The sequence below is a fragment of the Salvelinus alpinus genome, chromosome 34, assembly GCF_045679555.1.
Source record: "Salvelinus alpinus chromosome 34, SLU_Salpinus.1, whole genome shotgun sequence".
Classification (NCBI taxonomy): Eukaryota; Metazoa; Chordata; class Actinopteri; order Salmoniformes; family Salmonidae; genus Salvelinus; species Salvelinus alpinus.
The window spans coordinates 20,187,436-20,309,331 of record NC_092119.1 but is presented as its reverse complement, the minus strand read 5'-3'; the positions used below and the strand labels follow the sequence as shown (position 1 = coordinate 20,309,331).

The window sequence follows — 121,896 nt, the reverse complement described above, 5'->3', positions numbered from 1 at the left end:
AGACCAGAAGTAGCTTGATTGTGACAATGTGAATGCAAGACATTGCTCCTTTTTTAGGGCTTCTGAGGATGGGGACCAGGGGCTCATGACAGATTGAGGTTACTGAGCTAATATAGGTTTAAGTATAATTTGTGCATGGTCCTTGGCATATAAACAAAAACGAAAATAAATGCAGTCCTTTAAAATAAAAAAAGGACTGAAATTCATATGATTTGATTAACTTATTCACTGTTTTCAGTGAATTATTTTAAGTAGCCTTGGATTTTTATTAATTCCATAAATTGGCTGTATTTGCAGAACTAATTTAGTTTAGTTGCATAAATTCCCAATTAAAGTATTTATTAATTGTAGCCTCTAGTTTCCAGGTAAGAAGAGAATTGGTCCTCATCATTAGCTTGAGGGGTCTTTCTTCAGGGCAAGGCTTGAAATATTCTGAGTTCCATTTGATGCAGTCGTGCGTGCACTTTATCAAGACCCGTGGAGTGTGAACTAGCAACCGACCTACCTGGCAAGATTTCCGACACCTCTTAGTAACGACTATAATGGACAAAAGTAGCCAGCTAACTAGTCAAAGTCTGTAGAATATAGTCGACAAATGCTGGTGTTAAAGCCACGTAGCTATGCTAATGTATTTCATAAATCAAGCTCGCTAGTTGCAACCGCAACTTTTATCCAAGTAGTAGCAAGCTAGCAGTGAAGCACCCCTCGCTAACTTGGGTATTTTTTGCTAGCTAGCTTTCTGGGTGGCTGGTTAATATTCAGAGAGCCATACAACAGCTATTTGGTCACCCGTCATATTTTTTGGAGCAAGCTAGCTATCTGAACTAATTTTCTAATAACGCAGTCTTTAGCTGGGTAGTTGACCAGTTTAATCAGTTGGTCATCATAGTTTCGTCCAGCTAGCCAGTAGCTTAGCTAGCCAACTCGCTAACGTTACTTTGTTCGCTAGCTAGCAAACTAGCAAGGTGCTGCTGACCTAGCTAGCCGAAATTCAAATAGTTTTGTTGCTGTTTCTCCGTTTAAAAAATGCCTGCAATGATGGAAAAGAGTGGTTCAGAAATGTCTGGGAAAAGAAGGGGTAGGAATGCAGTGAATAATCCAAACAAAAGTTTTTCTACAAATGGAAATAGCAACAATTCATGGGAAGAAGGAAGTTCGGGCTGCTCCAGTGATGATGAGCATGGTAGGTCAACACAACGGTGGTAGCCTCGGTCACACTAAACTACTTCATACAAATGTACACTGATTCTAAATGTTAATCCTGTGTTTATTTAATGTTCAGGTAGTGGTGGTATGAGAGTTGGGACTCAGTATCAAGCCCTTGTGCCAGACTATGATCCAGGTGAGTCATTTTACCGTTCAGACAGTCGTAAAGCTATAACACGTTACCAGACATGATAGCCTCGAACAATTCCTGGTTGTCGATTCCACGAACCTTTACTAACCTATTCCACGAACCTTGACTAAACTGGCTTGTTACTGCTAGTCTTGATTCTTCTGACATTCCAACTACTGTCTACGGCTACATTTTGTTTAATGTTTGAATGGATTTAACTACACAACTCAATCACTGATGTTAAAATATATCCAATATATTTCAGCATTTTTAGATGCTGAATTAAAACATGTCTGAGATGAGATGGCTAATTAAAATGTTTAATTTACACCAGGCCCTAATTGTTGGGCGAACAACCATGGTTATTTATTGAGAGAGAGAAATATTGTTTAGATATGATTGCTACCCATCAAAGAAGGAAGCATTATGAAATTGATTGTGTAGCTGCTTTTACTTTATGATTGTAAGTCCTAACTGCTCATGGTCCATATTTGTTTTAAATTGTATAAATTGTCTCCATGAGATAATTGATTGGCTTGTGATGCTGATTTCACCAGTTTCCTTCTTTTTTTAAAGATAAAGGCAGAGTAGTTTAAGAGTAATGAAATCACTGGTAATCATTTAATCCCATTATTCCCCTATGTCAGAGATTGCCAAAGTGGCCGAGGAGAGGGACAACTTGGGCATGCGGGTGTGGATCCCCAGCCGGATCCTGGCCGAAGCTAAATGTAAGGAACATTCAAGCCATTTTCTCATTATATACTAAATGTAAAATAGTTGCTTTTACAAATCTGAAGTTTATCAGAAGCAAAAGATTAACTTAATGAATTAACTATACAATAATAGCAGAAATGGGTAGATGAGTGTTATTCCAGTCTTTTGTCTCTCTTTCCGTCTCTCTCTCTCTGTGTGTGCCCTTGACTTTTTCCACATTTTGGATTCGACTTTTTCAGCCACACCCATTGCTGACAGGCATTTAAAATTGAGCACACAGCCATGCAATCTCCATAGACAAACACTGGCAGTAGAATGGCCTTACTGAATAGCTCAGTGACTTAACTTGGCACTGTCATAGGATGCCACCTTTCCAACAAGTCAGTTCCTCAAATTTCTGCCCTGCTAGAGATGCCCCGGTCAACTGTAAGTGCTGTTATTAAGTGGAACCTTCTAGGAGTAACAACTGCTCAGCCGCAAAGTGGTAGGCCACACACAGAATGGGACAGCCGAGTGCTATAGTACGTAAAAGAACGTCTGTCCTCGGTTGCCGCACACAAGCTTAAGATCACTTAATGCAATGCCAAGCGTCGGCTGGAGTGGTGTAAAGCTCACCGCCATTGGACTCTGGAGCAGTGGAAATGCATTCTCTGGACTGATGAATCGCGCTTCACCAGCTGGCAGTCTGACAGATGCTACCTACCCCAATGCATAGTGCCAACTGTAAAGTTTGGTGGAGGAGGAATAATGGTCTGGGGCTCTATTTCATGGTTAGAACTAGACCCCTTAGTTCCAGTGAAGGGAAATCTTAACGCTACAGCATACAATGACATCCTAGACAATTCTGTGCTTCCAACTTTGTGGCAACAGTTTGGGGGGAAGGTCCTTTCCTGTTTCACCATGACAATGCCCCTGTGCACAAACCGAGGACCATAAAGAAATGGTTTGTTGAGATCGGTGTGGAAGAACTTGACTGACTTGCACAGAGCCCTGACCTTAACCCCATCTTTGGGATGAATTGGAATGCCGACTGCGACCCTGGCCTAATAACCCGACCTCACTAATGCTCTTGTGGCTGAATGGACGCAAATCCGGCAACAATGTTCCAACATCTAGTGGAAAGCCTTCCCAGAAGAGTGGAGTCTGCAAAGAGGGGACCAACTCCATATTAATGCCCATATTAATGCCCATGATTTTGCAATGAGATGTTAAATAAGCAGGTGTCCACATACTTTTGGTCATGCAGTGTATGTTAAGCTTAAATAAGTTCAGGATACAACATTTGGGTAAGAAGCCATAGTTGCATGGACTGTGCAATAATAGTGTATTAACATGATTCTTGATTGACTACCTATTATATGTACCACACACATACAATTATCTGTAAGGGCCCTCAGTCGAGCAGTGAATTTCGAACACAGATTCAACCATCTTCGCTGGCCATGGCAGAACACTGACATTCCTGTCCTGTAGGAAATCACGCACAGAACGAGCCGTGTGGCTGGTGGCATTGTCATGCTGGAGGGTCATGTCAGGATGAGCCTGCAGGAAGGGTACCACATGAGAGAGAAGGATGTCTTCTCTGTAACGCACAGCGTTGAGATTGCCTGCAATGACAACAAGCTCAGTCCGATGATGCTGTGACACATCGCCCCAGACCATGACGGATCCTCCACCTCCAAATCGATCCTGCTCCAGAGTCCCGGCCTTGGTGTAACGCTCATTCCTTCGATGATAAACGGGAATCCAACCATCACCCCTGGTGAGACAAAACCATGACTCGTGAGTGAAGCCAGTCCTGTCTGGTCCAGCGACGGTGGGTTTGTGCCCATAGGTGACGTTGTTGCCGGTGATGTCTGGTGAGGACCTGCCTTACAACAGGCCTACAAGCCCTCAGTCCAGCCTCTCTCAGCCTATTGCGGACAGTCTGAGCACTGATGGAGGGATTGTGCGTTCCTGGTGTAACTCGGGCAGTTGTGGTTGCCATCCTGTACCTGTCCCGCAGGTGTGATGTTCGGATGTACCGATCCTGTGCAGGTGTCACACGTGGTCTGCCACTGTGAGGACGATCAGCTGTCTGTCCTGTCTCCCTGTAGTGCTGTCTTAGGCGTCTCAAAGTATTGACATTGCAATTTATTGCCCTGGCCACATCGGCAGTCCTCATGCCTCCTTGCAGCATGCCTAAGGTGCATTCACGCAGATGAGCAGGGATCCTGGGAATCTTTCTTTTGGTGTTTTTCTGTCAGTAGATAGGCCTCTTTAGTGTCCTAAATTTTCATAACTGTGACCTTAATTGCCTACCGTCTGTAAGCTGTTAGTGTCCTAATGACAGTTTCACAGGTGCATGTTCATTAATTGTTTATTGTTCATTGAACAAGCATGGGAAACAGTGTACAATGAAGATCTGTGAAGTTATTTGGATTTTTACGAATTATCTTGGGAAAGACAGGGTCCTGGAAAAGTTTCTTTTTTTTGCTGGGTTCAGTGCCTTTGGAAAGTATTGACTTTTTCCACATTTTGTTACAGTACGTTAATGCCTTATTCTTAAATGGATTCCTCAGCAGTCTACACACACTACCCCATAATGACAAAGTGAAAACAAGTTTTTAGAAATGTTTGCAGTTATAAAAAACAAATACCTTTTTATTTATATAAGTATACAGACCCTTTTGCTATGAGATTTGAAATTGAGTAGGTGTATCCTGTTTCCATTGATCATCCTTGAGATGTTTCTACAACTTGATTGGAGACCACCTGATGTAAATTCAATTGTTTGTACATGATTTGGAAAGGCACACACCTGTCTTTATAAGGTCCCACAGTTGACAGTGCATGTCAACGCAAAAAAAACAAGCCATGAGGTCGAAGGAATTGTCCGTAGCGCACTGAGCCTTGATTGTGTCGAGGGACAGATCTGGGGATGGGTGCCAAAAAATGTCTGCAGCATTGGTCCCCAAGAACACAGTGCCCTCCATCATTCTTAAATGGAAGAAGTTTGTAAGCTCCAGAGTTTCTCTGTGGAGATGAGAGAACCTTCCAGAAGGACAACCATCTCTGCACCACTCCACCAATCAGACCTTTATGGTAGAGTGGCCAGACTGAATCCACTCCTCAGTAAAAAGCTCATGACAGCCCGTTTGGAGTTTGTCAAAAGGCACCTAAAGTACTCTGACCATGAGAAACGAGGTTGAACTCTTTGGCCTGAATGCCAAGCGTCATGTCTGGAAGAAACCTGGCACCATCCCTACGGTGATGCATGGTGGTGGCAGCATCGTGCTTTGGGGATGTTTTTCAGCGGCAGGGACTGGGAGACTTGTCAGGATCGAGGGAAGGATGCAGAGCAAAGTACAGAGAGATCCTTGATGAAAACCTGCTCCAGAGTGCTCAGGACCTCAGACTAGTGCGAAGGTTCACCTTCCAGCAGGACAACAACCCTAAGCACACAGCCAAGAAAATGCAGGAGTGGCTTCAGGACAACTCTCTGAATGTCCTTGAGTGGCCCATCCACAGCCTGGACTTGATCCCGATCAAACATCTCTGGAAAGACCTGAAAATAGCTGTGCAGCGACTCTCCCTATCCAACCTGACAGAGCTTGAGAGGATCTGCAGAGAAGAATGGGAGAAACTCCCCAAATACAGGTGTGCCAAGCTTGTAGCTTCATACCCAAGAAGACTCGTCAGTAATCGCTGCCAGAGCAGCTTCAACAAAGTACTCAGCAAAAGTTCTGAATACGTATTATAAATGTGATATTTAATTTATTTGATACATTTGCAAACATTTCTAAACCTGTTTTTGCTTTGTCACTATGGGGTATTGTTTGTAGATTGATGGGGGGAGGGGAACACATTTTAATACATTTTAAACTTTCCGAATGCACTGTACATACATTCCCTGTGGGGACGACACTTATTAATGATGCCGGTAACTGATGTGGTAAACAATGCTATCGGATGAGTCCCGGAACATATTCCAGTCTGTGCTAGCGAAACAGTCCTGTAGCTTAGCATCAGCTTCATTGGACCACTTCTGTATTTAGTTTTTGCTTGTAAGCAGCAATCAGGAGGATAGTTATGGTCAGATTTTCCAAATGGATGGTGAGGGAGAGCTTTGTGCACGTCTCTGTGTGTGGAGTAAAGGTGAACTCAAATTTGTTTTGCCTGTAGTTGCACAGGTGGCATGCTGGTAGAACTTAGATAAAACGGATTTCAGTTCTCCTGCGTTAACCAGCTACTAGGAGCGCCACCTGCGTGAGCATTTTCTTGTTTGTGTATGGCCCTATATAGCTTGTTGAGTGCAGTCTTAGTGCCAGCATCGGTTTGTGGTGGTAAAAAGACAGCTAGGAAAAATATAGATAAACAGTATAGTCTACAGATTATCATAAGGTATTTTAACTCAGGCGAATAGAACCTCAAGACTTCCTTAGTATTAGAGGTTGCGCACCAGCTGTTTACAAAGAGACACTCCCTCTCCTGAGCATCCCCAACACTGCCAGTCGGCCCTGCTAGATTAATATTTTCCACATCCTTGTTCAGCCATGACTCTCAGGAAAATAGGTTATAACAGTTTTTTAGATCATGTTGATAGGATAGTCTCTGATGGAGCTTGTCCAGTTTATTCTCCAGTGATTGCATGTTTGTCAATAGAACAGAGGGTAGGCGGTTTATCCACTCGCAGACGTAGTCCCTTCAGGTATCCCGCACGTCGGCCTCTATAGCGCCACCACCGCCTCCTTCTCAGAGTGTCCGGGATTTGGGTCTTGTATAATCAATATGTTCTCCACCTCTGACTCATTGAAGTAGAAGTCCTCACCCAAATTGAGGTTAGTGATAGCTGTTCTGATGTCCAGAAGCTCTTTTCAGTCATAGGAAATTATGGTAGAAACATGAAACAATCCCCAAAATGTTTTTAAATCCACAGTTTAAAAAAATATGCAAAATAGCACAATTGATCAGGAGCTTTCTAACTCTGCATTGTTGGGAAAGTAAGCATTTCACGGTAAAGTCTACACCTGTTGTATTTCTCACTTGCACCAAACACATTAGATTTTTTAAATTAGATTTTTCATTTTATTTGAGCCTGTAAAACATCTGCTAAAAAAAATACATTTGAATATCCCTTTGAGCTTGGTGAAGTTATTAATTACATATTGGATGGTGTACTGTATCAATACACCCAGTTATTACAAAGATACAGGCATCCTTCTGAACTGATGCTAGAGAGGAAGGAATACGCTCAGGGATTTTACTATGAGGCCAATGGTGACTTTAAAACAGATAGGAGAAAACTGAAGATGGATCAACAACATTGTAGTTACTCCACAATACTAACCTAATTGAAAGAGTAAAAAGAAGGGTGGCTGTAAATTAAAAAGCATTATCCTGTTTCCAATAACATACAAAATGTTATGTTTGGGGCAAATCCAATACAACACTCTCCATATTTTCAAGCATAGCTGTGGCTGCATCATTTTATGGGTATGCTTGTAACCCCCAAAATAAAAACATCTATAAATAAATGGAATGGAACTAAGCACAGGCAAAATTCTAGAGGAAAACCTGCTTCAGTCTGCTTTCCACCAGACACTAGGAAATGCATTAACCTTTTAGCAGGACAGTAACCTGAAACACAAGGCCAAATCTTTAATGGAGTTGTTTACCAAGAAGACAGTGATGTTCCTGAATGGCCGAGTAAGATTTTCAAGTAGATTTTAAGTCAAAACTCTATGGCAAGCTTGAATTAAAAAATAAATAATGTGCAAATGCTGCATATTCCAGGTGTGGAAAGCTTTTAGAAACTTACCCAGAAAGACTCACAGGTATAATCGCTGCTTCCACAAAGTATTGACTCGGTGTGAATACTTATTTAAATTAGATTTCTGTATTTCATTTTCAATACATTTGCAATGTATAAAACAAGTTTTAACTTTGTCATTATGGGGTATTGTGTGTAGACGGGTGAGAAAATATATGCATGTCATCCATTTTGAATTCAGGCTGTAACAAAACACTGTGGAATAAGTCAAGGGGTATATACTTTTTGAAGGCACTATATACTATTTTTGTTTTTTACAGTGGATGAATACATTGCAATTACCAAAGAGAAGCATGGGTACAACATGGAGCAGGCACTGGGGATGCTTTTCTGGCACAAGCACAACATTGAGAAGTCCCTGGCAGATTTGCCCAACTTCACACCTTTCCCAGATGAGTGGTCAGTGGAGGACAAGGTCCTGTTTGAACAGGGCTTTAGCTTCCACGGAAAAACTTTCCACCGTATACAGCAGATGGTGAGAGACTTAAAAAAAATAATGTTTTAATCTGCTTAAAACCGAATACTTCATTATACTTCATTGACAAACATTGTAACACATAGTTGACCATGGCACATGAGACACTAAATGCTAATTTGGGGTGCCCATTGTGTGATGTCTCTAAACAAAAAATAATGTAGAAAAATGTGTTTTCCTTGATTGATAAGGTCTTCTTGTTCTAGTTGCCTGACAAGTCCATTGCCAGCTTGGTTAGATTTTACTACTCTTGGAAGAAGACACGGAGCAAAACCAGTGTCATGGATCGCCACGCACGCAAGCAGAAGAGGGAACGAGAAGAGAGGTATGAAAAGTGTGTGCTTTTGTTTAAAATGCATGAACCACATTCTCTCTTCCTTTTAAAAACTTAAATTGGTTAGAATAACATATTGTAATCTTGGTAAGTCAGGCCAAGAATACATTTTTCTATGTATAAATGTTTTGCTTCATCTTTTTAGTGAGAATGAGGCTGAGGAGACCAATGGTAACACTCCAAGGGATGTAGTGTACGAACCAAATAAGGACGAGAAGAAAGAGGTGGGTCTGTTCAGAGGCTCTTGTAACTTAATACACAAAATATATGCTGTTTTATTGAACCAACTAACATGTAGATTTTCTGTTTCAGCTGGGTGCTGCACCTGAGAAACAGGAGATAAAACCAGTACCAGTGGTACAGAGGGTAGCTTCTAAATATTTTCATTACCATTTGAATAGAAACATACATAATTCATGTTGAATTCTCCCTACTTTTGATACTTCGGCCATTTTAACCCAAATCTATTCCTTTACGCCTAGCCGAATACTAGTATGGCAGAGAAGCTGACCCAAGTGAAGAAAGAACCCCAGGGTCCTCCAGGGAAGAACCAGCATCGTGCTAAAAAGAAGCCTCCTAAAGGAATGCACCTGAGCCAGGGAGACGTAGCTGCTATGTCCACCAGCACCCCTGCTGCAGTCGGTGTGCTGAGGCAAATCGACATGGAGCTGGTTGCCATCAAACGGCAGGTTAGTCTTGACATCAATACATTAATCTTCTCTGTGATAGGATTTTCTTCTCCTCTGATGAGAGTAAGTTTTGCATCAATCATGTATTTATGTTAATTGGAGATTTGTGTGAAAATTAAGAACAGGACCTAAAGTATCCTCAGTATTCACCCGTGTCCGGATGAGAGATGAGTTAACCTAGAAATGTTTCCTGAATGAGTTTTATCCCTTTTCTAGATCCAGAGCATCAAACAGAATAACAGTGCTCTGAAGGACAAGCTTGACGTGGGAGTGGACCACTTCAGAGTACCTGAGGTAAAGCTATTGCTTACCTAGAGTTCTGACCATCTAATTTGGTCTCTTTCTCCATAGAATGAATGTTACTCTTGTGGCTTGTAACCAGGGGTTGGAACAAAAATGATTTTCCAATCGTTCCGTTCTGAAATTCTTTCACTAATCAGTGCGGATAGAGCAGCTTGCTATGGAGCGACTGAAATTTTGCGAGTAGGGAAAGAGTGAGAGATGAAGTTGGCTTGATGCCCTGGGCATCTTGTTATGACATACATTATCTGAATTAGATCCATAGAATTATACCTATGGAGGAGCGGTTTCTATGAACAAGCTTGAATGTCTTTGAACTTCCGAGATTTGGCTTAACGTTGGACCAGAGCTAGCTAACAAGCTTATGAATGCAGAGTGGCACCAGAATTAAAATTAAAAACACGTCTTACCATTTTGTAGTTAATAAAACGTAGTGAACTGAAGAAAAATAAACCCAACATTTTACTGAGTTACAGTTCATGGAAGGAAGGAAGTCAGTCAGTCAATTGAAATAAATAAATTAGTCCCTAATCTATGGATTTCACATGACTGGGAATAAAGATAAACATCTGTTTGTCACAGATACCTTTAAAAAAAAGAGGCTGGGGCGTGGATCAGAAAACCAGTCGGTATCTGGTGTGACCTCCATTTGCCTCATGCAGTACAACATATCTCCTTCGCATAGAGTTGATTAGGCTGTTGATTGTGGCTTGTGGAATGTTGTCCCACTCTTCAATGGCTGTGCGAAGTTGCTGGATTGTGGCGGAAACTGGAACATACTGTCGTACACGTCGATCCAGAGTATCGCCAACATGCTCAATGGATGACACGTCTGAGTATGCAGGCCATGGAAGAACTGGGACATTTTCAGCTTCCAGGAATTGTGTACAGATTCTTGTGACATGGAGCTGTGCGTTATCATGCTGAAACATGAGGTGATGGCGGTGGCTGAATGGCACGACAATGGGCCTCAGAATCTCTTCCCAGTATCTCTGAGGATTCAAATTGCTATCGATAAAATGCAATTGTGTTTGTCCGTAGATTATGCCTGCCCATACTATAACCCTACCGCCACCACAGGGCACTCTGTTCTCAAAGTTGACATCAGCAAACCGCTCGCCCACACAACGCCATACACGCTGTCTGCCACCTGCCCGGTACAGTTGAAACCGGCATTCATCCGTGAAGAGCACACCTCTCCAGCATGTCTGGCCTTCGAAGGTGAGATTTTCCCACTGAAGTCGGTTACGACGCCGAACTGCAGTCAGGTCAAGACCCTGGTGAGGATGAGGAGCACGCAGATGATCTTCCCTGAGATGGTTTCTGACAATTTGTCAGAAATACTTCAGATGTGTAAACCCACCGTTTCATGAGATATCCGGGTGGCTGGTCTCAGTTTATCCCGCAGGTGAAGAAGCTGGATGTGGAGGTCCTGGGCTGGCGTGGTTACACATGGTTGTGAGACCCGTTGAACGTACTGCCAAATTCTCTTAAACAACGTTAAAGGTGGCTTATGGTAGCGAAATTAACATTTTAATTATCTGGCAACAGCTCTGGTGGACATTTCTGCAGTCAGCATGCCAATTGCACGCTTCTTCAACTTGAGACATCTGTTGTGTTGTGACAAATCTGCACATTTTAGTGGCCTTTTATTGTCCCCAACACAAGATTCACCTGTGTAATGATCATGCTTTAATCAGCTTCTTGATATGCCATAGCTGTCAGGTGGATGGATTATTTTGGCAAAGGAGAAATGCTCACTAACAGTGATGTAAATAAATTTGTTCACACAATTTGAAAGAAATAAGCTTTTGTGCATATGGAATATTTCTGGGGTCTTTTATTTCAGCTCATGAAACATATTTCCAACACTTTACATGTTGCATTTTTATATTTTTGTTCAGTATAAATAGTATCCTTAACTAGCATTGAAAAAGTTAATCCATTATTCTATAGTAAAAAACCTCTCCCTAATTTCTGAATACGCTCAAACACACTGGCAAAGATTTTCAGGTGGCATGCAGACACTGAAATACGTTTGAGTGACAGTGAGGACTTTGCGTAGTTGCTTTGTTGCAGATTCTTTGTGGGACTGAAAACAAATGCTCGGAACGTAAAAGAACATTACTAACTGGTTCCCATGCTTTTAAAAAAGCGGTTATGGTCCGGAACAGTATAGATCACTTTCGTTCCCGATTCTGTTCCTAGAAGAAGAAAAAAAATATCTGGTTTTCTGAACTGGTTCCAACTCCTGCTTTTAACTCATTATGACCTGTGGTGTATGTCATGTTTGCGTGCCAGTGGTAACATGACCATTCATGTCTCAGGTGACCCAGAAGTTCAACACTCGCTGGACAACAGAGGAGCAACTGCTTGCTGTACAAGGTAATTGATTTCAATTGCAACAGATGTGTAGAGATTAGAGAAAGGGAGGAGATAGAAAATGTAACCAACTGAAATGGGGCCCATGTGAAAAGTCATGGTATAAAGAATTCCATCTTAAATTGTTTTGCTGGGGGCACATAATCTATATTTGTATAAAATGTTTCTTCCCTCCATTGTAACATCTTCCAGCCATCAGAAAATATGGGCGGGACTTCCAGGCTATCTCGGACGTGATTGGCAACAAGTCAGTGGTGCAGGTGAAGAACTTCTTTGTTAACTACCGCCGACGCTTCAACCTGGATGAGGTGCTGCAGGAATGGGAGGCTGAGCATGGGATGGAGGGAGCAGCCAAGGGAGGAGAGGAGGAGAAAATGGACACATCTTCTACTGAGGATGGAGCCACCACCCCTGTGGTGCCAGAGGATCAAAAAGAGGTCTGTGACTGACCAATTTGATTGCATTCCATTATGGATTTTTTTATTTTTATCTAAAGGGTTTGATTGGCTAAATTCAGTTATCAATCTCAGTATGAAATGAGACAATTTGCACTTTGCCCTACTATTTTAGTGGTCCCCTTTTTTATCTGCACCAGTATAGTAATTCAGAGGGATGTACAAAGAATTCCAGTCTTTAATTTCAGCTTGATTTTCCAGATGTATTAATTGCAAATACTCCCCATTGTCCCTTTACAGGAATCATCGCCAGTGGCGGCAAAACAACCTCTGGCATCCTGAGTGGTCGGCCATCTTGGATTATTCTGTTGGCGGACCTCCTCCCTCTGAGATTTTACTTTTGTGCTGAAGAGGCGATGATTAATCTGAATCTGCACAGGTTACATCCTGTCTGTGTGTCCTTCTTCAAGAAGGTCATTCCTGTTACCTTTTCCCCAATTCAAGAATGTTTTGCAGCTGCCCACCAATTAACTCAAGCACCATTCTTCAGCCGGGCTGACAGTCAAAGTAACCAGGATTATCTGACTGCACTTTATCCCATCACTGTTTTTGTCACCTTGGTGAGAAGGAAAACTTCTGTATCAAATTTAACTTGTTTTTGTATCTGGCCTCTACCCTGTCACTCAACATTACAGATGATCCCTGTGATCTAGACCACAATACACATTTCATTTTATCCTTCTGTAACCCTCTTTACTTTGTAAAGACTGGTTTTGGTTGTGTAGTATTTAATCACAATAGGTCTCATTATGAAATGACCCTGTGGATTACTATCCTGTCATTCTGTGTGCTTGACGAAGATGTCTTTGTACACCAGGCAGCCATAAAGAAAAACACCCCAATAAATACCATCACAGTGTTGGAGATTAGGTGAGTCAGGCCAGTTGTACCCCCGACACACAGTACGTAGGATTAGAGGATGGCATTTCCACAGGAACATTTCATATTGAGACCCAGTGCAAGTTGATACTACACAACCATTTCTATTTGTCTTCTTCCTCCCTAACCTTTTGTCTGTGACCCTAGTGCATATTTATAAATAATGCATTAGTTGTTGTAATTAATGTAAGGAACTTTAAATAGGAGCTGTTAAACATTGCGAGGATGTCCATTTTCAGTTTACTAGTAACCTCAGGACAATCGGGTCAACACAATTATGTTATGAATGATTTTTAGTTGAAAGGACTGTTGAATGAGAAGTTAAGTAGATGAATGAGAGAATTTTGACATTTTAATTTAAACATTTTGAGTTTGAAGTGTGTTATTTGTCAGTTCAAACCCTGTCCCTTTCGCAGCAACCTGCCTATGCTATTCAACTGTTTTTAATGTACTGATAACATGATTTAGCGTACTGTTTTGAAACTTTTTTTTATATATATTTGTGAAGAAATTGTGAATGCCTGAGGTGGGGTTTTAATGTGTGTACATTTTATTGCTGTCATTTACCATTGTGTATTCATTTTGCTCATCAATTAACCATAAATAAATTTGAAGGATTTATAGGGACATTTAAAAGATTTCACTGGATGCTCATTTGTCTTTTCCTGCTATTTGCTTCTAGCCTGGTCCCAGACCTGTTTGTGCTCTTGCCAACTCCATTGCTTATTGTCAGTCACAACATGGCACAAACAGGTTGAAACTGAAGCTAATTTGTTCTGTCTTTCAGCACAGCTTGTCATATTTAGGTCAACTCTATGTTAGGAAGGTGTTCCAAATGTTTGGTACACTGTGTATATAAAACCTTGAGTGATGAGCAGTTCAAGGGATGATGCCTTTTCTGAAGAAGGATCATGAAGTATTGTTTCAGAACAGATAGCACAACTATAAATGTTTTTACTGGATAGGAAGAAATTATTCAAGTAGAGTAAGTGATGGGTACCGAGTGTACAGACCATTGCACATTTCTGTATCTTACAGCAATTCCCGTAGTACAGTTCACACTTGATGTTGATGACACTGCCATCTAGCGGAAATCCGATACAAAACATAATTGCCTGTCACTGGCTGACTACAATTTTTTTCTTCATGACGGGGATTTCCTGGGGAAGAAATACCGAAGGGGGGCTTTCCAACTGAGACATCAACAGCCAGAAGAATAAGCGGCGGCTCCATTTTGCTATGTTCCCATCTCGATTTAAAAAAAAACATTTACTTTAATATTGTTTTTACGATGTCAGCTCCGATAAAAATACTCTAGCTGTCTATTTTAAAAACGGTGGAGTTCGGTCGTTTTCATTGTAAGCGGTTACATTGTGGTGTTCGCGTTCATGAACGTGCCATTCACCGAAGCTCCATTTATAACATTGTAGCTCCTGAAAAACGACGTTGCATTGGCCAACGTTACAGATCTGATTCATGTAAGTATTGTTGCTAGCTAGGAAAGTTAACAATAATATCGTCTATGTTACAATGTGGGAACATAGCATGTAGCTATGTTTGTAAAAACAGTAGCCATACAGTGGTGTACCAAAGCGGGGAGCTAGGGAGGCTTCGAATTGGGGTATGAGGTAATTTCAAATATCAATTTCGGTGTACTGAATTGCCTGCGAGACTTAGCCATCTAAACAATTGTGAAAATATTCCAATAATAGCATATTCTAAAAATGTATTATTCTATATAATCACCTTGACATGTCTCATTGTATTATAATATATTCAGTATTACGCCAATGCATGTGTAATACATTCATTGCAGTTATGACAAATTAGTTGTCTAGTCAGTGCATGCAAAGTAATTTGCATAAATTATTATTTGAGTATGGTGAACAGGCTTACACAAGGTACACAGTGTATTGGCCTATTGGGTGAATATTGGTTGCAAAATACATTTATTTAAATTCAAATTATATGCTTAACATATGTCAATAATGCCTTTGAATCATGCCAAACAGTATGCCTGTATGCATATGAAACATTGAAAATATTCTTTAACGGAATCTGTTTCATTTTTGATTGACCAGATCTAAGATCACTGTGATAAGCATGATTCTCTTTTCTCGGGAAGATTCAGCTGTTTTGATGTCTGTTCACACAGTTGAAACATGTTCTATTGCTTTCAGGTTATAGGCAGGCTATAGAATTACACGTGGGCAATTCCATGTAACGGAATTCTGCGGAGACTCAAATTTTTCATTTCAAAATGTATACCAAGCCAAAAACATTGACTTCAAATTACAGTGAAAATTTTTCAGTGGAAATAGTAGTTTACAAAAACACATTTACAGGAAGAACTGTGCAGATACAAAGTTTTGTAACAGAATAAAACTGAGGGAGATTTTACAGTAATTATGTTACCAAACTTTGCATCTGCACAGTTTTTCCACTAACTGATTTATTTACTATGTAAGTTGTTCAAAGTAGCCATTGTGCATAGACTTGTATTGTTTGTTAAACATTGAAATCAATAGTTTTTGTTTTTCATACATTTTAAAGTAAAAAAAGTGAGTCTCAGCGTAATTCCGTTACTGTGGAATTGCCCATGTACAATGACAGGTCAGTCATAGAATTCCCCTACATGTTACTTTTTTTTTTGTGATGTCATGATACTCTAGCAGCATTCAAGACTTGGTTACATCTGTATGATTGGAGTGGAGAAACTGACCTCTGTACCAATAATGTCTGTGTAGAATAGATAGCTGGTGCATTGCATGGCCATATAAGGCTTCTAAACAGCTTCTACCCCCAAGCCATAAGACTCCTGAACACCTAATCAAATGGCTACCCAGACTATTTGCATTGCCCCCCCTTTTACACCGCTGCTACTCTCTATTGTTATCATCTATGCATAGTCACTTTAAATACTCTACCTACATGTACATATTACCTCGACTAATCTGTGCCCCCACACATTGACTCTGTACCGGTACCCCATGTATATAGTCTCGCTATTGTTATTTTACTGCTGCTCTTTAATTATCCATATTTTTTCAACTGCATTGTTGGTTAAGGGCCTGTAAGTAAGCATTTCACTGTAAGGTCTACTACACCTGTTGTATTCGGCGCATGTGACTAATAACATTTGATTTGATTTGAAGATGATCGCACCTGAGAAGCTATAACATGTAACAGATTTCCCTCTACTTTTCTCTATCCAGTCACTCTTAGATACAATTTGACCTGTCAACATCAAGCATATGACCAGGTTTAAAGACGAGAATATTGGGCCTATTTCTCAAAAGATCTTGTTCATTCTCCATGTAAATCAGTGAGTGTATTTAACAGGGGAAATACCCTTTTATACATAATGCTCTGCGTTTCATCAAACCAATTTCCCGTAGAGGAAGAGAGACCTGATTAATCTCATTCCCGGCCCAAATGTACCCAAGACGATCTCAACTCTACTATATGCTTTGAATTAGATATCTAGCCTAGCCAATCTACATTTCAAACTTTTGCTGGCAGCTTCGATTCAGCTGGGTCTAGGGTTTGTGTAGGCCTACACCTGTGTGTGTGTGTGTGTGTGTGTGTGTGTGTGTGTGTGTGTGTGTGTGTGTGTGTGTGTGTGTGTGTGTGTGTGTGTGTGTGTGTGTGTGTGTGTGTGTGTGTGTGTGTGTGTGTGTGTGTGTGTGTGTGTGTGTGTGTGTGTGTGCAGTCAGTCAGTCAGTCAGTCAGTCAGTCAGTCAGTCAGTCAGTCAGTCAGTCAGTCAGTGATGATAGACAGTGGTAAAGCAGCATGTGGAAAAGCTCCTTCACTATCCCAGGAAGTCCCCTGAGAACCACAGGAACTGGTCAGCCAATAGCCTAGGCCTAATCCACTTGCTCATCCAGTGATGATGGGCTGATGTACTTTCAACGTTGAGGGAATAATGAAGGCAGAACTGTAGAAGTGGCCAGTCTTGATATCCTAACTAGTGTGAATCTGAATTGTTTCATTTGTATGAATGAGCCAGTTGAACCATGTGAGACAGGATGTAGAGCTGAAGGTTCAGTCATTAGGTCCGAGTTCATCTCTAGCTTCATGGAAACCTTCCTTAGAACAATACACATGCATGATGGAAGAATGTTCCACATACAGTGCATTCGGAATGTGTTCAGACCCCTTTACTTTTTCCACATGTTGTTACAGTCTTATTCTAAAATGGATTAAATCGTTTTCCCCCCTCATCAATCTACACACAATACCCCATAATGACAAAGCAAAGACAGTTTTTTTTTTTTTTTTTTATGTTTGAAAATGTATACAAATGGAAATATCACATTTACTTAAGTATTCAGACCATTTACTCAGTACTTTGTTTAGGCTTCTTTGGCAGAGATTACAGCCTCGTCTTCTTGGGTATGATGCTACAAGCTTGGCACACCTGTATTGGGGGAGTTTCCCCCATTCTTCTCTGCAGATCCTCTCAAGCTCTGTCAGGTTGGATGCGGAGCGTCGCTGCACAGGTTTCAGGTTTTTCTAGAGATGTTCGATCGGGTTCAATTCCGTGTTCTGGCTGGGCCACTCAAGGACATTCGGACACTTGTCCCGAAGCCACTCCTGTGTTGTCTTGGCTGTGTGCTTAGGGTCGTTGTCCTGTTGGAAGATGAACCTTCGCCCCAGTGTGAGGTTCTGAGCGCTCTGGAGCAGGTTTTCATGAAGGATCTCTTTGTACGTAGCTCCGTTCATCTTTCCCTCGATCCTGACTAGTCTCCCAGTACCTGTTGCTGAAAAACATACCCTCAGCATGATACTGCCACCACCATGCTTCTCTGTAGGGATGGTGCCAGGTTTCCTCCAGAAATGACCCTTGGCATTCAGGCCAAAGAGTTAAATCTTGGTTTCATCAGACCAGAGAACCTTGTTTGTCATGGTCTGAGAGTCTTTGGATGCCTTTTGGCAACTCCAAGTGGGCTGTCATGTGCCTTTTTAATGAGGAATGGCTTCTGTCTGGCCACTACCATAAAGGCCTGATTGGTGGAGTGCTGCAAAGATGGTTGTCCTTCTGGAAGGTTCTCTCATCTCCACAGAGAAACTCTGGAGCTCTATCAGAGTGACCATCGGGTTCTTGGTCACCTCTTTGACCAAGGCCCTTCTCCCCCGATTTCTCAGTTTGACTGGGCGGCCAGCTCTAGGAAGAGTCTTGGTGGTTCCAAACTTCTTCCATTTAAGAATGATGGAGGCCACTGTGTTCTTGGGGACCTTCAATGCTACAGAAATGTTTTGGTACCCTTCCCCAGATCTGTGCCTCGACACAATCCTGTCTCTGAGCTCATGTCTTGGTTTTTGCTCTGACATGCTCTGTCAACTGTGGGACCTTATATAGACAGGCGTGTGCCTTTCCAAATCATGTCCATTCCATTGAATTTACCACAGGTGGACTCCAATTAAGTTGCAGAAACATCTCAAGGATGATCATTGGAAACAGAATGCACCTGAACTCAATTTTGATTCTTATAATAAAGGGTCTGAATACTTATATAAATAAGTTGTTTCTGTTTTTTAGTTTTAATACATTTGCACAAATAAAAAATAAAAAACTGTTTTCGCTTTGTCATTATGGGGTATTGTGTGTAGATGGATGAGGAAAATAATGTATTTAATCCATTTTAGAATAAGGCTGTAACATAACAAAATATGGGGAAAAGGGGTCTGAATACTTTCTGAAGGCACTGTTGGAAGAATGTTCCACATGTTGGAAGAATGTTCCACATTTATTTAGTTTTTTAAAATGTAGCCTTTATTTAGCTAAGCAAGTCAATTAAGAACAAATTCTTATTGACAATGACGGCCTACCAAAAGGCAAAAGGACAATGATGGAAGACCAGCTAAATATTTAGTAGAACCTTACATATGTTTTGATCAGTTTGAGGTTGGATGTTCAGTGGATGATGCTGTCTTTTAGGATGGTGTATGCTGTAATTTGGGTTGGGTGTTCAAGCCTAGATTGCTTGCCCTCCTGTTGCTTGCCCTCGGAAAATGAATAATGTGTTGGCAAGTCTATAATAAAGGCTTGTGTCAGTCTAGATTAAGCTGTCCTGTCCTCCATTAGAGCTGGGCCATATGGACAAAAGCCGTATTGCGATAAATTGCCTGAATTGATGCAATAAGGATAAATACATAGGATGATACGTATATAACAATGTGCAAAACCGCAGTTGTTTTTTATCCTTTTGAGCTACTACTTCTACTATAGTTTGATTGTAGCCATCAACAGTCCCTTTAACAGTCACCCATATTAGTAAACTTATTTCATTTCAAACTTCACATTTATCTAGTATAGGCTACTTATCGTAGTAAACCATCTCAGCAAAATGCCTGCGGTAAGTGATCGGTATGGTTGGTGTTGATAACTTTCACTTTATCCTCCCAGCTCTACTCCATCTACTTTTGGATATGCTCTATTCCAGTCCCATCCGGGCCTTCCTGCTTGTGCACTGCCCCCCCCCCCGAGTCAGAGCAGAGATAACATTAGCCCCAGTTAACTATGTCTGTTATGAAGGGGTTTCCCAAGGTTTGGCCTGAGAGTCAGGGCTGTTGATGTGTCAATGAATGCTCAGCATTAACACACACACACACATCCTCAGCTCAAACACCATTGTCCCACTCCAAGACCATGTAACATAAGACGATTGTATACTCCTTTTTTATGAAATGCGTGTTTGTCCTGTATGTTGTAACTGTCGGGTGCATTTTTATTAAACATCTCCTCCCTCCTGTCTTTCTCTGTGTGTGTGTGTGTGTGTGTGTGTGTGTGTGTGTGTGTGTGTGTGTGTGTGTGTGTGTGTGTGTGTGTGTGTGTGTGTGTGTGTGTGTGTGTGTGTGTGTCCTCCCCAGGTCATGTCAGCAGGGCGGAATGCGGACGTGCGGGAGCTGCAGATCCCCCTCCAGCATCGCTCTCCCTCCCTGGCTGCTCTCTCTCTGGCCCAGCGCCCCTGGCCCAGCGACCCCGAGGCAGGCTTCTTACCCCAGCACGGGGGCTTCTGGGACCACTTCATAGCCACCCCAGAGCCCAAATACTGCTGTGAGGCCTGCAGGCTAGTGCTCTGCAACCCCAGGCAGACAGAGTGTGGACACCGCTTCTGTGAAACCTGCATCTCCGAGCAGCTAAGGTGAGGACTGAGGACAAGAGATTTCAGTTTCATGATGAGTGTGAGAGTGAAGGGGTATGTTTTTTTTTTAGGAAATGATAGTTGGGAAATGACGAACGTCTTCTTGTCAGTGTGTTTGATATGTCAGCTGTCTTCTGGTAATGGGGTTGTCATAATTGTTTAGTGATCGTGTGATGATTATGATTGAGAAATAATGATGTCATTGGCCCCATGTTGCTAAAAGGAGGATTTGATTGGACATTAGTTAATTAAGCACCCCAAGGGGGTGTGGTATTTGGATAATATACCACGGCTAAGGGCTGTTCTTTATTATAAACTGGTTACCAACTTAATTAGAACAGTAAAAATACATGTTTTGTCATACCCGTGGTATACGGCTGTCAGCCAAGCAGCATTCAGGGCTCGAACCACCCAGTTTATAATGATAGATTTCTCACTCCGCGTTAATCATCATCGTAGTAATGTACCTAAATGTCTTGTCGTCTTTACAGCAAACCAAATCCAGTATGTCCAGCAGATATGGAGCCGCTTTTCAAAGACAAGGTAAGACTATGTGAATGATTTGCATCACTGTCATCATCCTTATGATACCCATGCTAAACAGCCCTATACCCTTTCTAAATGGCCTCGTACATAATCACAACGTGTCTCCTCACAGTAGCCGTTGTGTTTTCTGTCAGATCTTCCGTGATGTGTGCTGCCATAGAGAGATCATGGCTCTGAGAGTGTACTGCAGGAGTGAGAAGAATGGCTGTAAGGAGCAGATGAGTCTACATCAGGTCATGGTAAGTGTCTGACTGACTGAGGGAAATGGAAAAAGTCCCATTGTTACGCACAGTCATTATTCAAACTCTAGAAAAGTGTTTATCTACAATTCTCGTTGATTTCAGTCACATTGGTTGAACGTTTCCTGTTGAAACTGTAATGACTACAACCCAAATGCAATCTTATTTATAGCACTTCATAATAGGCTACATTTTCTTTACCCAAATCCTTATGATTGCTTTTCCTCCTTTTTTCCCAGGATCATTTGAATGTGTGTCCGTATTTTGAGGTGCCATGCCCTTTAGGAAAGTGCAAAGAGAAGATGATGCGCAAAGACATTCCTGAGCACTTGAGTTGGAAATGTAAACATAGAGAGACCACCTGTGAATTCTGCATGCACAAGATGGCCATGACTGAATTACAGGTAACTAGAACAACTACTTGAGTTGGGCCAGTGCTCACCGAACCTTTACCTCTTAGAGAATATTGTGACCGGCACCCAAAATTAGTACTGGCACATATTTTAGTCCACCTTAAAGGGCAATTGACACTTTTCAACCATATATTAATTTTCTCCAGCACCATACCGGTGTGTCCCCGCGAATCTCATAGGATGTTTCTCAATATGCATACTACCATGCTCCACACTCCCAAGCTCCGAGTGCATTCTCCCACGACGTTCTCTTGAGTACGTTCTTGTGAAGATGAGAGTGTGGAGAACGCATTTAACATTACATTTGAGAAGCACTTGCACTCCCCCTACTGTATTACCTCACGCTGCACCTCCCCATTCACTGAACCTTCTTCCAGCCAGGACATTTGAAAATTACTGTTTTTAAATTGTTTAAACTTTTGATGATGTCATCAGGTCTAACTTTGTTTAGTTTATATTTTTTTATACAAAACGTAGAAATGTAATGTTTTCACATACAGTGGGGCAAAAAGGTATTTAGTCAGCCACCAATTGTGCAAGTTCTCCCACTTAAAAAGATGAGAGAGGCCTGTAATTTTCATCATAGGGACACTTCAACTATGACAGACAAACTGAGGGAAAAAAATCCAGAAAATCACATTGTAGGATTTTTAATGAATTTATTTGCAAATTATGGTGGAAAATAAGTATTTGGTCAATAACAAAAGTTTATCTCAATACTTTGTTATATACCCTTTGTTGGCAATGACAGAGGTCAAACGTTTTCTGTAAGTCTTCACAAGGTTTTCACACACTGTTGCTGGTATTTTGGCCCATTCCTCCATGCAGATCTCCTCTAGAGCAGTAATGTTTTGGGGCTGTTGCTGGGCAACACGGACTTTCAACTCCCTCCAAAGATTTTCTATGGGGTTGAGATCTGGAGACTGGCTAGGCCACTCCAGGACCTTGAAATGCTTCTTACGAAGACACTCCTTCGTTGCCCGGGCGGTGTGTTTGGGATCATTGTCATGCTGAAAGACCCAGCCACGTTTCATCTTCAATGCCCTTGCTGATAGAAGGAAGTTTTCACTCAAAATCTCACGATACATGGCCCCATTCATTCTTTCCTTTACACGGATCAGTCGTCCTGGTCCCTTTGCAGAAAAACAGCCCCAAAGCATGATGTTTCCACCCACATGCTTCACAGTAGGTATGGTGTTCTTTGGATGCAACTCAGCATTCTTTGTCCTCTTAACATGACGAGTTGAGTTTTTACCAAAAAAGTTATATTTTGGTTTCATCTGACCATATGACATTCTCCCAATCTTCTTCTGGATCATCCAAATGCTCTCTAACAAACTTCAGACGGGCCTGGACATGTACTGGCTTAAGCAGGGGGACACGTCTGGCACTGCAGGATTTGAGTCCCTGGCGGCGTAGTGTGTTACTGATGGTAGGCTTTGTTACTTTGGTCCCAGCTCTCTGCAGGTCATTCACTAGGTCCCCCCGTGTGGTTCTGGGATTTTTGCTCACCGTTCTTGTGATCATTTTGACCCCACGGGGTGAGATCTTGCGTGGAGCCCCAGATTGAGGGAGATTATCAGTGGTCTTGTATGTCTTCCATTTCCTAATATTTGCTCCCATAGTTGATTTCTTCAAGCCAAGCTGCTTACCTATTGCAGATTCAGTCTTCCCAGCCTGGTGCAGGTCTACAATTTTGACAGCTCTTTGGTCTTGGCCATAGTGGAGTTTGGCGTGTGACTGTTTGAGGTTGTGGACAGGTGTCTTTTATACTGATAACAAGTTCAAACAGGTGCCATTAATACAGGTAACGAGTGGAGGACAGAGGAGCCTCTTAAAGAAGAAGTTACAGGTCTGTGAGAGCCAGAAATCTTGCTTGTTTGTAGGTGACCAAATATTTATTTTCCACCATAATTTGCAAATAAATTCATAAAAAATCCTACAATGTGATTTTCTGGATTTTCTTTTCTCATTTTGTCTGTCATAGTTGAAGTGTACCTATGATGAAAATTACAGGCCTCTCTCAGAACTTGCACAATTGGTGGCTGACTAAATAATTTTTTGCACCACTGTATGTAGACACTGGTGTTGTGCTGGAGATAAAGAAATTAGGTTAAAAAGTTGTGGAATTGCCTTTTAAGCAGTGACTACAACAACACTGAATATCTGCTACCACATGGCAAGCGGTACCGGAGCACCAAGTCTCGGTCCAAGAGGCTTCTAAACAGCTTTTACTCCCAAGCCATGAGACTCCTGAACATCTTATCAAATGGCAACCCAGACTATTTGCATTGCCCCCCCCACCCCCTTTTACACTGCTGCTACTCTCTGTTTATCATCTATGCATAGTCACTTTAATAATTTTAACTACATGTACATATTACCTCGACTAACCGGTGCCCCTGCACATGGACTCTATACCGGTACCCCCTGTATATAGTCTCGCTATTGTTATTTTACTGCTGCTCTTTAATTATTTGTTACTTTTATTTCTTATTCTTATTTAAATTTTTCAGAAACACAAAGAAACCGTTTGTCCTTCATTTCCGGTGGCCTGCCCCAATCATTGTACTTTTCCCTCCATCTTACGGAGCGAGGTAAGGAGTGTATTTTAATGTTTGTAGGATAAAATGTATTCATGCAAGGCAGTATGGACATCTTTTCTCTTATCATCAGATGGATTAACATAGTTTTAGTTGTTGTGATACTGTTACCCATTTCAATGAGACCACATTGTAATGCAAATGCTTTGTATAGAAGGACATGATTGAACCTAAATGTGTTTCTACTCTCAGCTGACAAGTCATCAACATGAGTGCCCCAAGGCTCATGTCACCTGCTCCTTTATCCGCTTTGGATGCAATTTCAAGGTCAGTCTTCATGTTACTATCATTGTTAAAAGTGGTATTAATAATAATATGCTTAATATAAGTTGTAATATCATGGCCACTATGAACTCCTCATGATGTCTCTTCTACTCTGTTGTCTGGCTATTGTCCCACTGAACTACAACTCATTTAAGAGAACATACAGTAGTTTTAAGCTGATATGTTACTGATATGATATTTTCCCTGATATTCCTCTGTAGGGTCTCAATCAAGACATGAGGGATCATGAATCTAGCTTTGCCTCTGAACACCTGCGGCTGATGGCAACCAGGAACACTACGCTGGAGGCCAAGGTAATCAACTCTACTTTGTTCTTTAGAACAATGTGCCCTGTGTACCATTAAAGGAAAAATGTATAAAGTCAACATAATGAAAATTCACCAGCCTCATGACCAACTTCTATTTCAATCCATATGCAAGGCATACAGTGTATAAATATGTTGCCTTGTATCCGCAATTCCTGTCATACTTGTTTTGACTCATGATCTAATCACAAATTTGAGTATATGCTCTTACATGTTACTAATAACACATACATTCTAACAAAATTTATTTTGACAAGTACCCAAAAATAATATATTGGGAGAAATTAAACTGAATATTCAACCACAACTAACTTGTTAACAACCAACTAATCACAGGGCTGAATGGTTACGTAGTTCAGGGTAATGAAAGCAGTAATAAGACAGAATGTTTCCCACCCATCTAGATGGAGGATGTTAAAGGAGAACTTCTGGAGCGGTACAAGGTTCTGCCAGGCCTAAGCAGCCGCCTGTCTGAAACAGAGTCTCAGTACGAGGAGATGAGGGAGAATAACAGACAGCTGGAGCAGAAGCTCACTACCATGCAGGTAAATGAAAAGGTCGAAGTACACTGAGTGTACAAAACATGTGAGTTGCACCCCCCTTTGCCCTCAGAACAGCCTCAATTTGTCGGGGCATGGACTCTACAAGGTGTCAAAAGCGTTCCACAGGGATGCTGACCCATGTTGACTCCAATGCTTCCCACAGTTGTCAAGTTGGCTGGATGTCCTTTGGGTGGTTGACCATTCTTGATGCACACGGGAAACTGTTGAATGTGAAAAACTCAGCAGCGTTGCTGTTCTCGATATAGTCAAACCGGTGCGTCTGGCACTTACCACCATACCCCGTTCAAAGTCACTTCAATCTTTTGTTCTCTCCATTCACCCTCTGAATGGCACACATGCACAATCCATGTCTTAACTGTGACCAGGTGAGTCCTTCTTTATTAAACTGTTTCCGACCCCTTCATCTACACTGATTGAAGTGTACTTAACAAGTGACATCAATAAGGGATCATAGTGTTCACCTGGATTCACCTGGTCAGTTTGTCATGGAAAGAACATGTGTTTCTTATGTTTTGTACACTAACATTATAAAACCTCTGTAATACTAGTCTTTGACATATATAATAATACTTGTCTTGTTCCACAGTCCCATTTACTGATTTCTCAGTTGGAGGTAAAGTCCTGTCATGTATGGAACTTACATTAGAAGTCATTTAGCAGACGCTCTTATCCAGAGCGACTTACAGGAGCAATTAGGGTTATGTGCCTTGCTCAAGGGCACATCGACAGATTTTTCAGCTAGTCAGCCCAACACTCTTTCAGCTTACTGGCCCAATGCTCTTAACCGCTAGGCTACCTACCGCCTAGGCTACATGAAGTGTGTGTAACTGTATGTGTGTGTTTGTGGACGTTTTCTCCATGTAGAACTTGATGAGTTCCCACTCTGAGAAGCTTTTGGAGATGGAGCTGGAGCTGAGGTCTCTGAGGACCATCCGAGAGGAGGTGGAAACACTACGAGCCACCGTGGAGAGCATTCGTTCCAGGGTTGCATCGCTAGAGGGAGGAAGGGGCGGGGCCATCCCAGCCACACACACACTAGGTGAGTTACCCTGAATGCTCTCTCACTCTCTTTCTGTCTCACTCTCTCTCTGTCTTCCTTTGTCTAGCTCTCTCTGTCTCGCTCTCTAGTCTCTCCCTCTGTGTCTCTGTCTCTCTCAACACTTGTCTTGGGAATTCTGTTATTCTTTGCTACTTCACTGTCGCTTCACTTGTCCCATCGCGCATTAGCGACTCCTGTGGTGGGCCGGGCGCAGTGCACGCTGACACAGTCGCCAGGTGTAAGGTGTTTCCTCCGACACATTGGTGCGGCTGGCTTCCGGGTTAAGTGGGCATTATGTCAAGAAGCAGTGCGGCTTGGTTGGGTCGTGTTTCGGATTACGCACGGCTCTCGACCTTTGCCTCTCCCGAGACCGTACACGAGTTGCAGCGATGAGACAAGACTGTAACTACCAATTGGATTCCACGATTCCAATTGGGGAGAAAAAGGGGTTAAAAAACATATATATGCAGTGGGGCAAAAAAGTATTTAGTCAGCCACCAATTGTGCAAGTTCTCCCACTTAAAAAGATGAGAGAGGCCTGTAATTTTCATCATAGGTACACTTCAACTATGACAGACAAAATGAGGGGGAAAAATTCCAGAAAATCACATTGTAGGATTTTTTATGAATTTATTTGCAAATTATGGTGGAAAATAAGTATTTGGTCACCTACAAACAAGCAAGATTTCTGGCTCTCACAGACCTGTAACTTCCTCTTTAAGAGGCTCCTCTGTCCTCCACTCGTTACCTTTATTAATGGTACCTGTTTGAACTTGTTATCAGTATAAAAGACACCTGTCCACAACCTCAAACAGTCACACGCCAAACTCCACTATGGCCAAGACCAAAGAGCTGTCAAAGGACACCAGAAACAAAATTGTAGACCTGCACCAGGCTGGGAAGACTGAATCTGCAATAGGTAAGCAGCTTGGTTTGAAGAAATCAACTGTGGGAGCAATTATTAGGAAATGGAAGACATACAAGACCACTGATAATCTCCCTCGATCTGGGACTCCACGCAAGATCTCACCCCGTGGGGTCAAAATGATCACAAGAACGGTGAGCAAAAATCCCAGAACCACACGGGGGGACCTAGTGAATGACCTGCAGAGAGCTGGGACCAAAGTAACAAAGCCTACCATCAGTAACACACTACGCCGCCAGGGACTCAAATCCTGCAGTGCCAGACGTGTCCCCCTGCTTAAGCCAGTACATGTCCAGGCCCGTCTGAAGTTTGCTAGAGAGCATTTGGATGATCCAGAAGAAGATTGGGAGAATGTCATATGGTCAGATGAAACCAAAATATAACTTTTTGGTAAAAACTCAACTCGTCGTGTTTGGAGGACAAAGAATGCTGAGTTGCATCCAAAGAACACCATACCTACTGTGAAGCATGGGGGTGGAAACATCATGCTTTGGGGCTGTTTTTCTGCAAAGGGACCAGGACGACTGATCCGTGTAAAGGAAAGAATGAATGGGGCCATGTATCGTGAGATTTTGAGTGAAAACCTCCTTCCATCAGCAAGGGCATTGAAGATGAAACGTGGCTGGGTCTTTCAGCATGACAATGATCCCAAACACACCGCCCGGGCAACGAAGGAGTGGCTTCGTAAGAAGCATTTCAAGGTCCTGGAGTGGCCTAGCCAGTCTCCAGATCTCAACCCCATAGAAAATCTTTGGAGGGAGTTGAAAGTCCGTGTTGCCCAGCAACAGCCCAGCAACAGCCCCAAAACATCACTGCTCTAGAGGATATCTGCATGGAGGAATGGGCCAAAATACCAGCAACAGTGTGTGAAAACCTTGTGAAGACTTACAGAAAACGTTTGACCTCTGTCATTGCCAACAAAGGGTATATAACAAAGTATTGAGATAAACTTTTGTTATTGACCAAATACTTATTTTCCACCATAATTTGCAAATAAATTCATTAAAAATCCTACAATGTGACTTTCTGGATTTCTTTTTCTCATTTTGTCTGTCATAGTTGAAGTGTACCTATGATGAAAATTACAGGCCTCTCTCATCTTTTTAAGTGGGAGAACTTGCACAATTGGTGGCTGACTAAATACCTTTTTTCCCCACTGTATACTGCTCAAAAAAATAAAGGGAACACTTAAACAACACAATGTAACTCCAAGTCAATCACACTTCTGTGAAATCAAACTGTCCACTTAGGAAGCAACACTGATTGACAATAAATTTCACATGCTGTTGTGCAAATGGAATAGACAAAAGGTGGGTCAGTCATGGTGTGGGGTGGCATTTCTTTGTGGGGCCGCACAGGCCTCCATGTGCTCGCCAGAGGTAGCCTGACTGCCATTAGGTACCGAGATGAGATCCTCAGACCCCTTGTGAGACCATATGCTGACACATGCACATTTGTGGCCTACTGGAGGTCATTTTGCAGGGCTCTGGCAGTGCTCCTCCTTGCACAAAGGCGGAGGTAGCGGTCCTGCTGCTGGGTTATTGCCCTCCTACGGCCTCCTCCACGTCTCCTGATGTACTGGCCTGTCTCCTGGTAGCGCCTCCATGCTCTGGACACTACGCTGACAGACACAGCAAACCTTCTTGCCACAGCTCGCATTGATGTGCCATCCTGGATGAGCTGCACTACCTGAGCCACTTGTGTGGGTTGTAGACTCCGTCTCATGCTACCACTAGAGTGAAAGCACCGCCAGCATTCAAAAGTGACCAAAACATCAGCCAGGAAGCATAGGAACTGAGAAGTGGTCTGTGGTCACCACCTGCAGAACCACTCCTTTATTGGGGGTGTCTTGCTAATTGCCTATAATTTCCACCTTTTGTCTATTCCATTTGCACAACAGCATGTGAAATGTATTGTCAATCAGGACAGTTTGATTTCACAGAAGTGTGATTGACTTGGAGTTACATTGTGTTGTTTAAGTGTTCCCTTTATTTTTTTGAGCAGTGTATATATAAACCAGTACTTTTATGGCCTGACAAGTCTGGGAAAATGTAGGTAGTGAGAAGTCCAGAGTGGTACAAACATACAGGACTCTTATTCCATTGGCTTGCTATTGTTTCTCTGCAGGTTCTTTAGAGACACAGCTCTCCCGTCAGGACGACATGCTGAGTGTCCACGAGATCCGCTTGGCCGACATGGACCTGCGCTTCCAGGTCCTAGAGACGGCCTCCTTCAATGGGACGCTCATCTGGAAGATCCGTGACTACAAGCGGCGGAAACAAGAAGCCGTGGCGTCAAAGACCCTGTCTCTCTACAGCCAGCCTTTCTACACTGGCTACTTTGGCTACAAGATGTGTGCCCGTGTCTACCTGAACGGAGACGGCATGGGGAAAGGAACCCACCTGTCTCTGTTCTTTGTGGTGATGCGTGGCGAGTACGATGCCCTGCTGCTCTGGCCCTTTAAGCAGAAGGTGACTCTGATGCTGATGGACCAGGGCCCAGCCAGGAAGCACCTAGGGGATGCCTTCAAACCAGACCCCAACAGCAGCAGCTTCAGACGACCCACGGCAGAGATGAACATAGCCTCGGGCTGCCCGCTGTTCGTGGCCCAGACTGTGCTGGAGAACGGTACTTACATCAAGGATGATACCATCTTCATTAAGGTCACAGTGGACACATCTGACCTCCCTGACCCTTGACCCCTGGTCTGTAGAGAACAGCAGATGTATCTGGATTATGTGAGAGAGATTGCAAAAGATGGAATGGAGAGAGCAGAAAGAAGGATGGAGAACAAGAAAAGAACAGAAGTCAGAAGAGTAAGGTTTCTTTGCAGATCTCAAGGTGCAGCCTAAGCCTGCAGAAAGAGCTGGGTGGACCTCAGAGCAGTTGCCTTTGGTGCCTGTGTTGCTCACCAAATAGGTGAGAGAAGGAAGTGGTTCTTTTTCAACCAGGCTGAATGTTAAAAAGTCTAAAGAATGCCTATATTACTCACAGCAGGGAGTGGTATAAATGGCAATGGATAGTGGATCATTCTAACCCAAGTTATCAGGATGCAACCATCATCAAACTACATGAACCCAGTATGTATGTATGTATGTATGTATGTATGTATGTATGTATGTATGTATGTATGTATAGCAATCTACCAGAACCAAAAATCATATAGAATGGAGATAGTGAATATATTTCAGTAGACATTAATCATTTCTGCCTTGAAGAACATGGGACAGTGCATCATCCAACACAAGTCGAGGTGTGGAAATAGTTGGGCACGGTACAACTATCTTCTGTAATATCAAATATCTCTGAGAACTCATTACTTGACTTTGATGAAACATGTCTACATTAAAGCCAGAAGATACAATCCCACATGACATGTTGAATAAGGAGATACAATGCAATATGTGGTTGTGTATGTTGTTTGCATTGCTGGTGAAGTTTGGTTGTATTATTACATTGTTAAAGTACAGAATGTAACGTACAGTATGTATGTTTCTAGTCTTGTGATTGTGTTGGAGAAAGTTGTTGATTGACAAGATTTTATTAACAGGTGTTGTGTGAGCAGTAGGGTGTGTCTTGTGTGCAGGCTACAGCCTGTCTCTTATTTCAGATTTGGTTTTAGTGGACCTGGTCTGCATCTGAAATGGCATCCTGCTACCTATATTGTGCACTACTGTTGGCCAGAGCTGTACAAAAGTAGTGCACTATATAGGGATTCGGGTGCCATTTCAGACACAGACAAAGATAGCACAAAGGAATGGATACACACCGGGACAGCAATGCCACTGTCTCGCGGAGTTAAGAATAAGACTTTCATTTTGAAGATCTATAAAGATCTGTAAATTACTTCTATACTGCTTTTTGTAACTTACACATTGTTTTGTAATGTTCAGAACAGATGCTGTGCATCATATTTTTTTTGTAACAGTTGGGAAAACAAAATGCCTCATTAAAACTCCAACCATGTTGATTGAGCTGAGACATAAAGTGACAGTGACTTGTTTTCATGATGGTTGGTGGAGAATGTTATTTGCACAAGTTATGTTTGAATTTGTATTAATAAAATTGTTAAACAAAACTTGAATGTGCTTTGATGTTTGATTTCTGTGGAGGAGATCAGAAGGAGAAGATGGGGAGGGATTGGCCACACCCTCTGAAAGCCCTCTTACATCACCAGTCAAGCTCTATCCTGAAACCCACAAGGGAGACAGAAAAGAAGGCACCAGAGAAACACCTGGAGGCTGGAGCTTGAAGCAGACACCAAAAGATCAGGCATAGGATGGAACGAGATTGAGAAGACAGAACAGAGTGCAATAGAGACGAGTCGTTGATGGCCTATGCTTCCTGGGTAGCAATGGACCTAAGTAAATTTGAGTGAGAGGTTATCCTGAATTCATTTTTAAGGCATAGGAAATGGGAGCTACACTTTTTCCTCTTTTGAATCAAGGAAAATCTACAGTGATCACAAGTTGGTTAATGTAAGTCTTGATGATACATTTATTTAGGGTTGGCTGTGGTGGGTCCGCCGGGACAAAAAAGTCTGCAGACTGTAGGGGACCACTGCTTCATAGGAAACAGTCCAAAAATAAACATGGGGAACCCTCCGTGGTGCGGGTCTATCTTCTCCTTCCACTAGATGTCAGGATAGTACAGAATGTTATTCTACAGTATATCTTCCACCACGGGTAGGCTACAACTACAAAGTGACATTTCAGGAGAACCTGGCAACGCATAACAAGACGTGTACCCATCAGTGAACTGTTGCAGATAGAGAGATGTTATGTAGAGCTAACACAATTCCACATTCTGTATGACAGTTCTGATCAGGGTACATTCAGGTCATGTATATTCTCCACGATAAATGTGCATTCTAGTATTTTTGTAAAGTTGCTCCCACCTGGCAACTATTAAATAATTAGCCAATGTTTTCACGTGCATACATATAAACCATGTGGTTATGTGAAGGTATTGTAGGATTCCACATTTTGTGTCTAAGCAGCATGTATGTTGCTAGGTGCCTACATACAATATGTAATGCAGTACATGTATTCTCACTGTCAATTAATATGGATTCCATGGCGTCTGTAAAAATTTGACAATATAAAAGTCCTGTCCTCCTTCAACATTATTATGAGCGAATTTAAGTTTTCCAAGTCTTCAATGCAAACTTGTATTGTCCATTCAAGTTTGCAGTATAGAGTTAGAAAACTTTACTTCCCTTATGACAATGTCACGTCATTGAAATGTATAAGTGGGCTTGGGCTTGACTCAGTATTTTTCCCTCTGGAATAATCAGTCTCATGTCACTAGGTCATTCAAAGGAAGGGCGGTGCCGTTAATTAAGTAATGCAAATCATAGAGGGAGAGGCGAAGCGAGAGGATTTACTCTCTGTCTGCGTGAGATAAGCCCTTTTTGTATGGAGGTCAATGAGAGTGTAAAATTATGTGAGGCTTATTTAATCGAATAGAAGTTTCATAATGTTTAGGCTGTTACAAATTTACTGATATAAGTTGATGTACGTGGCATTCCGGCAACTTTGATAAAAACAACTGGTTGTGTCTGTTGTTCACACGCGTAGCCTATCTGCACTCTCATTGGCTAGAATGGTCCCTTCTGATCTCGCCTGCCTTTCATCGTTGAGGACATGTATTTCCATTGTTCGAGCTGTCACCCGAATATCTTGTTAACATAATACTTAATCTTCGCACAGGCACTACTGCGGCGCGAACCACTGCAACGCTGTGAACTACTGCGCCGCACAGAGGAGCTACTGTAGAGAGCAGCATCAAGCAGTGTTGGGAAAACAACCGTAGATTCTAGATGCTACGTTTTTCAGTTGCCAAAGAACATATTTGATTCAAAGTAACAGTGCCCATTTTTGTAAGATATTCGGATACAAAGTAGCCTCGTTGCGCAAACTTTGAAAGCTGTGGAAAATAAGGAAGTATAACGTTAGTTCTTGATTTGGGAACTTAGAAGAGGAGCATCATCAGCATGTTCAGTTGGGTGAATAAGGAACAAGGAGGCAGAAACAAGGACGGCGAGATGTACCAAACTGTGACGGAGGGTCTTCAACAACTTTACTCAAAAAAGTTATTTCCATTGGAAGAAACCTATCTTTTCCATGATTTCCACTCACCTGCGTTGGAGGCAGCGGATTTTCAGAGCAAGCCAATGGTTCTACTGGTTGGACAGTATTCTACGGGGAAGACGACGTTCATAAGGTAACGTTAGTGCATCCACAAATCAGCAACAGTTATGCATTCTCATATTTGTGTTAACTTTATTTTACCTACAGGGCTCTCTGCCTGTCAGAAATAATTGAGTTGTTGAATAACCCCTCAGCAGTAGCCTACTTTGACAGTTGTGAACTGTCAAAATTGAGGTTAATTGTTGTCAAAATGTAAATGAGGAAAAAAACACTGTTGGAACAGGTTGTTGCAACCTAATGTAAACACAACTGTCTAGTGTTGGGAAGGGGTTAGCATTATGTTACGGTTGTAAACAGCTTGTTTCTATTTTTTTTTACCAATAATCCATATTCCAATTCAATACAACATGAAACATCATCAACATGCCACACCACCTGCTACTTAGAATGTTTTTTAATGTCACGAGGTAGAAGCTTGATTATAAACTGGGTGCTTCGAGCCCTGAATGCTGATTGGCTGACAACCGTGGTATATATAAGCAATAAGGCCCGAGGTGGTACCACAGCGAAGTGCTGGTCTTATGCGCGACGCAACACCGAGTGCCTGGACACAGCCCTTAGCAACGGTGTACTGGCCATATATCACAAACCCCCGAGGTGCCTTATGGCAATTATAAACTGGTTATCAACGTAATTAGACGTAATTAACGTAATTAAACGTTCAATTTCAATGAGACATGTCTGGTGACCTGGGCCTTTTGTGCTCCCCTGGAGCCTCTGAACAACCAACCATTATATATATGAGAGAAAGAATAGAACCATTACAGAATGGGTAAAACTGTCTAAAAATCTCTGAATTTTTTGCCATTTTAAGATCTTTCTCTCTGAATCATCAGGACAGGTGAAAACTACGTCAGGTTCACAACTTGTTGATCTGCAGGTTCTGCAGCAAGATAGGACATGCAGCTAGCTTCACTATCTTTAGGGAAGGTGCCTTTGGTAAGCTACAGTACTCCAGTCTGGTAGCTGCTGAAAGTATGTACAAAATACTGAGAATTAGGTCAACATGCGCCTTTTTGTTGTACGGGTAACATCTCACCTTTCAGATCATGTGTACAAAAAGAAATATGGTTTAAATTTAATCAAATGTTTTTTTACTTGACCATTATTAAGTTGACCTTTAAAAAAAAAGAAAAAAAGATCAACGTTAGTGAAAACTTTTTCTTATCTTAAGTAGACTACATGGTCACTTACTGTTAAATTGGATTGCTCATTCACAACAACTGATTTGATTCTTGCAGAGTTACTTCATATAGGGATCCCACCCAATTCTAAGGAATTTAATAATGAATCATGGGAGTTGATCATAGCCTGATCCCAGATCTATTTGTGCTGTCTTGCCAACTCCTATGGTCATTGTCATGCCGAATGTGACGTGTTTGACAGCACAAACATATTTTGACATAAACAAGGCTAGGGATTTGAGGCCATTAATAGTCATCCTAAAGACATGTCTTTTCCTCTCAGTGGATGTGGCCAAGGCAAGCTGGCATTCCTCTGTTTGAAGACCTTTGACACAGTGCCATCCTCTCACAGGAAGGGCTGATGACCTACCTATTGCATGGTCTGAACTCAACAACATGAGTAGCTGTTTTTTTTTGGTCTTGAGGGGCACATCAAGCACTCTGCCAGCCTGTAAAGTGTCTAGCGTTGGCACTTGAAAATGTGAGCATGTGCCATCCAGTTAGGCAGATGGCCAAGCTCTCCCATAGTAGCATATTATGTGGTATTACTCATATGTGGTATTCACATTCATTTGCATATGAAATTATTTTTTTAGTCTTTCAGCTTGAAAAATGCTAAATGATAGAATGTATACAGAGGCCTTGTACTAGTAGGCGTAGGCCTGGTGTGTGTACAGATGTTTCAGTTAATATAGTGTGTTCTGCAAGAGAGCTTTGTAATCATGTTGAAGCCAAGTGATGGATATTGCTGTTGTTTTATTACCTCACCTTCATCCAGCATCATGCAAAGTCCTATGGTCCATTGTAAAACATTATTTGAAGTGTCGTGTTGATATGGTGTATCTAGTGTCCGGATGTATTGATATGGTGTATCTAGTGTCTGGATGTATTGATATGGTGTATCTGGATGTGTTGATGTATTGATATGGTGTATCTGGATGTGTTGATGTATCGATATGGTGTATCTGGATGTGTTGATGTATCGATATGGTGTATCTGGATGTGTTGATGTATCGATATGGTGTATCTGGATGTGTTGATGTATTGATATGGTGTATCTAGTGTCTGGATGTATTGATATGGTGTATCTGGTGTCCGGATGTATTGCTGTAATGGGCAATAAAGGTATTGTATCACAAAACAGTGGTGTTTTACTCTTACTCTCTTCTGTTCCAGGTACCTGCTGGAGCAGGACTTCCCAGGCATGCGGATTGGCCCAGAGCCCACAACAGATGGCTTCATCGCTGTCATGTACGGGGAGAACGAGGGGATTGTCCCTGGTAACGCTCTGGTGGTCGACCCCAAGAAACCCTTCCGTAAACTCAACGCTTTTGGAAACGCTTTCCTCAACAGGTAAAGTGGACAATTTTTGTTTATTACTGGTAACACTTTACATTAAGTTGCTCTTACAAAGTTGTTACTACATTATGTAACAACAATATTGTAACCATAGTAATTGCAGTATTACTACACAGGTATAAGCATAAAATCACATTACACAATTTAAAGGATATTCTCAACATGGTGGTTTCATTTTTTTATGAATTGCTGTGGCATGTGGAATTTTCCATGACATAAAAAGGCATCTGAGCCTTGGTAAAGGCTTGAGCAGAGATATGTTGAATTGTTCAGCTGATAACTCAAGGTTAAGAAATTTTCTTGGATATGAGTATTGCTTGATTACAACCAGACACCACCTTCCACTGCCCCTGTCATGTATTATGGGTTCATATTATCGTTTATCTTACCTACATTTACCTCCCTCTCTCACTTTGTCCTAATAAATCTGATATTAGTGACACGGGGGCCCTATTCATTATAACAGCTGTAATAAGTAATTCTTCTTGTGAAGCGAGAACACATACTTGAAATTACATTTTTGTTTCACATTGTAGGCATTGTTTTGTTGAGGACATTCATCCGAGCATGCATTCCTGCATGCAGTGCAAAATAACATATGCCTTTTCCTCCTTGTAGTTCCAAGGTTTGTTGATTTGTCCCCTATGTTCCCAAGAGTGATTTACAAAGCAGATCCAGTTGGTTTATGTAATCATGATTTTTTTAAACTTAGGAGGTTAGGGATAGTTTTGGTAGTTTTGTCCCATTGCTTCCTGTCAGCCCAGCCTTTTGACATAGCTGTCATTTTCTTCCACAAACAGTTAGGAGGAAGCAGGGACTTTGTCACCTTTCGTTAGTTGTAGTGCACACTATTTGTTGTTGGCTTGGCTGTCTGTTGTTGGCTTGGCTGTCTGTTGTGGGCTCAGTCAAGAGTCTCTCGTAGATATAATTTTAGCCAAACAACACTTGGCCGAAGCATGTTTCCTTTTTCCAGATATTTATAATCCAGGGGAAATGGGTAAGTACTTCTATGACCGTTGCCCAAGTTAAGGTCAAAGACATTCCTGACAGAACAGTGGACGTCTCCTCCTTTCCAGAGAACCTCCGACATAGCTCATTGTTTCCCGGGCACGTTAATGTGCGTCACACAAGATGTCACTTGGAGTATGTCGTCCCCCCCCCCCCCCCCAGTCCTTTAAGACTGTTGGAAAAGCATTTCAGGTGAAGCTTGTTGAGAGAATGCCAAGCGTGTGCAAAGCTGTTATCCAGGCAAAGGGAGGCTACTTTGAAGAATCTCAAATATAAAATATGTTTTGATTTGTTTCTCACTTTTTTGGTTACTACATGATTCCATATGTGTTATTTCATAGTTTTGATGTTTTCACTATTATTCTACAATGTAGAAAATAGTATAAAAAAACAACATTTAAACTTGAATGAATAGGTGTGTCCAAACTTTTGACTGGTACTGTACATGGTTGCATACTACATACTACATTCTATAAATCCTTCCTGCCAAAAACAATAGACATTGAGACGTGTATGGGCCTTGCTGCCAACCAGACAGATATACAGCTTTCGTTAACACTATATTTTCATCAGATCTGATTGAATGGTTGAATACTCATCACTGTTCCTCCAAATCAAAAACATACCAAATGTAGAAAAAGCAATGGATGGGGTAGAAAATAAAACGTCTCAATATGTTTTGACAATATAAGTTAAAATCGGGGTGTTTTCTGTAGCTGGCCTTCGTGTCTATTACGAGTGTTGTGTTTTCTTCTCTACTGTATTTTTAATACTAATGCTACTCTGTTATTTTCTTCGCTCCTGTATTCCTGTAGGTTCATCTGCTCCCAGATGCCTAACCAGGTCCTCCAGGGCATTAGTATAATTGACACACCAGGAATCCTGTCTGGAGAGAAGCAACGCGTTAGCCGAGGTCAGTAGCTAGCTATCAAGCTGAGATGTGACATTGATACAGGAGGATGGCCTACACTGCCAAAATACTTCAAGATGTAGACTTCAGCCATTCAATGTTGCTTTTATTAACATCAACCACCCTTTTAAAACTATAAATCATAAAACTACCCAACTTGTAGAGCTATGGTGGTACTTTTCTTTAAGAAAGAATAGTCATTTTGTTTGTGGTGGATCATGTATCAAGTCTATCCTTGTTTGTATACATTTTACAGATGCACATTTTTCACATACTGGAATTTTTGTATTCTACAGTGCAGTTATGGAAAATGGGTAGCTATCAAGTGTGTTTCAAGTGTCAGAGCATGGGTTGCAGAGCTTTATTAAGTGTTTTGTGTAATTCACCAGATAGATAAGCAGCATGTTCATGCTCTCAGTATGTACAGGATGTCACTGTAAGCCAGCTGTGTGTCATAATTGTACCAATATTACATTGAATAATATCATCTCCATGAAGCACCGATGGTACAGCATGATGCAACACCTCCAGGGCTATGTTTTCTCCAGAATTGGAATCCAACAATGGCTTTCTAAGCCTCCACTGGAAACCCTGAAATATGAAGTCATACCGTAGGCCTTGTTAGCAGCCCCACTCAAGTTTCCTCCATGTTGAGAAAATGATGGTAACGTCAAACCTGTTTTTAGATATTAGGGTAATCATGTGCTGCCCTGTTCTCACTTTCTTTTCCTCTTTTTGAAAAACCACAAGGTTTCTTATATGAAAAGCTGCAAAGAAAAACGATACTTACAATGCATAAGACAGAAACATTGGGTGCAATTACAGAAGTGTTGACGCATACCATGGAGAGATGGGCATTCTTCTACATCTGTTCCTGCTTTTCTCTGTGTACAGCTGAGGTTGCAGCCATTTCAACATGATTTCAATGATTCATAGCATCATGACATCAGCAGTTTTCAGGTTGAGTTATATTATACATTTTTACACAGAGTAGGCCTTTAATATGATCAATAACGTCATGGCCAAGTGATATAATTCATGACCACTGGACTTGATGAACTCAGAGTAGTTGTCATCAAAATAAAAAGTGGTGTTGATATCTTTCCAAGTTCCAATGATTCAAATTAGTCATGCAGAGGATGTTTGTTTCATGAGTGTCCTTCAGGCTACTATACCGATGTCCGCTTTGACCTCTCTCACGTCATTACAGCATTGACTGTTCCCACACTCTCCTCTCTCTCAGAGCTCCTCCTAGCTAAATGACTTGGCCCAGTCTGGCTGCTCGCATTCTTTATAGCCTTGTAATCCCTGCCATTGTTTGTGATTTATGAAAATGGAGCTGCAATGGATAGTTGCCATTTTACAGGCTCCTGACTAATTTGAGTGTTTGTTTTTTTTGCAATGATCTTAACTTTTTTGGACATAATGTTTCCACCATCGTTTCCTATGACTGAAAATATAATGTATAGGAATCAGAACAGTGATAACCAACCTCGATTTGGAAGAAGATTTCTACTTCAACGAGTCAGAGGTGCAGGACATACTGCTCACCCCGGACCAGGCCCTAAGAGAGGCCGACGTGCGGGCACCCTGACAAAGCTACTATACGTCGGCGAGTACATAAACCGCCTCTACCCTCCGTTCTATTGGCGAGTGTACAATCACTGGAGACCAAATTGGACGAGCTGTAGACCATACTATTTACCAAGAGAGTTTTCATCTATGTTTTTCTATTTATCACCACAAACCAATGCTCGCACTAAGACCGCACTCAACGAGCTGTATAGGGCCATAAGCAAACAAGAAAATGCTCATCCAGAGGAGGCGCTCCTATGGCCGGTGATTTTAATGCAGAAAAACTGAAATCCGTCTTACCTAATGTCACCTGTGCAACTAGAGGTGAACAACTCTAGATCACCTTTACTCCACACACAGAAAAGCATACTACGCTCTCCTTCGCCCTCTATTTGGCAAATCTGACCATAACTGTCACGCCCTGATCTGTTTCACCTGTTATTGTCTACACCTCCAGGTGTCGCTTATTTTCCCCAGTGTATTTATCCCTGTGTTTCCTGTCTCTCTGTGCCAGTTCGTCTTGTATGTTTCCAAGTTATCCAGCGTTTTTCCCGTTCTCCTGCTTTTTGCATTCTCCTTTTTCTAGTCCTCCTGGTTTTGACCTTTTTGCCTGTTTCTGGACTTTGTACCCACCTGCCTGACCATTCTGCCTGCCTTGACCACGAGCCTGTCTGCCACTCTGTACCTCCTGGATTCTGATCTGGTTTTGACCTTTTTGCCTGTCCATGACCATTCTCTTGCCTTACCCTATTGGATTAATAAACATTGTAAGACTCCAACCATCTGCCTCCTGTGTCTGCATTTGGGTCTCGCCTTGTGCCTTGATAATAACTCTATCCTCCTGATTCCTTATTACAAGCAAAAGCTCAAACAGGAAGTACCAGTGTCACGCTCAATACCGAAGTGGTCCGTTGAAGTGAATGCTAAGCTACAGGACTGTTTCGCTAGCACAGACTGGACTATGTTACGGGATTCATCCAATGGCATTGAGGAGGAGTTTACCACATCAGTCACCGGCTTCATTAACCTTTGACTGCAGTGGGATAATCCAGGGTCGCACAGAGTGATTCTTGGTAGCGTTTAACAAATCTACTTTGAAACAAAAGTATACACCTCACACACATGGTTATGGGTGTAAAAAAAGAAGACACCTGTACCATGTCAGATGTAGAGTTGAAATGTATACACTTTTGAGTTTGCCTTCCAAATGTGCTCTTTATATACGTCACAGAAGACGGAAATATAACAAAACTGTTTATCGGATGTGGCAGGGCTTGCAAACGATCACGGATTACAAAGGGAAACCCAGAAGCGAGCTTCCCAGTGATGCGAGCCTACCAGATGAGCTAAATACCTTCTATGCTCGCTTCGAGGCAAGCTGAACCATGCATGAGAGCACCAGCTGTTCCGAATGACTGTGTGATCACGCGCTTCGTAGCCGATGTGAGTAAGACCTTGTAAACAAGTTAACATTCACAAGGCCGTAGATTACCAGGACGCGTACTCAGAGCATTCACTGATCAGCTGGCAAGTGTCTTCACTGACTCTTTCAATCTCTCCCCGACCCAGTCTGTGATACCTACATGTTTCATGCAGACCACTATAGTCCATGTGCCCTTGAACGCCTAGGTAACCTGTCTAAATGACTATCACCCTCTAGCACTTGCATATTTAGCCATGAAATGCTTTGAAAGGCTGGTCATGGCTCACATCTATCAGGAATCAAGGTAAGACCCAGATGCAGACACGTCGAATTGACAATGGTTTAATATTCCAACAGGGGCAGGCAAAAGACAGGTCAAGGCAGGCAGGGGTCAGTAAATCAGAGGTGGGGCAACGGTACCGGATGGCAGGCAGGGTCAGAGTAGGCAGAGGTCAACAATCCAGAGGTGGAGTAAAGGTACAGGTCGGCAGGCAGGCTCAGGGTCAGGCAGGCGGGCTCAGAGTCAGGACAGGCAAGGGTCAAACCCAGGAGGGCGAGAAAAAGAGTGACTGGAAAAAGCAGGAGCTGAGAACAAAAATGCTGGTTGACTTGACAAACAAGACGAACTGGCAAAAGACAAACAGAGAACCCAGGTATAAATGCACAGGGGATAATAGGGAAGATGGGCGGAGACAATCACAAAGACTGGTGAAACAGATCAGGGTGTGACAACTTCAACATCATCTCAGACACCTTGGACCCACTCCAATTCACATACCGCCCCAACAGATCTACAGATGATGCAATTTCTCCACTGCACTGCGCTTTCCCACCTGGACAAGAGGGACACGTATGTGAGAATGCTGTTCATTGACTACAGCTCAGCGTTCAACACCATAGCGCCCTGCAAGCTCATCACGAAGCTAAGGACCCTGGGACCGAACACCTCCCTCTGCAACTGGATCCTGGAATTCCTTACGGGCCGCCCCCAGGTGGTGAGTGTAGGCAACGACACATCCACGCTGACCCTCGACATGGTGGTCCCTCAGGGGTGCGTGCTCAGTCCTCTCCTGTTCTCCCTGTTTACTCGCAACTGCATGGCCGCGCACTACTCCAACACCATCATTCAGTTTGCAGACGACACGGCGGTGGTAGGCCTGATCACTGACGACGATGAGACAGCCTATAGGGAGGAGATCAGAGACCTGGCAATATGGTGCCTGGATAAAAACCTCCCCCTCAAAGTCAGCAAGACAAAGAAGCTGATCATGGACTAAAGGAAACAGAGGGCCTAGCAAGCCCGCATTCACATTGACTGGGCTGTAGTGGAGTGTGTCGAGAGCTTCAAGTTCCTAGGTGTCCACATCACTAAGGATCTATCATGGTCCACACACACCAACACAGTCGCGAAGAGGGCACAACAATGCCTCTTCCCCCTCAGGAGGCTGAAAAGATCCTCAAAAAGTTCTCCAGCTGCACCATTAACTTCCTACGGCTGACATCCCGTTAACGGGATCGATATGACAACAGCCAGTGGAAGTGCAGGGCGCCAAATTCAAACAACAGAAATCTCAATTATAATTCCTCAAACATACAAGTATTATACACCATTTTAAAGAAACTTGTTTATCCCACCACAGTGTCCGATTTCAAAAAGGCTTTACGACGAAAGCATACCATGCGATTATGTTAGGTCCACACCTAGTCACAGAAAAACACAGCCATTTTTCCAGCCAAAGAGAGGAGTCACAAAAAGCAGAAATAAAGATAAAATGAATCACTAACCTTTGATCTTCATCAGATGACACTCATAGGACTTCATGTTACACAATACATGTATGTTTTGTTCGATAAAGTTCATATTTATATCCACAAATCTCAGTTTACATTGGCGCGTTATGTTCAGTAATGTTTTGCTTCTAAAACATCCAGTGATTTTGCAGAGAGCCACATCAATTTACAGAAATACTCATAATAAACATTGATAAAAGATACAAGCATTATGCATGGAACTTTAGATAAACTTCTCCTTAATGCAACCGCTGTGTCAGATTTCAAAAAAGCTTTACGGGAAAAAGTACACCATGCAATAATCTGAGTACGGCGCTCAGAGACCAAAACAAGCCATACAGATATCCGCCATGTTGTGGAGTCAACAGAAGTCAGAAATAGCATTATAAATATTCACTTACCTTTGATGATCTTCATCAGAATTCACTCCCAGGAATCCCAGTTCCACAATAAATGTTTGTTTTGTTCGATAAAGTCCATAATTTATGTCCAAATACCTCCTTTTTGTTTGCGCGTTTAGTTCACAAATCCAAATTCACGAGGCGCAAGCCAGACAAAGTCAAAAAGTTCCATTACAGTTCGTAGAAACATGTCAAACGATGTATAGAATCAATCTTTAGGATGTTTTTAACATAAATCTTTAATAATGTTTCAACCGGAGAATTCCTCTGTCTTTAGAAATTAAAAGGAACGCAGCTACCTCTCACGGGTGCGCGCCTGACTGAGCTCATGGCATTCTGCCAGACCTCTTATTCAATCAGCTCTTATTCTCTCCTCCTTCACAGTAGAAGCCTGAAACAAGGTTCTAAAGACTGTTGACATCTAGTGGAAGCCTTAGGTAGTGCAATATGACCCCATAGACACTGTATATTGGATAGGCAAAGACTTGAAAACCGACAAGCCTCAGATTTCCCACTTCCTGGTTGGATTCTTTCTCAGGTTTTTGCCTGCCATATGCGTTCTGTTATACTCACAGACATAATTCAAACAGTTTTAAAAGCTTCAGAGTGTTTTCTATCCAAATATACTAATAATATGCATATCTTAGCTTCTGGGCCTGAGTAGCAGGCAGTTTACTCTGGGCACCTTATTCATCCAAGCTACTCAATACTGCCCCCAGCCATAAGAAGTTAAGAGCATCTTGACTCACTGCATCACCGCTTGGTATGGCCACTGCTTGGCATCTGGTCACAAGGTGCTACAGAAGTTAGTGCATATGGCCCAGGACCTCTATACCAGGCGGTATCAGAGGAAGGTCCTAAAAATTGTCAAAGACTCCAGCCACCCAAGTCTTAGAATGTTCTCTCTGCTACCGCACGGCAAGTGGTACTGATGCACCAAGTCTGGAACCAACAGGAACCTGAACAGACTACCCCAAGCCATAAGACTGCTACAGTGCCTTCAGAAAGTATTCATACCCTTATTCCACATTTTGTTGTGTTACAGCCTGAATTCAATTTTTTATTTATTCCGTAATGGTCGTAGAAACATGTTAAATGTTTTTATAATCAATCCTCAGGTTGTTTTTAACAAACATAATCGATAATATTTCAACCGGACCATAACCTAGTCATTAAGAGACGAAAGGAAAATGGAAAGCTCCTCTCGCGCTCGCAGGAACTATTCGGAGGACACCTGACTACTTTTGAAAAATAAAAGCCTGAAACTATGTCTAAAAACTATGTCTAAAGCCTGGTCACAGCCTGAGGAAGCCATTGGAAAAGGAATCTGGTTGATACCCCTTTAAATGGAAGAAAGACGGTCCAGGAAACACAGATTAAAAAAATAAAGATCACGTCCGGGTTAGATTTTCTCAGGTTTTCGTCTGCAGAATACGTTTTGTTATACTCACAGACAATATTTTGACAGTTTTGGAAACTTTGGGTTGTTTTCTATCCTAATCTGTAAATTATATGCATATTCTACGATCTGGGCCAGAGAAATTGTCTGTTTACCTGGGAACGTTATTTTAATAAATTCTGACCTGTAGCGCTAAGAAGTTAAAATCAAATGACATAATTTCACAAATCGTTTCAGAGTTATGAGTTACAGAGTTTAGTTACAGAGTTATGGTAATGTGGCTGTATTGTCTCTCATGAGTTTCACAAAATTGTACAAAACGGACCAGTTCGTAGCTGGATTCTTCCCCGACCATGTACACATTCTCCAAAACATGGACATTGTTCAGTTCTCAAGTTCTGTGATGTGGAAGAGGTTCCTTTGTGCTCCTGTGAACCTCACTCTCTCTACTCTGGCAATGAGGAGAGAAACTCCTCTAGGAATTTATGACCTGCCTAACAGAGCCTGGTTGTAGGCGGAAGAGAGAGAGGTGGTGAGAGAGAGAGGGGGATGGTGCTCGCTGTACCCAAAGAGGGCCACGTCATGACAATAGGCAGGTGTGTTTCTTTCTAAATCATGTCTGAACAATTGAGTTGGCCACAGGTGGACTTCAATCAAGTTGTAGTGACATCTCAAGGATGATCAAAGGAAATTGGATGCACCTGAGCTCAATTTGGAGTGTCATAGCAAAGGGGTATGAATACTTATGTAAATCAGATATTTCTTTATTTCATTTTCAATACATAAAAAAAAAAAAAAAGTTTTCACTTTCTCATTATGGGTTATTGTGTGTCGATGGGTGAGAGAAAAAAATATATTTAATAGATTTTGAATTCAGGCTGTAACACTACAAAATGTGGAATAAGTCAAGGGGTATGGATACTTTCTGAAGGCGACTATAAATAGTTAGTCCGGGTAGCTATTTAGTTAACTATTTAACTATCTGCATTAACGCTTTTTACACAAACTTTTTTGACTCACATACGCTCCTGTTAATTATCGGTCACTATTCCTTGTAATATGTACATATTAGGGATGCACCAATATGACATTGTTGGCCGATACCAATATCCAATATTTTCTTTGCCCAAAAAACTTTATACAGATACCGATAACCAATATTAAAAAATGTTGCGGCCTTTTATGCATTCTAGTACAGTTAAATAGTTTAAACAAAGTGTAATTTGTTCAGTTAGGAACAGATTGTTTAATAACTTGTAAATTAGAAAAATGACAAATCCATGAATTTTATCACAACGCAGACATTCATGACACAAATTTTATCTGCCCCGCATTACAAAGATGGTTAAGTTGTTGGTGGCTCTTCTTACTATTCAATCTTGACTGTATGGAGAAACTTAAATGCTTTGAAAGAAATATTGGTTTAAACTAAAATGCAGGTAATCATTTTAGCTTTAACTGCCTGAACAAATGACTGACTCTAGGCTGTCATAAACTGCTATAAATGGCACAACTTAAAGTTTTCAAATGTGCTCAACTGACTTGACTAGTAAAATGTGAGCAAATTTACAATGCATCTCATCTTTCATTTAGGAAATAAAAAAATAAACAAAAGAACAAAACTGCTTTGTTTTAAATTAAACTCTTGACCTATACCAGCCATGAATAAACAGCAGAAAAGCCATAGGGCTTAGTCAATTTCTTTCCAGTGACTCTAGATGTCTGGGTTACAGTATGACTGCCATTTACAATTTTAACATTTGGGGGAGATTTGTTTTCACGAAGAGGACCAGCTCGGCTTTGTCACAAGAGTCTTTCTTTTCTTTTTTTGTCTACAATGTGTGAAGCTGCACTGAAAAGGCGCTCACTGTTCAGACTAGTACAGGGAGCAGCAAGATACTTGCGAGCAGCTTTAGCTAGGAAGGAACACGGTGCTTGTTACTTCTCCAGTATCCAAGTGCATCTTCATTCCTGGGAATAGTAGGTTCTGTCAGGTATGATAGTATCTGCAAATAATGGGAAGGGCGGGGGGGGGGTTAGTACATTTTAATACAACATATTGCATTATTCCTGCGTTCCAAAGTATCATTAGGCATAGATCAACATTGGCAAATGTTGGCTGAGATAGTAACAGAAAATGAAAATTCAACCCGTCTCTCTCTCACAGAGATACACGCACGCACATAAACACACGTATGTCCCCATTAGCCATAAAACATCACAACCTATGGGTCTCCTGGTCGCGGCCAGCTGCGACAGAGCCTGGACTGGAACCCAGAATCTCTAGTGGCTCAGCTAGCACTGGGATGCAGTGCCTAACCCCAAGGTCTGTGTCGGCAGTTTTGTTGAGCAGGTGGTTCAATGCCATGACAGACGGTATCGCGTCTGCTGCAAACATAGTTGATGAGCTTATTTCTCCAGTCAGTTGTTCTAATGGAGCTAGGAGTGTATTCATTCATGTTTTCAATGAGAGTCCACTGGTTTGTACTGATTGTTGCAGGTAACTCATAGCTGGCTGCGTACACACCAAGTACTCATTTCTGTTCCAGCAGGCTCTCCATCATGTAAAACGTACTGTTCCATCTGGTGGAAACGTCTTGTTTAAGCCTTTTTGTTTTCATTCCAAGCTGCTCCTGTATTGCTTGCAGGCGGCTGTATGCTAACTATGAGTGTTTAACATAACCCACTATCTTCCTACCTGTTGCCACTGTCAGATATGTGGGCCAAAACAGCTTCGTTCACAGCCAGTTGCAGCATGTGTGCCATGCATGGCAAACTGACGACTCTGCATTCTTCCAAAGCCTTTGTCATGTTACGTGCATTATCACGTAGCACAGTGTGTACTTTGTTCTTGGGGATTTTCCAAGTTTCAAACATGTTCTCAAATGCCATTTGAAATGGCAGCAGCGGTATGAGAACCAGAACATTCTTGAGCATGCGATACAGCTTTCCTCAGTACGAAATCCTCGTCAACCCACTGTTCTGTCAGTCTCAGCATGCTCATGAGGCTGACATCGCTGGTCCAAATGTCAGTCGTGAAGCTAATAGCAGTGACGCCCATAGCAAGTAGCTCATGGATGTGCGTTTCAACAATATTGTGTAAATCCAGTAGGGCAACATCTGAAAAATAGTGCCTACTTGGTAGTGTCTACCAGAGCTCGAGGTGCTCGACCTGTGGGCGAAAGCCAACATCATCCACGACAGAGAACGGTTGATTGTCAAGGGCAATGAATTCCATTATCTCGGTGTTAATGGATTTTGCCTTTGAGTTGTCTCGCTGAAATGTTCTTACCCTTTCAAATGACTGCTCGACTTGAACTTGTTTAGTAGTTGGAAGTGTGCGCTTAGTTTTTGTTCTGCTTTTGTTCTAAGTAGTCGCTGAACTTCTGGGGGTGATGCACTTTCAAATGAGTAATTAGGTTTGTGGTATTGAAAGATTTCACTTTCTCCCCTCAAAAAATAATAGCAGCACAAACATTGCATATGGCCTTTTTGTTATCTTACTTTGAAACTTCAAAATAGATCCACACAGCAGACATTGTGGGCTAGGTTAGGAATGCTGTGTTGCGCTTAATTTTTCATGCCGTTATTACGTCATCTACCTACGTTATACAGGTATGCACGGCAGCTTTGACATCGGTTTTCCACATCCGGCGTTAAACTATACAGTCGTGGCCAAAAGTTTTGAGAATGACACAATATTAATTTCCACAAAGTTTGCTGCTTCAGTGTCTTTTAGATATTTTTGTCAGATGTTACTATTGAATACTGAAGTATAATTACAAGCATTTCATAAGTGTCAAAGGCTTTTATTGACAATTACATGAAGTTGATGCAAAGAGTCAATATTTGCAGTGTTGACCCTTCTTTTTCAAGACCTCTGCAATCCACCCTGGCATGCTGCCAATTAACTTCTGGGCCACATCCTGACTGATGGCAGTCCATTCTTGCATAATCAATGCTTTGAGTTTGTCAGAATTTGTGGGTTTTTGTTTGTCCACCTGCCTCTTGAGGATTGACCACAAATTCTCAATGGGATTAAGGTCTGGGGAGTTTCCTGGCCATGGACCCAAGATATCGATCTTTTGTTCCCCGAGCTCCTAAGTTATCACTTTTGCCTTATGGCAAGGTGCTCCATCATGCTGGAAAAGGCATTGTTCATCACCAAACTGTTCCTGGATGGTTGGGAGAAGTTGCTCTCGGAGGATGTGTTGGTACCATTCTTTATTCATGGCTGTGTTCTTAGGCAAAATTGTAAGTGAGCCCACTCCCTTGGCTGAGAAGCAACCCCACACATGAATGGTCTCAGGATGCTTTACTGTTGGCATGACACAGGACTGATGGTAGCGCTCACCATGTCTTCTCCGGACAAGCTTTTTTCTGCATGCCCCAAACAATCGGAAAGGGGATTCATCAGAGAAAATGACTTTACCCCAGTCCTCAGCAGTCCAATCCCTGTACCTTTTGCAGAATATCAGTCTGTCCCTGATGTTTTTCCTGGAGAGAAGTGGATTTTTTGCTGCCCTTCTTGACACCAGGCCATCCTCAAAGTCTTTGCCTCACTGTGCGTGCAGATGCACTCACACCTGCCTGCTGCCATTCCTGAGCAAGCTCTGTACTGGTGGTGCCCCGATCCCGCAGCTGAATCAACTTTAGGAGACGGTCCTGGCGCTTGCGGTCCTTTCTTGGGCGCCCTGAAGCCTTCTTCACAACAATTGAACCGCTCTCCTTGAAGTTCTTGATGATCTGATAAATGGTTGATTTAGGTGCAATCTTACTGGCAGCAATATCCTTGCCTGTGAAGCCCTTTTTGTGCAAAGCAATGATGATGGCACGCGTTTCCTTGCAGGTAACCATGGATGACAGAGGAAGAACAATGATTCCAAGCACCACCCTCCTTTTGAAGCTTCCAGTCTATTATTCAAACTCAATCAGCATGACAGAGTGATCTCCAGCCTTGTCCTCGTCAACACTCACACCTGTGTTAATTATGGCTGGGGGCAGTATTGAGTAGCTTGGATGAATAAGGTGCCCGGAGTAAACTGCCTGCTACTCAGTCCCAGAAGCTAAGATATGCATATTATTAGTAGATTTGGATAGAAAACACGCTGAAGTTTCTAAAACTGTTTGAATGATATCTGTGAGTATAACAGAACTCATATGGCAGGCAAAAACCTGAGAAGAAATCCAACCCGGAAGTGGGAAATCTGAGGCTTGTAGGTTTGCCTATCCAATATACAGTGTCTTTGGGGTCATATTGCACTTCCTAAGGCTTCCACTAGATGTCAACAGTCTTTAGAAACTTGTTTCATGCTTCTACATGCTTCTAATGAGGGAAAGAGAGCTCTTTCAGTCTGGCATGAGCTGGTCATGCGCACTCCCGTGAGAGCGACCTGCGTTCCATCGCATTTCTGAAGACAAAGGAATTCTCCAGTTGAAACATTATTGAAGATTTATGTTAAAAACATCCTAAAGATTGATTCTATACATCGTTTGACATGTTTCTACGAACTGTAATGGAATTTTTTTACTTTTCGTCTGACCTGCGCATCATCAATTTGGATTTTGGAACTAAAGGCGCGAACAAAAAGGAGGTATTTAAACAAATGATGGACGTTATCGAACATAACTGGGATTCCTGGGTGTGCATTCTGATGAAGATCATCAAAGGTAAGTGAATATTAATAATACTATTTCTGACTTCTGTTGACTCCACAACATGGCGGAAATCTGTATGGCTTGTTTAGGCTCTGAGCGCTGTACTCAGATTATTGCATGGTGTGCTTTTTCCGTAAAGTATTTTTGAAATCTGACACAGCGGTTGCATTAAGGAGAAGTTTATCTAAAGTTCCATGTATAATACTTCTATTTTTTATCAATGTTTATTATGAGTATTTCTGTAAATTGATGTGACTGCAAAATCAGCGGATGATTTGGAAGCAAAACATTACTGAACATAACGCGCCAATGTAAACTAAGATTTTTGGATATAAATATGAACTTTATCGAACAAAACATACATGTATTGTGTAACATGAAGTCCTATGAGTGTCATCTGATGAAGATCATCAAAGGTTAGTGATTAATTTTATCTCTATTTCTACTTTTTGTGACTCCTCTCTTTGGCTGTAAAAATGGGTGTGTTTTTCTGTGACTAGGTACTGACCTAACATAATCGTTTGGTGTGATTTCGTCGTAAAGCTTTTTTGAAATCGGACACTGTGGCTGGATTTACAACAAGTTTATCTTTAAAATGGTGTAAAATACTTGTATGTTTGAGGAATTTTAATTATGAGATTTCTGTTGTTTGAATTTGGTGCCCTGCACTTTCACTGGCTGTTGTCAAGTCAATCCCGTTAACGGGATCTCAGCCATAAGAAGTTAACTTCTTGACGCTACGGATCCCGTTACCGGGATCATTTATCAACAACAACCGCTAAACTGCAGAGCGCCAAATTAAAAAAATAAAAACAAAAAATATTTATAATCATGAAATCACAAGTGAAATATACCAAAACACGGCTTAGCTTGTTGTTAATCCACCTATCGTGTCAGATTTTGAAAATATGCTTTACAGCGAAAGTAATCCAACCGTTTGAGTTTATCAATCACTAGACAAAACACTAAGAACCGCTAGCCTTAAATTAGCTTGATCACGAAAGTCAGAAAAGCAATAAAATTAATCGCTTACCTTTGATAATCTTCGGATGTTTGTACTCACGAGACTCCCAGTTACACAATAAATGTTATTTTTGTTCGATAAAGATTAGTTTTATAACCAAAAACCGCCATTTGGTTTGCGCGTTATGTTCAGAAAACCACAGGCTCGTTCCAGTCCTGAAGGCGAGGGCCGACAAATTTCAAAAAGTATCCGTAATGTTCGTAGAAACATGTCAAAGGTTTTTTATAATCAATCCTCAGCTTGTTTTTAACATACATAATCGATAATATTTCAACCGGACGGTAACCTATTCAATACTACAGAGAAAGAAAATGTTGAACTACATCTGTCGCGTGCAGGAACTAATCAAAGGACACCTGACGCGTTTAGAAAAATCTCGCTAATTTTTTAAAAGAAAAGCTTGAAACTGTCTAAAGCCTGGTCACAGCCTAAGGAAGCCATTGGAAAAGGAATCTGGTTGATACCCCTTTAAATGGAGGGGCAGGCAACGGAACAGCGTTTGTTTTGGGTTTTTTTCAAATGAAAGGCTCTTCCGGGTTGGATTTCCTCAGGTTTTCGCCTGCAAAATCAGTTCTGTTATACTCACAGACAATATTTTGACAGTTTTGGAAACTTTGGAGTGTTTTCTATCCTAATCTGTCAATTATATGCATATTCTAGCATCTGCACCTGAGAAATAGTCCTTTTACCAAATTCAAAACAACAGAAATCCCATAATTAAAATTCCTCAAACATACATGTATTTTACACCATTTTAAAGATACACTTGTTGTAAATCCAGCCACAGTGTCCGATTTCAAAAAGGCTTTACGACCAAAGCAAATCAAACGATTATGTTATGTGAGTGACTATTCACAGAATAACACAGCCATTTTTCCAGCCAAAGGGAGGCTTCACAAAAAGCAGAAATATAGATAAAAATAATCACTAACCTTTGATCTTCATCAGATGACACTCATAGGACTTCATGTTACACAATACATGTATGTTTTGTTCGGTAAAGTTCATATTTATATCCAAAGATCTGAGTTTACATTGGCGCCTTACGTTCAGAAGTTCCAAAACATCCTTTGATTTTGCAGAGAGCCACATCAATTTACAGGAATACTCATAATAAACATTGCTAAAAGATACAACTGTTATGCATGGAATTTTAGATGCACTTCTCCTTAATGCAACCGCTGTGTCAGATTTCAAAAATACTTTACGGAAAAAGCAAACCATGCAATAATCTGAGTCGGCGCTCAGAGCCCAATCAAGACACATATATCCGCCATATTATGCAGTCAACAAAATTCATAAATTGCATTATAAATCTTCACTTACCTTTGCTGATCATCAGAATGCACTCCCAGGACTCCCACTTCCACAAGAAATGTTTGTTTTGTTCGGTAATGTCCATCATTTACGTCCAAATAGCTACTTTTGTTAGCGCGTTTAGTAAACAAATCCAAAGTCACGAAGCGCGTTCACTAAAAGCAGACGAAATGTCAAAAAGTTCAGTAACAGTCAGTAGAAACATGTCAAACGATGTATTGAATCAATCTTTAGGAAGTTTTTAACATAATTCTTCAATAATGTTCCAACCGGAGAATTCCTTTTGTCTTCAGAAAAGCAAATGGAATGGGAGCAAACTCTCATGTGAACGCACATGGTCAGTTCGTGGCTGCTGGCATACCTCTGACTCATTCCACTCTCATTCGTCCCCACTTCACAGTAGAAGCATCAGACAAAGTTCTAAAGACTGTTGACATCTAGTGGAAGCCTTAGGAAGTGCAACATTTCCAATATCCCACTGTATCTTCAATAGGAGCTGAGTTGAAAATCGACAAACCTCAGATTTCCCACTTCCTGGTCGGATTTTTCTCAGGTTTTTGCCTGCCATATGAGTTCTGTTATACTCACAGACATCATTCAAACAGTTTTAGAAACTTCAGAGTGTTTTCTATCCAAATCTACTAATAACATGCATATTCTAGCTTTTATGGCTTTGTAGCAGGCTGTTTACTCTGGGCATGCTTTTCATCCGGACGTGAAAATACTGCCCCCTACCCCAAAGAAGTTAAACAGCTTGGAAAATTCCCGAAAATTATGTCATGGCTTTAGAGGCTTCTGATAGGCTAACTGACATAATTTGAGTCAATTGTTGGTGTATTTCAAGGCCTACCTTTAAACTCAGTGCCTCTTTGCTTGACATCATGGGAAAATCTAAAGAAATCAGCCAAGACCTTCAGAAGTCTGGTTCACCCTTGGGAGCAATTTCCGAACGCTTGAAGGTACCATGTTCATCTGTACAAACAATAGTACGCAAGTATAAACACCATGGGACCACACAGCCGCCATACCGCTCAGGAAGGAGACTCGTTCTGTCTCCTAGAGATGAACGTACTTTGGTGCGAAAAGTGCAAATCAATCCCAGAACAACAGCAAAGGACCTTGTGAAGATGCTGGGGGAAACCGGTTCAAAAGTATCTATATCCACAGTAAAACGAGTCCTATATTGACATAACCTGAAAGGCCGCTCAGCAAGAAAGAAGCCCCTGCTCCAAAACCATCATAAAAAAGTCAGACTACGGTTTGCAACTGCACATGGGGACAAAGATCGTACTTTTTGGAGAAATGTCCTCTGGTCTGATGAAACAAAATAGAACTGTTCGGCCATAATGACCATCATTATGTTTGGAGGAAAAAGGGGGAGGCTTGCAAGCCGAAGAACACCATCCCAACCGTGATGCACGGGGGTGGCAGCATCATGTTGTGGGGGTGCTTTGCTGCAGGAGAGACTGGTGCACTTCACAAAATAGATGGCATCATGAGGAATGAAAATTATGTGGATATATTGAAGCAACTACTCAAGACATCAGTCAGGAAGTTAAAGCTTGGTCGCAAATGAGTCTTCCAAATGTACAATGACCCTAAGCATACTTCCAAAGTTGTGGCAAAATGGCTTAAAGACAACAAAGTCAAGGTATTGGAATGGCCATCACAAAGCCCTGACCTCAATCCCATAGAACATTTGTGGGCAGAACTGAAAAAGCATGTATGAGCAAGGAGACCTACAAACCTGACTCAGTTACACCAGCTCTGTCAGGAGGAATGGGCCAAAATTCACCCAACTTATTGTGGGAAGCTTGTGGAAGGCTACCCAAAACATTTGACCCAAGTTAAACAATTTAAAGGTAATGCTACCAAATACTAATTGAGTGTATGTGAACTTCTGACCCACTGGGAATGTGATGAAAGAAATAAAAGCTGAAATAAATAATTCTCTACTATTATTCTGACATTTCGAATTCTTATAATAAAGTGGTGATCCTAACTGACCTAAGACAGGGAATTTTTACTAGGAATAAATGTCAGGAATTGTGAAAAACTGAGTTTAAATGTATTTGGCTAAGGTGTATGTAAACTTCTGGCTTCAACTAATTACCTCATACCTTTGCACATCGACTCGGTACTGGTACTCCCGTGTATATAGCCAAGTTATCATTACTCATTATTTATTATTAGGTTTTTTGTCTTTTTAATTATTTCCCCCCCAAAAATTCTCTGCATTGTTGGGAAGGGCCCGTAAGTAAGCATTTCACTGTTGGTCTACACCTGTTGTTTATGAAGCATGTGATTAATAACATTTTAATTGTATTTGTTAGCAACACATGTATTCATTAAACTACATTTCCCTTTCTACTCAAAGGCGACTCTGTTTTCCTTCCAAAATTAAACCACAATTATTTAAGATGATCATTCATTGTCTATTCAAGAAAATAACAGTAGTCCTACTCTTCCATGCAGGCAATCATGTGATTTAAATGTCCTTTTCACAAAGTAATGGAAACATTTGAGTAAATGGGGGATACAAAGTATATTGAAAGCAGGTGATCCACACAGGTGTGGTTCCTGAGTTAATTAACATCACATCATTGCCCCCATCTACAAGGCTTGAGTGGTAATTTAATTGTTTGATGAGCATTAAAACAATGTCACCAGATCTCAACCCAATTGAACACTTATGGGTGATTCTGGAGTGGCGCAAAGACAACGTTTTCCACCGCCATCAACAAAACACCAAATTATGGAATTTCTTGTGGAAGAATAGAGTTGTATCCCTCCGTTAGAGTTCCAGACATTTGTAGAATCTGTGCCAAGGTGCATTGAAGCTGTTCTGGCTCGTGGTGGCCCATCGCCCTATTAAGACACTATGTTGGTGTTTTCTTTATTTTGGCAGTTACCTGTATATATGCATACTTTTTACTGGCGACCTTCTAAAATACCGGTACTTGTCAATGAGCCAAAGCATATATATAAAAGGAGTGCCACAGCTGCCACGTGCACATTATTTAACCTGTATCTGTAGGCTAGTGTATCGGTACCTTGGTGTGTATTTTGTCTAAAAGTAGGTAAACACTCATTCTATTGGGTAAATACTTATTCTATTGGGTAAACACTCATTCTATTGGGTAAACACTCATTCTGTTTCAGGATGCCCATAGTGTAGTCAATATCAAAGATGCTGATTGGCTGTTGTATAAACACTAGTGGTGACTTTTAGATAGTTCTTTCACCCTTGGGCCGCTGTAGCGCTCTTAGTTAGAGGACATATAAACATCTAGTGTTTGATTTGTGGCTGATATTTGTTTGCGTTACATCTTTCTTTTCAAGTCCAGGAAATCATCGCACTCTAATAGATTGTAAATCAAATGTTCTGCAGACAAAAGACTACAAACAATAGCAGAACAGCTGAATATCGGTTGTAATTATTGTTAATACAACAATGATACTACTTCAATGTTGGCTGAGCGTCATGATTGTAATATTGTTTGTTTTTCCCGCTCAACAGGCTATGATTTCTCTGAGGTGCTGCGATGGTTCGGAGAGCGGGTGGACCGCATCATCCTGCTCTTCGACGCCCACAAACTGGACATCTCAGACGAGTTCTCTGAGGCTATCAAGGCTTTCCGTGGCCAGGACGACAAGATCCGCGTGGTGCTGAACAAGGCTGACCAGGTGGACAGCCAGCAGCTAATGAGGGTCTACGGAGCTCTGATGTGGTCCCTTGGGAAAGTCATCAACACACCCGAGGTGGTGAGGGTCTACCTGGGCTCATTCTGGGCCAAGCCCCTGCAGAACACTGAGAACCGGAGGCTCTTTGAGGCAGAGGCCCAGGACCTCTTCAAGGACATCCAGGGCCTGCCCCGGAACGCTGCCTTACGCAAACTCAATGACCTCATCAAACGGGCTCGACTTGCTAAGGTAAGGTGTTACTGTAACTGTACTCCCCCAGTACCTACTCTGCCTTGCCCATTCTTGTGCTGTCCCTGGAGGCCAATAGTCCTAATAAGACCCATGTCTCTACTAGTGATTGGGGGGGGGGATTATACAGTTACATATCGCAATATTGTTTTGGACAATATTATATATACTTTGACTCGATTTGTAAAATATTTTTAAAAAATTGCTCAGCTAGCGCTAGTCGGCTGTACAGTACCTTTGCAAAAATGTTTCATCCTATAACTTGTTCTCTATCTTTTTAATTAGTGAGCCAACATGTTTTCAGCACCATTAATTTCCATGACTGATCAAAACAAATTTTACAATGCTATCTCATCTCTCTGCAGGAGACATAGTGTGCAATATGTTTGGAACATCAAATCGCAGTAGAACCGCAGTATCGAATTGCAATAAATATAGAATCGTGAGAATCGCTATACATATTGTATAGGCACTTAAGTGTGCTTAAGATCCCAGACTACATCTTTAAGTCTGACCATGTGGTCTTACACCTGTGTTGTTTTTGGCCTGTTGTGCAACATGAACACTTCCTCTGGGATCCCTGGTTTCCAGTATTTCCATTCAGACTGGTACTTAAGTCTCCCTGCAGCACACAGAGCAATTTATCCAGAACAGAGGAGGGCCATTCCTCAGAGTGTACCCTTATCTCTTCCGCAATATTTTCCAACTGGCCAGACAAACAGAAATCCAGCAGCTCTCCACGTTACTTCCTGCTATGCTGAGAGTTTGTGAGACCATGTGAGGTAGTAAAGCACTCAGTCCGTACACCCAGGTTGGCCCTGTCGGTCTCGGTCGCCCCCCACCCCTGGTCAGAGAGGAATGTATGAAGTTCTGAAAAAAACCAAGGCCCATATTTACCCACCCTCTGAACCTCTTCCTGCCTGCCTGCCTGCCTGTAAGCACTGGCACTCCAGCCTCCAGCACCATAGTGTTTACGCCAACCCTGTCTGTCTCTGTCCGTCCGTCTGTTTGCCCATCCCACAATGCCTGCCTGCTTCCAAGAGGAATAAACATTCTCATATTCTCTGGAAACTAAAAGGCACAACCTTACTTTATCCCCAGGAGCGAACTTCCTCCCAACCCTACTTTATTGAGGAAATGATTGTGTAAACACCGGTGTTGTTGAATGTTCCCCCTGGCTAGGACATTTACAAGGTGGAGTCGCACTTGCAAACATGAGGAACATATTGATAACCCTGCTGGTCCAACAATGCTTGGAGGTTGAAGGAACCTGGTGAATGAATGCAATCAGCTTCTATCTGATGTATTCTGTTTTAACCCACCTTATCATTTCCCCTTATACAATTTCAGTTCACAAATACACTGTACAAGTCTCATCAACAGGGTCGTCGTTGATAATGGCTGTCCCTGGCCGTGACCCCATTCTCTGAGGGTGTCTCCGGGGGAGTTGCGACAGCGAAAAACACATTTCCAATTCACACATGCGTATACACACTTGTAGATGTGTGAAATAGGACAAATGTAATCACCCACCAAATCATTATTATTATTATTATTATGAAACCAGATGAAAATATCAAGCATGGAGACGGAAGAATACCACAGAGATGTAGACAAAAGTTGTATCAAAAGCATCATGACCTCATACATACAGTGTAATATAACCTTATTTGAATATGTGGAAATCTGGAAATTACATAAATAGACAAGTGGTTCAGGCTTGACCATACTAATACTCTCTCTCGACATCTCTCCCATAGGTGCATGCCTACATCATCAGCTACCTGAAGAAAGAGATGCCGTCGTTGTTTGGGAAGGAGAAGAAGAAAGAGGAACTGATCATAAGACTTCCTGAGATCTACACCATACTGCAGAGAGAGCACCACATCTCCCCTGGAGACTTTCCCAATGTCGTCAAGATGCAGGTCAGCTGGGTTACTATGCCCCCCACCTTCAGAATAATTAATATGGCTACGTCCAAAATGGCACCCTATTCCCCTGCACTACTTTTGACCAGAGCCCTGATCAAAGTTAGTGCACAAAAAAAAGAATAGGGTGCCATTTGGGACACTAGGTAGGTAGCCTAGTGGTTAGAGCATTGGACTTGTAACCGAAAGGTTGCAAGATCAAATCCCTGAGCTGACAAGGTAAAAATCTGTTGTTCTGCCCCTGAAGGCTGTTAACCCACTGTTCCTAGGCCATCATTGAAAATAAGAATTTGTTCTTAACTGACTTGCCTAGTTAAATAAAAACATCATAGGTTTTTATCTAGGTGCAACTCAGTGGCTCATCTGAAATGCAGAGTATTATCAAATACTGTATGTACCCATAGTACTTTCAGTCATCTTGCATACCTCAACACGAGTAGTGAAATATACTTGCAGATACAAGTAAAGGGATAGATGGAGGGTGCAGATCTCAAATCCATCTCCACCCTTTTCTTTAACATCAACAGTTCATCAAAACTCATCATTGGGCATCGTTTAGCACTGCTGGACGTTGCCATCCAGTTAAAAGCGAGAGACGGCCACACCTGGCACCTCCCCAGCTCTGTGTGAAAGCAGCTGTTTTCTGTCAGCTACAGAGAGTAGAGCGAGCTAGGCGTCAAAGGCAGACTGAGCCTGGCTTTGGATTAGGAAGGGAAAAGCTCAACTCGTTGAACATAGAGAATCACCACAGCACTTGAAGTGAGAACAGTGCAGCTGGTTGTGAGACATTGTCTTGAGAGAATGCTCCACTATTGATCAGTGTAGTGTGTACTGGTCCCTGAGGAGGACTGTAATTCCCTGTCCTGTTATTGTGTGTTGAGGAGAGGGACCACCTGCCATAGTCTCAAATTTCTCTGCTTTTTAGTCATGGGTGTTTACTTAACAAAATGTTCAACACAGCACCGCCGAGACCTGAGACCTTAAGCCAATGTAACCGTTACATATCCTTTGGTCATCCCACCCTAATCCTAGCCCTGATATGACTGTAGGATCCATTAGACACCACAATAATGGAGTCAGATCAGGGAAAGCCTAATCCCTGCTTTACATATGTGGCCTAGAAGTTTCCTCATATGACAATGGACAGCTCATGGACTCCCAAGTTAGTCAGGGTCAATATACACTACATGACCACAAGTATGTGGACACCTGCTCGTCGAACATCTCATTCCAAAATCATGGTAATTAATATGGAGTTGGTTCCGATTTGCTGCTATAATAGCCTCCACTCTTCTGGGAAGGCTTTCCACTAGATGTTGAAATATTGCTGCGGGGAATTTCTTCCATTCAGCCACAAGAGCATTCGTGAGGTCGGGCACTGGTGTTGGGCGATTAGGCCCGCAGTCGGCGTTCCAATTCATCCCAAAGGTGTTCGATGGGGTTGATGTCAGGGCTCTGGGCAGGCTAGTCAAGTTCTTCCACACCGATCTCAACAAACTATTTCTGAATGGACCTCGATTTGTGCACGGGGGCATTGTCATGCTGAAACAGGGAAGGGCCTTCCCTAAACTGTTGCCACAAAATGGAAGCACAGAATTGTCTAGAATGTCATTGTATGCTGTAGCGTTAACATTTCACTTCACTGGATCTAAGGGGCCTAGCCCAAACCATGAAAAACAGCCCCAGACCAGTTTTTTTTAAGTAAGAAAATATTTAATATTTTTTTAAATAAAAAGTAGAATAAACCAAAGTAAATTTTTTATTTCACCTTTTATTTATTTAGTTGAGAACAAGTTCTCATTTCCAACTGCGACCTGGCCAAGATAAAGCAAAGCAGTTCGACACATACAACAACACAGAGTTACACATGGAATAAACAAACATATAGTCAATAATACAGTAGGAAAAAAGTATATATACAGTATGTGCAAATGAGGTAGGATAAGGGATGTAAGGCAATAAATAGGCCATGGTGGCGAAGTAATTACAATATAGCTATTAAACATTGGAATGGTAGATGTGCAGAAGATGAATGTGCAAGTAGAGATACTGGGGTGCAAAGGAGCAAGATAAATAAATAAATACAGTATGGGGATGAGGTAGTTGGATGGGCTATGTACAGGTGCAGTGATCTGTGAGCTGCTCTGACAGCTGGTGCTTTAAGCTAGTGAGGGAGATATGAGTCTCCAGCTTCAGTGATTTTTGCAGTTCGTTCCAGTCATTGGCAGCAGAGAACTGGAAGGAAAGGCGGCCAAAGGAAGAATTGGCTTTGTGGGTGACCAGTGATGCTGGAGCGCGTGCTACAGGTGGGTGCTGCTATGGTGACCAGTGAGCTGAGTTAAGGTGGGGCTTTACCTAGCAGAGACTTGTAGATGACCTGGAGCCAGTGGGTTTGTCGACGAGTATGAAGCGATAGCCACAGGTCGCAGTGGTGGGTAGTATATGGGGTTTTGGTGACAAAACGGATGGCACTGTGATAGACTGCATCCAATTTGTTGAGTAGAGTGTTGGGGGCTATTTTGTAAATGACATCGCCAAAGTCGAGGATCGTTAGGATGGTCAGTTTTACGAGGGTATGTTTGGCAGCATGAGTGAAGGATGCTTTGTTGCGAAATAGGAAGCCGATTCTAGATTTAATTTTGGATTGGAGATGCTTAATGTGAGTCTGGAAGAAGAGTTTACAGTCTAACCAGACACCTAGGTATTTGTAGTTGTCCACATATTCTAAGTCAGAACCGTCCAGAGTAGTGATGCTGGACGGGCGGGTAGGTGCAGGCAGCGATCGGTTGAAGAGCATGCATTTAGTTTTACTTGCATTTAAGAGCAGTTGGAGGCCACGGAAGGAGAGTTGTATGGCATTGAAGCTCGTCTGTAGGTTAGTTAACACAGTGTCCAAGGAAGTGCCAGAGGTATACAGAATGGTGTCGTCTGCATAGAGGTGGATCAGAGAATCACCAGCAGCAAGAGCAACGTCATTGATGTATACAGAGGAGAGAGTCGGCCCGAACATTGAACCCTGTGGCACCCCCATATAGACTGCCAGAGGTCCGGACAACAGGCCCTCCGATTTGACACACTGAACTTTGTCTGAGAAGTAGTTGGTGAACCAGGCGAGGCAATCATTTGAGAAACCAAGGCTGTTGAGTCTGCCAATAAGAATGTGGTGATTGACAGAGTCGAAAGGCTTGGCCAGGTCGCTGAATACGGCTGCACAGTAATGTCTCTTATCGATGGTGGTTATGATATCGTTTAGGACCTTGAGCGTGGCTGAGGTGCACCCATGACCAGCTCTGAAACTAGATTGCATAGCGGAGAAGGTACGGTGGAATTCGAAATGATCGGTGATCTGTTTGTTAACTTGGCTTTCGAAGACCTTAGAAAGGCAGGGTAGGATACATATAGGTCTGTAGCAGTTTGGGTCTAGAGTAGAGGTCGACCGATTCTTATTTTTCAACACCGATACCGATTATTGGAGGACCAAAAAAAGCCGATACCGATTAATCGGCCGATTTAAAATAATAAAATAAAAACAATAAAAAAATATATATAGATTTTTTTTTTTATATATAGATTTTTTTTTTAATGTATTTGTAATAATGACAATTACAACAATACTGAATGAACACTTATTTTAACTTAATATAATACATCAATAAAATCAATTTAGCCTCAAATAAATAATGAAACATGTTCAATTTGGTTTAAATAATGCAAAAACAAAGTGTTGGAGAAGAAAGTAAAAGTGCAATATGTGCCATGTAAGAAAGCTAACGTTTAACTTCTTGAGAATACAGGGGGTGCTATTTTCCCATTAGCATTATTTGCTCTACAGATTAAACTGCCTCTTATTCAATTATTGCTCTTACTATATGCATATAAATAATACCATTGGAAAGAAAACAATCTCTGGTTTCTAAAACCGTTTCAATTTTGTCTCTGAGTGATACAGAAGTCATTTCACAGCACTTTCCATGACCAAGAACATAAAATCAAGATGTGTTATGCTGGCTTCAAAGCTCTGCCTATATATGGTCGTGCCCCCTATGACCAGAAACACACTTCATTCGCCTTCCTCTGGTTGTCAAGAGGACGTCAGAGGAGAAATTCTTTGTTTATCTGGGACTGACGTGAAATAGGACCCATTTCTTTGGCGTGACCGACAACTTCCGGTTTACTGAATCGCTCGAATTTGAGCTGCGATTGTGTACTGTTTTGCTGGCGTTATGTATGAAAACTATCTCCGTGTCGAATTTTGTTTGATACATGTGACCATATCATCGTAATGTATGTTTTTTCAATATAGTTTAATCAGATTATTTGAATTTTTCCGGGAGTTTTGCGGTGTTCCGTTGTCGGATTGTATTTACGTTTGAGAAATCCGTGCCACTCGACCGGTACCTGTGCTAAATGGAGTGGGCAAGGAACAATTCTGAACGGAACCAACGACTCATCTTGACAAAGGACACTTTGATCAACATTCTGATGAAAGATCAGCCATAGTAAGACCCAATTTACGATGTTATATCATATCTGTTGTGCATGTGAACTGGCCGTGGGCGCCTAGCCGAATCTGCATGGTATAGCTATGCTAATTTAGCGCTACATTTTGTTTTCGTTATAAAACATTTCATAAATCTGAAATATTGTTTGGATTCACCAGATGTTGGGCTTTCAATATCTGTACGCTGTGTATTTTTCTGAAATGTTTTAAAATGAGTAATTAGTTATATGACGTTGGTCTCTGTAATTGTTCTGGCTTGGTCGGCACCTTTTCAGATTGCAGCTGCAATGTAGAACTGTGATTTATACCTGAAAAATGCACATTAAAAAAAATATATATATGCAATTCCATAAATATGTTATCAGACTGTCATCTTATGAAGTTGTTTCTTGGTTAGTGGCTATATATATTTTTATTTCGTCGAATTAGTGATAGCTACTGACGCAGGAAAAGGCTGTTGGGAGTAAAAATATCGTGTCCTTTGCTAACGTGGTTAGCTAATAGATTTACATATTGTGTCTTCCCTGTAAAACATTTTAAAAATCTGAAATGGTGGCTTTATTCACAAGACCTGTATCTTTCATCTGGTGTCTTAGACTTGTGATTTAATGATATTTAGATGCTACAAGTTACTTGTGACGCTATGCTAGCTATGCTACTCAGTGGGGTGGGGGGTGGGGGGTGCTACCGGATCAGGGTTGGTGACTCGTGAGAAGTTTTAAGTTCCTTGCTCAGAACATTAGAACATATGAAAGCTTGTGGTTCCTTTTAACATGAGTCTTCAATATTCCCAGGTAAGAAGTTTTAGGTTGTAGTTATTATAGGAATTATAGGACTATTTCTCTCTCTACCATTTGTATTTCATATACCTTTGACTATTGTATGTTCTTATAGGCACTTTAGTATTGCCAGTGTAACAGTATAGCTTCCATCCCTCTCCTCGCCGCTACCTGGGCTCGAACCAGGAACACATCGACAACAGTCAGCCACGAAGCAGCGTTACCCATGCAGAGCAAGGGGAACAACTACTCCAAGTCTCAGAGCGAGTGGCGTTTGAAACGCTATTAGCGCGCACCCCACTAACTAGTTAGCCATTTCACATCGGTTACACCAGCCTAATCTCGGTAGTTGATAGGCTTGAAGTCATAAACAGTGCAATGCTTGAAGCATTGCGAAGAGCTGCTGGCAAAACGCACGAAAGTGCTGTTTGAATGAATGCTTACGAGCCTGCTGGTGCCTACCATCGCTCAGTCAGACTGCTCTATCAAATCATAGACTTAATTCTAACATAATAACACACAGAAATACGAGCCTTGGGTCATTAATATGGTCGAATCCGGAAACTATCATCTCGAAAACAAGACGTTTATTCTTTCAGTGAAATACGGAACCGTTCCGTATTTTATCTAACGGGTGGCATCCATAAGTCTAAATATACCTGTTACATTGCACAACCTTAAATGTTATGTCATAAATATGTACAATTCTGGCAAATTAGTTCGCAATGAGCCAGGCGGCCCAAACTGTTGCATATACCCTGACTCTGCGTGCAATGAATGCAAAAGAAGTGACACAATTTCACCTGGTTAATATTGCCTGGTAACCTGGATTTCTTTTAGCTAAATATGCAGGTTTAAAAATATATACTTCTGTGTATTGATTTTAAGAAAGGCATTGATGTTTATGGTTAGGTACACGTTGGAGCAACGACAGTCCTTTTTTGCGAATGCGCACTGCATCGATTATATGCAACGCAGGACACACTAGATAAACTAGTAATATCATCAACCATGTGTAGTTATAACTAGTGATTATGATTGATTGATTGTTTAAAAAAAAAAACTGCAAAATCGGGGTCCAAAATTACCGATTTCCGATTGTTATGAAAACTTGAAATCGGCCCTAATTAATTGGCCATTCCGATTAATCGGTCGACCTCTAGTCTAGAGTGTCTAACCATTTGAAGAGGGGGATGACCGCGGCAGCTTTCCAGTCTTTGGGAATCTCAGACGATACGAAAGAGAGGTTGAACAGGCTAGTAATAGGGGTTGCAATAATTTCGGCAGATAATTTTAGAAAGAGAGGGTCCAGATTGTCTAGCCCGGCTGATTTGTAGGGGTCCAGATTTTGCAGCTCTTTCAGAACATCAGCTATCTGGATTTGGGTGAAGGAGAAATGGGGGAGACTTGGGAGAGTTGCTGTGGGGGGTGGAGGGCTGTTGATCGGGGTAGGGGTAGCCAGGTGGAAAGCATGGCCAGCCGTAGAAAAATGCTTTTTGAAATTCTCAATTATAGTGGATTTATCGGTGGTGACAGTGTTTCCTAGCCTCAGTGCAGTGGGCAGCTGATGGGAGGTGCTCTTATTCTCCATGGACTTTACAGTGTCCCAGAACTTTTTTGAGTTTGTGCTACAGGATGCAAATTTCTGCTTGAAAAAGCTAGCCTTAGCTTTCCTAACTGCCTGTGTATATTAGTTCCTAACTTCCCTGAAAAGTTGCATATCACGGGGAATATTCGATGCTAATGCAGAACGCCACAGGATGTGGCATCCAAGTAACAAAAGTTACACAATAAAATAACAATAACGAGGCTTTATACAGGGTCAATGTGTGTGTGGGGGGGTACAGGTTAGTTGAGTTAATTGAGGTCATACAGTGCCTTGCAAAAGTATTCACCCCCGGCATTTTTCCTATTTTGTTGCAATACAACCTGTAATTTAAATTGTTTTTTTTATTTGGATTTCATGTAATGGACATACACAAAATAGTCCAAATTGGTGAAGTGAAATTTATAAATAGCTTGTTTCAAAAATTCAACAAAACAAAAACTGGAAAAGTGGTGCGTGCATATGTATTCACCCCCTTTTGTTATGAAGCCCCTAAATAAGATCTGGTGCAACCAATTACCTTCAGAAGTCACATAATTAGTTAGATTGCACACAGGTGGACTTTATTTAAGTGTCACATGATCTCAGTAGATATACGCCTGTGCTGCAAGGCCCCAGAGTCTGCAACACCACTAAGCAAGGGGCACCACCAAGCAAGCGGCACCATGAGACCAAGGAGCTCTCCAAACAGGTCAGGGACAAAGTTGTGGAGAAGTACAGATCAGGATTGGGTTAAAAAAATATATTGGAAACTTTGAACATCCCACGGAGCACCATTAAATCCATTTTTTTTTTTTATGGAAAGATTATGCCACAACAACAAACCTGCCAAGAGAGGGCCGCCCACCAGAACTCATGGACCAAGCAAAGAGGGCATTAATCAGAGGCAACAAAAAGACCAAAGATAACCCTGAAGGAGCTGCAAAGCTCCACAGCGGAGATTGGAGTATCTGTCCATAGGACCACTAAGCCGTACACTCCACAGAGTTGGGCTTTACGGAAGACTGGCCAGAAGAAATGCAACCCTGAGGGACCCCTGTGTTAAGGATCAGTGTTGCAGATGTGTTGTTGTTTAGTTGGAATTGGGTCCAGTAGACAGCTGATTGTTTTTCGAGATACAGGATAAAAAAACGTGGGTCTTTCCATTGATACGAGGTCATGGCAGTTCTGTGCAGACTCAGGACTACTGAGTTTTGGAGAAATAGCAATATTCAAGGAGGAGTTTGTAATTGTAATTATTATCGAATTATATTTTTGTTGAAGATGTTCGTGAATTCATCACTGCTGAAGTGAAGGCCAACCTCACTTGGGGAATGCTATTTTTTTTAGTTAGCTTTGCAACAGTATAAAAATAAATGTTGAATTTTTATTCTCCTCAATCAGGTTGGAAAATAGGCTGATCAGACATCAGTGACGGCTTTTCGATATTGCATGGTACTGTCTTTCCAAGCTAGTCGGAAGACTTCCTTTTTGGTGGAGTGCCATTTCCGTTCCAATTTTCTGGAAGCTTGCATCAGTGCTTGGGTAATTTCTGTATACCAGGGAGCTAGTTTCTTGTCAGACTTTTCTTCTTTTTTTTGAGGTGTGATTGCATCTAGTGTATTACAAAGGTTAAGTTTAGATCCTTGGTTAGGTAGTTAACTGATTTTTGTACTCCCAACGTCCTTTGGTAGGTAGAGGGAGTCTGGAAGGGCATCAAGGAATCTTTTGGTTGTCTGAGAATTCATAGCGCAGCTTTTGATATTCCTTGGTTGGAGTCTAAGCAAATTATTTGTTGCCAACGTAAAAAGATGGTGATCCGATAGTCCAGAGTTATGAGGAAAAACATTTAGATACACAATATCTATTCCACAGGACAAAATAAGATCCAGGTTATGATTGTGGCAATGCGTAGGTCCTGAGACATGTTGGATAAAACCCACTGAGTCAATGGCTCAAAGTATTTTGGAGTAGGTCTATAGACTTCTCCATGTGAGTATTGAAGTCACCAAAAATGTGAATACTATCTCAAATCAAAATCAAATCAAATGTATTTATATAGCCCTTCGTACATCAGCTGATATCTCAAAGTGCTGTACAGAAACCCAGCCTATAACCCCAAACAGCAAGCAATGCAGGTGTAGAAGCACGGTGGCTAGGAAAAATTCCCTAGAAAGGCCAAAACCTAGGAAGAAACCTAGAGAGGAACCAGGCTATAAGGGGTGGCCAGTCCTCTTCTGGCTGTGCCGGGTGGAGATTATAACAGAACATGGCCAAGATGTTCAAATGTTCATAAATGACCAGCATGGTCAAATAATAATAATCACAGTAGTTGTTGAGGGTGCAGCACCTCAGGAGTAAATGTCAGTTGGTTTTTCATAGCCAATCATTAAGAGTATCTCTACCGCTCCTGCGGTCTCTAGAGAGTTGAAAACAGCAGGTCTGGGACAGGTAGCACGTCCGGTGAACAGGTCAGGGTTCCATAGCCGCAGGCAGAACAGTTGGACAGGTGGACTGGGGACAGCAAGGAGTCGTCAGGTCGTCCTAAGGCATGGTCCTAGGGCTCAGGTCTTCCGAGAGAGAAAGAAAGAGGAAAGAGAGAATTAGAGTGAGCATATTTAAATTCACACAGGACACCGGATAAGACAGGACAAGTACTCCAGATATAACAAACTGACCCTAGCCCCCCGACACATAAACTAATGCAGCATAAATACTGGAGGCTGAGACAGGAGGGGTCAGGAGACACTGTGGCCCCATCCGATGATACCCCCAGACAGGGCCAAACAGGAAGGATATAACCCCACCCACTTTGCCAAAGCACAGCCCCCACACCACTAGAGGGATATCTTAAACCACCAACTTACCATCCTGAGACAAGGCCGAGTATAGCCCAGAAAGATCTCCGCCACGGCACAACCCAAGGGGGGGGCGCCAACCCAGACAGGAAGATCACGTCAGTGACTCAACCCACTCAAGTGACGCACCCCTCCTAGGGATGGCATGAAAGAGCACCAGTAAGCCAGTGACTCAGCCCCTGTAATAGGTTTAAAGGCAGAGAATCCCAGTGGAGAGAGGGGAACCGGCCAGGCAGAGACAGCCAGGGCGGTTCGTTGCTCCAGAGCCTTTCCGTTCACCTTCACACTCCTGGGCCAGACTACACTCAATCATAGGACCTACTGAGTCTTCAATAAAGACTTAAAGGTTGAGACAGAGTCTGCGTCTCTCACATGGGTAGGCAGACCATTCCATAAAAATGGAGATCTATAAGAGAAAGCCCTGCCTCCAGCTGTTTGCTTAGAAATTCTAGGGACAATTAGGAGGCCTGCGTCTTGTGACCGTAGCATACGTGTAGTTATGTACGGCAGGACCAACTCAGAAAGATAGGTAGGAGCAAGCCCATGTAACGCTTTGTAGGTTAACAGTAAAACCTTGAAATCAGCCCTTGCCTTAACAGGAAGCCAGTGTAGGGAGGCTAGCACTGGAGTAATATGATAAAATTATTTGGTTCTAGTCCGGATTCTAGCAGCCGTATTTAGCACTAACTGAAGTTTATTTAGTGCTTTATCCAGGTAGCCGGAAAGTAGAGCATTGCAGTAGTCTAACCTAGAAGCAACAAAAGCATGGATAAATTTTTCTGCATCATTTTTGGACAGAATTTCAGATTTTTGCAATGTTACGTAGATGGAAAAAAGCTGTCCTTGAAACAGTCTTGATATGTTCGTCAAAAGAGAGATCAGGGTCCAGAGTAACACCGAGGTCCTTCACAGTTTTATTTGAGACGACTTTACAACCATCAAGATTAATTGTCAAATTTAACAGAAGATCTCTTTGTTTCTTGGGACCTAGAACAAGCATCTCTGTTTTGTCCGAGTTTAAAAGTAGAACGTTTTCAGCCATCCACTTCCTTATGTCTGAAACACAGGCTTCTAGCGAGGGCAATTTTGGGGCTTCACCATGTTTCATTGAAATGTACAGCTGTGTGTCATCCGCATAGCAGTGAAAGTTAACATTATGTTTTCGAATGACATCCCCAAGAGGTAAAATATATAGTGAAAACAATAGTGGTCCTAAAACGGAACCTTGAGGAACACCGAAATGTACAGTTGATTTGTCAGAGGACAAACCATTCACGGAGACAAACTGATATCTTTCCGACAGATAAGATCTAAACCAGGCCAGAACTTGTCCGTGTAGACCAATTTGGGTTTCCAATCTCTACAAAATAATGTGGTGATCGATGGTATCAAAGGCAGCACTAAGGTCTAGTAGCACGAGGACAGATGCAGAGCCTCGGTCTGACGCCATTAAAAGGTAATTTATCACCTTCACAAGTGCAGTCTCAGTGCTATGATGGGGTCTAAAACCAGACTGAAGCATTTCGTATATATTGTTTGTCTTCAGGGAGGCAGTGATTTGCTGCGCAACAGCTTTTTCTAAAATTAAGAGGAATGGAAGATTTGATATAGGCCGATTTAGTTTTTTATATTTTCTGGGTCAAGGTTTGGCTTTTTCAAGAGAGGCTTTATTACTGCCACTTTTAGTGAGTTTGGTACACATCCGGTGGATAGAGAGCCGTTTATTATGTTCAACATAGGAGGGCCAAGCACATGAAGCAGCTCTTTAAGTAGTTTAGTTGGAATAGGGTCCAGTATGCAGCTTGAAGGTTTAGAGGCCATGATTATTTTCATCATTGTGTCAAGAGATATAGTACTAAAACACTTGAGTGTCTCCCTTGATCCTAGGTCCTGGCAGAGTTGTGCAGACTCAGGACAGCTGAGCTTTGGAGGAATACGCAGATTTAAAGAGGAGTCCGTAATTTGCTTTCTAATGATCATGATCTTTTCCTCAAAGAAGTTCATGAATTTATTACTGCTGAAGTGAAAGCCATCCTCACTTGGGGAATGCTGCTTTTTAGTTAGCTTTGCGACAGTATCAAAAAGAAATGTTGGATTGCTCTTATTTTCCTCAATTAAGTTGGAAAAATAGGATGATCGAGCAGCAGTGAGGGCTCTTCGATACTGCACGGTACTGTCTTTCCAAGCTAGTCGGAAGACTTCCAGTTTGGTGTGGCGCCATTTCCGTTCCAGAGTATGACTATGGCAGTGAGTAGGTCCAGAGACATGTTGGACAAAACCCACTGAGTCGATGATGGCTCCGAAAGCCTTTTGGAGTGGGTCTGTGGACTTTTCCATGTGAATATTAAAATCACCAAAAATTTGAATATTATCTGCTATGACTACAATTTCCGATAGGAATTCAGGGAACTCAGTGAGAAACGCTGTATATGGCCCAGGAGGCCTGTAAACAGTAGCTATAAAAAGGGATTGAGTAGGCTGCATAGACTTCAGGACTAGAAGCTCAAAAGACGAAAACGTCATTTTTTTGGGGGTAAATTGAAATTTGCTATCGTAAATGTTAGCAACACCTCTGCCTTTGCGGGATGCACAGGGGATATGGTCACTAGTGTAACCAGGAGGTGAGGCCTCATTTAACACAGTAAATTCATCAGGCTTAAGCCATGTTTCAGTCATGCCAATCACATCAAGATTATGATCAGTGATTAGTTCATTGACTATAACTGCCTTTTGAAGTGAGGGATCTAACATTAAGTAGCCCTATTTTGAGATGTGAGGTATCACGATCTCTTTCAATAATGGCAGGAATGGAGGTCTTTATTCTAGTGAGATTGCTGAGGCGAACACCGCCATGTTTAGATTTGCCCAACCTAGGTCGAGGCACAGACACAGTCTCAATGGGGATAGCTGAGCTGACTACACTGACTATGCTAGTGTGCAGACTCCACTAAGCTGGCAGGCTGGCTAACAGCCTGCTGCCTGGCCTGCACCCTATTTCATTGTGGAGCTAGAGGAGTTAGAGCCCTGTCTATGTTGGTAGATAAGATGAGAGCACCCCTCCAGCTAGGATGGAGTCCGTCACTCCTCAGCAGGCCAGGCTTGGTCCTGTTTGTGGGTGAGTCCCAGAAAGAGGGCCAATTATCTACAAATTCTATATTTTGGGAGGGGCAGAAAACAGTTTTCAACCAGCGATTGAGTTGTGAGACTCTGCTGTAGAGCTCGTCACTCCCACTAACTGGGAGGGGTCCAGAGACAATTACTCGATGCCGACACATCTTTCTAGCTGATTTACACGCTGAAGCTATGTTGCGCTTGGTGACCTCTGACTGTTTCATCTTAACATCATTGGTGCCGACGTGGATAACAATATCTCTATACTCTCTACACTCGCCAGTTTTTTAGCTTTAGCCAGCACCATCTTCAGATTAGCCTTAACGTCGGTAGCCCTGCCCCCTGGTAAACAGTGTATGATCGCTGGATGACTCCTTTTAAGTCTAATACTGCGGGTAATGGAGTCGCCAATGACTAGGGTTTTCAATTTGTCAGAGCTAATGGTGGGAAGCTTCGGCGTCTCAGACCCCGTAACGGGAGGAGTAGAGACAAGAGAAGGCTCGGCCTCAGACTCCGACTCGCTGCTTAATGGGGAAAACCGGTTGAAAGTTTCTGTCGGCTGAATAAGCGACACCGGTTGAGCATTCCTACAGCATTTCCCTCCAGAAGCCATGAGAAAGTTGTCCGGCTGCGGGGACTGTGCGAAGGGATTTATACTACTATCTGTACTTACTGGTGGCACAGATGCTGTTTCATCCTTTCCTACACTGAAATTACCCTTGCCTAACGATTGCGTCTGAAGCTGGGCTTGTAGCACAGCTATCCTCGCCGTAAGGCGATCGTTCTCCTGTATATTATGAGTACAGCGACTGCAATTAGAAGGCACCATGTTAATGTTACTACTTAGCTTCGGCTGTTGAAGGTGCTGACGAACCATGTCCAGATAAAGTGTCCGGAGTGAAAAAGTTGAATGAAAAACAAAATATATAAACGGTAATTACAAAGTAAAAAGTAAGTATCTGGTATGACTACAGGGGTTCGAAAGAAATTCAGGGAACTCAGTGAGGAACACTGTATACGGCCCAGGAGGCCTGTAAACAGTATCTATAAAAAGTGATTGGGTAGGCTGCATAGATGGGAAGCCGTAGTCTTACTGCAGGGTTCTCAAACCCTGTTCCTGGAGAGCTACTGTCCTGGAGAGCTACTGTTGCGCCAACCCTAATATAGCACACCTGATTGTAATAATTAGCTGGTTGATAAGCTGAATCAGGTTAGTTACAACTCGGCTTAGATCGAACCCCTACAGGAGGGTAGCTATCCAGGGACAGGGTTGGAGAGCTCTATCTTACTGTAATGTGTTATTTTGTGAAGCAGGACTAGATTACAAATGACATTGATCCCTGTTTCTTAAACTTTCTTGCTGTCTTTGTTTTTCAGGAGCAGCTCCAGCACTATGACTTCAGCAAGTTCCCCTCCCTGAAGATGAAGCTGATTGAGTCTGTGGACAAGATGCTGGCTAACAAGATCTCCGGCCTGATGACCATGATCCGCGACGAGGAGAGCATGGCACCCCCAGCCATGGTGAGCGGCGGGGCCTTTGAGGGCTCCCAAGACGGTCCCTTCGGCCAGGGCTACGGAGAGGGCATCAGCGCCGGGTCTGACTGCGAGGACTGGATCGTGAGCCGTGACAAACACAAGTACGATGAGATTTTCTACTCCATGAATCCCATCAACGGAAAGATCAGTGGAGTCAATGCCAAGAAGGAGATGATGAGCTCCAGTCTGCCCAACACAGTCCTGGGGAAGATCTGGAAGCTGGCGGACTGTGATAAAGATGGCATGCTGGATGACGAGGAGTTTGCCCTGGCGCAGCACCTGATCAAGGTGAAGCTGGAGGGGTACGAGCTGCCCACCGAGCTACCTCACCACCTGGTGCCTCCCGCCCACAGGAAGAATGAGGTCGCTGACATCCTCTACAACCATGACGAGGACTGAAGACAAGCCAAAAAACACCAATGGAGAGGACACTTCAACTCTATTGTGTCCCAATGCCCAAACTTGTGCACTATGTAGCATGGTGTGATGTATTGGCATACTAAGTAGTGTGCTAGTGTGGCTTTTGGAACATAAGACTAGATCCTGGATCAATGTCTAACAGGACGGGTCAAATTTGACTAAAAAACAAGCAGTAATCCTACTAAAGTTGGAATTAGTATTTTTTTTGTCTTGATATTTTTGACTGACTTTTTTTTTTTTAGTTGGTTGGTTGACTTTTTCTTATCAAGTGATACAGAGTCCCTCAGTTGATTTATTATTATTTTTTTCTGTTCTTGGTAGTTTTGGGTATAACAACACATTTTCTTAAAGATTTGAAGAATCAGTTTCTCAGATATATTTTTAGATGCATGGCAACTGAGTGTGTATGGGCCAAGTCTTATTTTCAACCTTTTTCCAAAGCTTTTAAGTTAATCAATGAAGGATTTATTCAAAGTATTGACACGGCACTCAAGTTAAGATTAGTGAAGGTTACTTGTATATTTATCCAGGAACAGTGTGTACCATGCTGCCACATGGTTAAAGTGATATTTTAAAATCAATATATTTCAAAATTGTTTTAAATATGTTTAGTATGTAGTCAAAATATAGAGGAAGAAAATATGTGGAATTGTGTTCCTGAACAAATACATGCTTGGAAAGATTTATGGGTGGGAGAGGTTGATGTGATAGACTGGACAAAGGTTAGAGTGCATCTCCTCTTGTTTTAACAGTCAATGACAATGGAAGTGGCTTGGCCAGTTGACCTACTGGGAAAAACAATTATTTTCAGAGAGCGCAATCTGGTTTTGCAAAATAATTGCCGTTGCTTCAATACTAGATTTTCTGCAATTGTTAAGAATAAAATATGGGTTACCAAAACATTTTTTTTTTTTATATTTGTGTGCTTATGACAGGAGTGTATTTCTTGAGGACAATGATACTCACAACAAGCTTATCATTGTGCCTTGTCCGTATAGTCAAAAAGGCTGCACTGTGTCTTCTTACCTTGCCAGCTTGTAGACTGGATATAGAAAAAATGTCATTCTTAAAAATAATTTAAAACCTTTAACAATTATCTGAATGTAAAAGTTAAAATTTTATTTTTTTAAGTGTGTTTTTATAACATTGTTATTTGAATAGTTGAACAATAAGTTACATTTGTGTTCCTCTCTCCCGCAAATCCTGTTGTATTTTACTTCATCCAGGTGGCTTGATGATCATGGGTCAGAGAGATTTCCGTATTAGTCAGCCACCACCTTATGTTTTCATTATACACCGCCCAGAACAGAAGTGCTCCATGCTTACAACAATGTTGCTTTTGGGGGATGTGCTTGAGTGTATATGCCTACCTGTCAACATTCAGTCTAAAGTGAAAAAATTAAATACATTTAATAGTTATTGCATAATTTCCTCTCTTGGGAGGTCGAGGCTTTTTTTTGCTCATTGTATAAAGTGTTGCATCAATCATAATGATGAATGTTGTGCAGGAGACATCTCGTTCTAAACCTAAACGGTTATATTCTATTCCCACTTATGTACAGCCTCAACATTGTACATTACCGTTTGTGAAGAATCCTACAATATAGATTCCTTTGTATCGTTCTGGGAATGTGTATATATTAAAGAATGTGTAAAAGAAAAAGTGTGTTCATAAATGTTTCTTTTGAATGTATGGAGAATGGGCCTTCGAAATGGACTACCTGCAGTTGCACAATTGAAGACGGCATGGAAAGTGTTAACTCACTAATGATTTATTTTTCAGTTCACTTCAATTGATCAAATTAGCTGGAAAAGGAAGCGAGTTATGAATGCAGAAGGAACTGTATATCATATGGGTTTCTGTTGAGCCATGGGTGATGCATCAAAACCCATCTTAAACAAGAGGAGGCTGGTGGGATGGCCTATAGGAGGACGTGCTCATTGTAATGGCTGGAATGGAATCAATGGACTGATATCAAACACATGGAAACAATGTGTTTGACCCCGTTCCATTGAATCCATTCTAGCCATTACAATGAGCACGTCCTTCGATAGCTCTCCCCACCAGCCTCCTCTGTCTGAAATTTTTTATTTGACAATGACTGATTTATACAACTGTTACCCAAATATCAGGTGTGGAAGTTACCTACTGTAAACAACAAACACATTTCTGATTGACTTTTATTGCATTGGGCACTTAACCTTTATATCAAATCAGAATCATCATCCATGTCCTTCTTACACCGTCTTTCTGCTATGTAAGTTGCCTATTCATCATATTACTGCCTTCCAAATTACCCTATAATGCTAGCCCATACTTGACTGCTTGACCCCCTCTCAATGTCAACAGTGAAGAGGCGACTCCGGGATGCTGGCCTTCTAGGCAGAGTAGCAAAGAAAAATCCATATCTCAGACTAGCCAATAAAAAGAAAAGATTAAGATGGGCAAAAGAACACAGACACTGGACAGAGGAACTCTGCCTAGAAGGCCAGATTCCCAGAGTCGCCTCTTCTCTGTTAACGTTGAGACTGGTGTTTTGCGGGTACTATTTCATGAAGCTGCCAGTTGAGGACTTGTGAGGCATCTGTTTCTCAAACTAGACACTCTAATGTACTTGTCCTCTTGCTCAGTTGTGCACCAAGGCCTCCCACTCCTCTTTCTATTCTGGTTAGAGCCAGTTTGCGCTGTTCTGTGAAGGGAGTAATACACAGCATTGTACCAGAGCTTCAGTTTCTTGGCAAATTCGCATGGCATAGCCTTCATTTCTCAGAACAAGAATAGACTGATGAGTTTCAGAAGAAAGTTCTTTGTTTCTGGCCATTTTGAGCTTGTAATCGAACCCACAAATGCTGATGCTCCAGACACTCAACTAGTCTAAAGGACAGTTCTATTGCTTCTTTAATCAGAACAACAGTTTTCACCTGTGCTAACATCATTTCAAAAGGGTTTTCTAATGATCAATTAGCCTTTTAAAATGATAAACTTGGATTAGCTAACACAACGTGCCATCGGAACACAGGAGTGATAGTTGCTGATAATGGGCCAATGTACACCTACAGTTGAAGTCGGATGATTACATACACCTTAGCCAAATACATTTAAACTCACAATTCCTGACATTTAATCCTAGTAAAAACTGTCCTAGGTCAGTTAGGATCACCACTTTATTTTAAGAATGTGAAATGTCAGAATAATAGTAGAGAGAATGATTTATTTCAGCTTTTATGTCTTTCATCACATTCCCAGTGGGTCAGAAGTTTACATACACTCAATTAGTATTTGGTAGCATTGCCTTTAAATTGTTTAACTTGGGTCAAATGTTTTGGGTAGCCTTCCACAAGCTTCCCACAATAAGTTGTGTGAATTTTGACCCATTCCTCCTGACAGAGCTGGTGTAACTGAGTCAGGTTTGTAGGCCTCCTTGCTCGCACACACTTTTTCAGTTCTGCCCACAAATTTTCTATGGGATTTTTTAAATATATATATTTTTTATTTCACCTTTATTTAACCAGGTAGGCTAGTTGAGAACAAGTTCTCATTTGCAACTGCGACCTGGCCAAGATAAAGCATAGCAATTCGACACATACAACAACACAGAGTTACACATGGAATAAACAAAAGATAGTCAATAATACAGTAGAATAAAAGAAAACAAGAAGTCTATATACAGTGAGTGCAAATGAGGTTAGATAAGGGAGTTAAGGCAATAAATAGGCCATGGTGGTGAAGTATGGTATGGTAGATGTGCAGAAGATGAATGTGGAAGTAGAGATACTGGGGTGCAAAGGAGCAAGATAAATAAATAAATACTGTATGGGGATGAGGTAGGTAGATAGATGGGCTGTTTACAGATGAGCTATGTACAGGTGCAGTGATCTGTGAACTGATTGAGGTCAGGGCTTTGTGATGGCCACTCCAATACCTTGAGTTTGTTGTCTTTAAGCCATTTTGCCACAACTTTGGAAGTGTACTTGGGGTCATTGTCCATTTGGAAGTGTCACGACTTCCGCCGAAGTCGGTTCCTCTTCGTTCGGGCGGCGTTCTGCGGTCTGCGTCACCGGCTTTCTAGCCATCGCCGATCCACCTTTCATTTGTCTTGTTTTCCTACACACCTGGTTTCAATTCTCTCAGTATTAGAAGTGTATATAACCCTCTGTTCCCCCCCATGTCTGTCTGTGGAATTGTTTGTTGTTTCGTGTATGTGCACGCTAGACTGGTTTGCGCTGGGTTATGTCAACCCATATTGTGTTTAGAGTTCTTAGTGACATGTGTTTTGTTCGCCGAAATAAAAGGCTCCTTTGGCTACCCAACTTCTGCTCTCCTGTGCCTGACTCCCTTACAGCCAGTTACGCATACCTAACAGGAAGACCCATTTGCGACCAAGGTTTAACTTCCTGACTGATGTCTTGAGATGTTGCTGCAATTTATCCACATAATTTTCGTTCTTCATGATGCCATCTTCTTTGTGAAGTGCACCAGTCCCTCCTGCAGCAAAGCACCCCCACAACATGATGCTGCCACCCCCGTGCTTCACGGTTGGGATGGTGTTCTTCGGCTTGCAAGCCTCCCCCTTTTTCCTCCAAACATAATGATGGTCATTATGGCCGAACAGTTCTATTTTGTTTCATCAGACCAGAGGACATTTCTCCAAAAAGTAGAATCTTTGTCCCCATGTGCAGTTGCAAACCGTAGTCTGGCTTTTTTATGGCGGTTTTGGAGCAGTGGCTTCTTCCTTGCTGAGCGGCCTTTCAGGTTATGTCGATATAGGACTCGTTTTACTGTGGACATAGATACTTTTGTACCTGTTTCCTCCAGCATCTTCACAAGGTCCTTTGCTGTTGTTCTGGGATTGATTTGCACTTTTCACACCAAAGTACATTCATCTCTAGCAGACAGAACGCGTCTCCTTCCTGAGCGGCATGACAGCTGCGTGATCCCATGGTGTTTATACTTGCTTACTATTGTTTGTACAGATGAAAATGGTACCTTCAAGCGTTTGGAAATTGCTCCCAAGCGTGAACCAGACTTCTGGAGGTCTACAATTTTTTTTCTGAGGTCTTGGCTGATTTCTTTAGATTTTCCCATGATGCCAAGCAAAGAGGCACTGGTTTTGAAGTTAGGCCTTGAAATACATCCACAGGTACACCTCCAATTGACTCAAATGATGTCAATTAGCCTATCAGAAGCTTCTAAAGCCATGACATAATTTTCTGGAATTTTCCAAGCTGTTTAAAGGCACAGTCAACTTAGTGTATGTAAACTTCCGACTTCAACTGTATGTAGATATTCCATTTGAAAAATCTGCCGTTTCCAGCTACAATAGTCATTTATAACATTAACTATGTCTACACTGTATTTCTGATCAATTTGATGTTATTTTAATTGACAAAAATTGGGTTTTCTTTCAAAAACAAGGACATTTCTAAGTGCCCTCAAACTTTTGAATGGTAGTATATATAATCTATCTACAGTGCATTCGGAAAATATACAGACCGCTTTACCTTTTCCACTTTGTTACGTTACAGCCTTATTCTAAAATTGATTCAAAAAAATGTTCCTCATCAATCTACACACAATACCCCATAATGACATTTTTGCAAATGTATTAAAAATGTAAATCTGAAATATCACATATATACAGTGGGGAGAACAAGTATTTGATACACTGCCGATTTTGCAGGTTTTCCTACTTACAAAGCATGTAGAGGTCTGTAATATTTATCATAGGTACACTTCAACTGTGAGACACGGAATCTAAAACAAAAATCCAGAAAATCACATTGTATGATTTTTAAGTAATTAATTTGCATTTTATTGCATGACATAAGTATTTGATCACCTACCAACCAGTAAGAATTCCGGCTCTCACAGACCTGTTAGTTTTTCTTTAAGAAGCCCTCCTGTTCTCCACTCATTACCTGTATTAACTGCACCTGTTTGAACTCGTTACCTGTATAAAAGACACCTGTCCACACACAATCAAACAGATTCCAACCTCTCCACAATGGCCAAGACCAGAGAGCTGTGTAAGGACATCAGGGATAAAATTGTAGACCTGCACAAGGCTGGGATGGGCTACAGGACAATAGGCAAGCAGCTTGGTGAGAAGGAAACAACTGTTGGCGCAATTATTAGAAAATGGAAGAAGTTCAAGATGACGGTCAATCACCCTCGGTCTGGGGCTCCATGCAAGATTTCACCTCGTGGGGCATCAATGATCATGAGGAAGGTGAGGGATCAGCCCAGAACTACAGGGCAGGACCTGGTCAATGACCTGAAGAGAGCTGGGACCACAGTCTCAAAGAAAACCATTAGTAACACACTACGCCGTCATGGATTAAAATCCTGCAGCGCACGCAAGGTCCCCCTGCTCAAGCCAGCGCATGTCCAGGCCCGTCTGAAGTTTGCCAATGACCATCTGGATGATCCAGAGGAGGAATGGGAGAAGGTCATGTGGTCTGATGAGACAAAAATATAACTTTTTGGTCTAAACTCCACTCGCTGTGTTTGGAGGAAGAAGAAGGATGAGTACAACCCCAAGAACCCATCCCAAACGTGAAGCATGGAGGTGGAAACATCATTCTTTGGGGCTGCTTTTCTGCAAAGGGGACAGGACGACTGCACCGTATTGAGGGGAGGATGGATGGGGCCATGTATCGCGAGATCTTGGCCAACAACCTCCTTCCCTCAGTAAGAGCATTGAAGATGGGTCGTGGCTGGGTCTTCCAGCATGACAACGACCCGAAACACACAGCCAGGGCAACTAAGGAGTGGCTCCGTAAGAAGCATCTCAAGTTCCTGGAGTGGTCTAGCCAGTCTCCAGACCTGAATCCAATAGAAAATCTTTGGAGGGAGCTGAAATTCCGTATTGCCCAGCGACAGCCCCGAAACCTGAAGGATCTGGAGAAGGTCTGTATGGAGGAGTGGGCCAAAATCCCTGCTGCAGTGTGTGCAAACCTGGTCAAGAACTACAGGAAACGTATGATCTCTGTAATTGCAAACAAAGGTTTCTGTACCAAATATTAAGTTCTGCTTTTCTGATGTATCAAATACTTATGTCATGAAATAAAATGCAAATTAATTACTTAAAAATCATACAATGTGATTTTCTGGATTTTTGTTTTAGATTCCGTCTCTCACAGTTGAAGTGTACCTATGATAAAAATTACAGACCTCTACATGCTTTGTAAGTAGGAAAACCTGCAAAATCGGCAGTGTATCAAATACTTGTTCTCCCCACTGTATAAGTATTTAGACCCTGTACTAAGTACTTTGTTGATGCACCTTTGGCAGCAATTTCAGCCTTGAGTCTACTTGGGTATGACGCTACAAGCTTGGCACACCTGTATGGCACACCTGTATTTTGGGAGTTTCTCCCATTCTTCTCTGCAGATTCTTTCAAGCTCTGTCAGGTTGGATGGGGAAAATAGCTGCACAGCTATTTTCAGGTCTTTTCAGAGATGTTCGATCAGGTTCAAGTCCGGGCTTTGGCTGAGCCACTCAAGGACATTCAGAGACTTGTCCAGAAGCCACTCCTGCGTTGTCTTGGCTGTGTGCTTTGGGTCATTGCCCTATTGGAAGATGAACCTTCGCCCCAGTCTGAGGTTCTGAGCGCTCTGGAGCAGGTTTTCATCAAGGATCTCTGTACTTTGCTCCATTCATCTTTGCCTCGATCTTGACTAGTTTCCCAGTCCCTGCCGCTGAAAAACATTCCCACAGCATGAGGCTGTCACTTTAGGTGCCTTTTGGAAAACTCCAAGCAGGCTGTCATGTGCATTTTCCTGAGGAGTGGCTTCCAACTGACCACTCTACCATAAAGGCCTGATTGGTGGAGTGCTGCAGAGATGGTTGTGCTTCTGGAAGGTTCTCCCATCTCCAAAGAGGAACTCTGGAGCTCTGTCAGAGTGACCATCGGGTTCTTGGTCACCTCCCTGAAAAAAGTCCCTTCTCCCCCGATTGCTCAGTTTGGCCAGCTCTAGGAAGAGTCTTCGTGGTTCCAAACTTCTTCCATTTAAGAATGGAGGCCACTGTGTTCTTGCGGACCTTCAATGCTGCAGACATTTTTTGCTACCCTTCCCCAGATCTGTGCCTCGACACAATCCTGTCTCTGAGCACTACCGACAATTCCTTCGACCTCATGGCTTGGTTTTTGCTCTGACATGCAGTCAACTGTGGGACCTTATATAGACAGGTGTGTGCATAAAAAAATCACATCTGTAGCAGTGTTGGCAGTACTCCTCTGATCTGCTCTTTTCACAGTGGAAGCACCTTCTCATAGGGGCACAGTTTGGGGGTGCATAGTATCGCTGTGGTGCATATCTCTGCTGGAACTGTGCCGTTTCTCTCACCGGTGGTTCATATCTCGGCTGGAACTGGGCTACTTCTCTCACCTATGGTTCATATCATTGTTGATGGAACTGGATGTTTTTTCTCATCCGTCCTAGGCCACGAGCTGGCCAGTGCTGCTGCGGTGGACCTTGTGCTTTATAATGCATTGTCATGTTATCCTGTTTAACCTGTCCTCTGCTTGGTGGTGGGGGATATTGCTGCGGTATAAACAGAGGTTGTTGAAAGGATTCTCTGATTTGTGAGACTTCAGCACTCAAGTTCTTTAACACCATCATATCAGACTTGGGTTATTTTAGCTCTGATACCAGGTCAGGGGAACGTTTTGGTGAGTTCTGTTGGGGAGGGCATTTCTCTTCAACAGGGGCCTCATCAGTCTGAGCTGATTGGACAGTGGCGGGCCGCTGTGGCATGGCTATTTTCCTTTTGTTCTGTTTCTCTGTCTCGTTAGCATATGCAGTGTTCAGTTTCTCTAGAAGCAGCTCATCTGTTGTTTTTGTGTCTAAGAGATATGGCTGCATGTACGTTCTTGTGTTGTCATTTTGTAGACCAGTCAGGACAATATGCACGAACATGCTCTGGTCCAGTGCTGGGTCATACTTAGGACCAGACTTTGCTCCTGTGAGGCAAAAAGGATTTTCTGTATCAGCTCTAAGGAACAGATTAGGAAGTTTTGTGTGGTCTATTTGCTGCTCTGTACTGATGATGTGAGTTGGCTATACAGTTCTGTTGCACGCTTCTCTTGGTAGTGAGACCACAGTACTCTCCTCAGTGTGGGTAGAGTCAACTCTGACTTTCCTTCCAGATAGCGCCGCATTTGCAGCCCTTGTGCAATAGCTCTTACCACTGCATCCACTATTTCTCTCTCTGGATACCCTTTATTTAGTCCGTTTTTGATTTGGTGAGCAAGGCTGGAGAACGTGAGTCTTTCTTTTTGGCCTGGTTCACATATTTGACCGGATATCTTGAACTCTTTGTGCCCTACTGATGGCGTGTCCCTGCATTTGCACTGTGTTTTGGGGGGGGGGCTGGTTGGTGTCAATGTCATTTCCATTTTTGTTAAAGAGCCCCTGCATCTCACTTTTTTTTCATTTAAGTGAAAGCCTTAACTTCTCGAGCTCTGTTTGTAGTTTGAGTTCTTCATTTTAATTCGCTTTGGTCATTGAGATAAGGTCACTAGCCTCCTGCATCTCATTTATCATGTCTTTAAGGTTCAACAGTTCAGACATACCATCATCCTCTAGGTCTTCAAATTAAAACTAATTTTATTGGTCACATACACATGGTTAGCCGATGTTAATGCGAGTGTAGCGAAATGCTTGTGTCTTTTACTTCTTCCCGTTCAAGATATTTTATAACATGTGAAACAAGGGTCATGCGTGTTTTACCAGTTAGATTCTCTTGGTTTGGTCCGGACTTGATATTTCCAAAATGTCACTTATTTCAATTAGATTGTATTTAGTCAGTTTATACAATGCTCCTTTCACTCCTATTTGCATATCCTCTAACGCTGGTTCCATTTTACTAGCAAAAAAAGTTGACAACACTTTTAACAAAGGTTTTCTTTTACTGAATTGACCTTGCTGCTCCCTGATGTTCACTCTGATCTCAGTGTCTGTCTAACCTCCACCGTAGCCATCTGTCACACTGTCATCGAGTTGGTTTTGAAGATGAACGTCTTCCTATATCGTGGAGATGATCTTACAGCCTGACCACACAGCTCACGTCGCATGCGCGAGCGTTGCAAAATAAATGTAGAAATCTATGTTATTCAATTATTGCGCGCGCCAACGAGCATCTGCGTTGCCAAGGGCTAAAATAGAAATCAGTTATTTAAGTCCTGCCTTTCCCATCTCCTCATTGGTTTATAGAAGCAGGTACCCACGTGCCATCTACTCATTGGTTATACCCACGTGGGTCACTGAAAGACGAACGAGGTCAGTGGCGGTAATGCACCTAATTTATGAAAGTTGCAATCGCAATATAAAGTCAAGAGAAGAAAAAGCCTGGAAGGAAGAGAGATGAATAGAAACGATTCGGTTGACCGTTTTATGTGTGGATTAATTGGCAGAGTAGAGGACCTTGTGCATCTCAGGTAAAATAACAACTCAATGTTTATATCCCAGGAAAAATTTGCTAGCAACAGCAAGCTAGCTAAATAGGACAAATTAGCTAACAAGTGCAAGCTAACTAGCCATAAATGTTTAATGCTTTTCGACCGGTTCCCAAATTAATATAATTGGTTCAGAGTTTGTTTTGATATGATTTGTCATGATCGTGTTTGGTGTGGGGAACAAAATAGATTTATGCACGATGGTGCACGTGCGCAGCCGGTTTGGGTTCCGTGTTAGGTGCATTCATCACAATGGAGCCTCAAATGTTATACCCCTGAAAGGGGGAAATATATAATTAAATCACTTGTAATGAGTCTTTTCATATAAAATCAACCATTTACATAGGTACAAAATAATGCTTTAGATTACAACAACATTCACATTTCCCAAAACTTTTCCATTGTTCCCACTCACACAAGACCTGTGCGCGTGGTCTCTCTCGGGCACGCTCTGATCACGAAGTCACCTCATGTAAGTGAGCAGCCTTCTAGCAAGCTATCTAGCAAAACGGCTAATGGCTACGAAGTGGTCTAAACATACAACACATTTATTGTTTTAAACATATTTGCTACTGACTAAATAACGCACTCTGTAACATTCTAACATGAACAAATACATTCGAAATCGCATTCCTACCTGAAAGGGGGAAATATAAAAATATATCACACGGATTTTAGCTACAGCTTCAAGTCACTTGTAATGAGTGAGCTGGGATGCCCGGTGCGCCCCTATAGGAATTCCTAGGTATAACTAATCGAACTCAGATCAGACGTCAATAGAGCACACAGATCGCATAATCAACATTTAGATAAATTAATAGCATATTACTTACTGGTACACATGATTCTGTATTATTATTTTGTTATTATTAAGACACTTTTAATTCAATCACATAGGCTGTGCCTTCTTATCTCAGAAAGGTTAGAGGAGATGCAGGCCAAAACTGAGCCCTATACTACAGTACACTAGCCAAGGGACCTTCATGCTTTATGAAGTCTAGACAGCTAACAGTGCAGACTCTTGGTCAATATGTAACCTCACTCTGTCATCAATAGCAGAAAGGACACACCACCCTCTGGAGAGAAATAATAGAACTACCGTAATCCAAGGTCTGACATAAATATTGCACCAGACAGACCCATCAGATACACTGGAAGGAAAGAGACAGGCTGTCTTTTTATAGCATTAGTTTTGTTTAATGTTCCATTTCTACAAAAAATGGTTCTATCTACAACCCATAGGAGAACCATTTGAATAATATTTGTTGGTTCCATGTAAAACCCTTTTTTGTTTCAGGTCGAACTATTTTGAGTTCCATGTAGAACCCTCTAGGGAAAGGGTTTTACGTGGAACCCAATAGCGTTCTACCTGGAACCAAAAGGGTTCAAACCTTTTTTGCACTGACTCTATGCACACACACTGGAATCTACCCACACACACACATACTTACACTGACACCCCAACACACACTGCATACGCCCACACACACATAACACACGCACTGATGCATACTGACGCCACACACACACACACACACACATCACATACGCTGCTGCTACTGTCTTATCTATCCTGTTGCCTAGTCACTTTACTCCTACCTATAGGTACATAGCTACCACACACTGGAATCTACCCACACACTCACACATACTTACACTGACACCCCAACACACACTGCATACGCCCACACACACACACACACACACACACATCACATACGCTGCTGTTACTGTCTATTATCTATCCTGTTGCCTAGTCACTTTACTCCTACCTATAGGTACATAGCTACCTCAATTACCTCGTACCCGTGCGTATGGACTTGGTACTCCTACTCACTGTATATTTATTCCTTGTGTCACTATTTGCAGTAAAAAAAAAATATCTAAGTCTTTAACTCTGCATTGTTGGAAAATGACCCGTAAGTAAGCATTTCACTGATAGTCTACACCTGTTGTTTACAAAGCATGTGAGAAATACAATTCGATTTGACTAGGAAGCAAAAAGAGTTCTCCTACGGGGAAGCCGAATAACCCTTTGGGAACCCTTTTTTCTAAGACTGTAGGGAAGATAACATTGTTATTCAGATCCCATCACATCCCTTTAAGGAACTGAAGGTGGCTAACTTAAATGGCCAGAATATGACACTGTTCTTTGTATTGTATGTCCCTCTCTTTTCTGTGTGGATACAAGGCATCATACCATATGATTTAGATGCATAGCTCACCATGTGTATTTTAAATGCCTTCCTTTCCCCTTTCTCCTTCCCTTTCCTACTCTCTCTGTCTCTTTCTTTCCCCTGGGTGTTGTTCTGTTGAAATCTGCTCATAAGCAACATACAGTATGGCTTGAATGTCCTGGTAGGTCATGGACATGTTGCAGACAGATAAGCACTCCACTTTACTGGCATTACACATACACATCTGACTATTAAGAAACCTGGATCACAAACACACCAAGTTAACCTGAATTTGTATTTGCATTGTCAACTAACTTTTTTGACTCATTACATACGCTGCTGCTACTGTTTATTATTTATCCTGTTGTCTAGTCACTTTATCCCTACCTATGTACATATCTACCTCAATTACCCCATACCTTGCGCATCGACTCTGTACTGGTACCCCGTGTAACGGCTGTCGTCGGAAGAAGGTGAAGACCAAAACACAGCGTGGTAAGTGTTCGTCATGTTTAATTGAAACTGAACACTAAAAAGCAAAAACAACACAGTGACAACCGAAACAGCTCCGTCAGGTGCAACACACACTAAACAGAAATGAATCACCCACAACACAAAATGGAAAAACAGGCTACCTAAGTATGGCTCCCAATCAGAGACAACGATAGACATCTGCCTCTGATTGGGAACCACACCAGGCCAAACACATAGAAAACCAACAACATAGAAAAAAGAACATAGACTGCCCACCCTAGTCACACCCTGGCCTAACCAAAATAGAGAATAAAAAACCTCTCCATAGCCAGGGCGTGACACCCCGTGTATATAGCCAAGTTATCGTTACTCATTGTGTATTTATTATTACTTTTTTTATTACATGTTTCACTTTTCTATTATTTCTCAATTTATTTTCGCTCTGCATTGTTGAGAATGGACTGTAAGCATTTCACTGTTAGTCTACACCTGTTGTTAACAAAGCATGTGACAAAGAATATTTGATTTGACTCCTATTGTCACAACATGGCCATAGGAGTTGGCTATACAGAACAAACAGATCTGAGTCCAGGCTGCAGTGCACTGTACTGTACTAATCTACTCAAACCTGAGCCCTGGCCGGGTGCTGGTAGCTACCCCTCCCAACAGCCTTCCAGCAGCCTTCCAGTCCACCACTGTGGTTCCAGAGAGACCAAGGCAGACCAGGCCTGCTTAGGCTCTCCCATAATTACCCAGCTAGCTGGCAAGCAGAGAGGAGAGTCAATCAACAGACCTGGGTTCAAATACTATTTGAAATATTTCAAATATTTGAGTGTTTTCTTTAGCCTGCCTGGAGTGCCAGATGGGCGGGGGTTGCAGTTGTATGGCTTTTCTTTTGTTCCATTATACCAGGCAAGCTTAATCAAGCACAGATAAAGTATTTGCAATTAGAATAGTGTTTGAATTAGAATAGTGTTTGAATTAGAATAGTGTTTGAACCCAAGTGAGGCTGTCAGGAGGTAAAACAATCTGTTCAGAGACATATGATTCCCCCAGGGTCTGGATTAGGGAGTGGCCGTCACACTGGTCGAAGGAGAGAGGAGAGAGTGGGAAAGGGATGGGAGGAAAACAGAGGAGAGGAGGGTAGAGGAGAGAAAAGGAGAGAGTGGAGGAGAATATAGGGGGAGGAGAGGAGGAGGAGAGGAGAGGAATGGAAAGAAGAGGAGAGAGTGGAGGAGAATATAGGGGGAGGAGAGGAGGAGGAGAGGAGAGGAATGGAAAGAAGAGGAGAGAGTGGAGGAGAAGATAGAGGAGGAGGAGAGGATATGAGAGGAGAGGAAGTCTGAGTGAGGAAGGGAGGGCTGCTTGTCTGAGTCACACTTTAATGGAGAACATTGGCAGCAGGCCAAACTAACAGGCCCCAATGTCAAAGCAAAGCCTCAGAGCCCAGGCTGGGTCTGCAGCTGGCTGGCTGGCTGGTTGACTGGGCTGCAGCCAGGCTAACGTTTCCTGCCCCTCCTAACCCAATGTCACAAAATTACACAGGTCAGTGAAAATAGACACCCCAGTATGCATTAATTGTATTTTTGCAGAAGTAGCTAAGGTGATGACGAGTTGATCATAGTTTCCTTCCTGACTTGCACAACCTGTGAATTAAATTGTTCATCACATCCACTAATCATATTTCTAGGAAAGAGATGTGCAGATTTTGATAGGTTGACTGTAACTAGTGGTGCTAGCTGCTGTATCGCATTAGTGGATAGTAGTTTTGTCTAGCAGAAGTCATTTTTCGTAGCAGGTTAGGGGAACTTACCCAGCCGGTTAGGAGAATTCACATTGCAGGTTAGGATAATTAGGTTAAGGTTAGGAAAAGGGTTAGGGTTAGCAAAAATTGTTCCTGACGCAACTCGAAAATATCTAGCACAACCAGTGCTGCCCTGAAAAAAAGGCTCGATAGCCATTCTGTGCTGTCAACTAAAACTAATAGTATGAAATTGCTTGGAAGGAGCATGCAACTGAATTGAAAAAACTATGCACACATATATAAAATTCTAAATAAACTATTGCTAAGAAGGATGAACCTGCAGCACACTGGTGATCATAAATGCTCCACAAACAATTGAATGAATCTCACATCAATGTTGGACTAATCTCCCCCATGTTGTCTTTCCCTCTCCTGGAGAGGGTGGTGTACACAGAGCTGAAGACATGTCTCCCTGGTCCGTCTGTTAGAGCTCATCTCCAGGGAGAAGCTGCCCATCAACAGCATCACCATCAACTTCCTCAAGAATAAGGTACAATACACATAAATACAGCTACTGTACCACCAACTTCTTCAACACTAAGGTACAATACACAGATATACAGTTACAGTACCATACATATTCTCAATACAGAGTTCAGTGAACTGAAGGATTTAGAAATCCCCAAAAACATATTACCCCAGGACACTTCACATGATGACTATCATGGAGCACTCAGAGGCAGACTGAGTCTGCAAGGATATTTGAGGTTCATTTTAAGAAAAAAAAACATGCCTACATGACCCTGATCTTGAGCCTGCTGTGGATCACCATCCTACGCTTCCAGATCGGAGCCATCAATCTCGATGAGGTATTTCCCATAGAATAAGAATGAGTAGAACATCCTTGGAACCTCTGACCAGAATAATGATATCTCTTTGGTAGTTCCTCCGTGACCTGGAACCAACTCACTGAGTGAATGGATATTATATATACTAATTGCATTATATACAGTATATGCAGTGGCGGTTCTAGCTAGTATGGCTTCCTTCAGCCCCCCCCCCCCCCCCCCCCAACTAAAAAAATTGCACCATTCTGCACTAACTGTTCAGACATTTGGAACAACACAAATAAATAATCATAAAATGTATAACTATATAAATATAAACAAAAACAATATCATAAATATCAAAAATAAGTAACAAAGTCAAGTAGAAACAAATTGTAGTATATGAATTCAAATAAAAGATAATTGAATTATAACACTATTCCCCTATTGCTAACAAAAAACACACAAATACAACTAAATTGCACAAATCCTATATCACACAAATACACAAATAGAATAACACACTTATAATGAAGAGAACCTGATTATTACACTATTGCACTTCAAACAAGAAACACACAAACTAAATTGCACAACTGCCATCTAAACCCTGACCTTTCTTGCCTTCCTTGATGCAAAGTCATCAATTACGTCATCATAAGAAATGTGCCAAGCAATTATTCTTAACTATTTCACACAAACCAGAAAAAATTATGTCTGTGAAACTATATATTCACAGAATTATGAATGAATTGTGGTTTATTTGGTAGCATTTCGTAGTGTGACTGATTTTACTAATTGCATTAGTACTGTACAAAGTTAGAGGTGCGCTATTTGATAGATTCCCCCGCTCCCCCTACTTCGGGCTTCCAGTGGGGAGACCTGAGGTCAATCTACCCCTGCCCCCCGCCCCATCTCGTACTTCAGAGTGGGAGACCTTCACAGGCAGTAGTCTGCCTAGCTCACAAACTACAATCAGGGTGCCCACTCCGACAAGGTTAATTGACCCACAGTCCCACACGATGACATGATATCATTGACGTGACGGTGACGTGCAAATGAGCGATAGAAAACCAATCGCGCAAATGTCACCATTCCAAAATAAATTGTGCGGGCGCCCCGTGCCGCCCCTGGCAAGATGCAGCCCTGGGCGACTGCCCATGTCACCTATACCTAAATCCGCCAGTGTGAACTTATGCATATATTCACACGCTACACCATCTGGACTGCCAGATGGTGATTCATCACTCCAGATAACGCGTTTCCACTATTCCAGGGTCCAATGGCGGTGAGCTTTACACCACTCCAGCTGACGCTTGGCATTGTGTATGGTGATCTTAGGCTTGTGTGCAGCTGCTCGGCCATGGAAACCCATTTCATGAAGCTCCCGGCGAAACAGTTATTCTGCTGACGTTGCATCCAGAGGCAGTTTGGAACTCGTAAGTTGGTGTTTCCACCCAAGGACAGATGATTTGTACACGCTACGCGCTTCAGCACTCGGTGGTCCCGTTCTGTGAGCTTGTGTGGCTTACCACTTTGCGGCTGAGTCATTGTTGCTCCTAAATGTTTCCACTTCACAATAACAGCAATTACAGTTGACCGGGGCAGCTCTAGCAGGGCAGAAATTTGACTAACTGACTTGTTGGAAAGGTGTCATCCGGGGCGGAGCTAGCATGTTGGAGTGAACAGCTGTGTTTGAGAGAGGCTCCTGCAACCTACTTTACAGCACTTTACAGCACTTTTTAAATAAAGGTTAAATAAATAAAATAAAAAACTTTTTACAACATAAGTCTCTTTCTAATACAATATTGTACATTTTTATGTGAACATGCCGAGTAATAGGCGACCAAAGGACAATAAATCTTCATCGGAGCCCTCCTCCCCACCAAACAACGAGACAGACATGGCGGAAGGCACAGATAATAACGTGACACTTTCAAAACTTATCCGGGCTCTGGGAGAACTACATGCTGCTATAGCTGAGGATTTTAAGGCTACTATTGCTGAACTGGACACCAAAATCGAGAGCACCATTTGAACGGTTGCTTCGCAGGGCCAGAGTATAGTGGACCTTGAAAAGGCTTCTGAATTCAATGCTGGTAGGATCGACGAGTTAGAGAAGCTATGTACGTCCTTGCAGGAGAGTGTGCAGGGTCTTTCTGTGAAAGTGGTCGACCTAGAGGGCCGGTCCAGACGTCATAACCTTTGCGTTGTTAGTCTGGCAGAGGGGGTGGAGGCTGGCTCTCCCCCCACCGACTTCTTCGCCAAGCTACTGAGGGAGACAATGAGATTGGATGTTTTGGCTTCCGATCCGCAGCTGGACCGTACACATCACGCTCTTGTCCCCGTGCCTGGACCAGGCCAACGTCCTCGCCCAGTAATCAACTGTTGTCACAGTTTCAAGACCAAGGATCTTATCCTGCGTGAGGCTCGAATGAGGGGTAACCTGTTACATAAAGGATATCCCTTCCGTGTCTATGATGATTACCTGCCCGATATGGCAAAGCATTGCGCCAGCTACAGTGATGTCATGACTAAACTCTACAAACTACATCTTCGCCCAGCCTTGCTCTTCCCTGCCAGACTCAGAATTTCCCCTCCTTCTGGTGAATAGATTTGGCTCTCCTCGGTTTTGAATGCAGAGAAGTTTATCTGGGAATATACACCAATCCCCTGTACGGGTTTAGAGTGCCTTGTCATTGTGTGTTAGGGTCTGCTCATGGACTCGAATCAATACTGTGCCATAGCGGGTGAAATCTTATTAAACAGCAAGGGCTGCCAACTGAAGTTTTATTGTTGCTCCCGGACATGTAAGACGCTGAGCCGGCCAATGGAGGGCGGTCAGAGCTTTCATTTCACTTTCATTTCACTTTCATTCCGTCTGGACGACTGACCTGTCGTTGGAGTTTAGAGCGATGCCTGTTTGAGTGGCTTGCCAGGTTTGATCATTGACACTTTTGGATGGATATCCTTATATTCCCCCATTTTTGTTTTGTTTCGTTACTTATTTACTTCTCAATTCTTACATTATTCTTACATTACTTTATTACCTTTTTATTTATTGTTGGCACAGGACTGGTGGTGATGGTTGGGGCAGATGGGGTGACATCAGACACCTGGATATCATCAGGGGGAGATCAAGCTGATCCTAACTGTTATAGGCCTATTTCTATTTTGCCCTGTTTATCAAAAGTGTTGGAAAGACTTGTCAATAATCAATTTACTGGCTTTCTTGATGTCTATAGTATTCTCTCGGGTATGCAATCTGGTTTCCGCTCAGGTTATGCATGTGTCACTGCAACCTTAAAGGTCCTCAACGTTGTCACCATTGCCCTTGATTCTAAGCAATATTGTGCTGCTATTTTTATTTGAGTTGGCCAATGCTTTTGATACGGTAGACCATTCCACATTCTTGTGAGCCGGCTAAGGAGTATTGTTGTCTCTGAGGGGTCTGTGTCCTGGTTTGTTAACTACCTCTCTCAAAGAGTGCAGTGTATAAAGTCAGAAAATCTGCTGTCTCAGCCATGGCCTGTCACCAAGGGAGTACCCCAAGGCTCAATCCTAGGCCACTCGCTCTTCTCAATTTACATCAACAACATAGCTCAGGCAGTAGGAAGCTCTCTCATCCATTTATATTCAGATGATACAGTCTTATACTCAGCTGGCCCCTCCCTGGATTTTGTGTTAAATGCTCTACAACAAAGCTTTCTTAGTGTCCAACAAGCTTTCTCTACCCTTAACCTTGTTCTGAACACCTCCAAAACAAAGGTCATGTGGTTTGGTAAGAAGAATGCCCCTCTTCCCACAGGTGTGATTACTACCTCTGAGGGTTTAGAGCTTGAGGTAGTCACCTCATACAAGTACTTGGGAGTATGGCTAGACGGTCTTTCTCTCAGCACATATCAAAGCTGCAGGCTAAAGTTAAATCTAGACATGGTTTCCTCTATCGTAATTGCTCCTCTTTCAGCCCAGCTGCCAAACTAACCCTGATTCAGATGACCATCCTATCCATGCTAGATTACGGAGACATAATTTATAGATCGGCAGGGAAGGGTGCTCTCGAACGGCTAGATGTTCTTTACCATTCGGCCATCAGATTTGCCACCAATGCTCCTTATAGGACACATCACTGCACTCTATATTCCTCTGTAAAATGGTCATCTCTGTATACCCTTCGCAAGACCCACTGGTTGATGCTTATTTATAAAGCCCTCTTAGGCCTCACTCCCTCCAATCTGAGATATCTACTGCAGCCCTCATCCTCCACGTACAACACCCAATAACTTTCAGTTAAAATTCCCCAAAGCACACACATCCCTGGGTCACTCCTCTTTTCAGTTCGCTGCAGCTAGCGACAGGAACGAGCTGCAACAAACACTCAAACTGGACTGTTTTATCTCAATTCAAAGACTCAATCATGGACACTCTTACTGACAGTTGTGGCTGCTTTGTGTGATGTATTGTTGTCTCCACCTTCTTGACCTTTGTGCTGTTGACTGCCCAATAATGTTTGTACCATGTTTTGTGTTGATACCATGCTGTGTTGTCATGTGTTGCTGCCTTGCTATGTTGTTGTCTTAGGTCTCTCTTTATGTAGTGTTGTCTCTCTTGTTGTGATGTGTGTTTAGTCCTATATTTATATTGTATTTATTCTTTAATTTTTTAATCCCAGGCCCCCGTCCCCGCAGGAAGCCTTTTGCCTTTTGATAGGCCATCATTGTAAATAAGAATTTGGTCTTAACTGACTTGCCTAGTTAAATAAAAAAATTACAAAATCATGTTGGTGTTTTGTGCCATTCTGCTTCTGTCATTGCCACTGGCCCGTTCTCCCATTTAGGTTCCCACCAGCCTCGTGTGGTGTTTGTGTATATATGTGTAGGTGTGTGTACATATAATTATTATTTGTACTTAATTTTTTTCTCTTAGCATTTTATTATTATTAAGTATGTGTATATGTATATTTGAATTTAGTTTAGATTTGTTTTTGTTGGTATAAATGTTCAGTTGAAGTCGGAAGTTTACATTGCAGTTGCAACTCCGGCGCCAACAGAGATGGCCGCCTCGCTTCGCGTTCCTAGGAAACTATGCAGTATTTTGTTTTTTTATGTGTTATTTCTTACATTGTTACCCCAGGTAATCTTAGGTTTTATTACATACAGTCGGGAGGAACTATTGGATATAAGAGCAACGTCAACTCACCAACATTACGACCAGGAATACGACTTTCCCGAAGCGGATCCTCTGTTTTGCCCACCACCCAGGACAATGGACCGGATCCCAGCCAGTGACCCAAAACAACAACGCCGTAGAAGGGGCAGACGGAGCGGTCTTCTGGTCAGGCTCCGTAGACGGGCACATCGCGCACCGCTCCCGAGCATACTACTCGCCAATGTCCAGTCTCTTGACAACAAGGTAGACGAAATCTGAGCTAGGGTTGCATTCCAGAGAGACTTCAGAGACTGTAACGTTCTTTGTTTCACGGAAACATGGCTCACTCGAGACATGCTATCGGAGTCAGTACAGCCAGCTGGTTTCTTCACGCATCGCGCCCACAGAAACAAACATCTTTTTGGTAAGAAGAAGGGCGGGGGTGTATGCCTTATGATTAACGAGACGTGGTGTGATCATAACAACATACAGGAACTCAAGTCCTTCTGTTCACATGACTTAGAATTCGTCACAATCAAATGCCGACTGCATTATCTACCTAGAGAATTCTCTTCGATCATAATCACAGTCGTGTATATTCCCCCCCAAGCAGACACATCGACGGCCCTGAAAGAACTTCATTTGACTCTATGTAAACTGGAAACCACATATCCTGAGGCTGCATTTATTGTGGCTGGGGATTTTAACAAGGCTAATCTGAAAACAAGGCTCCCTAAATTCTATCAGCATATCGATTGCGCAACCAGGGCTGGCAAAACCCTAGATATTGTTATTCTAACTTCCGCAACGCATATAAGGCCCTCCCCCGCCCTCCTTTCGGAAAAGCTGACCACGACTCCATTTTGTTGCTCCCAGCCTATAGACAGAAACTAAAACAGGAAGCTCCCGTGTTCAGGTCTGTCCAACGCTGGTCCAACCAATCGGATTCCACGCTTCAAGATTGCTTCGATCACGTGGACTGGGATATGTTCCGCACTGCGTCGAACAACAACATTGATGAATACGCTGATTCGGTGAGCAGGTTTATTAGCAAGTGCATCGACGATGTCGTACCCACAGCGTCTATTAAAACCTTCCCCAACCAGAAACCGTGGATTGATGGCAGCATTCGCGCAAAACTGAAAGCGCGAACCACTGCTTTTAATCAGGGCAAGGTGACCGGAAACATGACCGAATACAAACAGTTTAGCTATTCCCTCCACAAGGCATTCAAACAACAAGCTAAGCGTCAGTATAGAGACAAAGTAGAGTCACAATTCAAAGGCTCAGACACGAGAGGTATGTGGCAGGGTCTACAGTCAATCACGGACTATAAAAAGAAAACCAGCCCCGTCCAGAATGTCTTGCTCCCAGACAAACTAAACAACTTCTTTGCTCGCTTTGAGGACAATACAGTGCCACTGACACGGCCCGCTACCAAAACCTGCGGGCTCTCCTTCACTGCAGCCGACGCGAGTAAAACATTTAAAAGTGTCAACCCTTGCTAGGCTGCAGGCCCAGACGGCATCCCCAGCCGCGTCCTCATAGCATTGCAGACCAGCTGGCTGGTGTATTTATGGACATATTCAATCAATCCTTATCCCAGTCTGCTGTTCCCACATGCTTCAAGAGGGCCACCATTGTTCCTGTTCCCAAGAAAGCTAAGGTAACTGAGCTAAATGACTACCGCCCTGTAGCACTCACTTCCGTCATCATGAAGTGCTTTGAGAGACTAGTCAAGGACAATATCACCTCCACCCTACCTGACACCCTAGACCCACTCCAATTTGCTTACCGCCCGAATAGGTCCACAAACGACGCAATCACACTGCACACTGCCCTAACCCATCTGGACAAGAGGAATACCTATGTGAGAATGCTGTTCATCGACTACAGCTCAGCATTTAACACCATAGTACCCTCCAAACTCGTCATCAAGCTCGAGACCCTGGGTCTCGACCCCGCCCTGTGCAACTGGGTCCTGGACTTCCTGACGGGCCGCCCCCAGGTGGTGAGGGTAGGTAACAACATCTCCACCCCGCTGATCCTCAACACTGGGGCCCCACAAGGGTGCATTCTCAGCTCTCTCCTGTACTCCCTGTTCACCCACGACTGCGTGGCCATGCACGCCTCCAACTCAATCTTCAAGTCTGCAGACAACACTACAGTGGTAGGCTTGATTACCAACAACGACGAGACGGCCTACAGGGAGGAGGTGAGGGCCCTCGGAGTGTGGTGTCAGGAAAATAACCTCACACTCAACGTCAACAAAACAAAGGAGATGATCGTGGACTTCAGGAAACAGCAGAGGGAGCACCCCCCTATCCACATCGACGGGACCGTAGTGGAGAGGGTAGAAAGTTTTAAGTTCCTCGGCGTACACATCACGGACAAACTGAAATGTTCCACCCACACAGACAGCGTGGTGAAGAAGGCGCAGCAGCGCCTCTTCAATCTCAGGAGGCTGAAGAAATTCGGCCACCAAAAACACTCACACACTTTTACAGATGCACAATCGAGAGCATCCTGCCGGGCTGTATCACCGCCTGGTACGGCAACTGCTCCGCCCACAACCGTAAGGCTCTCCAGAGGGTAGTGAGGTCTTCACAACGCATCACCGGGGGCAAACTACCTGCCCTCCAGGACACTTACACCACCCGAAGTCACAGGAAGGCCAAAAAGATCATCAAGGACAACAACCACCCGAGCCACTGCCTGTTCACCCCGCTATCATCCAGAAGGCGAGGTCCAAGCAGGGACCGAGAGACTGAAAAACAGCTTCTATCTCAAGGCCATCAAACTGTTAAACAGCCATCACTAACATTGAGTGGCTGCTGCCAACATACTGACTCAACTCCAGCCACTTTAATAATGGAAAAATGTATGTAATACATGTATCACTAGCCACTTTAAACAATGCCACTTTTATATGTTTACATACCCTACATTACTCCTCTCATATGTATATACTGTACACTATACCATCTACTGCATCTTGCCTATGCCGTTTTATACCATCACTCATTCATATATATTTTTTATGTACATATTCTTATTAATTCCTTTTATTCATTCCTCTTATTCATTCCTGTATAAAGACCCACTGGCTCCAGGTCATCTATAAGTCTATGCTAGGTAAAGCTCCGCCTTATCTCAGTTCACTGGTCACGATAACAACACCCACCCGTAGCACACGTTCCAGCAGGTATATCTCACTGATCATCCCCAAAGCCAACACCACATTTGGCCGCCTTTGCTTCCAGTTCTCTGCTGCCAGTGACTGGAACGAATTGCAAAAATCGCTGAAGTTGGAGACTTTTATTTCCCTCACCAACTTTAAACATCAACTATCTGAGCAGCTAACCGATCGCTGCAGCTGTACATAGCCCACCCAATCTACCTACCTCACCCCCATACTGTTTTTATTTTATTTACTTTTCTTCTCTTTTGCACAACAGTATCTCTACTTGCACATCATCATCTGCTCATTTATCACTCCAGTGTTAATCTGCTAAATTGAAATTGTTCGCTCCTATGGCCTAATTATTGCCTACCTCCTCATGCCTTTTGCACACACTGTATATAGACTTTCTTTTTTCTACTGTGTCATTGACTTGTTAATTGTGTTATTGGCTTGTTTATTGTTTACTCCATGTGTAACTCTGTGTTGGTGTCTGTGTCACACTGCTTTGCTTTATCTTGGCCAGGTCGCAGTTGCAAATGAGAACTTGTTCTCAACTAGCCTACCTGGTTAAATAAAGGTGAAATAAAATAAATAAAAATAAGGTAGTTGTTGTGAAATTGTTAGGTTAGATTACTTGTTGGATATTCCTGCATTGTCGGAACTAGAAGCACAAGCATTTCGCTACACTCGCATTAACATCTGCTAACCATGTGTATGTGACAAATAAAATTTGATTTGATTTGATTTACAGTTAGGTTGGAGTCATTAAAACTAGTTTTTCAACCACTCCACAAATTTATTGTTAACAATCTATAGTTTTGTCAAGTCGGTAAAGACATCTACTTTGTGCATGACACAAGTAATTTTTCCAACAATTGTTTACAGACAGATTATTTCACATATAAGTCATTGTATCACAATTCCAGTGGGTCAGAATTTTACATACACTAAGTTGACTGTGCCTTTAAACAGCTTGGAAAATAACAGAAAATGATGTCATGGCTTTAATTGACACCATTTGAGTCAATTGGAGGTGTACTTGTGGATGTATTTCAAGGCCTACCTTCAAACCCAGTGCCTCTTTGCTTGACATCATGGGAAAATCAAAAGAAATCCGTCAAGACCTCAGAAAAAAAATGTAGACCTCCACAAGTCTGGTTCATCCTTGGGAGCAATTTCCAAACGCCTGAAGGTACCACATTCATCTGTACAAACAACAGTACACAAGTATAAACACCATGGGATCATGCAGCCGTCATGCCGCTCAGGAAGGAGACGCATTCTGTCTCCTAGAGATGAACGTACTTTGGTGTGAAAAGTGCGAATCAATCCCAGAACAACAGCAAAGGACCTTGTGAAGATGCTGGAGGAAACAGGTACAAAAGTATCTATATCCACTTCACAAAATAGATGGCATCACTAGGAAGGAAAGTTATGTGGATGTATTGAAGCAACATCTCAAGACATCAGTCAGGAAGTTAAAGCTTGGTCGCAAATGGGTCTTCCAAATGGACAATGACCCCAAGCATACTTCCAAAATTGTGACAAAATGACTTAAGGACAACAAAGTCAAGGTATATGTAACGGTCATCGTTGCATGAAGGAGGATCGGACCAAAGCGCAGCGTGGTAAGTGTTCATGATTTTTATTAACTCAACAAACACTCGAACAAAATAAACAAAGTGAGAAAACGAAACCGAAACAGTCCTGTCAGGTGCAGAAAACACTAAACAGAAAATAACTACCTACAAAACACAGGTGGGAAAATGCTACCTAAGTATGGTTCCCAATCAGAGACAACGGTAGACAGCTGTCCCTGATTGAGAACCATACCCGGCCAAAGCAAAGAAATACAACACATAGAAAAATGAACATAGAATGCCCACCCAAATCACACCCTGACCAAACCAAAATAGAGACATAAAAAGCTCTCTAAGGTCAGGGCGTGACAGTATTGGAGTGGCCATCACAAAGCCCGACCTCAATCCTATAGAACTGGTGGGCAGAACTGAAAAAGCGTATACGAGCAAGGGGGCCTACAAACCTGACTCGGTTACACCAGCTCTGTCAGGAGGAATGGGCCAAATTTCACCCAACTTATTGTGGGAAGCTTGTGGAAGGCTACCAGAAACGTTTTGAACCAAGTTAAACAATTTAAAGGCAATGCTACCAAATACTAATTGAGTGTATGTAAACTTCTGACCCACTGGGAATGTGATGAATGAAATATAAGCTGAAATAAATCATTCTCTCTACTATTATTCTGACATTTCACATTCTTATAATAAAGTGGTGATCCTAACTGACCTAAGACAGGGAATTTTCACTCGGATTAACTTCTTTGGGCTGCAGGGGCAGTATTGAGTAGCTTGGATGAAAGGTGCCCATTTCAAACGTCCTCGTACTCAATTCTTGCTCGTACAATATGCATATTATTATTACTATTGGATAGAAAACACTCTCTAGTTTCTAAAACCGTTTTAATTATATCTGTGAGTAAAACAGAACTCATTTTGCAGCAAACTTCCTGACAGGAAGTGGAAAATCTGAAATCGATGCTCTGTTCCAGGGCATCCCTATTCATTTGCTTGATATGTATTAGTATACATGCACTTCATACGCCTTCCACTAGATGTCAACAGGCATTGAGAGAAGAAATGGAGTGTATAGCTTGATCTGAGGTCGAATAAGATGTCTTGGCATGACGTGACACCAATTTCCTGTTTTCTGGAAGGCGCGAGAAGGAACCGGGGATTGCCTTCTGAAAAGCTGTCGTTATAGACGGCTACTATCTCCGGCTTTGATTTTATTTGATAAATGTGACAATATCATCGTAAAGTATGTTTTTTCAATATAGTTTTATCATATTATTGAAATTTTTTCGGGAGGTTAGGCGTGTTGCGTTCTCTGCGTTTGTTCAGGAAGGAGAGCTTCGCTCCACTTGGCTAGTGTGCTTGCTAATTCAAGAGGGAAAAATGCCATTCTAAAACCAAACAACGATTGTTCCCGACAAAGGACCCCTTGTACAACATTCTGATGGAAGATCATCAAAAGTAGGACCCATTTATGATGTTAAATGCAATGTAAAACTATGATTTATACCTCAAATATGCACATTTTTTCGAACAAAACATAGATTTATTGTATAACTTGTTATAAGACTGTCATCTGATGAAGTTGTTTCTTGGTTAGTTTGGTTGGTTCTTGGTTAGTTAGGTTGGTTTTGTGCAAGCTACCTGTGCTGTGAAAAATGTCTGTGATTTTTTGTATTTGGTGGTGAGCTAACATAAATATACGTGGTGTTTTCGCTGTAAAACATTTTAAAAATCGGACATGTTGGCTGGATTCACAAGATGTGTATCTTTCATTTGCTGTATTGGACTTGTTAATGTGTGAAAGTTAAATATTTCTAAAAAATATCTTTTGAATTTCGCGCCCTGCACTTGGACGGGCTGTTGTCATAAGTGTATCGGCACCGCCCTGCAGCCATAAGAAGTTAAACCTCGGGAATTATGAAAAACTGATTTTAAATGTATTTGACTAAGGTGTATGTAAACTTCCGACTTCAACTGTATATATATTCATTTATTTTTGATTGGGGGGTATGTTTAATTTAGCAAGATCCTTGTTCCAATCTCCCAACCCACAATATATAAATGTACTGCTGTCTATATTGGTTGCTGAAGGTTTATGTTTAGACTTGTGTCATGACGTTGGCCTCTTTGGGTACAGCAAGCCCCAACTCCCTCTCCCTGCCTCCCCCTTGCCTCCTTCAACTAGGCTGCTGTGGTCAGAGAGAGGTCGTAAATTCCTGAGGAGAAGACCCTGCCACATGGCCACACAGTATAAGAACAAAGAGAACATAGAGAACAAAGGAATTTCTTCCTCCTCACAGAACTTGAGGTACGAACAAATTTCATGTTCCGGAGAAAGTATAAAAGATCGGTGAAGAATCCAGCTACGAACTGGTCCGTTTGTTACAACTTGGGGAAGCTCATGGGAGACGGTGTGGCCACATTACCATAACACTGTTTATATAATAACCTCAGATATGAGGTTTACATCTAATGGTTGTATAAGATGAATGAGTGAGTATGATACTGTTTGTAAAATTGTATAATATGATTTTGGACTGTTTAATGAAGGAAAATCCAATTCCCTTTTGATTTGAACTAAATCAGAGGACCGCCCCTGAGCCCAGTTAGGGTCAGGCATCCTGGGACAGCCCCTTTTCTGCAATTCCGAATAAAACCCAACTTTGAGAAATTATCACCAGACCATGTTTTTCTCCATTAGGTTAGAAGGTTGCAGACCATTGCTGAATCTTTTAACCATACCACGTGGTTAAACTCATAGACTAACGATACCGACAGAATAAGAACAAGTCTTTGATATTAATTACTAGTCTGCAGCTAGGAATTCGGTATCATTGAACGCGAAGAACGACAACCGCCGAAACATCCATTCTACAACAACACGAATGAATGTCACTCTAAACTATCCACTCTAACCACGACACAGAGAGCGAGAGAGAGAGAGGACGGAAACTCTCCAACAGAAACTAACTTTTCAACAGCGATCAAGACGACACACTGAGCGTAAATATATATATATTGATTGCAATTGTTCCCGAATGAGTGAGCGTTCATGTGCAAAGGATTAGCATTTCAATTGTTATAATTATTAACTCTGTAGGGACTTCTCAGTCGACCCCCACTTCCCTTTGGTCTAACAAGCCGCCATGCCGGTTTAGCCCACTAGGGCACATTCTCCTATCATTTCTTGTAACCATATTTACTTTGTTTGTTTGTTTATGCATTTCTGTGAATTACTTAGTTAGTAATAAATAAATGATTTAAGACAATTGATGTATGGATGACTCACAGTGAAGACAGGGTTCGTGCAGATAACCAACAATTTACGATGTTTGAAATGAGACTAACATGAGGTAAAGTAAATAATTCATTAATTAAGAAGACGAATTGATCAGATATGAAACTATCTGAAAGGTTATATTAGGAAATTATAACTTTGTAATCTGAATATTTTCCTTGGTGGCCCGACTTCCTAGTTAATTACAGTTACATGATTATTCAGTTTAATCACGTAATACTAATTACAGGAATCTTTGATAAAAACTAAGTCTTCAATTTAATGATAGTAAAGACACAACACCTGCATTGCTTAGCAAAATAACCTTGAGCTTTTATATCTTGCTTATCTCATGGGTTGACCCAGGATGGCACTTAAGTGTGTAATATGTTTACGTGGCAACTTACTCTGTTTTGGTTTATTAGATGCTAAATTAACACTTGATTTGCGGGAGCCTCAGTTCATATGTTAGTAGAAGTTCTAGGATAGTGAGAGGTGAACGTATAGTTTGGATTTGATTTTTGTTTTACCTCTCGTTCATGTTTGCGCCGTGCATTTTTGGCATCGGCCAGACAGTGTGTTTCTTATATTTTTTGGGGGGAAAGTTGGGGGACAGGGTGGAGTGTAAGGGTGCTTGCTGGGGGGGAGGGGGTTGTTGGATACTGCTCGGGTGTAGGTGTTACATATGCTGATCTTCATGGTTTGGTGCGCTTTCTTACCTTTTTATTGAGTTACATGTTATGCAGGCCACGATAGGAACTACAAATGAGAGGAGGGCAGGGCTTACATTTGCTTCCTGGAATGTCAAGGATTTAAAGAACCAATTAAGAGAGGCAAAGTCCTAGCCCACTTGAAATCACTCTCGTCTGATATTATATTTTAGCAAGAAACCCATCTGAAAAACAATTCTTATAGCAGACTTAAATGTAGGTGTCACGTCCGTTGTTAGAATGAGACCAAGGCGCAGCGTGGTATGCGTACATTCTCTTTTAATGAATGATCACCGAACAAACCAACAAAATGAACAAACGAAACGTGAAGCTATACAAAATAGTGCTCACAGGCAACTACACATAGTCAAGATCCCACAAAAACAAATGAGGAAATGGCTAACTAGATATGATCCCCAATCAGAGACAACGATAAACAGCTGCCTCTGATTGGGAACCATATCAGGCCACCATAGAAATACAAAAACTCCTAGATGACCCACCCAAGTCACTATCACGCCCCAACCAACACAGAAAAAACAGTTTACTATGGTCAGGGCGTGACAGTAGGTGGGTGGGTCAAACGAGAGGCACAGCGATTCTGGTACAGAAAGGAATTCCCTTTCTACATAAAACCACTATTGCAGATAAAGAAGGTTGTTATGTGATCGTAATAGGAGAGATCAATTCTACGTCTGTAACTCTACTGAATATCTATGGCCTATACATTGATAACCCCACATTTTTCAGAAGAGTCCTTGCCCTTATTCCAGATTTCTCCCATACTAACCTGGTCATTGGAAGGGGGGGGCGGCTTAACTGTGTGCTAGACCAATATTTGGATAGATCCTCTACCCGGCATACCCCTATCTCCTATTCCAGCGAATTCTTGAAAACCTACATAAAAAATTCTAACTTATTTGATATTTGGAGGATCTCTAACCCAACGGGTAGGGAATACTCCTTTTACTCTCATGTTCACAATGTTTATACCCGAATTGACTACTTTTTGGTTAATTTGTTTGGTACCTTCTCGGGATACAGAATAAATCGGAACAACATTTACATTTAACATTTTACATTTAAGTCATTTAGCAGACGCTCTTATCCAGAGCGACTTACAAATCGGAACAAGAGCAAATTAATGCCCATACGGTTGCTAAACACCTATTGGTTAGAACTCCTTCCATCTTCAGAAAAATTTACCTATCTAGGAATTGTAGTTACCAAACAATACTCCTCACTATTTAAAGAGAACTTCCCCTCTCTGATGCAAAAATTCAAAGCAAACATACAATTTTCGAGAACTCTCCTAATTTCTTTTCCTGGGAAGAATTAATGCCATTAAAATTGTCTTCCTCCTACAACTGCTTTACCTATTCCAGAACATCCCAGTAGTCATACCTTTCATAAACATCTGGACTCAATTATCAATCCATTCATCTGGGATTATAAAACACTCAGGATAAGTAAAAAACACTTGCAAGTCCAAGATGGAAGGAGGATTGTCTCTCCCAAATTGTATATTTTACTATTGGGACGCTAACCTCCATGCTGTTACATTTTTGCTGGATGACGCACTTCTGTCATCCAGTTGGTTTAGTATGGAGTGTGAGGATTGCCACCCCTTCTCTATTGGCGCTGTGATTTTGTCGCCTGTCAATTTGGAGATGTCACTTTACAGTAACAATCCTATTATACACGACACTGTGAATTTGTACATTTTAACGCACTCTCAACAGTAATATTTCAATCTACCCTTTGGCGGCATGTGCTTGCCCCGGCACCCAAGCAGTGGTATTATTTACTTTGTACCTAGAACTCTGGGTCTTTTTGTTTCTGTCTGCTCTTTTATGTTTAGGTAAGAATTGCATACTTGTCTTTTCTACAAAATACTTATACACCATTCTTGTGTGTGTTCAATAAAAAATATTTGAATAAGGAAAGGTGGCATCCTATGACGGTGCCACATTGAAAGTCACTGAGCTCTTCAGTAAGGTATTCTACTGCCAATGTTTGTCTTTGGAGATTGCATGGCTGTGTGCTCAATTTTATACACCTGTTAGCAACGGGTATAGTTGGAATAGCCGATCCAGTCATTTGAAGGGGTGTCTAAATACTTTTGTATATATAGTTGTCATGACGTGGCCCTCTTTGGATATAGCGAGCACCATCCCCCTGTCTCTCACCACCTCTCTCTTCCCCCTACACCCAGGCTCTGTTATTGCAGGTCATAAATTCCGAGAGGAGTCTCTCTCCTCATGGCCAGGCAGTGTAGAGAGAGAAGGTTTCACAGGAGAACAAAGGAACCTCTTCTCCATCATAGAACTTGAAAACTGAACAATGTCCATGATTTGGAGAATGTGTACACGGTCGGGGGAGAATCCAGCTACGACCGGTCCATTTCGTTTAATGTTTGTGAAACTCATGAGAGACAATACAGCCACATTACCATAACTCTGTTTATACAAGAGTCTCAGTTGTGAGGCTTGCATCTAATTGTTGTATAAAATGAATGAGTAAAGATGAAACTATTTGTGAAATTATGTAATGTGATTATAAACTTTTTAATGAAGGAAACTCCAATTCCCTTCGGAGTTGAACTAAGTCATAGGCCCGCCCCATGAGCACAGACATTGACCTTGCGTCATGGGCCAGCCCTTTTCTGCTGTTACGAATATAACCCCCATCTGAAGGATTTCCCACCAGACCAGCTTACCTCGATTACCACGAGAGGGCTAATGTTTGAGTAGAGACCATAAACCTGAGTATAAGCTTAGGTTATAATGTTTGTTGAAACTCTGAGACTATTGATACCGACAGAATGAGAGCAAATCTTTGATACTAATTATTAGTCTCCAGCTAGTAATTCTATACCATTGAATGCGAAGGCCGACAACCACCGAAACAACTATTCTATAAGGACATTTCTGAATGGGACTCTGAAGTACCCATTCTAACCACGAAAGACAGGCTGATGAACTTCCAACAGAAATAAGGACGATTCCAACAGAGATCACAACACACTGAGCGTAAATATATATATTGATAGCAGTTATTCCCGAATGAGTGAGCATTCATGTGCAAAGGATTAGCATTTCAATTGTTATAATTATCAACCGCGTAGTGTCTTTTGTATTTCGCGCCCTTCTCAGTCCCTTTGTCTACCAAGCTGCCATACCGGTTTAGCCCACTAAGGCACATCCCCTATCATTTCCTTGTAACCATATCTACTTTGTTTGTTTGTGTGTGCATTTCTGTGATTATTTAGTTAGATAATAAATAAATGATTGATGTATGGATGATTCATAGTGAAGACTGGGTTCGTGCAGATAACCAACAATTTAAGACGTTTGGAATGAGACTAACGTGAGGTAAAGAATAATTCATTCATTAGAAGAATAATTGATCAGATATTAAAATATCTGAAAAGGTGTATTAGGAAATGTATATCTTTGTAATCTGAATATTTTCCTTGGTGCCCCGACTTCCTAGTTAATTACATTTACATGATTGGAATAATCACGAAATAATAATTACAGAGAATTGATTTGATAAAATAACAGTCTTAATTTGAATGATGCCAAAGACACGACATAGTCTATATCTCTTTAGTTTTCCCACTCCCTCCCTACTGCTTCCTATGAATTCCATCTGATGGTGTATGCATGTTTAGGCCAGTGCTTGACTTGGACTGAAATATGGTGCCCGTACTCATTTTGGGTACGGGCACCATTTATATTTAGGTGCAGGAACTCTTCAATTATTTTGAGGTAATATTCTTAAGGAGGTGCAGGAACTCAAGCAGAAGAAAATTTGAGTTGCCGGTACTCAGTTCTGGTGAGCTCCTGCCCAAGTCAAGTAGGCTACTGTGCTTGAGTAAAAAGGCAAATAATGTCCCGTTTGGAACACTGACAAGTATATTTTTACTCAATCTGATTGGGTGGGCCTGGCTCCCCAGTGGCCCCCCACCCAGGCCAACCCGTGCCTACGCCCCTGATATTGACCCTTACCTCTGACATGACCTTTGACCCTAGATGGCAGTTACTGCCTTCTTACTTGGTACACCCACTGGAATATGTTTACATGACAAAAAAATGTCAACACTAACTTGTGTTTATAGATTTATTTATATATGTCTTTCAGTTCCATACAGTTTCAGTTACAGCACAACACAATGGAGGAAGGATTTTGCCCACATGATAAAGCATGTATTTAATGTATAAAAAATGTCAGTAACTCCTTTTGGACTAAATGTGAAGTTACTGCTCTTTTGCTTGGTAGGGCGGTATGGGCCTATTGAACTTGCTCTAGAAATGACACCATATTTGTAGTGGGTTTATGCATAGTCCATATTTATCTATGGTTATCTACGGTATGATGTTGAGGAAAGCATATCCTTGTGTCATATCCACATCAGATCTAGTCAGGGATGGGCCCATCTGGCCTGGTGGCTCAGTTGTGATGCTGATAACAGATCCTTCTGTTGAGAAAATACACTTTGCTTGTATGTGATAGACGACACACACACACACACACACACACACACACACACACACACACACACGCACGCACACATGCACACACACAAACATACATACGCACACACAAGGGCATCAACCTGGGATTCAGGTTCCCTCTGCAGGCCGTTGGTCTGAACTGCACTTCTCCTAATCTTGAATTTACCGTAGTTTCTAAATAACCGCCATGCCTTCTCTGACTGTTCTGTGGATTAGGCCAGGGATTTCACTGTGGAGTAATGGGAGGACGGGTGGTGCTAGTGCTAAACTAATCAGATCAGTACAAACACAGATCCTGTAATGCAGAGCAATGACTGTCTGTTGTGGGGAGAAACAGACACCGAGACACACTGTAGCCGGAAGCTAGGAGCACTGAGTGCTGTTTTGAATGGACTGAGACTGAGCCAAGCTGGGAGAAATTTCATCATCATCCCCAACATGCTGACACGTGGAAACAGCCCCAGCAGCATGTTTCTGCAGTGCTGAGAGGGAGAGACAGCTGCTGTGGTGGTATGATCATGCAGGTGTATTACAGTACAGTAAATCATTATGAGTGGAAGGTTGCGTGTGGAATAAGGCAGCAGTTAAATTATAATTTACAAAGAGCAGTGGAGCTGACAGGCATAACATGTCCTTTGGTGGCAGTCTGAGTGACCAATAGTTTAGGTGGCAACACAGGAGAGAGTCCACAAGCATTTCGCTAAACCTGCTCCAGCTACATCAACATCTGCTAAATATGTGTATGTGACCAATACAATTTGTTTTGATTTGACTATTAGACCCCAAAATGGCCAAGCTGAGCAAGGTGTGTACTGGCCTAGTGTATATTCAGGCCTAGTGTACATGTAGACCTAGTGTGTATGTAGGCCTAGTGTGTATGTAGGCCTAGAAAATAAGTAGGCCTACTGTATATGTAGGCCTAGAATATATGTAGGCCTAGTATATATGTAGGATGGAATCTAAAACAAAAATCCAGAAAATCACATTGTATGATTTTTAAGTAATTAATTTGCATTTTATTGCATGACATAAGTATTTGATACATCAGAAAAGCAGAACTTAATATTTGGTACAGAAACCTTTGTTTGCAATTACAGAGATCATACGTTTCCTGTAGTTCTTGACCAGGTTTGCACACACTGCAGCAGGGATTTTGGCCCACTCCTCCATACAGACCTTCTCCAGATCCTTCAAGTTTCGGGGCTGTCGCTGGGCAGTACGGACTTTCAGCTCCCTTCAAAGATTTTCTATTGGGTTCAGGTCTGGAGACTGGCTAGGCCACTCCAGGACCTTGAGATGCTTCTTACAGAGCCACTCCTTAGTTGCCCTGGCTGTGTGTTTTGGGTTGTTGTCATGCTGGAAGACCCAGCCACGACCCATCTTCAATGCTCTTACTGAAGGAAGGAGGTTGTTGGCCAAGATCTCGCGATACATGGCCCCATCCATCCTCCCCTCAATACGGTGCAGTCGTCCTGTCCCATTTGCAGAAAAGCATCCCCAAAGAATGATGTTTCCACCTCCATGCTTCACGGTTGGGATGGTGTTCTTGGGGTTGTACTCATCCTTCTTCTTCCTCCAAACACGGCGAGTGGAGTTTAGACCAAAAAGCTCTATTTTTGTCTCATCAGACCACATGACCTTCTCCCATTCCTCCTCTGGATCATCCAGATGGTCATTGGCAAACTTCAGACAGGCCTGGACATGCGCTGGCTTGAGCAGGGGGACCTTGTGTGCGCTGCAGGATTTTAATCCATGACGGCGTAGTGTGTTACTAATGGTTTTCTTTGAGACTGTGGTCCCAGCTCTCTTCAGGTCATTGACCAGGTCCTGCCGTGTAGTTCTGGGCTGATCCCTCACCTTCCTCATGATCATTGATGCCCCACGAGGTGACATCTTGCATGGAGCCCCAGACCGAGGGTGATTGACCGTCATCTTGAACTTCTTCCATTTTCTAATAATTGCGCCAACAGTTGTTGCCTTCTCACCAAGCTGCTTGCCTATTGTCCTGTAGCCCATCCCAGCCTTGTGCAGGTCTACAATTTTATCCCTGATGTCCTTACACAGCTCTCTGGTCTTGGCCATTGTGGAGAGGTTGGAGTCTGTTTGATTGAGTGTGTGGACAGGTGTCTTTTATACAGGTAACGAGTTCAAACAGGTGCAGTTAATACAGATAATGAGTGGAGAACAGGAGGGCTTCTTAAAGAAAAACTAACAGGTCTGTGAGAGCCGGAATTCTTACTGGTTGGTAGGTGATCAAATACTTATGTCATGCAATAAAATGAAAATGAATTACTTAAAAATCATACAATGTGATTTTCTGGATTTTTGTTTTAGATTCCACCTCTCACAGTTGAAGTGTACCTATGATAAAAATTACAGACCTCTACATGCTTTGTAAGTAGGAAAACCTGCAAAATCGGCAGTGTATCAAATACTTGTTCTCCCCACTGTATGTAGGCCTAGTGTATATGTAGGCCTAGTGTGTATGTAGGCCTAGTGTATATGTAGACCTAGTATGTATGTAAGCCTAGAGTATATGTATCGGTGTAGTGAGCAAGGTGTGTGCTGGTGTAGTGCGTATGTACCGATGTAGTGAGCATCGCCCACTACTGTTGTAGTGTGTAGCTATGTTTTGACTTTGTTTGGCTTAAAGATCTAGCCTCCATCCACATCAACGGAGGCTGCTGAGGGGAGGATGGCTCACAATAATGGAACGGCGCAAATGGAATGGCATCAAACACCTGGAAAACATGTGTTTGATGTATTTGATACCATTCCGCTCCAGCGATTATCACGAGCCCATCCACCCCAATTAAGGTACCACCAACCTCCTGTGATCCACATGCAACCTTAACCCTTTTGAGACTCTGTTTGCAACTGCAGTGTAGGTACAAATCATTGTTTTGACAGGATTGAATAGAGAATGACTGATTGTTCGCGAGCAGACAAAAAGTCTGAATTATGCTTATGCAGAATGCACAGTGCCCTTTAGGCTAAAGGTTGTAAAGAACAATATTTACTTTATTTCAATATGTATTTATTTTCTTTAGGTTCTACATTTCATGTGTTTCTTTCTGATCTGTTAGTGTAATAACTCTCTCTCTTCCTCTTCCAGATGGAAGTTCTCCTGAAGGAGCTAGATGATCAGAAGATCCATTATGAGAGAATGGTGTCTGACCTCCTGCTGTGGAACATTGAGCACTGAGGAATTGAGGCTTGAGGAAAACTTCTTCAGCCTGCGCTGCTGAGGCTGTCCAGAGCAACTGGAGCAGCTGGCCCAGAAGTTTGGTAGGAAGGTAATATTTGTAATGTTTTTTGTTTTGTAACTTTGTCTTAGTGTATTTTATTAATATTATGTGTTATCTGTTTTGCCATTGAGGACCACTTCAGAAATAAGTATTTTAATGAATAATGCTTTCACATCTTGTAGATTGATATATGCATACTTTTTCCCGCATATTAACATTTTGTAACACTTTCTATGAAAGACATGAGTATAATGCTCTATGACATCCTTTATAATGCATTATTGTGTGTACTCACTTACTTTATAATGTGATATGACACTGACAACAATTTCATTCAATTCCATTTAGGCAGGGGTGAGGGAGGGCTACCTGGAGGACACAGCCCAGCTGATCAGCAGACAGTAACTGACGGGGTTAAACAACCCGGTGTAGGTCCAGGCTGCAGCTCGGAGACTGGAGGCCCTGGGGACAGACACCCTGGTTAGGGAGCCTCACATTAGAGCCCTCAGCGACATGGCAGCTGTCATCAAGACGGGGAACTACCACAGCAAGGCCCAAGTCATCCGGAGGTAAGGCTTATGACTAAACTACCACAGAAAGGCCCAAGTCATCCGGAGGTAAGGCTTATGACTAAACTACCACAGCAAGGCCCAAGTCATCCGGAGTTAAGGCTTATGACTAAACTATCCCAGCAAGGCCCAAGTCATCCGGAGGTAAGGCTTATGACTAAACTACCACAGAAAGGCCCAAGTCATCCGGAGGTAAGGCTTATGACTAAACTATCCCAGCAAGGCCCAAGTCATCCGGAGGTAAGGCTTATGACTAAACTACCACAGAAAGGCCCAAGTCATCCGGAGGTAAGGCTTATGACTAAACTATCCCAGCAAGGCCCAAGTCATCCGGAGGTAAGGCTTATGACTAAACTACCACAGAAAGGCCCAAGTCATCCGGAGGTAAGGCTTATGACTAAACTATCCCAGCAAGGCCCAAGTCATCCGGAGGTAAGGCTTATGACTAAACTACCACAGAAAGGCCCAAGTCATCCGGAGGTAAGGCTTATGACTAAACTATCCCAGCAAGGCCCAAGTCATTCGGAGGTAAGGCTTATCACTAAACTACCACAGAAAGGCCCAAGTCATCCGGAGGTAAGGCTTATGACTAAACTATCCCAGCAAGGCCCAAGTCATCCGGAGGTAAGGCTTATGACTAAACTACCACAGAAAGGCCCAAGTCATCCGGAGGTAAGGCTTATGACTAAACTACCACAGAAAGGCCCAAGTCATCCGGAGGTAAGGCTTATGACTAAACTATCCCAGCAAGGCCCAAGTCATCCGGAGGTAAGGCTTATGACTAAACTACCACAGAAAGGCCCAAGTCATCCGGAGGTAAGGCTTATGACTAAACTACCACAGAAAGGCCCAAGTCATCCGGAGGTAAGGCTTATGACTAAACTATCCCAGCAAGGCCCAAGTCATCCGGAGGTAAGGCTTATGACTAAACTACCACAGAAAGGCCCAAGTCATCCGGAGGTAAGGCTTATGACTAAACTATCCCAGCAAGGCCCAAGTCATCCGGAGGTAAGGCTTATAACTAAACTATCCCGGCAAGGCCCAAGTCATTCGGAGGTAAGGCTTAGAAGTTGTTTATACTATCAGGGCAAGGCCCAAGTCATTCGGAGGTAAGGCTTATGACTAAACTACCACAGAAAGGCCCAAGTCATCCGGAGGTAAGGCTTATGACTAAACTATCCCAGCAAGGCCCAAGTCATCCGGAGGTAAGGCTTATGACTAAACTACCACAGAAAGGCCCAAGTCATCCGGAGGTAAGGCTTATGACTAAACTATCCCAGCAAGGCCCAAGTCATCCGGAGGTAAGGCTTATGACTAAACTATCCCAGCAAGGCCCCAAGTCATCCGGAGGTAAGGCTTATGACTAAACTATCCCAGCAAGGCCCAAGTCATCCGGAGGTAAGGCTAATGACTAAACTATCCCAGCAAGGCCCAAGTCATCCGGAGGTAAGGCTTATGACTAAACTATCCCAGCAAGGCCCAAGTCATTCGGGGGTAAGGCTTATGACTAAACTATCCCGGCAAGGCCCAAGTCATTCGGAGGTAAGGCTTATGACTAAACTATCCCAGCAAGGCCCAAGTCATCCGGAGGTAAGGCTTATGACTTAACTACCACAGAAAGGCCCAAGTCATCCGGAGGTAAGGCTTATGACTAAACTATCCCAGCAAGGCCCAAGTCATCCGGAGGTAAGGCTTATGACTAAACTATCCCAGCAAGGCCCCAAGTCATCCGGAGGTAAGGCTTATGACTAAACTATCCACAGCAAGGCCCAAGTCATCCGGAGGTAAGGCTAATGACTAAACTATCCACAGCAAGGCCCAAGTCATCCGGAGGTAAGGCTTATGACTAAACTATCCCAGCAAGGCCCAAGTCATTCGGGGGTAAGGCTTATGACTAAACTATCCCGGCAAGGCCCAAGTCATTCGGAGGTAAGGCTTATGACTAAACTATCCCAGCAAGGCCCAAGTCATCCGGAGGTAAGGCTTATGACTAAACTACCACAGAAAGGCCCAAGTCATCCGGAGGTAAGGCTTATGACTAAACTATCCCAGCAAGGCCCAAGTCATCCGGAGGTAAGGCTTATAACTAAACTATCCCGGCAAGGCCCAAGTCATTCGGAGGTAAGGCTTAGAAGTTGTTTATACTATCAGGGCAAGGCCCAAGTCATTCGGAGGTAAGGCTTATGACTAAACTATCCCAGCAAGGCCCAAGTCATTCGGAGGTAAGGCTTATGACTAAACTATCCCGGCAAGGCCCAAGTCATTCGGAGGTAAGGCTTATGACTAAACTATCCCGGCAAGGCCCAAGTCATTCGGAGGTAAGGCTTATGACTAAACTACCACAGAAAGGCCCAAGTCATCCGGAGGTAAAGTTTAGAAGTTGTTTATACTATCAGGGCAAGGCCCAAGTCATTCGGAGGTAAGGCTTATGACTAAACTATCCCAGCAAGGCCCAAGTCATTTGGAGGTAAGGCTTATGACTAAACTATCCCGGCAAGGCCCAAGTCATTCGGAGGTAAGGCTTATGACTAAACTATCCCGGCAAGGCCCAAGTCATTTGGAGGTAAGGCTTATGACTAAACTATCCCGGCAAGGCCCAAGTCATTCGGAGGTAAGGCTTATGACTAAACTACCCCGGCAAGGCCCAAGTCATTCGGAGGTAAGGTTTATGACTAAACTACCCCGGCAAGGCCCAAGTCATTCGGAGGTAAGGCCTTGAGACATGATCACAAATGTCTCTTTTTTATTAGCGAAAATACTGAATTGGTAAATACTGCCTACTTGACTGAAAATAACATATCTGCATCAGTGTTTTCTGTCCGTTGTTTCAGAGAGGTGAGAATCACAAAGTGCTGGAAAGACCTGCTCCAGTTGCAGCAGAAGAAAGAGCAGCTGGGGGGCATTGTGAACACACTGAGCGTCCTCAGAGACATCGAACTTGTCGCCCAGGAGCTCAGAGATCTACTGCTACACAACTAATGGACAGCAAACAACACAGTATAATGTACAACAGTTTAACAGTATAATGCTTAATGCTTCCTACTTACAGTATGTTTGCACAACTAAGTCTCTCTCTCTCTCCTTCCCTCTCTATCCCTTCTTTCCTCCCCCTCTCTCTCTGTCTCTCTCCCTATCTCTCTCCCCTTCTCTTTTTCCCTCTCTCTCTCTCCCCATCTTTCTTCCACCCCCCCATCTCTCCCCCCCATCTCTCTTTCTCCACTCCTCCGTCTCTCCCCCTCTCTTGCACCCCTCCTACTTCCTCTCAGATTTTAGTAGGGTCCTCTGACATTGGGGAGGTGGTGGCTCTGCTTCAGAAATAGGACCTGCTGGAGACCCAGATCTCTGGTCATGGAGAGACTCTTAGTGCCATCAGTAACATTGCCTTAATGGGGACGCACAGAGACGCATTGTAGATCCAGACCCGGGTCAAATCACTCAGTGCTCAGTACAACTCTTTGGTGGCACTTAGTAAGAACAGGTGAGCATGCACACAACCGCTTAGGCCCAAATACAATCAATTGCAGATAACGGAGAACCACATGTTCATTCATAAGACTCTATCTTAACAAAAGGTGTTGTTTTGCCTCAGTAATGACGACATTTGTAAGAGAAACATCTTGCCGGGTGTGTTCGTTTCAGAATGGTTTACACTTCAGATACAGCATAAACACTCCTTATCTGCAATTGATTGAATTGGTTCTTAGTTGATATTTAATGACAATAGAGGCCTATTAGTACCTGTAGGTCTTTGTAAAATGTGTAACCACAGGAACGGTAACTGTTGATTGAAGTGGGTCTATTGTTGGTTATTGCCTTAATGAATCAACAGGAGGAAAATGTTGGAGGGCCAGTTGAAGCTGTTTGAGTTATTTGACGACTGTGAGGAGGTGGAGGCGTGGATTTATGAGAAGTGGCTTCCTCTGTAGTCTGCCAGGCTGGGCAGAGACTTCAGCCAGATCCAGCTGGATATTCACAAACAGGTGAGACATTGGCTACGTCGCAAATGGCACCCTATTCCCCATAGTGCACTACATTTTACCAGGGTCCTTGTGAAAAGTAGTGCACTATCTTGGGAATAGGATGCTATTTGGGTCAGACCTTCTTCAGTCACACAAACATTGATTATTAAAGTTAAAGTTTAATTACACCTACATAGCAATCAATAAAAAACTGAAATCCATGGGCATAACAAATAAATAGGCATAGGCCTGTCGAAATACACTGGCATTTACAGTATAAACTGATGAAAAAATGTTATATCATAATGTGAAACAAACACTCAACTCACACTTTTATGTGTTTGTTGACCTACCGAGGTGCTGTACCATCAGTCTCTGTGCTCAGTGGTCATCAGTAGAGGTCTGGAGATGTGCCGAGGGAAACACCCCAGTTAGAAGGACATTCAGAAGTCGGAAGTCAGTCCTGACACTCAAAAAGCAGTGGGAACACCTGAAGGACGAAGTGGCCAATGGCAACAACAGACTGCATGCAACCATCGTCATCAAACAAGTTACAACCATTAAAAATATGCACAAATAAAAGTAACAGAAATAGAAAGTTTGACAGAAGGATTATATGTAGGGAGAATGTGTGGAATATGTCTAACCTAGCTAGTACAGTGCCATTATTTTATCCACAGAATTACTGTGCCTTCAGAAAGTATGCAGACCGTTTGACTTTTTCTAAATTTTGTTTGATTTAATAAATAAAAAATCCTCAGCAATCTGTACAAAATACCTTCTAATGACAAAGCGAAAACAGGTTTTTAGAAATCTTTGCAAATGTATTTAAAATGAAAAAATGAAATATCACATTTATATAACTATTCAGACCCTTTGCTAAGAGACTCAAAATTGAGCTTAGGTGCATCTTGTTTCAATTGATCATCCTTGAGCTGTTTCTATATTTCTATAGCTTGATTGGAGTCCACTTGCGGTAGATTCAATTGATTGGACATGATTTGGAAAGGCACACACCTGTCTATATAAGGTCCCACAGTTGACAGTGCATGTCAGAGCAAAAACCAAGTCATGAGTTCGAAGGAATTGTCCATAGAGCTCCGAGACAGGATTGTGTCAAGGCACAGATCTGGGGAAGGGTACCAAAACATTTCTGAAGCATTGAAGGTCCTCAAGAACACAGTGGCCTCCATCAATCTGAAATGGAAGAAGTTTGGAACCATCAACTCTTCCTAGAGCTGGCTGCCCAGCCAAACTGAGCAATCGGGGGAGAAGGGCCTTGGTCAGGGAGGTGACCAAGAACCCGATGGTCACTCTGACAGTGCTCTAGAGTTCCTCTGTGGAGATGGGAGAACCTTCCAGAAGGACAACCAGCTCTGCAGCACTCCACCAATCAGGCCTTTATGGTAGAGTGGCAAAACAGAAGCCACTCCTCAGTAAAAGACACATGATAGCCTGCTTGGAGTTTGCCAAAAGGCACCTAAAGATTCTCAGACCATGAGAAACTTTCACAAGGCCGCTGGGCCAGACGGATTACTAGGACGTGTACTCCGAGCATGCGCTGACCAACTGACAAGTGTCTTCACTGACATTTTCAACCTCTCCCTGTCTGAGTCTGTAATACCAACATGTTTCAAGCAGACCACCATAGTCCCTGTGCCCAAGAACACTAAGGTAACCTACCTAAATGACTACTGATCCGTAGCACTCACGTTTGTAGCCTTGAAATGCTTTGAAAGGCTGGTCATGGCTCACATCAACACCATTATCCCAGAAACCCTAGACACACTCCAATTTTCATACCGCACTAACAGATCCACAGATGATGCAATCTCTATTGCACTCCACACTGCCCTTTCCTACCTGGACAAAAGGAACACCTACGTGAGAATGCTATTCATTGACTACAGCTCAGCGTTCAACACCATAGTGCCCTCAAAGCTCATCACTGAGCTAAGGACCCTGGGACTAAACACCTTCCTCTGCAACTGTATCCTGGACTTCATGACGGGCCGCCACCAGGTGGTAAGGGTAGGTAACAACACATCCGCCAAGCTGATCCTCAACACGGGGTCCCCTCAGGGGTGTATGCACAGCCCCCTCCTGTACTCCCTGTTCACTCATGACTGCATGGCCAAGCATGACTCCAACACCATCATTAAGTATGCCGACAACACAATAGTGGTAGGCCTGATCACTGACAACGATGAGACTGCCTATAGGGAGGCGGTCAGAGACCTAGCAGTGTAGTGCCAGGATAACAACCTCTCCCTCCATGTGATCAAGACAAAGGAGATGATTGTGGACTACAGAAAAAGGAGGACCGAGCACGCCCCCATTCTCATTGACGGGGCTGTAGTGGAGCAGGTTGAGATCTTCAAGTTCCTTGGTGTCCACATCACCAACAAACTATTATGGTCCAAACACACCAAGACAGTCATGAATAGGGCACGACAAAGCCTATTCCCCCTCAGGAGACTGAAAAGATTTGGCATTGGTCCTCAGATCCTCAAAAGGTTATACAGCTGCACCATCGAGAGCATCCTGACTGGTTCCATCACCCCCTGGTATGGCAACTGCTCGGCCTCCGACCGTAAGGCACTACAGAGGGTAGTGCGTATGGCCCAGTACATTACTGGGGCCAAGCTTCCTGCCATCCAGGACCTCTATACCAGGCGGTGTCAGAGGAAGACCCTAAAAATCGTCATAGACTCCAGCCACACTAGTCATAAACTGTTCTTCTGTTACCGCACGGCAAGCGGTACCGGCGCACCAAGTCTAGGTTCAAAAGGCTTCTTAACAGCTTCTACCCCCAAGCCATACTCCTGATCAGCTAATCAAATGGCTAACCAGACTATTTACATTGCCCACCCACCCACCTTTTACGCTGCTGCTACTCTGTTTATTATCTATGCATAGTCACTTTAACTCTACCTACATGTACATATTACCTAAATTACCTCGACTAACCGGTGCCCTCGAACATTAACTATTTACCAGTACCCCCTGTATATAGCCTCGCTATTGTTATTTTACTGATGCTCTTTAATTATTTGTTACTTTTATTTTTTACTTATTTTTCTTAAAACTGCATTGTTGTTTTGGGCTTGTAAATAAGCATTTCACTGTTGTATTCGGCGCATGCGACGATTTTTATTTTATTTGATACGGTGCCCACAAACTGTTAGCGCCTACATAAAGCTATCGCAACACCTTACCACTTCTACACCTGGCTATCAGCGGAGCCTTGTCTGGCAGCGAAACAGTTAATTCAGCCTCATTTACTACCTTTAAAAAAATCATAGCTGATATGGCTGACTTGCTTAAATTTTTTTGGTTTATACTGACAATTGAGATGTACAAACTATGGCATAAGGGGACGACAAGCAAATAAGAGGCAATCCGTAATTTTGATTAAGACATTAATGAGTGAGCTAGGACGGACGTAGTCAACAGAACTATTTGTTCAGCACGTTTGAAATGTACAGCGACAGAATTCAGAACATTGGTCGTTCCGTCAGTGTTCTCCCTGTACACCAAGTCAGAACCGTATGATAAATAAAAGGGGCATATAAGCAGACAACAAAAGCTCTTACAATATTCAATGATTACATTTCTCTAAAACAGGTTATAGGCTAAATGTACACAACCAAGTCAGAACAGTTGGCAAAATTAAGAGGGGAAAATAGACCAAATTATTAGAGTGAGACACATGGGCTACTAACATACACTTAGTATTACTTTCTTAGCTACAGTATACATATCTCCCTGGCATATTACATAATTTAGGCAGGAGCATACAATACATTTTTGGACTCAACTTGTTGTGCTGTGCTCACTTGAACAGGAAGGTGGCGCGGCAATCCTTCGTGGGCAAATTTTGTCATCAAAGTCTGGCATTCTCTGGATTTATGGTGCTTTCAAGACAACTAGGAACTCGGGAAAAATCCAAGGTTGAATCATGATGACGTCAGTGATCTTCAGGCCGTACCTCTAGAAAGAGGCCAGAGTTCCCGACTTACAATTCCGAGTTGGATGACCATTCAAAACGTATTTTCCCAGTTGAAGCTTGTTTTTTCCCCGAGTTCCCAGTTGTCTTGAACTCACTGAAATCAGATTTCCCAGTTCCGAGATAACAGTTGTTTTGAGCGCGGCAGAAATCATGCTGGATTGACAGCATGGACAATGTTGAATGTTTATAATTTTTTAAGCTTAAATACAGATTTGTTGTTGAATTTGTGATTTCCAACTTGTTGTGTAATGTTTATGTCCGATGGTAATCGATACGTTTTATCTATCATTTCTCTTCCTATGACAAGGCTTAAAAAGGATTTGCAAGTAGATTGTCGACTTGATTCATGATGATGACTGCTAGCTAAGATTTTGAAAGTATAATGTTGACATGATCAGTCCAAATCAAAGTTACTATATAACATGATTTGAAGTCATTTTATCTGTGGCCAACGACCTTGACCCTTCTTGGATAGGCACTTCTAATGTAACTCTATTGTAGCCCAAAAGGGGCTTGAATTTTATAGCTCTACTCTTAGATCTGGCGGTGACGTAGTGAGTGACAGAAAACTGAGCCAACCACGGCGCAACTAGAGAACATTACCATCCCCTACACTCCATATTTTCTGCTGACTGCCCCACCACCACAGAAAGCACTGAGCTAGACTGAAACACCTGCATTTTGGAGTTGCCTTACTCAAGAAAGCAAAAAAAAGACCATGTTTGTATGCAGCTTTACTAACGCTATTATTTCTTTATTACATTTTTTACATTGTTTGCAAACAAAGTGACACGTATTAATGTCAAAATAACATGCAAAACAGACAACCCCCCACAAAAATGATTTGGCAAACAACAACACTAAGTCAATCACACATTTGAAAGACCAGTATATTACCTGAGTCAACAGCTGCGGCTCCCGTTCGTACAGCAGGCGATAGGGAAAGTACTCAGTGGAGGACTGGACGCTGCTGTTGTGTGCAAAGAAAATTACCTTCAGGTTGTCCTCCCACCGTTCCTGGTACCCGTCAAGGGACTTGCCCATGGCAGTCTTGATGGTCTGGTTTGTCCATTCACCAAACCTGGAGGAGGAGGTAGGAAAGGGATATCTATTGACAATGTAAGATATTGAACTATGTCTGATTATTTACCATGGAAAAACTCAAATACATTGTAAAAAAAGAAGAAAATATTGGTGACATAATATAACCTTTAACATCCGTACCTTGTTCCAGAGTTCACGACCTCGGTCACTTAAGATGACCTCAGGATAACTGTGGGTGTTGAGGATGTCCATCAAAGCCCTGGAGGTGGCCTCGTAAGTCTGGTCCTTGATGGGTATCATACAAAATGAAAATAAAGGTTTGGTTCCAAGCACCCTTTTTAATGGGTTACAGAATGGAATTTTTGAGTTAAGCACATTCTCTTCCTTTACTGACCTTAATGGGTATTGCCTCCACCCACTTGGTAAAGTAATCAGTTGCTGTTTTAGACACCAGCTGTCGCCATTCCTGGATTTCGTGAAGGGTCTGATGAGGTCCACCCCTAACATTTAAGAGAGAAGATTACTTCCTTCTTAGCCGTATCTGCCATACAGTATGCAGATTTGCAGATTTGTAAGGATACTGACACACACACACACACACACACACACACACACACACACACACACACACACACACACACACACACACACACACACACACACACACACACACACACACACACACACACACACACACACACACACACACACATTCTATAATATTGACCTCTGCTGTGGTCAAATGAAGCAGCCATTACAAAATAACTTATCAGGGCAAAATTTGAAATGTAACTCTTACCGATCATGTTCCATGGTGAAACAACTCCAGCGCCACAATCTTCACCCTCTCAAACTTCTGGCAGACTAGACAGGTACTGACCTTTAACTTATTATGGCTGCAGGGGCAGTATTGAGTAGCTTGGATGAAAGGTGCACAGAGGTGCCCAGAGTAAACGGCCTGCTCCTCAGTCATAGTTGCTAATACAGTATACGCATATTATTATTAGTATTGGATAGAAAACACTCTGAAGTTTCTAAAACTGTTTGAATTATGTCTGTGAGTATAACAGAACTCATATGGCAGGCAAAAACCTGAGAAAATATCCAAACAGGAAGTGGAAATTCTGAGGCTGGACGATTTTCAACCAAGATCTCATTGAAATCACAGCGAGATATGGATGGGTTTGCACATCCTACAGCTTCCACTAGATGTCAACAGTCTGTAGAACCTTGTCTGATGCCTCTACTGTGAAGGGGGGCCGAATGAGAGGGGAATTAGTCAGGTCTGCCATGACCTGACCATGCTTTGACCACGCGCGTTCACATGAGAGGGAGCTCTTTTCCATCGCTCATCTGAAGTCAATGTAATTCTCCGGTTGGAACGTTATTCAAGATTTATGTTAAAAACATTCTAAAGATTGATTCAATACATCGTTTGACATGTTTCTACGGACTGTTACGGAACTTTTGGACATTTCGTCAGGTTTTAGTGAACGCGCTCCCCTGACGTTGGATGTGTTTACCAAACACGCTATAAAAATAGCTATTTGGACATAAATGATGGACCGAAAAAAACGAACATTTCTTGTGGGA

The 121,896-nt window shown here is 42.3% G+C and overlaps 3 protein-coding genes across 5 annotated transcripts; all 3 read left to right on the top strand.

Moving 5' to 3' along the window:
• The first annotated feature begins 390 nt into the window (after positions 1-390).
• Positions 391-14,014, top strand: LOC139563869 (REST corepressor 1-like). 3 transcript variants are annotated; one of them, XM_071382849.1, is made up of 12 exons: positions 391-1,183; positions 1,283-1,342; positions 1,984-2,064; positions 8,123-8,337; positions 8,544-8,662; positions 8,817-8,895; positions 8,984-9,037; positions 9,154-9,360; positions 9,577-9,654; positions 11,988-12,045; positions 12,235-12,479; positions 12,738-14,014. In XM_071382849.1, the coding sequence occupies exons 1-12, from the start codon at positions 1,027-1,029 to the stop codon at positions 12,777-12,779; spliced, it is 1,395 nt and encodes a 464-aa protein (XP_071238950.1). In that variant the 5' UTR covers positions 391-1,026; the 3' UTR covers positions 12,780-14,014. The 3 variants fall into 3 exon arrangements, with proteins under 3 accessions (XP_071238950.1, XP_071238948.1, XP_071238949.1); XM_071382847.1 differs by having other exon boundaries at positions 396-1,187; positions 1,287-1,342; positions 8,544-8,671; XM_071382848.1 differs by having other exon boundaries at positions 400-1,187; positions 1,287-1,342.
• A 546-nt stretch (positions 14,015-14,560) lies between these two features.
• Positions 14,561-31,527, top strand: LOC139563894 (TNF receptor-associated factor 3-like). The gene is made up of 11 exons (XM_071382889.1): positions 14,561-14,854; positions 20,251-20,525; positions 21,017-21,068; positions 21,206-21,310; positions 21,550-21,714; positions 24,240-24,320; positions 24,519-24,593; positions 24,812-24,904; positions 25,321-25,461; positions 26,344-26,518; positions 29,571-31,527. The coding sequence occupies exons 2-11, from the start codon at positions 20,254-20,256 to the stop codon at positions 30,140-30,142; spliced, it is 1,731 nt and encodes a 576-aa protein (XP_071238990.1). The 5' UTR covers positions 14,561-14,854; positions 20,251-20,253; the 3' UTR covers positions 30,143-31,527.
• Positions 31,528-33,154: 1,627 nt separating this feature from the next.
• Positions 33,155-75,018, top strand: LOC139563893 (EH domain-containing protein 4-like). The gene is made up of 6 exons (XM_071382888.1): positions 33,155-33,668; positions 36,016-36,192; positions 38,022-38,119; positions 56,225-56,637; positions 58,398-58,562; positions 72,777-75,018. The coding sequence occupies exons 1-6, from the start codon at positions 33,439-33,441 to the stop codon at positions 73,332-73,334; spliced, it is 1,641 nt and encodes a 546-aa protein (XP_071238989.1). The 5' UTR covers positions 33,155-33,438; the 3' UTR covers positions 73,335-75,018.
• Positions 75,019-121,896: the final 46,878 nt, after the last annotated feature.

What these genes read in the sequence shown, in the direction of transcription:
- LOC139563894 (XM_071382889.1), top strand. Translation starts at nt 20,254, where the DNA reads ATGTCAGCAGGGCGGAATGCGGACGTGCGGGAGCTGCAGATCCCCCTC. An exon ending in TGCATCTCCGAGCAGCTAAG is followed by an intron (nt 20,526 to 21,016) that starts GTGAGGACTGAG and finishes TCGTCTTTACAG; the next exon opens with CAAACCAAATCCAGTATGTC. An exon ending in GCTTTGGATGCAATTTCAAG is followed by an intron (nt 24,594 to 24,811) that starts GTCAGTCTTCAT and finishes ATTCCTCTGTAG; the next exon opens with GGTCTCAATCAAGACATGAG.
- LOC139563893 (XM_071382888.1), top strand. Translation starts at nt 33,439, where the DNA reads ATGTTCAGTTGGGTGAATAAGGAACAAGGAGGCAGAAACAAGGACGGC. An exon ending in AACGGGCTCGACTTGCTAAG is followed by an intron (nt 56,638 to 58,397) that starts GTAAGGTGTTAC and finishes TCTCTCCCATAG; the next exon opens with GTGCATGCCTACATCATCAG. An exon ending in CCAATGTCGTCAAGATGCAG is followed by an intron (nt 58,563 to 72,776) that starts GTCAGCTGGGTT and finishes TTTGTTTTTCAG; the next exon opens with GAGCAGCTCCAGCACTATGA.
- LOC139563869 (XM_071382847.1), top strand. Translation starts at nt 1,027, where the DNA reads ATGCCTGCAATGATGGAAAAGAGTGGTTCAGAAATGTCTGGGAAAAGA. An exon ending in CGAGAAGAGAGGTATGAAAA is followed by an intron (nt 8,672 to 8,816) that starts GTGTGTGCTTTT and finishes TCATCTTTTTAG; the next exon opens with TGAGAATGAGGCTGAGGAGA. An exon ending in ATAAGGACGAGAAGAAAGAG is followed by an intron (nt 8,896 to 8,983) that starts GTGGGTCTGTTC and finishes TTTCTGTTTCAG; the next exon opens with CTGGGTGCTGCACCTGAGAA.